General features: G+C 41.9%; 2 protein-coding genes and 1 long non-coding RNA gene across 5 annotated transcripts; 1 reads left to right on the top strand and 2 right to left on the bottom strand.

Annotated features, from left to right (window-relative positions):
• Positions 1 to 39561: 39561 nt before the first annotated feature.
• RWDD4 (RWD domain containing 4) lies at positions 39562 to 49350 on the bottom strand. The gene is made up of 7 exons (XM_061404134.1): positions 49062 to 49350; positions 47613 to 47693; positions 45484 to 45593; positions 45252 to 45399; positions 43990 to 44107; positions 43071 to 43120; positions 39562 to 41380 (listed from the first exon to the last, which is right to left on the bottom strand). The coding sequence occupies exons 1-7, from the start codon at positions 49083 to 49085 to the stop codon at positions 41348 to 41350; spliced, it is 564 nt and encodes a 187-aa protein (XP_061260118.1). The 5' UTR covers positions 49086 to 49350; the 3' UTR covers positions 39562 to 41347.
• Positions 49351 to 49445: 95 nt separating this feature from the next.
• TRAPPC11 (trafficking protein particle complex subunit 11) lies at positions 49446 to 88603 on the top strand. Of its 3 annotated transcripts, none has more exons than XM_061404131.1 (30): positions 49446 to 49696; positions 54743 to 54967; positions 55814 to 55983; positions 57238 to 57308; positions 58116 to 58230; positions 58978 to 59077; positions 59438 to 59511; positions 61076 to 61172; positions 63193 to 63326; positions 63978 to 64125; positions 66496 to 66589; positions 67531 to 67610; positions 67718 to 67796; positions 67904 to 67958; positions 68312 to 68457; positions 68939 to 69000; positions 69098 to 69230; positions 69831 to 69961; positions 71193 to 71348; positions 73406 to 73593; positions 73697 to 73845; positions 74030 to 74151; positions 75464 to 75583; positions 76683 to 76748; positions 76857 to 77013; positions 79454 to 79565; positions 82832 to 82923; positions 84172 to 84305; positions 85529 to 85696; positions 87638 to 88603. In XM_061404131.1, the coding sequence occupies exons 2-30, from the start codon at positions 54764 to 54766 to the stop codon at positions 87680 to 87682; spliced, it is 3402 nt and encodes a 1133-aa protein (XP_061260115.1). In that variant the 5' UTR covers positions 49446 to 49696; positions 54743 to 54763; the 3' UTR covers positions 87683 to 88603. The 3 variants fall into 3 exon arrangements, with proteins under 3 accessions (XP_061260115.1, XP_061260116.1, XP_061260117.1); XM_061404132.1 differs by having other exon boundaries at positions 49446 to 49653; XM_061404133.1 differs by having other exon boundaries at positions 49447 to 49907.
• LOC133239861 (uncharacterized) lies at positions 88025 to 98503 on the bottom strand. Its single transcript, XR_009734010.1, has 2 exons — positions 98068 to 98503; positions 88025 to 88870 (listed from the first exon to the last, which is right to left on the bottom strand). It is a non-coding gene; the product is annotated as an uncharacterized LOC133239861 (long non-coding RNA).
• Between the last annotated feature and the right edge of the window lie 19996 nt (positions 98504 to 118499).

Consider the following 118499-nt stretch of genomic DNA (forward strand, 5'->3'; position numbering starts at 1 on the left):
ACCCTTCCATAGTTTAGAAATATACCCCTTGCCTTCTCTCTACAGCCTATTTCCCCCCTATTTCCAGGACTTTGCACAGACTCTCCCCTCTCTATTGTAATCATTTCTCCCTGCAGTCTTCAGGGAGAACTGTTATTTCCAGAAAATTACCGGGATTCTCCTCCTTCACCCACCACCTCGTCAGGATTCAGAGCCCCTTGCGCTGTGGGGTTTGTTCTCTATGCAATGTCCCCCAGAACCCATTGCAATTGTGAACTCCCCAGTGAGCTCGCTGAAGGTTGGAATGGGTTTCTAAGTAAAAGGCTTGGGTATAGCAAGGTGAGAAAAGTGAAAATCTCCTGCTCTTAGATGGTGTTTTACATCAGCCCAGGGATGGGGTGTAAGAGGTTTCCTTGTTGATTTGCAGGACTTTCTAAAATAGTTAAGATATGAATACTGCAAACATTTTCTTCTAATCTGTGATCTGTTTTATTTTTGATGTTCTTTGTTGAACCTAAAACTTTAATTTTGATGTCACCAGTTCTATTGATTTTTTTTTGACTTATGGTTTATGCTCTTGGAGATTTAAGAAATTCTTTCTCATCTCGAAATCACAAAGACTTCTCCTACTTTGTCTTGTTAACTGTATAGCTTTTATCATTTACACCTAGAACTAAAGTTACAACACAATTTCATTTATAGATCCCTTTTGTTTTCTATGCAATATGCTGCCGCATACACCAATTTCTCAGCCCTAGTTTCATTCTCTCTTAATAGTTTAAATACTGAAGGCTCCTTCTGTCTCAGGAGAAGAATAGTCAGAGACAAGTCATGCATGGCTAGGCGTGGAGGCAATGAACTGTCGCTGTCTTTCAGAGTGAGCTCCTGACCCTTAAAAATAAACAGCTGGCTTTAATAACAGTGATGAAATACTATTAGAACTTTTCCTCTCATTTGGGACACTGGGAGGACGGCCCACTCTATTTTCTAGTAAAGGTACCAAGCAAGACATGCTTACTAGGTGAAAAAGTTTTGCAGCGATTAAACATAATGGAAAATAATATTTTAAAATACATATGTATATACATATATATAACTGAATCACTTTGTTGTACAGCAGAAATTAATACAACATTGTAAATCAATTCTACTTAAAAAAAATAAATAAGCTCTGTAGAATTAAAAAAAAAAGTTTCAATTCAGCTCAGTCGCTCAGTTGTGTCCAACTCTTTGTGACCCCCTCGTGTTCCAATCTGCAGAGACCCTGGGATCGAAGTCAGAAATGGAGACGAAGCCTGAGGTTCCGGCCTCAACTCGAGATGAGGCCCTATTCATCCCTGCAGCGATGCGCGAGCAATCCCGAGGTGCCCCTCGAAACGAATCCCATGAATCGCAGCACTCCAGGCCTCCCTGTCCATCACCAACTCCCAGAGTTCACTCAGACTCACGTCCATCGAGTCAGTGATGCCATCCAGCCATCTCATCCTCTGTCGTCCCCTTCTCCTCCTGACCCCAATCCCTCCCAGCATCAGAGTCTTTTCCAATGAGTCAACTCTTCACATGAGGTGGCCAAAGTACTGGAGTTTCAGCTTTAGCATCATTCCTTCCAAAGAACACCCAGGACTGATCTCCTTCAGAATGGACTGGTTGGATCTCCTTGCAGTCCAAGGGACTCTCAAGAGTCTTCTCCAACACCACAGTTCAAAAGCATGAATTCTTTGGCGCTCAGCTTTCTTCACAGTCCAACTCTCACATCCATACATGACCACAGGAAAAATCATAGCCTTGACTAGACGGACCTTTGTTGGCAAAGTAATGTCTCTGCTTTTGAATATGCTATCTAGGTTGGTCATAACTTTCCTTTCAAGGAGTAAGTGTCTTTTAATTTCATGGCTGCAGTCACCATCTGCAGTGATTTTGGAGCCCCCCAAAATAATGTCTGACACTGTTTCCACTGTTTCCCCATCTATTTCCCATGAAGTGGTGGGACCGGATGCCATGATCTTCGTTTTCTGAATGTTGAACTTTAAGCCAACTTTTTCACTCTCCACTTTCACTTTCATCAAGAGGCTTTTGAGTTCCTCTTTACTTTCTGCCATAAGGGTGGTGTCATCTGCATATTTGAGGTTATTGATGTTTCTCCCAGCAATCTTGATTCCAGCTTGTGTTTCTTCAAGTCCAGCGTTTCTCGTGATGTACTCTGCATATAAGTTAAATAAGCAGGGTGACAATATACAGCCTTGACATACTCCTTTTCCTATTTGGAACCAGTTTGTTGTTCCATGTCCAGTTCTAACTGTTGCTTCCTGACCTGCATACAGATTTCTCAAGAGGCAGGAAAAAAAAAAGTTTGCAGAACCTCAAATACATTGTACTCCTTTCTTTGTTACAAGTTGTATTAATCATCTTTGGGGAATTGTACAGCCCACGCCTTTAAATATCATGTTCTTAGAACTTTAGCAACACTTTATGAAGCCATGGTTTTTCCTGATGAAGGAGAGGGTGGCAGATGACAAATGGCTTAGAAGCCCCTACAAGAGGTTTTCCATGGGTTCCTTGGCATATACTACCTTCTTTTTTCCTCATGCAATGGGACGTCTAGTCAATATTTTAAAGATACAGCAAATTCTTGTATTTGGCAATATTGGGTGCAATATTCTTAAGATACAGCAAGTCCTTGTATTTGGCCTTTTCCATGGGAAAACAAAAAATGGGAGTTTACATCTTTTTGTCTTAGCAATATTATAGGACTGATATAAATAAAATAATGACACTCAATCCACTAATGAGAATAGTGCCCAGCAAGCCACTGTTCACAAATATGAAGCAGATGCTCATATTAAATTTTAAATTAATACTAGATAAGATTGTTTCAGTTCTGTTGAATCTTGATAAAAATGGTTTTCAAACTAAACTAGCTCCCGACTTGTCACAGCTCGTTGAGTCCAAAGATGACAATTCTGGTCCTCATGAATTTGACCTAAGTGTTATATTTTGATACACGCTAATTTTTTTCAGCAAAAAAAAAAAAAACCTTCAGAGGGGCACTGTTGGCAACTTGATTAGGTTTGATTTAATTGGTGCAGACACTTGCTTGACCCCAACTTGGAATTGCCTGATCTTTTCAGAATGTCTGGCAATGAGCTAACAGGGTACCCTACTGTTCCCGCAAGACAGGTAGATGTCTTTCCTGAAGCTCAGTGAATAGGATTGCAGGCATGGGGGTATAGACTCTAAAACACATCGGTTACAGATTTAATGTAGCTAGAAGTGCAAGGCTGGGGACTTCCCTGGCAGTCCAGTGCTTGAGACTGCTCTTCCTACACGGTGCCATGCAATGTGGCCAAGAAAATAAAGGTAAAAAAAGAACAAGGATGAACTGGCCCTGTGGGTATATCTCTGGGTATTGTAACTCTCCAGGAAGAGCTTGTTTCTTAGCCGGAGTTTGGGCTCTATAAATGTCATTAAGCCTTAAAGCTTGGGGGTTAGGTTTCTGTCTGGTTCTCTCTTAAGAATTCTCCAGCTATTACCTATTCTTTTCCTTCCTAAGACTTACAAACTATATATTCACCAGGACCCACATTTATAAGCCTGTATGAACAAGTCTGGTCATTCCTGAGTCATTTATACCCAATACCCAGTCCTCTGTCCTAATAGGAGAAACCTTAGCTTGTTGTGTCTGATACTAACTAGAGTCTCCCTGGTCATCCCACTGTCCATAAGACAGAAGTGAATATATATTTTATATTGAATATTTCCCTTGCTAATAAAATACTTAATTTGTACTCATGGGTGGCTGAAGGTTTTCTGGGTTTTATCTATACGATTCCACCATCAATCATTTGAAAACGTGCTATCCAATAGGGTAGCCAGTAGTCTCCTGTGGCCATGGAGTGCGCGTGCTGGGAATGGTCCCAACTGAGACGTGCTTAAAACATAAAGTACATACCAGATTGGGAAGACTCAGTATAAAGAAGGAGGGTAAAATATCTCATGATGGTTTCTATATTGATTACATGTACAAATGGTAATACCTTGGATGTACTGGATTAAATAACATATATTGTTTAAATTGATCTTGATCTATTTCTTTTTCCTTTTTCAAATGTGGCTCCTAGAAAATTTAGAATTAGTTTTGTGGCTCCCGTAGTTCTAGGAGACGGCGCTGATCTAGAAGCTGGCTTTGGGTCTCTTGGCATCGGTTCCTTGCCCCATTGCCTCAGTCAGAACACTTGATCTCATCTGCACTTGTGGGAATTCTTTCATGTGGCTTAATCACCTCCGTCAAACATTGTCCAAGCAAGCAACTGGGCATTAGGAAAGACTAGAGCCGATGACGAGCTTCTGGTTACAGCCTTCCTGGCAAGAGATGCCAGCTGCAAAAGAAGTTACTGGACGTGCTGTAAGTTATGTAACTTCCTACCAAGGGGACAAAGTGAAATTCCAGGACGTGTGCATGTTGGACTCCGAGACATTCATTCTACTCAACCAAAAGTATGACTTTAGCCTACAGCAGAAAGTGTCATTGTCAGAAAAGTAACAAGAATAGGGAATCAAGGTGAAAAACATCAACTAAAAATCTCTTAATTGCACACTTCCAGGGTTAAAATTATATTTCCCGTTCTTCCATTACCCTACACAGTTGGACTTCTTAGGCTTTCAGCATGACGCCTCTTTTTCACGGCCTGATCACTGGGAGTTTCTCTATACTTTGTCTTTCATTTAGTTGGAGGGAATTTTGTTTTATTTGACTCTTTCAGTGACTTTTAGAATTATGAGTTCTTATAATATTTAAGTCAATGAGTTAACACCAAATTATCTCCCCAAAGCAATACAAAAAAATAACAAATAAGGAACTGTATGTTTACCCACCCCCATCCAATGTCCCCCCCTAATAAACCATGTAGTGTAAAATTTGAATCTACCTCTGTTTCCTAGGAAGAAAACTTATTTTATTTTATTATTTAACCTTTTATTATGGAATCTTTTAAACATACACAACAGGAAAGAGAATAATATAATGAGTCCCCATATACCCGTCATGATGCAATTTCAACAGTTGTTGCAATATTCCCAATCTTACATCATCTATCTCCCCATATATTTCTGTTTTGCTTTTTTCTTGAGCATTTTGAAGCAAATCTCAAACAATTTATCTTTTTGTAAATACTTCAATGTGCATGTCTAAGTGACAATTAAAAAGGAATTAAAAAAAAACTGGTTTGACATAATCACTCTAAAAGATCAATAATCATTCCTTAGGGAAAAAAATTCTGTATTATATATGGTGATGGATGTTAACTATTAATAAAGTTATTGTGGTGACCATTGCATCACAATATATGCAAATGTCAAACGACTATATTGTATACCTGAAACTGATAAAGCAATATATGGCAGTTGTATCTCAATTAAAGAAAAAAAGAGAGAGATTTCCCTGGTCATCCTGTGGATAAGATTCTGGGCTCCCAACGTAGGGAGCTAGGTCAGGGAACTAGACCCCACATGCTGAATCTAAGAGTCCACATACTGCACAGAAGGTCACTCAAGCCAAAACTAAGCAGCAGTACAGCCTAAATAAATAAATTAAAAAAAATTTCCTTAATATAGTCTAAATTCAGAGCACATTTGAAATGCCCCACTTTATCTTAAAAATGCTTTTTTTCAAATTATTTTTTGAGTCAGGATCCAACCAAGTATCACACCTTACATTGACATCTCTCTTTTATTGTATAGCCATCTCTTTTATACATTCTACGTATAGTATGTAAAAGAAAATGACTCATTTGACAAAAGACTCTCCTACAATCTATCCTGGCTGTTTCTTGGTGATGTAATTTGATTTCTTCTGCAAACTCGTGTATTTCCTGTACATGAAGTTAGTTTCAACTTTACGGTCAGGAACCCTTTACACGAGGTGCTGTGTGCTTGTTTTGGCATCACATTACGGGTCCATAATGGCTTATTGTTCCACTTTTACAAAGGCCAAGACCAACCGTTACGGGCCAGATTGTCAGACTGATGCCTCCTTTATGAAGTTTCTCACCCACGTTTCATTGAATGGTTTTGGCTTCTGTCAACAAGACCGACTTGTACTCAGATGACAAGGATAAGCAAGGCCAATGTTTTCAGCACAGAGCTGCGTGAAGCAGAATAGAGGTATCTGCAGGAATACTTTCCGCTCAGGTGTGGACCGCCTCCACGGCCTCTCTGTTCACTCACACCTTTGCCTGCCTCCGGAGGGGTGTCCTTGTCAGAGACGGCATCTACCTGTGAGTGTATCAGCATCATTATTTTTGGTTGCCCAACCCGTGGGATCTTAGTTCTCCCACCAGGGATCAAAGACACACCCCATGCATTAGAAGTGCAGAGTCTTAACCACTGGACCGCCAGGGAAGTCCTATGAGTTATATTTTTAATTTATGACCAGTTTTTTTTTTTTTTTTTTTTAAAGAGGCAGGGGACTTCCCTGGTGGTTCAGTGGCTAAGACCCTGAGCTAACAATGCAGGGGGCCCAGGGCTCAAACCCCGGTCAAGGAATTAAGATTCCACATGCTGCAACTAAGACCTGGTGTAGCCAAATAAATATTTAAAAGAGACCAAAGAAGAGAAAGGGCCGTGGACATAGAAGACAGGGAGACAGACGGAAGAAGAGGGTTGTTGGAATCCTGAAGATTCCAGTGTTCATCAGACCTGAAAACACCCCTTAAAATACAATTGAGTCAGGCTGGAAGGAACATGAATCTGTGAAAAAGAGTTCTCTTCAATTTCTCGCCAGAGAGAGTATATAAAGAAAGTAGACTGTCCTACAAAATAACTCAACCTAGTGATTGATAGCATAAAAGCATAAACTATTTTAAACTACAGAAGTGAGAATTTGAAATACAGGATATCAAATCCTAAGACTTTTATGTCATGAATTCAAGATGCAGGATTGCACGAACAAAAATAGATCTGAGATCATTATTCAAAACAGCAGAAGATTCAGAGGGAGAGGCAGAAAGTTCCACGGAGGCTCTTTCTGATTTAGGCAGAACTGATGCTTACATGACTCTTGATTATCATGAAGGGAGGCCTGGCATCACCTAGAGATACAAAGGCTTTACTCTACAGATGGAACGGAAGTCCCCCAAAAGTGAGCCAGAAATGAGCAGAAACCCAGAGGATGTAGGTTCATAGCCAGTCATGAATAGCTCATCACAGAGAGAGTGCCTGCCATTCTAGACTTATGATTGTGTTTGTTGTTGTTTTTGGGTCGCTCAATTATGTCCAGCTCTTTGTGACCCCATGGACTAATATATCCCTCTGGGCTCTTCTGTCCCTGGGATTCTCCAGGCAAGAATACTGGAGTGGGTAACCATTCCCTTCTCCAGGGGATCTTCCTTACCCAGGAATGGAACCCTGGTCTCCTGCATTGCAGAGAGATTCTTTATCGTCTGAGCCACCAGGGACGCCCTATGATTAGGAGATAAAACTTGCCCAGGAAATGGGGATTCCTGAAATCTGGCTGAAACTCCAGCTTCTTCAAGAAGCAGTTTCAAATGTTGTAATTTCCATCAGAGAAACAGAAAGGGGGAAGAAAAAGTGATAGAGGAAGACATTGCAATTCCTAATTTGTTCAACATGCCTAATTTGTCATCCTTTATGATCGTGTTCAAAAGATTTTAAAGCCAGGTTATGCTTTCCTAAGTAAAGGGGTGTGGAATCTTTGTATGTATTCTAAAGGGTTCTATGAAATTAAATTTCAGGGCAAAAATTTCCATCGCTTTTTGATGACTCTGTGAATTCAGTTTTTCAAATCCCTTCCACTGTTTTGGTTGAAGGTGTGTATTGGAGGCTCTGCCCATCTCTTCTGCAAGCTGGTCAGAGATCATTTCGAGCTGGTCTGAAAGGGCTCAGTCAAGTGGCCAGAGACTCTGTTTCCATCGAACGTGCTGCAATAAATTCCCCCAAAGACGGCCTGACAATTTGAGCGGTGTTATGTAAGAAGACGGAGGCCAGTTTGGTGTGGTATCAATTTGCAGTTGAGTTAGCATATTTTCCCATGAGCCATAAATCTTGTAGATTCACCAGGTTTCAGCTTGATTTATAAGCTTCAGTTGCCAGGCACATGTCACACTACACAGGTCCCCCTTCTTCCAATGTTCCAACAGCTTTCATGAGAACCTAACATCAGAATTTGACAAAACGTCAGAGAAGAACAGTAGTAAAGTTCCAGAGAGGGAGGAGCTTGACAACCAGCCTATTTATAAATGTGCCCTTTTTATTCTTCACATCCTGTAGTATGAACATGGCCTTAACACAAAGCTCTTGGTCTAAAGGACCCAGTTCTGAAGTGAGACTCTTCTAATATTTAAATTATACAGGCAGACCTTGGAGATAAAGCAGGTTTGATTCCAGATCACCGCAATAAAGACAAGATGTCATTAAAGTGAGGCTCACACATTTTTTTTGGTTTTCCAGTGCAAAAAAGGTATGTTTACACTATATTGTACTCTTTCAGCACGGGCAGCTGTGACCGGAATGGAGTACGTCAAGGCTGTATATTGTCACCCTGATTATTTAACTTATATGCAGAGTACATCATGAGAAAAGCTGGGCTGGAAGAAGCACAAGCTGGAATCAAGATTGCCTGGAGAAATATCAATAACCTCAGATATGCAGATGACACCACCCTTATGGTAGAAAGTGAAGAGGAACTAAAAAGCCTCTTGATGAAGGTGAAAGAGGAGAGTGAAAAAGTTGGCTTAAAACTCAACATTCAGAAAACGAAGATCATGGCATCTGGGCCCATGACCTCATGGGAAATAGATGGGAAAACAGTGGAAACAGTGTCAGACTTTTTTGGAGGAGCTCCAAAATCACTACAGATGGTGACTGCAGCCATGAAATTAAAAGACACTTACTCCTTGGAAGGAAAGTTATGACCAACCTAGATACCATATTGAAAAGCAGAGACATTACTTTGCCAACAAAGGTCTGTCTAGTCAAGGCTATGGTTTTTCCAGTGGTCATATATGGATGTGAGAGTTGGACTGTGAAGAAAGCTGAGTGCCGAAGAATTGATGCTTTTGAACTGTGGTGTTGGAGAAGACTCTTGAGAGTCCCTTGGACTGCAAGGAGATCCAACCAGTCCATTCTGAAGGAGATCAGCCCTGGGATTTCTTTGGAAGGAATGATGCTAAAGCTGAAACTCCAGTACTTTGGCCACCTCATGTGAAGAGCTGACTCATTGGAAAAGACTCTGATGCTGGGAGGGGTTGGGGGCAGGAGGAGAAGGGGACGACAGAGGATAAGATGGCTGGATGGCATCACTGACTCGATGGATGTGAGTCTGAGTGAACTCCAGGAGTTGGTGATGGACAGGGAGGCCTGGTGTGCTGCGATTCACGGGGTCACAAAGAGTTGGACACGACTGAGCGACTGAACTATACTCTTTCAGGTGTGCAATAGCATAAATAGTCTAAAAAAACAATGTATGTGTTTTTAAAAATACTTTATTGCCTGTAAATGGTCATCATCACCTGAGCCTTCAGCAAACTAATTTTTTACTGGTGAAGGGTCTTGCCTCCAGGCTAATGGCTGCAGACTGGTCAGGATGGTAGTTGCTGAAGGCTGGGGTGACTGTGACAATTTCTTAAAATAAGACAGCAGTGAAGTTTGCCCCACTGGTTGGTTTTTCCTTTCACTTGAACACTTAGAGGGCACTGTAGGGTTATCGACTGGTCTAATTTCAATATTGTTGTGTCTCAGGGAATAGGGAGGCCAGAAGAGAGGAAGAGAGATGGGGGAACACCGGTTAGTGGAGCAGTCAGAACACACACAGTATTTGTCAATTGTTTGCTGTCTGATATGGGTGAGAGTCATGGGACCCCAAAACAATTACAGAGTAACATCAAAGAAGACTGATCACCATCACACACACAACAGAAATGAAAAGTTTGAAATATTGGGAGAATTACCAAAATTTGGTAATTCTTACTTTGTGAGAGACACAAAGTGAGCAGTTTTTACCTGATAATGCTTCATCAAGGATGTTCTAAATAGTCAGGCGCTTCTAGACTCTCCAAAACCAAACCCATTCTCTAGATTCAAAGCTTTCAAATGTCTGCCCTGCTCTGACTCTGGTGAGGGAAGGCTGGCGTGGCCTACTAGGCTGAAGAGAGATGCCAGTCCAAAAGGGACTTTACAGAAGTGATGACTCACCATCTATAAAGGACACTTTGGAGCTCATTTGCAAACTTAACCTCAAACAATTTTTGCAGAGATGTGTAGCTGACCTGCCAATTATCATTTTGGGGAGATGGTGAAGAACAGGGAGGCCTGGCGTGCTGCAGTCCGTGGGGTTGCAGAGTCAGACACGGCTGGGCGACTGAACAACAACAACAATAGTTTTCACAAATGATACTTCTTCATTGCCTGGAGATTCGTATATATATGACACTGGCTGTAGCAGCAGTAGGAGAGGCTGAATACCACCTTTATAATCCCGGGGTGAATGGTATGGGCGAGATGGCACCCTCAAAGCTGTTTGAGGCTGCTTGAACTAATTTTGAAGAACTTATTAAAAAAACATTGTAGCTTAGACTATAGAGGCAAGCGTGGGGGGCAGCCTAGCAGCTCTCAGACACAGGCAACGAATCCCCTAGAAACTCAAGTGCTATGTGTTCATGCTTGTTCTGCTAATGACATGATGACACCAAGCTGTCGTGTCTGTTCACTCCACTGTACACACAGATGGTGTACTGACTGCCAGAATGGTGAGCTGCAATTATATATGTAAAAGTGCCTGAAATCTGGCAGGCATTCTATAAACCATTAACTAAATCAGAGAAGAGCTACATGATTCCAATTTGGCTTGTGCAAAGACCAATATAGGACTTCCCAAGTGACTCGAAGAATCCACCTGCTTCATGTCCCACCTAGGGTATCAAAAAAAAAAAAAAAAAGAATCCATCTGCCAATGCCGGATGCAAGAGACACAGGTTAGATTCCTGGGTCGGGAAGATCCCCTGGAGAAGGAAATGGCAACCCACTCCAGTAATCTTGCCTGGAAAATTCCACGAACAGAGGAACCTGGAGGGTTATAGCCCATGGAGTTACAACGAGTTGGGCACAACTGAGTGACTAAACACACACGCACCCAAAGAGCAATATGGCAATCTCTGCCTTACAAAATAATTTCTAAATCCTGATTACTACAATCATTTCCAGCAGAGTGACTTCTACACAATCTATCACATCATTTAGAGGCACTCATGAATTTCACTAGGAGTTGATTAGTAGAGAACAATCAGTACCAAACAATATGGAACTAAAGACACAGAATAAGCAAAGCAAACAAAATTCCTATTGTCAAGAAGCTTATAGGCTTATAGAAAGTCAGGGTTATCCCTACCATGCGCACATTGTGGGCAAATAATTTTTTTAAGTCCTTTGTTTATATAAACAATGTGATTTTAAAAATATATTAGAAAATCTAGGGATTCATATGAACTAAGAAATCATTCACTGATTTATTAATGAAGCTTGAGAATAATGGTTGGAGGAGAGGTATTAAAGTATTTGCTTACTGCCGATCAGTGCAACAGGGTGAGGAGGGGGATGTTAAATGGGGTATACGATGCCTGCCTCCAGCCCCTCTGGCACTGCTGTTGAAAGGTGGCACCACACTAAGAAAAGGGCAAATGGAAGCCAGGGCTGCCTTCCCAAGTCTGTGACTTGGTTTCATATGAATGGAGTCAGGTATTGTGTGGTCTCTGACTCAGTGTGTGTGGTTTAGGCTTTGCAGTTGCCATCTTGAAAGTTTTGATAATTTCATCTTTGCACTTGCGTTTTGTAAACAAGTCCTATGGGACGATGGAAATAAGCATATCAGCAGCAGAGATAAACCAGGGGCCTGGCACTGAGCAATTGGCCCGATGGCCACGCACACATACATACGCGTATCTTCTGGACAGCCTGGGCTCCGCGGGGCCTGGGACTGGGCCCTGATCAGTGGTGGTGAGAGTTGCAGTAGCAGAAGCTGTGGTGGCGGAGACAACAGCTGCGTCATAAAGAGTGGTGCGGTATGGGGGCAGTGCCAGCATCCGGGGTGCGGAGTCTTGATCCTCTGTCCCCAGAGCCCATCCTTTAGTGTCTGCACAAACACTCTCTGGCCTGAGCACGGGGACAGGAGCTGCGGGGGCTCAAGTGTTAAAGTTTGTCAGTGAGTTATTACAAAAGGAAAGCGTACACACAGGAACTGCAGCAAAGCATATCAGGGAGTTATTAGAATTCTCAGAGTTTTGGATCTTCAGTTTATAAAACTGCTGGAACATTGCAAAGCAAAGCAAACATCCACAGGCCTGGAAATTAAATTTAAAGGTCATTGCATTCAATGGAAAAGAATACTACTTGCATAAGATGCTTCAAATAAACCAATTACTAATAAGGGAGAAATTCTTAAAATTAAATTTTCATTGTAATTGAAGGTGTAATTATAGAATGCATAAATAAGCATTTTAAGTTATGTGAGAATCATGAAGTCAATTTAAAAAACCTCCATAAGTTAGAGAAAACCTTAAAATGCCAGGGTATAATTTAAAATTTAAAAGAATTCAGACTTACATAAAATATATTTTGTATTGAGTAAAATCTTTTTTAGAAAAATTATTCTGTGAGAATAATCTCTAGATGTGCTTAACTTTAAATTTCAAGATAATATATCAGAAATTTATCATGTTGTTACAGACCACAAATGCTCAAATGGTTTCGTCTCTTTCAAAATTCAAAATTATAAAAAATTATTGTTCCTGTGGTTGGAACAATCAAACAGGTCTTTAAAATAATTATGATTAACACTTCCTTGATAGCTCAGTTGGTAAAGAATCAGCCTGCAATGGGGGAGATCTGGGTTTGATCCCTGGGCTCAATCATCCCCCTGGGTTGGGAAGATCCCCTGGAGAAGGGAAAGGCTACCCACTCCAGTATTCTGGAGAATTCCATGGACTGTGTAGTCCATGGGGTTGCAAAGAGTCGGACACGACTGAGTGACTTTCACTTTCATGCTAAAGAAATTAGAGGAAAATGTGAACAGTATGCATGAACAAAAGGGAGGTTTTTTCCAGAGAGATAGAAACTATAAAAAAGAGTAAAATGGAAATTTGAGAAATCAAACGCCGTGATGTTAAAGATGAAGAATTCCTATAATGGGCTTATAGCAGATTGGGAAGAGCTGATAGGTTCATATGAATTATCCAAACTGAAACATGAAGGGAAAACCAAGTTTTTTGTTGTTGTTGTTGTTGTTTTTTTTTTTTTTAAGCCTAGAGCAACATGGTAGCTTCCACTGTGGCTCAGACGGTAAAGAATCTGCCTGCAATGCAGGAGACCCAAGTTCGATCCCAGGATTGGGAGGATCCCCTGGAGAAGGGAATGACAACCCGATCCAGTATTCTTATGTGGAGAATTCCGTGGACAGAGGAGCCTGGCAGGCTACAGTCCATGGGGTCTCAAAGAGTCAGATATGACTGAGTGGCCTAGCAGAGCAACAAAAGCTGTTGGACAATATCAAACAACTGTTGGACAATAGTGGAAGTTGGAGTCCGAGAAGGAGAAGAGAATAGCAACAATAACAACAACAAAACAGTGAAACAGGTAATTGTTGAGAATTTTCCAAAATTAATGCAAGACAACAAATCACAGATTCAAGAAACTCAGAGAACTCTAAGCTGGAGAAAAAAAAAATCATGCAGGCACTTCATGGTCAAATTGCTAAAAACCAGGAAAAAGATAAAATCTTAAAGGTGGCTGGAAGAAAAAAGAAAAAAACCCCCATTTTGTTATTGTTTTAATTTGCATTTCCCTGATGACCCAGGATGTGAAACATCTTTTTATATGCTTATTTGCCATCTGTGTATCTTCTTTGGTGAGATGTCTGTTCAGGTCTTAGGCCCATTTTAATCAGCATTTTCTTATTTTTAGTATTGAGTTTTATGAGTATTTTCTATATTTTAGAAACAGTCATTTATCAAATGTGTCTTTCATGAATATTTTCTCCCAGAATGTGGCTTGTCTTCTCATTCTCTTGATATTGTCTTACACATAGCAGAAGTTTTAAATTTTATTTTAATGAAAACTAGCTTACCCTTTCTTTCATGGACTATACCTTTGATGTTTTAAGTCACAGCCATATCCAAAGTCCATTTATAGTTTCTCTTGTGTTTTCATCTAGAAGTTTATAGTTTTTTCATTTTACATTTCAGTCTATAGTTCATTTTCAATTTTTGTGAATAGTATGATGTCTGTGTCTAGATTCTTTTTTTTTTTTTAACACGTAGATGTTTGGTTATTCCAGCACATTTTTTTTTTAAGCTGTACCCCTTGGCGTGTGGAATCTTAATTCCCCACCCAGGGATGGAACCTGTACCCACTGCATTGGAAGGCAGAGTCTTAGCTACTAAATCAGAACCACTTTTGAAAAGACTAAATTCTGACCTTTCTTTTTTTTTTTTTTTTTACCCATTTTCTCATTGCTTTTATAGACAAAATAATTTTCAGAGGTCTGACTTAGTTTATATTTCTGATGTTAACTCCCAATTTGGAAGCACTGGTTTAGGCATCAACACATCTGACCCCATCTCATATTCACATCAACAAATTTAACACTTTGCATTACAGTAGCTATGTTTTCCTGAAGGTTCTGAGGAGACCTATATACCATGTGCCATGGGTAATGCAACCCAACACATTTGCCAGATACTCTGAGCAAACCCTTCAGATTTTTTAAAAATTTTATTTATTTGCTTATTTATTTAATTACCATTATTACTAGTATTATTGCTGAGTATTATTATTTTGCCACACGGCATGTAACATCATAGTTCCCCGACCAGAGACTGAACCCAAGCCCCCTGCATTGGAAGCTTGGAGTCTCAACCACTTGATTTCCATGAAGTCCCTCATATTTCTTTTTGAATCGTAGTTCTCCGGGTTGTAAAGCCTCTTGGGACAGTCTGTCCTCAAGGGACCAAAACAAATAAACACCAAAATGATCTCTCAGTAGCTTTAATTAATTTTGTTTCATTAGTTCTGAACTTTTCATGCTCCTGTCACATAATTATTTAGAAATTACATTCATCACAGTTTCTTAATTTGTAGTAATTTTATCACTCAGAGGATAATTGTTAATTATTTTCCCCTGTGATTATCATGGAAGAAAAACAAGAGTTTTAAAAACTGTGAAATTAAATTCGAAGGGAATTTCAAACAGTCACATTCCCCTTTGCTCTGACATCCCAGATGGTGTCTATGGTTTGTATTCATAGTTATGCAAAATGACAGATGTTGGAAGCAAATATTTTCAGCATATTAATAAGAGCAATGTGCTGGCCCTTTATCTATACTGATAAAAAGTGCTGAGAACCTTCTCAGAGCAAGAAAAAGAGGCTCATATACTGTCTTCGATTTGTTTAGTGTCTGGATCAATAAATGGAAATTCAAAAAATTGAGGCATACCCCTTACCCTACCAGAGACTTACGATGTAACCTCAGCCATGTTCCTCCTGGAGTAACACAGGGCTGTGGACCAATAAATAGACTCATAAACAGGGCCTAACAGCTTATGCAGGATATCACAGTCAGGATATGATTCCCAAATTTACATTGAAGGATAGTTGATTTTCAGCGTTGTGTTAGTTTCGGTATACAGCAAAGTGATTCAGATATAGATAGACAGATAGATATAGGTATCCATTTATCTATCTCCTTTTTCAGATTTTTTCCAGAGAAATAGAATCAATAGGATGTGGATACACAGACAAAGAGATGAGAGATTTATTACAAGGGATTGGCTCACAAGATGTTGAAGACTGGCAGGTCTAACTCTGCAGTGCAGACCAGCAGCCTGGAGACCCAGGACAGCGACAGTGCAGATGAAATTCAAAGACAGTCTCCTGGATAATTTTCTCTCACTGGGAGAGGAGGGCGCTTTGTGTTATATCCAGCCCTTCAACTGATTGGGTGAGGCCCACCCACCTTCTGGAGGATGATCTGCTTTACTCTGTGGACTAAGATGTTAATCTCACCCATAATATGCTCCCAGAAACCTTCCCAGAATAATGTTTGATCAAATATCTGGGTACCCTGCAGGCCTGTCAAATTGGCACATATAACTAACCATCCCCCAAAATATATGAATTGGTGGAACAAATATAAAGGTAGATTTAAAGTCACACGTATTAGGTATTGGGTTTCCTAGGTGACTCAGCGGGTAAAGAATCTGCTTGCAACACAGAAGAGGCAGGAAATACTGGTTCAGTCCCTGGGTGGGGAAGATCCCCTGGTGGAGGGCAAGGCAATCCACTCGATTATTCTTGCCTGGAGAATCCCATGGACGGAGCTACAGTAGCTCCGTTGTAGCCTGGCGGGCTACAGTCCCTAGGGTCGCAAAGCGTCGGACACGACTTAGTGACGGAGCAAGCATGTATCAGTCATTACATTACATGCAGATGGACCACATGTTATAGTTAAAGGAGTTCTGTGGTCCAGAACTCTTTTTCCCACTTGACAACTATATCCTTTGGAGGTGACCTAGCAGACTCCCAGGGGCCTCTGGGTCTACCTTCTCTGCCACTTCCTGAGGTTTGCTGTGTGGAATTTCGGGTCTGCAAGTCAGAGTGCTGTCTCTTCAGGTCCCCTCTAGAAGGTTTTATTGGACAAGTTAGGCGTTCTCAACACAGGAAGCAATACTTCAACACTAGCATCTTATTTTAACTACTCCTCCTCTCATGTTTCCCCCTGGTGGTTCAGATAATAAAGAATCTCCCTGCAATGCAGGAGACCTGGATTCGATCCCTGGGTTGGGAAGATCCCCTGGAGAAAGGAATGGAGACTCACTCCAGTATTCTTGCCTGGAGAATCCCATGCACAGAGGAGCCTAATGAGCTACTGTCCACGGGGTTGCAAAGAATTGGACAAAACTGAGCAACGAAGCCCCCTCTCCTGCTCCCTGTTCAAACTCGTTTCTAGTAGAATAGAAAACTGACACTTTCAGTTTTCAAATATTTTGTGCCTTGGAAACATTGGATGATAGCAGCAATCTCAATTCATTAATTTTAACTCCCTCTGCTGTTTCAGCAACACAGATCATTTTGGAAAAACACAAAACACAAAACCAAAAAACACCACCCCCTACACACAGACATACACAACCCAAGGAACGTTTAAGGAGAGGAAAAACCTAGAAACTAACTGGAGATGGCCAAGGTCCTGCACATGTCCCCTAAAGTCACATGTTTAAGTCCTAACATAGGGGACGGTGTTTGGAGGTGAGGATTTTGGGTATGATTAGGTCGTGAGGGCAGGGCCCTCATGAGTGGGACTTGTGGTTACAAAGGAGGCCTGAGCAAGACCCCTCATCTCTTCCAGCACGCTAAAACACAGCCAGAAGGTGCCGTGGATAAGGAAGTGGGCTCACCCCAGACACGCAGCCTACCAGCACCGTGACCTTGGATTTCCAGCCTGCAGAACTGTGAGGAATCGATTCCTGTGGTTTATAAGCCACTCAGTCTATGGGGTCTTCATTACAGCAGTCCGAACAGACAAAGACAGGACAGTAAGAAATATCCCTTTTTAGATTTTTAAAAGTAACCTTCCTGTGAAACACTAAACGAGAGGTTACGGAACGTACTTTTAAAAAATAGTACTTTTCTCTGTCACAGTATCATTTTATCATGACTAAAAATTATGTCAGCACCAGTAAATACTACCAAGCAGGTAATAATAATTTATGGCTCGGAGTTACTTATTTATTGTTCAACAGATATTTCTGGAATGCCTGTTTTGCGCATGGAACTGGATGCTGAGAACACAGTGGTGAGAAAGAGAGGTTTTTTAAATACTGCTGTTTTATAAATCCACAAGGTTTTCTCGCTAATGCCTTTCATGGTCATATTCATTTCCTGGGTAATAGATGAAATCATTAATACAATTAATTCCATTTACTGTGGATTTATTTTTTAAAAGAAGACCTTCTAAAAGTCTTGTCTCAGTCTGATCTTCCCACTCATCATTCCAGGCAGGACTGAGGAGCTTCAGAGCACAGAACTGGGCAAGTGTCTTCTGTGCGTGTTTCCTCACACATAGAATCGGGATGATGGGAATAAAAGCTCTACTTCATATAGGATTGCAGGAATAAAAAATAAATTAATATATGTAAAATGCTTAGAGTAGTGCTGTACGTGGAGAAAGCACAAAATAAGAGTGAGCTTTAATTTTGTTTGTGAATTAACTCAGCACCTACTGTCTTTTCTATCCTTATAAACAAACATACAAAGATTTTATGCTTTGATAATGGCTTATTGTTTCCACATCCCTGTCTTATTCTTTTTTTTAATTGAAGGATAATTGCTTTACAGAATTTTGTTGTTTTCTGTCAAACCTCGACATGAGTCAGCCATAGGTACACATATATCCCCTCCGTTTTGAACCTCCCTCCTATCTCCACCACCCCCCGCATCCCACCCCTCTAGGTTGATACAGAGCTCCTGTTTGAGTTTCCTGAGCCATATAGCAAATTCCCATTGGCTATCTATGTTACATATGGTAATGTAAGTTTCCATGTTACTCTTTCCGTACATCTCACCCTCTCCTCCCCTCTCCCCGTGTCCATAAGTCTCTTCTCTATTTCTGTTTCTTCGTTGCTGCCCTGTAAATAAATTCTTCAGTATCATTTTTCTAGATTCCATATATATGTGTTAGAATACAATATTTATCTTTCTCTTTCTGACTCACTTCACTCTGTATGATAGGTTTTAGATTCATCCACCTCATCAGAACTGACTCAAATGTGTTCCTTTTTATGGCTCAGTAATATTCCATTGTGTATATGTACCACAGCTTCTTTATCCATTCCTCTGTCGATGGACATCTTTGTTGCTTCCATGTCCTAGCTATTGTAAATAGTGCTGCAATGAACAATGGGATCAGTTCAGTTCAGTCGCTCAGTCGAATCCGACTCTTTGCAACCCCATGAATCGCAGCACGCCAGGCCTCCCTGTCCATCACTAACTCCTGGAGTTCACTCAGACTCACATCCATCGAGTCAGTGATGCCATCCAGCCATCTCATCCTCTGTCGTCCCCTTCTCCTCCTGCCCCCAATCCCCCCCAGCATCAGAGTCTTTTCCAATGAGTCAACTCTTTGCATAAGGTGGCCAAAGTACTGGAGTTTCAGCTTTAGCATCATTCCTTCCAAAGAAATCCCAGGGCTGATCTTCTTCAGAATGGACTGTTTGGATCTCCTTGCAGTCCAAGGGCCTCTCAAGAGTCTTCTCCAACACCACAGTTCAAAAGCATCAATTCTCCAGCGCTCAGCCTTCTTCACAGTCCAACTCTCACATCCATACATGACCACTGGAAAAACCATAGCCAGTGGGATACATGTGTCTTTTTCACTTTTTGGTTTGCTCAGGGTGTATTCCTAGGAGTGGGATTGCTGGGTCATATGGTGGTTTTATTCCTAGTTTTTAAGGAATCTCCATACTGTCTTCCATAGTGGCTGTATCAGTTTACATTCCCACAAGAGCGTTCCCTTTTCTCCAAGAAAAGAGTGTTCCCTTTTCTCCACACCCTCTCCAGCATTTATTGTTTGTACACTTTTTGATGATGGCCATTCTGACCAGTGTGATGTGATATCTCACTGTGGGTTTGATTTGCATTTCTCTAATAATGAGCGATGTTCAGCATCTTTTCATGTGTTTGTTAGCCATCTGTATGTCTTCTTTGGAACTCTGTCTTCTTCTTCGCAACAGAAAATTTTCCAAAAGACAATCTTTCCCATGATTTCCATCTGAACCCTCTGTCCTGTGTCTCCAGTCCTCTGCATATTCTGTATCGCTTTTTGCTTTTTCATTTTTATTTATTAATTATTTGTTTTTGGCTGGGCTGGGTCTTTGTTGCTGCATGCAGACTTTCTGTACTTGCAGGGAGCATGCTCTTGATTTTGGTCTCAGTAGTTGTGGCACCTGGGGCCTAGTTTTTCGAGGGAAATGTGGAATCGTCCCAGACCAAGGATTGAAACCATGTCCCCTGCATTGAGCTTCCCCAGGTGGATCAGTGGTGAAGAATCCACCTGACAATATAGGAGATGCGGGTTTAATCCCTGGGTCAGGAAGATCCCCTGGAGAAGGAAATGACAACCCACTCCAGTATTCTTGCCTGGAAAATTCCATGGACAGAGGAGCCTGGCGGGCTACAATCCATAGGGTCCCAAAGTGTTGGACATGATTAAGTGGCTAAGCAACAAGACCTCCAGCTACCATCCCGCTTCCCAAAGGTCAGTGGGTGAAACTCCAATCTTCTAATAACTTGGTCTTTCTGGTGACCAGTCCTATCCTGAGGCTCTGTAGGGGCTCCACCCTATGTCCACTCTTTAACATAAACTTCGATGGGATGGCAGGGGGTTCATTATGAATAACAAAAGAACTTCCTACCATCAGGAAATTCCTAGGACCAGGACAGCAATCAAATGCATTTCTTATTAAACCAGAGTCCCCATGCCAGCCTGCCTGGGTTTGAACCCAGGTATCCGGTCCCATCACTTCATGGTAAATAGATGGGGAAACAATGGAAACAGTGACAGACTTAATTTTCTTGGGCTCCAAAATCACTGCAGATGGTGACTGCAGCCATGAAATTAAAAGATGCTTACTCCTTGGAAGAAAAGTTATGACCAACCTAGACAGCATATTAAAAAGCAGAGACGTTACTTTGCCAACAAAGGTCCATCTAGTCAAAGCTATGGTTTTTCCAGTAGTCATGTATGGGTGTGAGAGTTGGACTATAAAGAAAGTTGAGTGCCAAAGAATTGATGCTTTTGAACTGTGGTGCTGGAGAAAATGCTTGAGAGTCCCTTAGATTGCAAGGAGATCCAACCAGTCAATCCTAAAGGAAATCAACCCTTGAATATTCATTGGAAGGACTGATGCTGAAGCTGAAGCTCCAATACTTTGGCCACCTGATGCAAAGAACTGACTCCTTGGAAAATACCCTGATGCTGCGAAAGATTGAAGGCCGGAGGAGAAGGGGACGACAGAGGATGAGATGGTTGGGTGGCATCACTGACTCGATGGACATGAGTTTGAGCAAGCTCCAGAAGTTGGTGATGGACAGAGAAGCCTGGCGTGCTGCAGTCCATTGGGTCGCAAAGAGTCAGACACGACTGCGCAACTGAACTGACTGCCCGTCCGTGACTTATGAACTGTGTGACTTGGGTGCATTAAGTCATTTCCAGGTACCCCAGCTTCCTCATCTGTTAAATGATGGTAACAAATGGTCCTATTATTACCAATCTAATAGATTTGCTCTGAAGTTTAAATGGGGCTTCCCTTGTGGCTCAGCTGGTAAAGAATCCACCTGCAATGTAGGAGACCTGGGTTCGGTTCCTGGGTTGGGAAGATACCCTGGAGAACAGAAAAGCTACCTACTCCAGTATTCTGGCCTGGAGATTTCTATGGACTGTGAATGAATTAACAAAAGCACTTAGGATGACGCCTCCCTCTGAGGAAGCAATCTGAAGGTGTTCGCTGCTGCTGCTGCTAAGTTGCTTCAGTCGTGTCTGACTCTGTGCGATCCCATAGACGGCAGCCCACCAGGCTCCCCCGTCCCTGAGATTCTCCAGGCAAGAGCACTGGAGTGGGTTGCCATTTCCTTCTCCTATGCATGAAAGTGAAAAGTGAAAGTGAAGTCGCTCAGTCGTGCCCGACTCTTAGCGACCCCATGGACTGCAGCCCACCAGGCTCCTCCATCCATGGGATTTTCCAGGCAAGAGAACTGGAGTGGGGTGCCATTGCCTTCTCCGCTGAAGGTGTTTAATTGGTATCTAATCCCTGGCTCAGCCCATAGTAAGATAAAATTCTAAGCCCTCTGTGCCTACAGACCAAATTCCAAATGACATTCAAGTATTTTGCAAAAGCCTCAATTTCATATTATTCCAAGCAAGTACTTTAATAAGTGTTAGATAGAAGTGAGTTTGATTAGCATGTCCTTTCTTCTAAATGGAGAACTTGGGGAGCATAGGTTTTGTGTGTGTGTGTGTGTGTGTCTTTGTGCAAGTGCATGAGTGACTTTTATTGAACTCCATCTTCCGTTATGCAAATATTTAGAAAGGGTCTATCTATGTTTTCAGTTATTCCTGTCAGTACCGATAAGTTTCAAACCATTGCTCTCAGTAAGCACGAAGGAAAAAAAATCTTTTCAAATCTGAAACTGAAGAGTGATTTTTGGTCAAGGTATTTCAATAAATCACGTTCCCAGTTGCTGGCAGAATGTCAGTATTTCCAGTAGAAGATGTTATCGAATCCAGACGATATATGGTAGAGGTTACCATGTTCCATTAATGACTCTGAATTCAAGGGTGCAGGTACCTTGGTTTCCCCCAGGGTGTGACACACTTATCAAAACAGGGATAAATCAGTTGATTCATTAAGCTGATCATCATTTGACAGCACACAATAAATTCAAAGACCAACCCGTGCAGGAAAGTCAGGTTGTAAAAATGAATCTGTCTTACACACCCACGTGTCTTTCCTGTGCAGCTGTTTTGGGGACTATACAGCAGTTTAATTTACGAGGACTCAGAGAACCTTTTCAAAAATCTGCCTGGAATTTCATCCTCCGGGCCAACGACGTCCTGTGCTTCTTCTAAGGAAGTTCAAGTCACTCAGATGGAGAATCTTCTTCAACAGCCTTAAATTAGCCTTGGCCCTCCGTTCCTATGGGTTCATCATCATAACTACCTAATGAGTTTTGGGGGAAACAAAAATCTCAGGCCACACTTGTTGAGATTCCCATAGGGGATTTGGGGGTAGAGACCAGACATTTATCATTTTTCAAGTTTTCTAGGGCATTACGATCAGGCTTCCCTGGTGCCTCAGCAGTAGAGAATCCACCTGGCTTTCCAGGCGGTGCTAGTGGTAAAGAACGTGCTTGCCAACGCAGGCAACACAAGAGATGTGAGTTTGATCCCTGGGTCAGGAAGACCCTCTGGAGGAGGGCATGACAAGCCACTCCAGTAATCCTGCCTGGGAAATCCCATGGACCAAGCAGCCCGGCAGGCTGCAGGCCACAGGGTCACAAAGAGTCAGACACGATTGAGCAACTAAACAACAAGAACGACAAACAGGAGATTATAATCATTAGAATTAGAAGCCGCTGGTCTCTCTCAACCATCTGTTATTTGACAGAAGCGCAGGAGGTGAGGCCTGGGATTACCCAGTCTCCCCTGAGATGCCGCTTTACCGAGGACTTTTCCCTCATCCACAAGGGGTGGGTCCTGACCCGCAGAGTTTTAGTGCCGGACTTTCTTCCAGGCCATGGAGATTTGACCAAGGGAAGGATTGTGGCATAACCCGGGCCAACTTTTTTCTCTTATTTTGTTTAAATTGAATCACTGAAAGAGCTGGAGCAGGGGACACAGAGGAGTAGAATCTCGGAGGCCCACGTGACACTGCTGGGTTCCTAAGATGACCCTGGTTCCCACCTTTCCTGATGCCCATGCTGTTCAACTTCCCTTGAATTCTGCAAAACGCTCTGCATTACCCACTGGGTGGCTTAAAACAATTGGAATTTATTGTCTGCCAGCTCTGGTGGCCAGAAACATACCTTGATAGGTGTCGGCAGGCTTGGTTCCTTCTGATGGCTCTGAGGGAAAACCCTTCCCCTGTGTCTCTCCTGGTTTCTGGTGGCCACCTGCAATGCATGGCATGTTCATGGGGTCCCGTTTCCTACGGCTTACACGTACACACTGTCTCCTGGCTGCCACGGGACACCGGCGTTTCCCCCATCCTCCTCCACGGGAGTCTTTATTTCCCTAGCCAGCCCTGGCGCGTGTGGTCTGTGGTATCTTCTCCACCTCAGAGAAGGCTGATCCTGCTGGGCACAGTGGTCATTCTCACGTGTGGGGTCCGTCTCGGGTCTCTCTGTCCCCTGCCTCCACAAGCCCTCCCACATGTGCAGAAACTTGTCTCCCACAGGAAGAAAGACCAGCGAGAGGGCTTATCCCAGGGAGGGGAGTAGATTTCCTTTTTTATTTGACATACTTCTTTTGTTGCTGATTTTAAAATAATTTCAAACATACAGAAGCATTTCAAGAATAGAAAAAACTCCCCTGAACAGTGTGAGAGTGACTGATATAGTACCCCATCACCCCTCAATGCTTTAGTTTGTAATTTGTACAAACAAGAACGTTCTCCTATGCAAAATGGCCACCATCAAAATCAGGAAGTTAACAGTGAAACCCTCATACCCTGTAATCCATAGATTTCATGCAAGCACTTTTTCTCTATGATCACATATTGAATCTTCTTTGATGGCTTTCCTTGATGTTAGCTACTCAAGGGAAAATACAGTTTATCTTTATTTAAAATGTGCCCTTCACGTTGTTCTTGAGCAAATAAGGTGAGAGTTTCCCAGAACAGGTGGGAACACACAAGTAAGGGTGGAACATAAGCATTGTCTCTGATCTCAGGGCTCCATGGAAGGAAGTTTGGGCTGGGACCCCTGGAGAAGGACTCGAGTCCTCCACCCCCACTCAGTTGCTTTCCCTTTTTATACAGCAAGCATTTGCGTGGCCTTCCAACGGGGACACAATGCCTGCCTGAGCATCAGGCAGTCCGAAGTTAGGTGGCAGCTGTTCAGGGAGCGAGTCTGCAGTGCCTGCTGCCAGCACCTGTTGACCTGGGGGGAAGTTGCCTTTGGACACAGCCCCTCCTGCTGGGGGTGGGGAAGTTCTGGACCCATTCAGATTGTTGCCAGGCAACCTAAGGCTTCAGGGTCAGACAGTCCTGTTTGTCTTTCCACAAGTATATAGACAGTTTGTAAAGAAAACCTATCTTAAGTAAAGCTTAGATTGTTGAGGGAACATTGCATGCGTGTGCCCAGTCATGTCTGACTCTTTTGCAACCCCATGGACTGTAGCCTGCCAGGCTCCTCTCTCCATGGGATTCTCCAGGCAAGAATGCTGGAGTGGGTTGCCATGTCCTCCTCCAGGGGATCTTCCCGATCCTGGGAGCCTGTGTCTCCTGCATCTCCTGCATTGCAGACAGATTCTTTACCGCTGAGCCACTGGAGATGCCCCGAGGGAACAATAAATAGGACTTTTTTTTTTTTTTTTTGCCTCTCTTCCTTCCATGATTGCTCCCAAAGGTTACAGATTTGAAGCAACTTTTAGATGGTCTGCACACATAGTCCCTGTGGGAGAGACCACAGGAATAAGCACCCCTGGAGCCAATGCTGTGATGACTTTGTCATGAATGAGGAGTAGCCTCAGGGGAGCGTGGTGATTTATAAGCTACTCTTTACAGGATGCAGAAGTACAGCTACTCAAGTGATTTAAGTTGAATAACTCCACAAAATTCTTCTTTATCTTTTCTTTTTTGCTGTACGGTGTGGCATGCAGGATCTTAGTTCCCCAACCAGGTATTCAACCTGTACCTTCTACTGAGTCTAAACCACTACTGCTAGGGAAGTCCCCACAAAATTCTTTAACCATTTAATCATTTAGGGCTGCAGTTTCAGCATTTCACCTTGATCATATCTAAATCCGTCCTCTACCACTGCCATAGGAAATCTTCCCTCTAGACCTGTGTATCCAACATGGTAGCCATGAGTCACATACTGTTGGTTATATTTATTACAGTTATAATGCACTAATATTTAAGAGTTTAGTTTCTCAGTCCCACGAACCGCATTTCAAGTGTTCAAGGGTCACATGCAGAAAGTTCTGTTGGAGAGTGCTGTTGACCTTTGCCAGGAAATAAAATCTTGAAATGTCCAAATCCTATCAAAAGCCTGTTTAGGAGAAGCAATATTTACAGAAGATTGATGGAAGAGGGCCCATTCTTCTGGTTTCACTCTAGCCTCAAATCAAACAAGATCATCAACAGCATTTTTGGATCCCAGCGTTTAAGCTCTCACCAAAACTGCTTTCAGTGAGAACCATTTTGGGATTTTGTCCAAGAACTCATTAACCTATAACCTTGCGTACTGCCGTGCCAGAAAGTGTAGAGCCACTCAAGTATGCTGGGGGCCTGTCAAATGGATACAAGTGCCTGTTTAATGGAGCATTTGCTGGTCAATCAATCTGGGAGAAATTGAGCAGCAAAATAGACAAGGAAAAAATGGATTGAAGAATAAGCCCAGCATGGAAATGAGTCTACACTGATGTGTGGAGGAGGACGCTGTACTGTAAAATGCCAACAGTAAATGCGGAAGGCATGATGGACTGAGAACATCATGGCTGAACACTCTCCATGGTCATTGCAGTTTCAAAAAGAATTGGCAACAGAAACTAGTGGGAGAAAGTTGGAACAAAACATTCGCTTATGATCAAAGTATCTCATTACAAATTATTTCTTAATTATGAAGGTAAGAAATAGTGACTTCAGGGACTTCCCCGGTGGTCCAGTGGTTAGGACTCCAGGCTTCCACTGCAGGACATGTGGATTCAACCTCTGGCGGGGGAACTAAGATCTCACATGCCACGCAGTGCAGCCAGAAAAAGAAAAGAAGTAGTGACTTCACAGTGGAGAATCCTGGCAGATACTATCTCACACAAGTGTTCAGAGTTGACATCATCAGGATGGGAAGAGCAGGGATTCTGTACCTCCTGAAGGGTCACACTGAGAACACGATACTACTGAGATTCTCAAGCCAAAATTTGCCCTGGATATGATTGTGAAGAAACACTGGACAAACCAAAATCCCGCGACACTTTACAAATATCTGGCCCGTACTGTTCAGAAATGTCAAGGTCTTGCAAGATAAAGAAAGACTAGAAGTGTTCCAGATGAGAGAGCAAGCAGACAAGGTAACAGAGTACAAGTCTGATCCTAGATTGGGTCCTGGGACAGAAAATTTTGTTCTTTGTTATAAAGGACATTCCAGGAAAATGATGAAATCCAAAATGATCTCTATATTAGGGGATAGTGGTGTATCAATGTTAATTTCTTGATTTTGATCACAGCACTGTGGTTATGTAACACAACATCCTTGTCCTTGAAAATATACGCCGAAGTATTTAGGAATAAAGGCTCATATATGTATATGTGTATGTATATATGTATAGAGAAATAGAGAGATGGGGGGTGGGGAGGGAGGAAAGAGCAGGGAGAGAGAAAGAATGATAACACAAGGCAACATTTGGAGAGTTCGGGTGAAAGTATGATGGACATTGTACTGTTTTTGCCATTTTTCTCTAGTTCTAATTAATTTTGAAATTAATTCAAAATGGAAATAAAAAAATAATCTTATGAAGCCCATGACTATATACATTGGGGGAAGTTTAAACTTCTCTGCTTTCCTGCTGTGAAACTTAATATGAGAAAGTTCTTAGAGAGTTAAAAGCTAGAAAAGCTTTGATTTCCCCCAAACATTGTATCATTTCTCTTTTTGCCCGTTAAAAGACTAAATTTCTGGCTAACTACAGCAAACATATAGGACCTGATAGGAAATGCTCTGTGTTCTATTTATCCCCGTTGGTTCTGTGCTTTTTATCTTTTCCTCATCCTGAAGTCTTTTTGGTTGTCTGTGTGTTTATAAGTCATCTGTCACACATCCTCCGTGGTCTGAGCCAGCAGATACATAACAACTTCAGTTTCAGCATGACTAGATTCTAGACCCTGTTATCTGTACTGTCCATCCTGTCTTACTTAATGTGCACACGATCCCACCAGATGCTTGCTCCTACTTCTCTCCCCATTTTGCAGATGGGTAGACTGAAGCCCAGAGGTGTTAAGGAGAGCACAGGATGATGAGTTTAGGAAGCAGAGGAATCAAAGGTTAAACCTAGGCAGTCGATCCCCGTGACTGCAGCTGTTAACAAAGAGGAACCTTAATGTTTTGCCAAAGGTGAGAATCAGAGGGCAGGAGGTCATTTCACTTATGCACAAAGGTCTTCTCTGCACGGTTTGTTCTCAGGCAAGCGTTAAACCATCTTGGAAATAAATATAAAATTAGCATGTGGAAATACAGCATAAGAAAGAGGGAACCACCTGAAGAGTTCAGTTACATTCATGGATGATACTCTGATGTATGATATTGGAGAAGAACTGGGTCACATTAGAAAAAAAGTGGGAAGGGACTCACAAATATGGCAAAGATTTTAAAGTGGTAGCATGAGTCATGATTTTTTCCCCCCTCATAGTTGTTTAGGGAAAAAAGATACAAACGGCAAAGTTAAAACTATCTGTAAGGTGAGGGAGTGAGTAGAAAAATGCAGCTTTGGGGTCAACTGTTAGAACTTACTAATGATATTCAAAACAGCCGATGTTCATTAGCAGGTCAGCTCCGGACATCTCACCCAGCACCCATGATGGCACATCAGAGTCCCAGGGGCCCAAAGAGGAGGCTTCTTTTGGTGTAAAGATGGGTAATTCAAGGGCTAGGAAAAACACCTAGTTCTCTCTTCCTGGAATAAACTCACCTCCTTCACCTGGCCATTGCCAAACTAGAGAGAGACCTTCCTGTCAATCTATCTCAGCAGACCCTGATTTTTCCTCCATAAAATTTACTGTAAGTTGTAATTATAAGAAAAAGCATTTCTGTTTATTTTCAACATAAAACCTTGTGCAGACAGAAACAAAGCTATACTCAGAACCAAAGAAATGAACCCCAGAAACAGAGTCTGGCCACAGTCGTACATAGAGCAACCAGTTTGTGAATTTTCCAGTGTTATCACTGAAAGTCATGTGTCCTAGGAGACCCCAAAGTAACTTGGTTGTTGTGCTGTGCTCAGTCACGTCTGACTCTTTGGGACGCCGTGGACTGCGGCCTGCCAGACTCCTCTGTCCATGGGATTCTCCAGGCAAGAATACTGGAGTGCATTGCTAATACTGGAGCGCCCTGTTCCAGGGACTCTTCCCTACCCAGGGATAGAACATGCGTCTCCTGTGTCTTCTGCATTGCAGGCAGACTGTTTACATTGAGCCACCGGGGAAGCCCAAGTAACTTTACCATTCTGACGTTTATCTTTGCTGCAAGATCACTGCTGGTACATACAGGCAACTCTGTGACCCCTAAGAAGAGAGGATCCCTCCCTTTGGTAGACCAACCGGAAAAGCATTTTCCTTCTCCCACGCTTGTGGAAGGTGGTCTCAGGCTGGGCCAGGCAGCTTGGTGATCAGCAGGGGATTTTAACCCAACCTGAGGTCAGTGTAAGGCACAAACACACATGATGGCCTTGCTTTGTGGGAATCATAAACTTCATAGCCAAGGGCCCTAACCCATGGCTAGGTTTATTTGCCCTGTTTTAAATATGTTTTAATCAGCTACGTTTGAAATTCAGGAGGCCCAATCTAAAAATACAGATTTTGGACTTTTCTTGAAAGACCTGGTAATATTCCACTTTCCTTCTTCCATGGCAACAACAGGCTGGAGTCAAGTCGTGCTGCTAACTTCTTGCTCTGCAGACCTGCGTGCTCCCCATCACCCCAGCTGTCTCAGACTCAGAGACCCAGTAGAAAGTGTCCTTCCTTAATGCTTTGTATTGTTTTTCCTAAAGTCGACCAGCTTCATTCATATTGTGACTGCTCAGCTACTGTAGGCTTTTAAGCGTCCAGTCCTTGTTACAATCTGTCTCTCCTTTGATCATGGGGCTTCCCAGGTGGCTCAGATGGTAAAGCATCTGCCTGCTATGCGGGAGACCCGGTTTGATCCCTGGGTCAGGAAGATCCCCTGGAGAAGGAAATGGCAACCCACTCCAGTACTCTTCCCTGGAAAATTCCATGGATGGAGGAGCCTGGTGGGCTACAGTCCATGGGGTTGCAAAGAGTGAGACATGACTGAGTGACTTCACTTTCTTTTCTTTTCTCCTTTGATCACGAGGTGACATACCACAGCAAGTTCAAATCTTTCAGCCTCTTGGTTCTTGGTTGGAGGACAAAAAGCAAGAGCATCTCTCTGAGGCCTACTGTATTTCATGGTTTACTATCTGCTGTTAGTAGGGCCAGACTAGGGCTTCCCAGGTGGCTCAGTGGTAAAGATTCCGCATGTCAATGCAGGAGCTGCAGGGACGCAGGTTCGAGCCCTGGGTCGGGAAGATCCCTCCTCTGTGGAGGAGGAAATGGCAGGCCCACTCAGCATTCTTGCCTGGATAATCCCATGGACAGAGGAGCCTGGTGCGCTACATTCCTTAGGGTCGCAGAAGAGTCTGACACAACTGAAGTGACTGAGCAGGCGCGAACGTAGGGCCAGTCCAAACCTCACAATAGCATGGGGTTATCTTGAATGTTGCATTTCTGGGCTTCCTATTGTTTGCAGTCCCACATTGTTCACATCTTTAGGGTTATGGTGGCTTGAAGAAAGGATAATGGATTTGCATTGTGTGTAGATTTCAGGGAGAGTTAGGTTTCTAAGAGGACACTGTTCTTGAGCTATTTTTAGAGGAGGGTGAAGGAACCCAGGAGCTGGATGACTATTTCAGACTGAGAGGCTGGGACAAGGAGGGACAATCTGTGCTCAGGGTGAGGATGGAGAGCCACTGCCTGGCACTCCTGAGGACATTCTGGGCTGTGTCTTTCTCTTCTTCTCTACAGAAGCTGGACCTATTTGTGACACACACCTCCTACAAGCGATCAGCCAGAACGCTTTGCTGAAATAAAGGCCATCTGTTCTCATGGCTGAATGCCAACTTGTAGGGATCTCCCAGGGAATATGAAACAAGAAAATGAATTCATTCTAGAGAAGGCAGACCTGACTTTGATTCCCTATGGGCTTGGACACTCCTTGGTTTTCAGTAGATGTCCAGAAGCCAGCGAGGTCAGGCTCGCCAGTTTTCCAGAACTGCCAGGAGAGTACAAGCCTTCCAGAAGCCACTGTGTATGTGAAGGTATCTCGTTTTGAATCAAGGAAGAAGCTTGCTGGTCAGCATGGTGCATTGGGAGGAACCAAAATGCTGTCTATTTGTGATGCTTGAAAGACACAGGCCTGGGCAAGTGACAGGAGACCTGGAATGAAAGGATCCACTATAAAATGGGAATGAAAAGGGTTCCTATGCTGTGTGGAGATGGACAGGGCTGCGACTCATTGGGCATAAAGGTCAGTTATTAAGGAGAAGCTTTGATGTGCGGGTAAGTAGAGAAATGGGACCGCTGAGGTGGAAACGGATGGGAGGTCAAAGAAGGGATTTTCTTGTTTGAGAGGAGAGAGAACATGCTTGTTGGGAAAAGGGAAGGATCTAGTAGATAGCAACTGATGCTGCAGGGAGAAAGGGGTGATGGCAATGTCCTGGAGAGCGTGAGAGGCAACGGGATTTAGAACCTACGAGGGGAGGTGAGCCTTGGCTAGAATGAGGATCTTTTTACTCGGTGCAGCAGTGAACACAGGTGGACCTGAGTACAGCTGCAACCCGGGTCGCATGATGGTGGGAGATGCGTTACATTAAGCAAGTGGTTTTCCCCCAGACTGAGGAGTGGCATTTAATCAATGTGGAACTTAGGACACGGGCAGTCCAGGAGGGGGAAGGGAAGTGGGAAATTTTGCGGTTTCCTAGTAGCACTTGGTTCAGGGGTAAAGAATCTGCCTGCCAAGCAGGAGATGCAAGAGACATAGGTTCAATCTCTGGGTTGGGAAGATCCCTGGAGGAGGAAATGGCAACCTGCTCCAGTAAGCTTGCCTGGGAAATCCCATGGACAGAGGAGCCTGGCAGGCTCCAGTCCATGGGGTGGCAAAGAGTTGGACACGACTTGGTGACTAAACAACAATAAAGTAGCACGTGGGCACTGAGCGTCTAAAGCACAGAGGAGGGGCACAGGGAGGGGGAACCCCGGGGGGAAACACATTTCTCTCTCTGTGGTTTTACTGAGGCTGCCAGCACTAGGGCTGAGCTGATGAATAGTTCCAGAATCTTTGACATGAGTGCCCACAGACTGCCTCTTCCTGATCTAAACTGGAAATCCTCTCAGAAACCAACTTCTGCTCAGTTGATCAATGAAGATCAAGAAGGAATAATCCTCAGTGGGGAGAGAAGTTAAGACAAGTGCTGGGGAACCTACCTCGGCCCCATGGCCCAGGGAGGAGGGTCAGAGTCCGTGTCACCAGGGAGTGACTCAGATTCCAGCACGCCTCTGCAGCCAGGCCTGGGACCGGGGCCTCAGCGGAGACGCCGGACAGGCCTTGCCGACTGAACACTGCCACTCAGCAGTGCCTTCACTGATCGATGAAACCACACGTATGGGAAGAGACATTGTTGAAGGGTGAGATTTAGGGAAAGTGCAGCAAGAAATGCTAAAATGATCATTGGAATGCTTTGGAATGACTTTCTCCTTTTGCCAGCAGAATCGCTATGTGGGTGGCAAAACGGAGTATATTTTTGTTTTTTAATCACTGACTCAGCCCAGTAGTAAAGTAGGGATTCTGCCGTAAAGCTTGATGTGGTCAGAATGACTCAGAGGGACAGCTCAGGTGGTGAACAGAGGGACACTAATTTTGCAGCTTGTCAAAGACACAGGAAGCTTAAATAACATGCACGATTCTGCTCTAAATGCGAAAAAAAGTAAAAATGTCAAGCAAGGATCCATTTGTTGACAATACAAGTGGTAGAATGTGTTTCTCGCCATCTCTTAATGAACTGTAGGACTCTATTGGATAAACTGTATCAGAATAAAGCACCCTGGACATGCTCTGGTTGACTGGTTTGTTAGAATTCACTCCTATTGACTTTCTATATCTTTGGTCCCATCTAAGCACTGTTCTGGTTAAATACAGGATTATTTGATCAGATTCCATTGTAGTCCTCACAGGCACTCAAGGCAAGCAGCAATTAAGGATTTGGAAAAGTGGTTTTCAATTTTTTTAGAAAATAGAACTCACGGTACATTTTCTATCACAGCCCAGTGTGTAAATACTCACTGGTTCTAAAGCAAGCTGGAAACGTCCCACAGACCATTATCTACTCTTAGAATGTATATTGTATTCTGATCTATTCTACTCTGTTCATTAAAAAGAAAAGCTGTTGGAAGCCTACAAAATTGAATTTATACCCACTCATGCATTGGGTTGTGAACCAGTTAAAAGAAACACAGGTCTGGAAAATATATTAGTCAAACTAAATCAAACCAAACAAACACATAGATATCAAGATCAGAGTAGCAGTTACCGGAGGGGCAAGGGTCTTGGGTAGGGAGGGCAGAATGTGTCAAGGGTCTCTACTGCAAGCAAACTAAATTTCTGGTGGTGAGTAGGCTGTAGGGTACACAATTTGCATGATTTTCCTTAAGAACTTCAGTAAAAGCTTGGTTTTTTTTTTTTTTTTCTTTTAAAAAATCAAGTTGCAAGTTCACTGAGATTCAGTTCAGTCGCTCAGTCCTGTCTGACTCTTTGCCATCCCACGGACTGCAGTACCCCAGGCCTCCCTGTCCATCACCAACTTGCAGAGCTTTCTCAAACTCATGTCCATCGAGTCGGTGATGCCATCCAACCATCTCATCCTCTGTCATCCCCTTCTCCTCCCGCCTTTAATCTTTCCCAGCATCAGGATCTTTTCAAATGAGTCAGTTCTTCGCATCAGGTGGCCGAAGTATTGGAGTTTCAGCTTCAGCATCAGTCCTTTCAATGAATATTCAGGACTGATTTCCTTTAGAATGGACTGGTTTGATCTCTTTGCAGTCCAAGGGATTCTTAAGAGTTTTCTCCAACACCACAGTTCAAAAGCATCAATTCTTCAGCACTAAGTTTTCTTTATAGTCCAACTCTCACATCCATATATGACTACTGGAAAAACTATAATTTTGACTAGATGGACCTTTGTTGGCAAAGTATGCTTTTAATATGCTGTCTAGGTTTGTCTTAGCTTTTCTTCCAAGGAGCAAGTGTCTTTTAATTTTATGGCTGCAGTCATCACCTGCAATGATTTTGGAGCCCCCCAAAATAAAGTCTCTCACTACTTCCATTGTTTTCTCATCTATTTGCCTTGAAGTAATGGGACTGGATGCCATGATCTTAGTTTTTTGAATGTTGAGTTTTAAGCCAACTTTTCCACTTTCCTCTTTCACTTTCATCAAGAGGCTCTTTAGTTCTTCTTCACTTTCTGCTACAAGGGTGGTGTCATCTGCATATCTGAAGTTATTGATCTTTCTCCCGGCAATCTTGATTCCAGCTTGTGCTTCATCCAGCCCAGCATTTTGCATGGTATACTCTGCATATAAGTTAAATAAGCAGGGTGTCAATATACAGCTTTGACGTGTACTCCTTTCCCAGTTTGGAGCCAGTCCAATGTTCCATGTCCAGTTCTAACTATTGCTTCTTGACCTGCATACAGATTTCTCAGGAGGCAGGTAATGTGGTCTGATATTTCCATCTGTTGAAGAATTTAAGACAGTTTGTTGTGATCCACACTGTCAAAGGATTTACCATAGTCAATAAAGCAGAAGTAGATGTTTTTCTGGAATTCTCTTGATTTTTCTATGATCCAGTGGATGTTGGCAATTTGATCTCTGGTTCCTCTGCCTTTTCTAAATCCATCATGAACATCTGGAAGTTCACAGTTCCAGGCTACTGTTGAAGCCTGGCTTCATTTTGAGCATTACTTTGCTAGTGTGTGAGATGAGTACAATTGTGTGGTAATTTGAACATTTTTGGCATTGCCTTTCTTTGGGATAGGAATGAAAACTGACCTTTCCAGTCCTGTGGCCACTGCTGAGTTTTCCAGATTTGCTGGCATATTGAGTACAGCACTTTCACAGCATCATCTTTTAGGATTTGAAATAGCTCGACTGGAATTCCATCACCTCCACTAGGTTTGTTCACAGTAATGCTTCCTAAGGCCGACTTGGCTTCTCATTCTAGGATGTCTGGCTCTAGGTGAGTGATCACACCATCATCATCTGGGTCATGAAGATTTTTTTTGTACAGTTCTTCTGTGTATTCTTGCCCCCTCTTCTTAATATCTTCTGCTTCTGTCAGGTTCATACCATTTCCTTTATTTTGCCCATCTTGGCATGAAATGTTCCCTTAGTATCTCTAATTTTCTTGAACAGATCTCTAGTCTTTCCCATTCTGTTGTTTTCCTCTATTTCTTTGCATTGATCACCAAGGAAGGCTTTCTTATCTCTCCTTACTGTTCTTTGGAACTCTGCATTCAGATGGATATATCTTTCCTTTTCTTTTTTGCCTCTAGCTTCTCTTCTTTTCTCAGCTACTTGTGAGCCTCCTCAGACAACCATTTTGCCTTTTTGCATTTCTTTTTCTTGGGGATGTTCTTGATCACTGCCTCCTGTACAGTGTCATGAACCTCCATCCATAGTTCTTCAGGCACTCTATCAGATCTAATCCCTTAAATCTATTTGTCACTTCCACTGTATAATAATAAGGGATTGATTTAGGTCATACCCGAATGGTCTAGTGGTTTCCCTACTTTCTTCGATTTAAGTCTGAACTGGGCAATAAGGAGTTCATGATCTGAGCCACAGTCAGCTCCTGGTCTTGTTTCTTTTTCTTTCTTTTTTTTTTTTTTTTTGCTGATTGTATAGAGCTTCTCCATCTTTGGCTGCAAAGAACATAATCAATCTGATTTCGGTATTGACCATCTGGTGATGTCCATGTGTAGAGTCGTCTCTTGTGTTGTTGAAAGAGGGTGTTTTCTATGACCAGTGTATTCTCTTGGCAAAACTCTGTTAGCCTTTTCCCTGCTTCATTCTGTACTCCAAGGCCAAATTTGCCTGTTACTCTGGATATCTCTTGACTTCCTACTTTTGCATTCCAGTCCCCTATGATGAAAAGGACATCTTTTTTGGTGATAGTTCTAGAAGGTCTTGTAGGTCTTCATAGAGTCGTTCAACTTCAGCTTCTTCAGCATTAATGGTTGGGGTATATACTTGGATTACTGTGGTATTGAATGGTTTGCCTTGGAAATGAACAGAGATCATTCTGTTGTTTTAGAGATTGCACCCACGTACTGCATTTCGGATTCTTCTGTTGACAATGAGGCTACTCCATTTCTTCTAAGGGATTCTTGCCCACAGTAGTAGATATAATAGTCATCTGAATTAAATTCATCCATTCCAGTCGATTTTAATTCACTGATTCCTAAAGTGTTGATGTTCACTCTTGCCATCTCTTGTTTGACCACTTGCAATTTACCTTGATTCATGGACCTAGCATTCCAGGTTCCTATGCAATATTGGGATAATTGAGATTACCTTACATTTATAGGATAATTTAGGGAGAATTGGTATTTCAAAAAACCAAATTTATTTCAGTTGCTCAGGTCAAAAGCTTTGGAGTCCTTGTTGATACATGTCTATTCATTTCTCCTACATCTGTCATCTGATCTGTGAGCAAGGCCCGTGGCAGTTCTCTCAATGCACATTCAGAAGCTGATCATTGCTCACCCACCTCCACCCCCTCACCCTAGTTCAAGCCATTGATATCTCCATCCACATTTCTGCAGGTTTCCCTTCTGGCTCAGTTGGTAAAGAATCTGCCTGCAATGCAGGAGTTCTGGGTTCGATCTCCAATTTAGGAAGATCCTCTGGGGAAGGAAATGGGCAGCCACTCCAATGCTCTTGCCTGTAGAATTCCATGGACAGAGGAGCAGGAAAGGCTGTAGTCCAGGGAATTGCAAAGAGTCAGACACGATTGTGCGACTAGCTTCCACTTTCACTTTTCCACATTTCTGCAACAGCTTCCGCACTGGTCTCTCCCTGCCTGCCTTCCAGCTTCAGTTCATTCCCAACACTCAAGCCACAATAAACAGTTCAAACAAAAGTCATCCTGTTTCACTCCTCAGCTCAGAGCCCTCTATGTGATGGAGTATTAGTCACAAAAAAAAGGAAATCCCACCATTTGTGACAACACAGATAGAATTGAGGGCATTGTGCTAAATGAAATGTCAGATAGAGTAAGACAACTATGGTGTGGTGGGTATGTGGAATCTGAAAAACTCGAATGCATAGAAGCACACGGTAGGTTGGTGGCTGCTGGGGGCTGGAGGGTTGGGAAAATGGGGAGATGCTGGTCCAAGGGAACAAAGTTCCAGCTATAAGATGAATAAGTCATGTCCAGCATGGTGACTGTACTTAACAACGCTGATTTCATTCTTGAACGTTGGTGACAGAATAGATCTTAAAATGTTCTCACCACATGGAAAAATAATTATGTGAAGAGATGGAAGTGTTAAATACGTGTATGTAAGTGTATACGTGTTGAGTATATGTTAAGCGTGTAAGTGTATCAAATCACAATGTTATGTCAGTTACAGCTCAATAGAGCTGGGGGGAACCCCTCTTGAGGCTGTCCACCTTACTCCGAGTAAAAAACAGACTTGGAGGAAAAGATAGAAACTAGGGTAAATTTTAACAGATGGCATTTGTCAGCAATTAGTGGGAGTGAAGCTTCTCTTTTAGCAGATGGGTGAATGTTCTTGTAACCAAACTCTATGATTTCTTCGTTATCATGGAGACTTTGAATAAATAACAACCACCAATTTAAAACTGTATCTTTGAGCATCCCCTGGAAGGGAAGGAATATTTAGTGTATTCAGCACATATCGAATGAAATGGCCAACTTGCAAATCCTAGATTTAGTGATCCTCAGAGACACAGGACAGAAAGAGGAAAAGGATTCACTTAATTTCATTCACATTTGTGCTTTAAAAAAAAAAAAAATCATTCTATTGGGTAGAATTTGAAAAGGGCATGATTTTAAGAGTTCAAAACAGACAGGGAAAAGCATATAGGAATTAATCAAGAGTTTGCTGCCACTGAAACCTCAGAGGGACTCAGATTTTCCCCGGATACAAGGTCTGAGTCTTAAATATGTTCCTTCACCAATGAGGTAGGTAGTGACTCAGGACACTGACTGTGCTCTGTCAACACACACACTATCACTTTGCAGTCACAGCAGAATGAAGCGCTAGAGGACAGGATTCTTTCGGCTACACACGGCGTGGTAAGGCTGGTCCCTTGTAATTCCACACAGGAAAACCTTTCTCCTTATCTCCTGGGCTCTAAACGGTGTCATCAATTAAAGCTTTCGAGGTTAATTTCTAACCACTTAATCATGAAGCAAGACGTTTCTCATCTGTATCCTCTGCTCTCTCACTGGGACAGTTTATTCCTTACTTTATAACTTGCATTCTCTTTTATGAAAGAAGAAAGAACTGATCATACAGAACCATTTGTGGTTTCAAGTATCAAGAAGTGTCCCAACAGGCCCAATCTTTGTGGGAGCCACAGAAATAGATCCTTTATAGCGTCCAGAAGGACACAGAGAAACGTGCAAGGTCACTTCAAATTCCCCAGATGCCAGTAGTAACAGACAGAGGAACACGGGCTGGGCAGGGATGCTTCCTGTCTTTTTCATCACCACCATAGGTGGCTCAGACGGTAAGGAATCCGCCTGCAATATGGGAGACCTGAGTTCAATCCCTGGGTTGGGAAGATCTCCTGGAGAAGGGAATGGCTGCCCATGTCATTTTTCTGGTCTGGAGAATCTCACAGACTGTATAGTCTATGTGGTTGCAAAAAGTTGGACATGACTGAGGACTTTCACTTTCCTACTTTCATAAGCAGATTATAATTTGTCAAAGTATGTTTTTTTTTTTTTTTTAAATTGGCTGCACTGGGTCTTAGCTCTGGCACATGGGATCTAGTTCTCTGAGGCGTCTGCCTGCAGTGCGGGAGACCTGGGTTCGATCCCTGGATTGGGAAGATCCCCTGGAGAAGGAAATGGCAACCCACTCCAGTACTCTTGCCTGGAAAATTCTATGGACTGAGGAGCCTGGTAGGCTACAGTCCATGGGGTCACAGAGTCGGACGCGACTGAGCAACTTCACTTTCACTTTCTTTCCACCTTCCACAGTAGATTTGTGGCCCTTTCTATCAGCTGCCCAGAGGTTCTACCCACTCCTTACCATCCTGTGTTGAGGGTTTTTTTTTTTTGAGATGGCAGCTCAGTCAGTAAAGAATCTGCTTGCAGTGCAGGAGACCCAGGTCCAACCCCTGGGTTGGGAAGATTCCCTGGAGAAGAAAACGGCAACCCACTCCAGTATCCTTGCCTGGAGAATCCCATGGACAGAGGAGCCTGGCCGGCTATGGTCTATGGGGTTGCAAGAGTCAGACACGACTTAACGACTAAACCACCACCACCACAGCGGGGAGGAATTTAGGCTGAAACCCAAGAGTGAGATAACTTGCTATGAGTTGCAGAAGAGCACATGTATATATACCTACATTTACCGCTCCATCCAGAACCAACGTTCAAGACAAGAACTCTTCCCCAGGGGCCCCACGAGGGCCGGGGTCAGCCTCATGTGTGCTGTGCATGCGTGTGTCTCTACCCTGAGTTAATCCTGGACTTCATCTCCTGACTTCTGGGCCCCTGAGGCTGTGAGAACTAAAGGTTTCCAACTTGCATTTAAACTTTTTAGATGCTGGGCATTTCTTATCCTCTCATCAGCTCATTTAAAATATCTTTTTTTTTGGGGGGGGGGTCCAACATTTTGCACCATTTCTAGCTGGATGGTACATCTTGCGCTGTTAAGTCAGAGCAGTTATAAAACCAACAGTTCTCTCTCAAGTACGTGAAATAAAACATACAGAAACGTCACTGGGTAAAATTCAGGTTTTATTGCTTATTACATCATTCCATACAGTTTTACGTAAACAGACTTTGAGAAAATATAGTGGGAGTATTAACCAGATGACGGCGACCTTGGTGAGGATGTTCAAGTGCTTTACATAAGGCAGGAAGAGGCGCCACTGCCACCGTCAGCCCCGGAATTTGTACACTCCATATAAAAAGAGTAAAAATAGTTCATTGGCATTTAACTAGCATTATTCTTTGTAATCTATGAGCCACGACACACCTGAATGATTTCAGAATCTTCTGCATAAAACAAAGCATTTTTTCCTACTAGCAGATGTAGCAGTTTCAGCTTCTTCGAAAAACAAGCAAATTGGCACAACATAAACCACGCCCACAACATGAAGACAAAAGTTAGTGTGTTCCAGTGGTCCTGGATTTTGATGTCTCTGTCGGACTAATCCAAGCAACACAAATGTAATTCGGCATTTAAGAATGAGACTGAGTTTCTTCCTGTAGTTATGCTTACGTTAGAATTCAAGCGATTTCACTGACGCCTATGTGAACCTAGCAAAAACCACGGCTACAACAATCTGCTCTTTTGCTAAGGAAACGTCTTTAAAAGTTTACTATTCGTTAGAAACTTAGACCCAAGCTGCACAGGTATAACTTGAGGGACCAAGAGCCAACCTTTCCAGAAACCACGGCAGTAGTCTAAGTATTTTTGAAGCTGGGGAGCATATGCTATCTCACATACATGTCAGTAACTTCCTGGTAAAACTGCACTAATAGCTTCCTCTGTTAATGACTTAAAAAAAAAAAATTCCAGCAAGTACTACAGTTCAGCATTTGAAAGATTTCCAAGTCTATTTGTACATGGATGCCCGGGCTGAGACATACATTTGGGTACTGGAAAAGCAACAAGGCTTAAAATGCGGTTTTATGTGAAACCACTTAGAAGAACTCAGTTACCAAACAACTAAAAATACACAATGGATAAATAGGAATTTATTAAAACTGCTGTCTTTAACAATATAAAAATTAAATATTAAGGCATCTTTTACTCCCATCTAGGTATATGCAGCAAAGAGAAATGGTTTAAATAGGAACCAGCACTTCTATTCAAATATTTTCTAATGTATTTGGCAGATCTTTTAATTTTTTTCCTTTCTCTGATTCCACGTATCATTGAAAGCTCTCAGGATCAAACATCATTACCCAAGTCAAAAGTATTAACAGATATACATTTCTTAAAAAGCAGTTCACCCCTGAAAAATAAAAAGGACCTAGAAAGAATGTTACGTATAAAGTTCAAATACTAGTATTTAAATTTCTCTGAAGCAATTTACGCTTCAGTAATTAAGAGAAAGAAGGAACAAAGACTTAAAGACGAGAAGCCTGTTAATACGGATCATACTGTGAAAACACTGTTCACTCGCTGTTCTCCACTGGGATAAGAATTTGCAAAGGCTGGAAACCCCTTTAAAAAATATCACATCCACTGGAATAAGATCACATAAATTGACATCGATTATTTGTAACTCCTTGTATTTGTCCGTTTATAATTGGTTCCATAAAGTATACTAAACAGTAACATTTTCACCTTTTATTAAGGCAAGTTTGTGAAAATAATTTAATACAACCAGATTCCCTTCATGAACTTTCAGCTTTAAACATTTTTTTTTATGTAAGAAACATACAAAACAATTGTTTTATAAAAAGCCACCTCGATACCAGAAAAGAGTAATGAAAGATTTTGAACCCCATTTACTTATTAAAGGATGCTCTTTCTTCGTCTCAGATCCCAAGGGCTATTCATCGTCTTTAGAGCCAGTTTTGCTCAACTACAAAAAAAGATGAAAACAAATATTCAACAAGTTTAAGCTATCGTCTTATCTGAGTTCACTTTTTCCACTTAAAATCAAAAGTCAACCCACTCCAGTGTTCTTCTCTGGGGAATCCCAGGGATGGGGGAGCCTGGTGGGCTGCTGTCTATGGGGTCGCACAGAATCAGACACGACTGAAGTGACTTAGCAGCAGCAACATTTATAGTTAACAGAACAGGCAACAGCATTCAGGTAACTTGTACCACCTAAAGATTTCACCACGTGGAAATACTAACACTTTTAAAATTCAGGCTCAACTACTTTAAACATGATTCTTTGATAATATAACCTCAACAGAAAGAGGGAAAAAAATTCCTTAAAGCTTTCCAAGAAATAAATTGGAACCAAGAGTATACAAAAGGTGCCATTTATAAAAGGAATGATATTTTTGTGTTTTTTTAAAAAAACAATAAATTCTAAAATTTTTAAATTGTGGTTAAAAAAAAAACCGTATTAAGATTTATTATCTTAACCAGGCAATTCTTAAAATTTTGAAAATGGTACAACTCTTAAATTGCAGGGTCAGCCTTTTGCCCAAGAAGACGATAAGAAATAAAGATCAACCTCAAATCTCGTGGGTAGGGTTTTAGACCACTGCGGTAAAGTGAACATCACAATAAATCAAGTCACACAGATTTTCTGGCTTCCCAGTGAATGTAAGTTATATTTACACTATACTGTTGCATTATGTGTAAAAGAACAATGCACATACCTTTATCAAAAAATACTTCATTGCTAAAAAATACAAACCCTCGTCTGACAATGCAAGATTGCCACAAACCTTCAATTTGTACAAAACGGTATCTATGAAGCAGAATAAAGTGAACTGCAGGAAAATGAGGTCTGTCCATACTGAGTTTCTTTATTCCAAGTGCAGTTCATGGCTCCTCACTCTCAGATGACTGTGTACTTGGTTTTAGAACCACATCAATTGCTTCAAATAGTTTCTATAGAAAAGGCCCAAACAGCTGGCTTCAAAATAAACTTTAAGAAAACACTGCTTTTAAATCACCCGTATTTGTGGGTCCTCATTGATCCTAATTTTGGATCACAGGAATTATTTCACATAGCACAGTGACACTAACTGGCATAAAAACTCATTTCACAAAGTCCCAGATAGGGCATTAACTCGCTGTGTTAAGGATCTGTTGACGAGGAATCCAAGACAAACGCTGAGAGAAGTGGGCCGAAAAGCCCAAGTGGAAAGTAAACAATTCTGTACAACAGAAACAAAAAACCTTTCTTGAGGATGGTGGGCAACCGCATTCAGGGGTTTGTCCTAAAAAAAGTACTTCACCTCCACTGAGAAATCAAAACACTCCTTTTCGTGACTTGTTCCTTCAAATTCCGTATTATCTATAACTTAGAGTTATGTTTTACATAAACAGTCACCCTTTATTGTAGTTACAACTCACTTCTACAGATTTTTCACTATTTAAAAAACCAAAACCTAAAACTGAGGGGCTAGGGAAGAGAAAAATGTGAAGGATATTTCAAAAATACTTACATGCTGAATGTGAAAAAGGAAACACAGACATCAGGGTCCAATGCAAAGATTGATGGGGGAGAAAATGGAAGATGTGAATTTCATTACTTGACAGCAGTAACTGTAACAATCTTATGAAGAGGAGAACAAAATGTTACAAACCTTCACCACATCAACCCAGTTCCATCCCCGAGGAAGTTCTCCTTTGTGATCTAGGGGAGAAAAACGGTAACTTTATTGCTAAGAACAATCAGTAATACTTAAACTTAAATAAGATTTTTCTATACTATTCTATACCACAAATGGATTAAAAATTTAAATCATTTATTATTAAGGAGGAAAAACAGCCTATCGTCATTCTGCACTGAAAGCACTGTTCCCCTGGGAGTACTTGCAAGGCGTTTTAGATGTTACTGCCTTTCTTATTTATCCTCTTCCCATTCAAGACAAAACCTGACATCACGGAAAAAAGATGGAGGTGAGCTGGTAATGCCAGGAAGAGAAGCTAATTAATTTATTAGTCTGATGCCCTTGCGCAACTTCCCTGCTTTATATAAGGTCCCCGCTTAATGAAATAAGTTGTGTCACTATGCTGTTCTGTGAGTTATATAAATAGATCAATTACAGAAAAAATCTGTTATTTATTGTATTATGATCTGATGGTAGACCAGACTTCATTTCAAATGAAAGCTGTATTTCAAAAAAAAATGTCAACAATATACTTATCTGTCATAAAGGTAAACAAACAGGAAAATCCCAAACATGTCAGAGAGGGTACCGGTAGGACACATATTTGTTCACTATTCTCATATTCTACAGTATTCAGACTGATGTACACTTGGCCACTTCACCTTCTTCTTAAATGCTTCTCTCTTGTGGTAGTTCAGTTCGGTCACTCAGTAAAGTAGTAGTAAATATTTTCAATATGTATTTGTGACTTAAAACTGTCTCTGATCCAAATGGTTTAAGAATAAAGAGTGCAGAGAACCAATATTCTATATCTAAATAATACTTATTAGGCACCCATATCACATCAAAAAGCAGTCAAGTGTATCATAAAAGAAAAAAAAATAACACAAACCTGTTTTATCTGCCAGCTTACGTTTCTGGGCTTTTGAAAGTTGTTCCTTTTTATCTTTTTTCTTACTTGATGGAGCTGTATTAGGAGTTTCAGCTGAGATGATATTGCTTATGGATGTCTAGAAAAAAAGAAATAATTCTTAGACTCTTGCCTTAAAACTTACTGAATTAAACTAAATATGCCCACATCCTGAAATGAGCTGACAATTTTTAGGTTTGTGAAGTAAAAGACTCTTTAATTATTATGTTCATTAATCTGGTCAGGAAGCTCAGCACATGACTGGTTTTACTCCCCTAAAAGTTCACACTGAAGGACATAATATTGTTACACTGTTATCACCAGATCCTTGAGAAAGAAGATCTGATACCAGGATTATCCTAAAGCTCTGAAGTGCCGAGGTAATTTTACAACTCAGTTCATTTGCTATTATTTGAAAGCTTAAATATGTCTTTAGAAAAATCACTGTGTGCCTACTTAGAGCCCTCTGGTTCCCAGAGGAAATGAAGGAAAATTTTTAAATATTTGAGTTCATGGAGTCAGAGAGACAAAACTGAAAATGCTTACCAGGTGCCAAGCATTGCTGTAAAGGTTGTACATATATCACTCATTTGATTCTGAGTACAATCTTATGAAGTAACTACTATTATAACTCCCATTTTACAGATGACAAAACTGAGCACAGCAAGATTAAGAAAGCTGCCTAAAGTCACACAGCAAAGAGTGCATTCTCAGGGCCACAAGGTCTCGCTTCCAGTGCAGGAGTCACCGCCCTTCTCTGCTCCTCTAGCTGCCTCTCAGGGTCCAGCTGTAACTATCATTTTGAATGTAATACAAAATCTCCTCCCAAGCTGTCCTGGTGGCTCAGTGGTAAATAATCCACCTGCCAATGCAGGAGACACCGGTTTGATCCCTGATCTGGGAAGATCCCACAAGTTGAGCAGCAGCTAAATCCGTGTGCCATAACTACTGAGCCTTGCTCTAGAGCCCAGGAGCTGCAACTGCTGACGTGCAAACGCTGAGGAGCCCCTGCTCCACAAGAATAGAAGCCGCCACAATGAGAAGCCCATGCACCGCAATTAGGGAAAAGCCTATGCAGCAAGGAAGACCCAGCACAGCCAAATAAATAAATAAACTAAAAAAACCCCACCAAAAACAAAGTCTCCTTCCAATTAAAAAAATAAATAAATAAGTAGTAAAAATGAATCACTAGTAGCATAAAACCAAAACAAACAAAACGTGGCAAAGTCGAATCCCCTGCTCACAGCAGAATGAACGGGATGATGGTTCTCCATGAACTGCTCCTTATTGTCCTTGGCGTATTCAAACAACGTGTAGGTCATGGCCGTCCCGAGGTGGACTTCCACTGCTTCCTGTAACTTGGCTAATATGCTCTGTTTTACATCTGATGATCTGCAATGCACAAGAAATACACCGCTAAGAGAAAAGTAAAAAAGGGAGTTACCATGACTGAAATGACAACGTAACAGTACTTACATGGTGTTGTTAAAAAAGGCATTCATGGATATGATGGGAGGTGTCTGCGGATAGGTTTCTGTCCAGGAAATCTCTATGAGGAAGGCTTTGGGATCCCCATTTTCACCTATCTGAAGAAAAGGGGAATCTTAGGCTTGTAAAAAGTTCTACAAAAACAGAATATTAAATGATGATTGTTAAAATGATGACCTCAAAAGCTTGTGATCAGATCGGAAATGTCGTTATTTTTAAAAGTTCAAGGGGATGAGCTAAGTAAGACCCTGTTGAGGGTGAGGGCAGTGTAAACGTGTGTGACTTTTAACCCACTCTGAGCCTGTTTTAACAGCTTTGGTTGATGTCCACGGCCTGCCTCCAGTCTTTCCCAGCAGCAACTATATATCTTATACGTACAGTTTTTATACCATCAAAGCTTTCTGAGGACAAAGAGAAGATATCAACCATGGACAACAGGAATAGAATAGATAAAATCCACACACTTGAAATACCTCATCTTTCTCTTCAGTTTTCCAACTGCTAAATCATAATAGACATTAGGAACATGTAAATGGATAGGCATTAGTTAGCACAATCTCAAGAAACTAGAAAATGAAATGTAAAATTCAGAGAAATAAAGAAAGGGCAGAGAGAGAAGGAAGGAGGGCCTTAGCCTGGGCGACAACTCCTAAGTTTTTATCTTTTTATTTATTCTATTTTTGAGGTGTAATTGAAACAGATTATGTTAATTTCAGGTGCACGACATAATGGTTTGACATTTCAATACACTGCAAAATGATCACCACAATGAGTTTAGTTAACATCCACCAACACTCAGAGTTACAGGGGTTTTTTTTTTTTGGTTATGATGAGAACTTTTATGATCTACTCTCTTAGCAACTTTCAAATACACAATAGGGATTATCAACTGCAGTCATCATGCTGTACACAATATCCCCAGGACTTATAATTGGGAAGTTTATATCTTTCAACAGCCTATTTGACCTGAGTTGCTTAAAGATCTCTTTTTTTTCTTTTGCTTTCCCCAGCTTTTTATTTTGAAAACGTTTATAGAAAAGCTGGAATAAAACCATGAACACCACGCACACTTCACTGCATACAAATCCATCAGTGTCTACACGATAGGACACTCACATATCCTGCAACATCCTCAGTGAGTAACTGCTGGTGTTAGCGCAGACATCGGGGGAGGACGGGGGGCTCTCCCATTCACTAGGGTAGGGGGGCCATGAATGGGGAAGTCTGGGGAGGTGACTGGATGCAAAGAGAAGGGCCCAGTGCTTAACTTCACTGTTACCTTTGGCCACTAAGTCTCTGTTGTTCTATATGTGGGGTGATGTGAGGACTGTGGAGCTTGAAAGGGAACTGAGAAGCAGTGAGCAGAGAGGGGAGTTTCTGAAGGAAATAACTATAAAGGATTTATTTCCTGTGAGGTCAGTAACAATCATGCATAAGGATCAATTTATTTTAAATGGTGACAATGTCAGCAACCATAAACCTTTCTTAAGTCTTTTACGAAAAAACCTTCCCCTACCACCCGCCACTACTTAACAGTTTGGATAAATGGTCTATATTATTTGTTTATGAAATCAAATACTGGTGCTGTTCCATGCTGAAAAAGAATTATAAGCAACCTGTGTTCTAAAGAAAAATTGACATTTCATATATGTGAAAAATATTCACACATATTGATAATATAGAACTACAAAAATATCAACTTTTCTTGACTAAGCTGTAAAGCAGTAAGAAGAAAACTAGGCTTGGCCTAGAGACCTGGATTTTAATCCTAACATTTATCAATATCGCTGTGGAAACTTGGGAAGTCAGGGCTGAGATGCTATCTTTAAGATTAGAAGGTAAAAACCACAATTTCTCATGTTTCTTCCATTTCTAATACTTTATATTTCTCTTATACTAAACACATTTATCTTAGTTTGAAAAAGCTTCTGAATTAAGTTTTCAAAGTTTGAAAATAACTGATGTCATGGTGATGAGTTTTCATTTTCATTTAAATGTGTCAGCAAATCCAAAGACATAGTAAATGTAAGCCACTAAATTAAAAAAAAAAAACACAGCATTTTAAAAAACAACTTCACAACAAAGTAGCAAGTGCTCCTCTTTATGTCAGGTCTTACCCTGTATTGAAATGAAACTGGACTTAATTCCCGGAAACTTTCATCTCCTTCATAAATAGAGCGTAACGCCTCCAGTTCCATCTGAAAGAAATGAATTAAAAGGGTTTTGTTTAATCGTACAGGTGGATTAGAAATAGAACATAAACTTATAATATGTCCACGGTCACACAATTCTAGACGACTGAAGGAACTAATAAGAGTGAATGAATGGAGAAAAGCTAAAAGGAACCAGTCAGTGTGAGAAGAGGAGGTCTGAAAAACTGGGCAGGAAAATGATCTCCAAACATCTGAAAATCGGTCCTATGAAAGAAGACTCGAGTTTTATTGTTAAATGGAGATCTGGTTCTCACCGCAGGAATTTTGCTTCAGTATATCTGAGACAGAGAGCAGGCATCTGTTTTACTAACAATTGCCCAAATGGTTCTAGGTGGTGGTCCCTGGGCCAGACTGGAAGGAACATTACACTGTACGCTGCACGCTTCACAGTAAGAACTGTTCAAGCCTTAGCTTAGAAACTAACCTGGCAAGAGTATTTTAGAAGCATTTGGACGTCATGGCTTGTGGGTCTTCTTTAAAGGTAACTTTCAACCCCGAGATTCCATTACTTCTATCATACACTGATAAAAGTGCTAACTTTCAAGCAGTATATTCTAAATGAAGAGTGAGATTGGGATTATTTATCTAGGAGACTGGGATTCTAGACCCGATTTTACCACAAACTCACTGTGCAGCCCTGGGACTGTCACTTTATGTTTGTAGACCCTTCTTCTCATCTGTACACATTACACATTTAGAAGCTCCCTCTAGAGATGACCTGGAGCATCCCTTCCAACTCTCATGTCATATGATTCAATGTCAAGGTGGCATTTCATGAGAAAATACTTGAGTGTAAACCATACAACTACCCTAGTACATGGATGCTCAAAACAGACCTCGTATCTACTGGAAAACCATAAGGTGAATAAATGATTCCTTTCACCAAGCTATATGGCCAGAAGACACTAGGGTCATTACTTCCCTGCACCAGAAATTTAACTAACTCAATTAACTTTCTCTGCCGGTCAACAACAGATTCTAAGATGTAAACGAGATAGGATTCTAAGAAGCCTAACTCGGAACGCGGGCGCTAAACAACTCCGGGGTTTAAGGCCAACCAAGTGCACCGGCTTGCGGGCCAAGGACACTTGCCCTTATTGTCAAGAGCCCCGGAGGTGGGGGGCGGATCCCCGGCTTTGCAAAAATCCAAAACTGCGGGGCGGGTGGGGGTGGTGGTGGAGAAAAAGCAGAGGCAGGCCCCCACCCCGGCACGCGTACCGGGGCCTCTCCCCGCAGGACGCCGACAAACTTGGGGCTGCTCCAACCAGATTGCCGCCTTGGGGGCTAGGGGCACGCGCGGGCGGAGAGGGGCACCGCGCCTGCGCGGGGAAGGGGCGTCGTGCCCGGACTCACCTCCTGGTCCTCGTTGGCACCCATCGCCCCAGTCACGGGGCGCACAGCGTTTCGTGACAACGAAAAGGAAGCAAGGGCCGTGGCCCCGGGGCCGGGCCGCTCCCTCTCCGGCTCCCTGGGCTGCTGAGACACACACTTCGCGCGGCAGAAGAAGAGTCGCGCGCCCCCGATGCCCGGGCTGAGCAAACCCGTCGGGCCGCTGGCTGGGGACGGGAGGCCGCGACAGCCGGGACGCCGGGAGGCTTGGATGAGAGGCGGCGGGGCGGTGACCACAAAAGCCCCGCCCTCTCCTCCTTCTCGCTGCTCCTATTGGCTACTCCTTTCCCCGCCCCCCCAGCTCCTTCTCCTCTAGGACTCGGAGCCCCTTCCTTACGTTTCCGGGAGCGGCGTCCAGTTCCGGTGCTGCGATTGGTGCAGAGCGCTGTCAGGCAGGTCCGGAAAGTGCTTCCTGTGCCTGCGCAGGTGGGCCCTGGGAAGTTTCACTTGCTGGCCCCGGCGCAGGGGCGGCGGCTGAAGGGACGACGGACCCAGCCTCCCCGGCGGCGTTCTGTGACATCTCTGCCTGCTTACTCTCGTCCTCCGCCGGCTAGCGGTGAGCGGCCACAGCCGCAGCTGGCCTGGGACTTGCGACCTGAGTGAGTCCGAGTCGGAAGACCTCCGGGGCCGAGAGAAACCGCCGAGGAAGATTGCTAGCGCCTAAAGATGCTGGTTTTTTTTTGGGGGGGGGGGGTGAGGGTGGGGGAGCCTGTGATATCCTACGGCATCAGCGAGTGCATTCCTGTTTTAGCTGCTAAAGAAAAGACGCCCCAGCTTTAAAGGGGGTGGGTCGGGGAGGAGAGGAGGAAGGTAAGCTTCTGCCTTTAGGGCTGCAGAGTTTCTTCACTTGAGCTCCGGGGAGCAAGATTCTGGACCGCGGGGCGGGGGGGCCATGTCTTTCCTAAGTCGGGCTTTTTGCTTCACACCCTCAACATCAGCTTTTGTTTCACCGTCCCGGCCTCAAGCTGTCCTTCCTCTTTTGATCGTTTTTGTAGTTGGACATCGTTGAGTCCCATCCTTACCGGCCTTGTGTCCTGCGCATCCTGAACCTCCGTTAACTAAAAAATAGGGACTGCATTATTATTGTTATTACCTGCCACTTTTTTGCAGTCTGTCATTCTTTCTAAGGGAGCTCCCCTGGTGGCGCTACTGGTAAAGAACCCATCCGTCAGTGCAGAAGACATAAGGGTGGTGGGTTCGGTCTCTGAGTTGGGAAGATCCCCTCGAGGAGGAAATGGCAACCCACTCCAGTATTCTTGTCTGGAGAATCCCATAGACAGAGGAACCTAGGGGGCTACAGTCCATGGGGTCGCAAAGAGTCTGACACGACTGAAGAGATTTAGTACTCACGCATTCTTTCTGTGGAGAAGGAAATGGCAACCCACTCCAGTGTTCTTGCCTGGAGAATCCCAGGGACAGCGGAGCCTGGTGGGCTGCAGTCTATGGGGTCGCACAGAGTCCGACACGACTGAAGCGACTTAGCAGCAGCAGCAGCATTCTTTCTGAGAGTCTTCCTTATAATTATATGATCACGCCAGCTTCCAGACTACTTCCCTTGCACAACTTGCTCTCCCATCCAGAGTGTGTACTTCCTACTTCTACATCTCCTTTCAGGTCATAGTTTGGTTAGTTGCCTCATTGGTTTCTTCCAGGAGATCTGGGAATTTCTCCTATAGGCTGTCATCGAGATCCATAGAACCTCTGCAGTTGGCCTTTGCTGATATTCTTCCCATTTTTTTTGGCCACTGATTAGGCATAGCCATTTCAAATGCAAAAACTTCCTAAGGTAGTATGTGGCAAGACTTTCTGATATATTTTCATACGGTAATTTTTGGTACACAGTTACCATCATTTAGAGCTGCATAGTTTAGTATAATAGCCGGTCACCATAAATGGCATTTGAAATAGACTAGCCTGATTGAGATGTGCTCTGAGTGTACAATACACACCAGACTTTGAAAGACTTAGTATTAAAAAAGGTAAAAGGTTTCACTAGTAACTTTATAGTTATGTTGAATTGATAATATTTTGGACATTGGTTAAACAGCATATTAATAAAATTAATTTCATCCTTTTTTAATGTGACTACTACAAAATTTGAAATGATTATATATTAGTTTATGTTTATATTATATATTAGTTTATATGTTTATGGACATAACATAAACTCTTGGACAGGATTTTGATTTTAAGTGATTAATAGTCATTTCTGTTTCTCCTTATTTCCACCTTATTTCTCCTTATTCAAGGACCACAGCTAATTCTTTTGAGTCTTTGGGGTTACTAAAGGAAGTGGGCATTTAGGGCTCTAATCTAGATTCTTTGGGATCAAGCAGTGGCACTCAGATTGTGCTTTGACCATCTCTTTTTTATTTTCACCCCGAATTCACTGAAACTAGAATGGCTATTTTTCTGAACATGCAGCCCTTTGCCCTCATAGCTTACTCCTGTCCTCAGAATATCTGTTGAAGCAGTTCTGAAACGTCTGTCTATTGTACACATCTGTTGTTTCTGGTAGGCTTTCCAAACCATTTATCTGGTACCCAGTGTTCCTTTAGTACCTAAGGTGAGAAGCCTAATAGCCTTTCCTAAATCAGTTTTTCAGGTAAAAATACTGTTTCAGTGGCCTACGTGCTTCTCACAGAAATTGTGTGTGAGTCCTGTATGACATGCTGGTGAAGATAACCTCTGAAACCAGTCTTATGGTACATGTGTATGGAATCAAGAAATTATTCTTATAATACAGTGATAATTTTGATTGCAATAAACACATCTTTATATGATTGCTTTTGTAAACTTAGTGCATCTTGGATTGATACAGACCACTTCTCAGCTAAAGGACACAATAGAAATATGTTCTCCTGGAGGGTTCCATTCATTATTAATTTTTCCCTTGTAGATTTTCCTTTAAGTGATGTATTTGCACTAATTGTGGAGAAATGAGAAAACATAGCTACTTAGATAATTAGCATACAATTTTAATGATAGCTTAGGAAATCAGAAATTAGACGTTAGCAGTTACAAAGAAATTAGAGATAATTGTACTTTATTGTATAAGTCAGTCAGTCATTACTATTATTATTTTAATAACTGAAGTAGGTAGTTTGATCACCCTCCTGTGATTTTGGTCTGTTCATCCTAAAGTTCTGTGTGGTTTTGAGATGTTACAAGAAATAGTGATTTGCTTAAAGTTGACTACAATCGTTGTACATGTTGTTGTTCAGTCGCTCAGTAGTTTCCCACTCTTTGCAGCCCCATGGACTGCAGAACACCAGGATTCCCTGTCCTTCACCATCTCTCGGAGTGTGCTCAAACTCATGTCCATCCATTCGGTGATGCCATCCAATCTCATCCTCTGTCATCCCCTTCTCCTCCCGCCTTTAATCTTTCCCAGCATCAGAGTCTTTTCCAGTGAGTCAGTTCTTTGCATCAGGTGGCCAGAGTATTGGAGTTTCAGCTTCAGCATCAATCCTTCCAATGAGTATTCAGGACTGATTTCCTTTAGGATGGATTGGTTGGATCTCCTTGCAGTCCAAGGGACTCTCAAGAGTCTTCTCCAACACCACAGTTCAAAAGCATCAATTCTTGGGCACTCAGCTTTCTTTATAGTCCAGCTCTCACATCCATACATGACTACTGGAAAAATCATAGCTCTGACTAGACGGACCTTTGTTGGCAAAGTAATGTCTGCATTTTAATATGCTGTCTAGGTTGGTCATAACTTTTCTTTCAAGGAGCAAGCGTCTTTTAATTTCATGGCTGCAGTCACCATCTTCAGTGATTTTGGAGCCCAAGAAAATAGAGTGTCATTGTTTCCCCATCTGTTCGCCTTGAAGTGATGGGACCGGATGCCATGATCTTCATTTTCTGAATGTTGAGTTTTAAGCCAACATTTTCCACTCTCCTCTTTCACTTTCATCAGGAGGCTCTTCAGTTCCTCTTCACTTTCTGCCATAAAGGTCATATCATTTGCATATCTGAGGTTATTTACATTTCTCCCGGCAATATTGATTCCAGTTTGTGCTTCATCCAGCCCAGAGTTTCTCATGATGTACTCTGCATAGAAGTTAAATAAGCAGGGTGACAATATACAGTCTTGACATACTCCTTTTCCTATTTGGAACCAGTCTGTTGTTCCATATGCGGTTCTAACTGTTGCTTCTTGACATGCATACAGATTTCTCAAGAGGCAGGTCAGGTGGTCTGGTATTCCCATCTCTTGAAGAATTTTGCATAGTTTGTTGTGATCTACACAGTCAAGGCTTTGGCATAATCAGTAAAGCAGAAGTAGATGTTTTTCTGGAACTCTATCTTTTTCCATGATCCAACAGATGTTGGCAATTTGATCTCTGGTTCCTCTGCCTTTTCTAAATCCAGCTTGAACATCTGGAAGTTCACAGTTCACATGCTGTTGAATCCTGGCTTGGAGAATTTTGAGCATTACTTTGCTAGCGTGTGAGATGAGTACAATTGTGCGATAGTTTGATTATTCTTTGGCATTGCCTTTCTTTGGGATTGGAATGAAAACTGACCTTTATAGTCCTGTGGTCACTGCTGAGTTTCCCAGATTTGCTGGTATATTGAGTGCAGCACTTTCACAGCATCATCTTTTAGGATTTGAAATACCTCAACCTAAATTTGGAATTCCATCACCTTTACTAGCTTTGTCTGTAGTGATGCTCTCTAAGGCCCATTTGGCTTTACATTCCAGGATGTCTGGTTCTAGGTGAGTGATCACACTGTGATTATCTGGGTCATGAAGATCTTTTTGTACAGTTCTGTGTATTCTTGCCACCTCTTCTTAATATCTTCTGCTTCTGTTAGGTCCATACCATTCCTGTCCTTTATTGTGCCCATCTTTGCTTGAAATGTTCCCTTAGTATCTCTTAATTTTCTTGGAGTCTCTAGTCTCCCATTCTGTTGTTTTCCTTTGTTTCTTTGCATTGATCACTGAGGAAGGCTTTCTTATCTCTCCTTGCTGTTCTTTGGAACTCTGCATTCAGATGGGTTTATCTTTCCTTTTCTCCTTTGCCTCTAGCTTCTCTTGTTTTCTCAGCTATTTGTAAGGCCTCTTCAGACAACTATTCATTTTTAGATTTCTTTTTCTGGGGAATGGTCTTGATCCCTGCCTCCTGTACAGTGTCCATACATACCTCTGTCCATAGTTCATCAGGCACTCTGTCTATCAGATCTAATCCCTTGAATCTGTTTCTCACTTCCACTATATAATTGTAAGGGATTTGATTTAGGTCATACCTGAATGGTCTAGTGGTTTTCCCTACTTTCATCGATTTAAGTCTGAATTTGGCAATAAGGATTTCATGATCTGAGTCACAGTCAGCTCCCGGTCTTGTTTTTGCTGACTGTATTGAGCTTCTCCATCTTCGGCGGCAAAGAATATAGTCAGTCTGATTTTGGTATTGACCATCTGGTGATGTCCATGTGTAGTTATTAAATTGTAATAGGCCCAATTCAAGAATTAAAGTTTTCCCATTTGCTCTCTTTCGGATTTGCTCGACAGTTTGTAAACACTCAAAGTCTTTTGCCTTTTTGTAATATTTCCTGAATGGTAGAGGTTCATATGTTAGATGAGGATGTGGGCTTTTACTAAGTTGATTATTGATGTATTAATGTTTACATTTCAGAGTTTTCGTGACGTCTTAAACATGAGCCCCACCCAGTGGGACTTCCCTGTGGAATTATGCTGTCGGCCTATGGCTTTCGTCACTCTCACAGGCCTGGATGTGGTCTATAATGCTGTCCATCGCGCTGTCTGGGATGCCTTCTGTGCCAACCGGAGGGCTGACCGGGTACCGATTTCTTTCAAGGTGCTCCCAGGTGACCACGAGTATCCTAAATGTAGACCCAAGGTAATGACGTTACTTGCAAGGGGACCCTCCTTCTCCCTCTGTCTCCCCTTCTTTGAGTGTGTATATCTTTTTTGTTCCTGTATCTGTGCAGGGAACCCCCTGAGTGTATCAAGGGCATGGTTACAGAGGTGCATGAAGAAAACTCTAGATGTTTTCATGTGTGTAGTACGCTGCAAGCTCCCAAGTTGTTTTGTATCCTGTCCTCTCTTTCCTCATGTGGAGTAAAGGTTGGACCAGCATGAGCTGGAGTAGTCTGGGTTGGTGCAGGTGCTCTGGGGGTGATTCGAGAGTTTCTGGGTGGTTCGGGCCATCCCCTCGCACGACATGGCACTCCTGCTGACCTGCAGTGACTGCTTTTCTGCCCCTGTCCTTAGGAATTATCCTTCCTTTTTTTCTTTGACCCACAAGGAGGAATAATGCCATCCTGGCCACATGACTTAGAAACAAATGAAGCCATTTTGGGGTTTAGAGAACACCTGAGCAGCTTTTATAAGAGCAAAATCTGGGATAGTGAGGAATATAAGTAGAATTTATTGGGGAAAGGGCTGTTTAATTCAGCCTCTTGAATTTGAAAGCTTGACATAATTATTTGAAAGACTTGAAGTCATTAGAAATGCTTTGGCTTTGGTCCTTTAAATGGTTACGGTACTGGCTCTAGGGTTGAGTGTCTACCTCCAAAAATTGCTGTCTCTTATTTGGTCTCTGTAAAAAGTGTTATCTTTAAAGAGTGTGGCATGTGTGTATGGAATGAGAGAAATACACAGAAAGTGCCTGCACTCCATAACAAGTGGTCTCTGCTGTTCTCGTTGTCAAGTACCTCTTTTCAACTTTGGCCAATGTTTGCAGAGAACTTCGTATGAATGGTACATCCCCAAAGGGATCTTAAAGACGGGCTGGATGAACAAACATCTGAATCTGGTGCCAGCCCTGGTGGTCGTGTTTTATGAACTGGACTGGGATGAGCCCCAGTGGAAGGAGAAGCAGTCCGAATGTGCCACCAGAGTGGAAATAGTCAGGTATGGTCCCCTTTGTCAGGTTGACTGTGTGAGGTCAGACCTACCTCTGGAGCTTACCGACACTTACTGAAGGCAGCTGAGTGCTGTTAAGACTGCAGTGGTCATTCTGGTATCACTGGCCTCTGGGGAAACCTGTTGATTGGCTAACAGGTAGCATTGCTGCTGCTGCTGCTGCTAAGTCGCTTCAGTCGTGTCCGACTCTGTGTGACCCCATAGACGGCAGCCCACCAGGCTCCCCCGTCCCTGGGATTCTCCAGGCAAGAACACTGGAGTGGGTTGCCATTTCCTTCTCCTATGCATGAAAGTGAAAAGTGAAAGTGAAGTCGCTCAGTCGTGTCTGACCCTCATCTGACCCTCAGCGACCCCATGGACTGCAGCCTTCCAGGCTCCTCCTTCCATGGGATTTTCCAGGCAAGAGTACTGGAGTGGGGTGCCATTGCCTTCTCCGACAGGTGGCATTAACTGACCTTAACTTACAGTATGCTAAGCAATGGGAAGAAATTTCAAAGACAAATTGGCCTGAATATCCAAGTGTTTTTTCTTGCATTTATATATTTTTTTGAACTGCAGTGGTTTATTATTTAGCTTCATAAAGCACTTTTTGCTTTATCACTGTTTGTTTCTAAATAATTCTTTTGGATGACTTCTCTAACATATCACTATAAAGAAATAAGTTGTTGTGTAACTTTTATATTAAAGTATATGTTAAACTTTTGCCTTCTAAGAAGATTTTTTTTGTAAGAAATAGGAGCTCAATATGGGAGAAGGCAATGGCAACCCACTCCAGTACTCTTGCCTGGAAAATCCCATGGACGGAGGAGCCTGGTAGGCTGCAGTCCATGAGGTCACTAAGAGTCGGACACGACTGAGCAACTTCACTTTCACTTTTCACTTTCATGCATTAGAGAAGGAAATGGCAACCCACTCCAGTGTTCTTGCCTGGAGAATCCCAGGGACAGGGGAGCCTGGTGGGCTGCCGTCTGTGGGGTCACACAGAGTCGGACACTACTGAAGCGACTTAGCGGTAGGAGCTCAATGTGAGATTATACTTTTAAGATTTAAATCATTGTGGCATGTATGTTTCATTATATGTGGGGGAAAAAATTCCCCTAATCTTGATTTTTTTTTTTAGTTTAAATTTGTCTTTCTTGGACTAAATTGTCAATCTTGTATCTTACGTAAAATCTTGAATACACTTTTTAAGTAAAAACAGTTTAATTATTAATTCCTCTTATTGCTCTTTTTCCGCTGCAGGCAGAGTTTACAAGGGAGAAACACCAAAGTTGCAGTGGTTCTGATTCAGAAGAAAACCCCCTTACCCCCAGGTAGCAGAAGGTTGCTTAACAACTAATTGATTGGTTTATCCTTCCAGTTATTACCAGAAGGCATCATCTTTAATATTAAAATCTTTTGCATTCAGTTATGCGAAAGATGGTGTGTTAACCTTAAAAAAGTGCCAATGACACAGGAGTAAATGCTTATTATAAAAAAATTAAAAATATTAAAGAGTGCCGATCTTCTCAAGTCCTGCTCCCTAGTTCCATTCACCTTACCTAGGGAGGCACACATTAATTGACCCTATAGTGAACAACTATAGGTTGTTTTCGCTTTTGAGATCTTGTTGAAATTATATTCCTTACATAATTTTTTTTTTTTTTTAATTTCCAGTAGGGCAAAGAAAAGTGCTGGGGGGGAGTGGGTGGTTCTAATTTTCTATAAGAAAATGTCTTATTTCAAGTGCTTATTTCTTCTACCATCTCAAACTTTAGAAGCCAAAATGTATTTTTGTTTCTGTGTTGAAACTTGAAAAGTCTTAAATAGTTTTCCAAACCATTTTCATGAATGGTTTTATTGCTTTTATTTTTAGTTACGGTTTTTGAAACTGTTATGTGGTATATCTGTTGTTATTCCTTGGCCTGTCTTGGCTCTGTAGAAAATTCCACAGTGTTTTTCTATTACAGAGATGTATGGTACAGCTTCTAAGCACCCCACAGAGCTCTCAAGGCCCCTGGGGTCCTACAGATGTGGTGAAAAGTGACTTGAGTTTTTTTTTAACTACGTTGTACCAATTTGGGGAAGTGTTCATTAAGAAAAATATATTGATTATCTCTCTTTATGGAACTTGTCAACAGGAGAAGATGTCATTGCTTCAGAAAGGGCTGCAGCCTTATGCAACGCGTGTGAGCTGTCAGGAAAGTCTTTGTTCGTACTGCCCCATACAGACCACCTTGTGGGTTATATTATAAGGTGAATAACCGAGACAATATATTGAATTATTTAAGTTTTGACTAATCCATTTTATTTTACTTTTTTGCACATTTTGCTTAGATGTATTGAAACCCTTTTATAACTTCAGAACTCTTCCAAGGAGGAAGAGCCTTGAAGATCAATCTTTGTCTGACTTTGAAGTCAGCTTTCTTTCATCCCTGGGAAGATACTTCTGATACATACTTATGTTCATAAGCAGAACTTTGAGTTGTTTACCCATCTTCAGACAATTTGGTTCCTCTGTAATCTCATAATTATAGAATGAAGCCGGATACACAAATGTTACTTTCACCTCATTTGCTAGTTCTCACTTCCGGTCCCTTTCCTGTTAGTTTTCTTTATCTTTAAACCCTAAATGTTACAGTCGAAAAAACAGTCAAATCTAATTGAGTATTAGATATCTTATTTCTTTCATACTTATAAAATAATAAAATAATTGGAGTGGGAGTAATATTAGAGCTTACCTAATTTTTACAAATTGTAAGAGTTATTTTTATTGATTATTTCTTAGACAGTAAATAATTTTAAATGGTTTTTGGTGGGTCTTATTTGTAGATTTTTTTTCCCCTAAAAATTTAGTTTATAGTTTGTTTTACTTTTTATCTTAAGAAGTAAATCAGGCATTATTTCTGTCAGGATTTACTTTCAGGTCTTAGAAATGTGAATCTTGAAAACACTTTGGTTTAAAGTAACTTTAGTGTTTGAATGTTTGTTTTTTTTTAACAGATTAGAAAATGCCTTTTATGAACATGCACAGACTTATTACTACACTGAGATTAGAAGAGTGAAATCTCATAAAGAATTTTTGAATAAAACAACACACCAGGTACATGTCTTTTCCTAGAGAAGGAAATAGTAGCAGCATTCTAGAGCAGATTATTCATCATCAGTTATTTTTGAGGAGATTAAAGTTCTTAAATACTTTGATGTTTTTAAATGGCTTCTGTACTTTTGAAGTTTTTTTTAAAGCTTTTAAAAATTAATTTACCTTTTGTCCTCTTTGCCCTTAAAGCTCATGAAGATGTACTTTTATAGCCTTCTTAACTACATTTGTTTACTGGAATAATCCTTGAACCTTACTTTCGAATATTTTCCTTTATACTTTTAGATTTCCTCTTAACAAGCATTGTTATTTTTATATTTTTAAGAGAAGATGTGTAATGTATTTTTTTTCCTATTTTTTCAGCTTTTATTTGTTAGACATCAGTTCAAAATAGCTTTCTTCAGTGAGTTGAAACAAGATACACAAAATGCTCTGAAGTAAGTTTCTAACAGTTGTCAAACTAGATTTTTCTTTATGTTAACAATAACATATTAAGAGCAATTTCTGAATCACAACCAAACTTTAATTTTTAAAATGTTTATCTTGGTTAGATTCAGGTTCGTAATATTCACTTTAATTTTTCTAGAGATAAATGGAATATAATGTTTGAATTTTGGGGAAAAATATCCATTTTATTATCAGAAGTAAATTTTATAGTATTAGAAAGCTTTCTGTTCTAATTTAATTAATTTCATGATCTAAAGAAATAGAATACTAAAATTTTTCCCATCCTGTTGCCTGCTTCTCATTTGTATACTCAGTAAAACCCTTGTGTTAAGACTGATTTTCAAAGTTTAATATGTACTGAACATTATCTGAATCAGACTGAATTTTTTAAGGTGTGTAGTACATTTATTCAATTCAACTATGATTTTAATTAATTTGTTTTCAGTTTATAATACCTGCCAGTAGCATCATCTGTTATTCAAAGGCTCTGTTTAGCACTTTGAAGAATAGTTGCAGAGGCGTTGGCAGTGGTTAGATGTTTTATCCCTTTGCTTTTATTTTGCTACACAGAATATAGTAAAACATCTCTTTCTAGCTTAACTGAATTTTTTAAGATTGACAGTGCCAGTGTAGCAAAAGGATAAAAACCAGCTTTCTATCCTAAAATTGAGGAAGGACCAAGTATACTTGGGAGTGGAATAGAGAAAAACTATAAGTAAGTCTGTCATTCAGAAGAATATTGCAGGAACCTCTTCTTTTTTGTTTCTGATGAGGTGCTAAACACCAAATCGTGTTTTATAAATCTCAGCAACTTCATATATAGTTTTACCTGGTTTTAAAAGGTAGTGTATTTATTGTCCATGGTATTAGTGAAACACCTTCAATTCTAATTCTGTTCAAAAACAGTGCTGGAAAGAAAGCTGTTACCTGGATAAGTTAGGCGCAGTTTTCTTTGGAGAAGACTGCGATTTTTCTCATTACCTTCTGTCTTCTGTCAGACTTTGCTTTCTCACCCTGTTCTCTCCGTAAGCACTAGCTGCCCTGACGGTGTCTCCACTGAGCCCGTGCTCTAGACCAGTGGTTCCCACGTCACGTGGAGAGAAACCTGGCTTTAAAGCTGCTGAGCCATCTCTGTCTTGATGGCTCCTTCTTTGCTCGTACAATGTCTGTTTGAGGAGCTCAACAATGATGCTTTTAAAAATTACTTGTTTTTTAACAGAATGTTAATTTTGCCATGTAACTCTTGGTCAATTTTCAACTTTACTTTTGTTTTTTCAACTTATTTCTTGTCAGCTGTAGACAGATGTTAGTGACCGAACAACGTGCTGTGGGTTCTGTTCTTAGTGAAAAGACATTGACTCATCCCACATATATCAGTGTGTCATTTTCCAGGACATCAGAGACTGATCTGTGTATGTTGTTGCTGAAGCTATGGAGTGTTAAGACATGTTGAGTAAATATCGACTCTGTTATTTCTGGCAATTTTGCTGATAGGAATCTTTCCTTAAAATCAACCGGCATCATGATTAACTGCCTTCCCCGTGTTTATATTAGGAATTACAGGACTGCCTATAACCTTGTACATGAATTGAGAGCCCATGAAACTAACATTCTGGAAATTAAGACCATGGCAGGATTTATAAACTACAAGGTAATATTTCTACTTCCAAGAATAAGGAATATTTGGCTTTAAATATGGGATTGTCCACTTAAGGTTTGAAAATCCTGACTAGTCACTTGCTCTGAAAAGTGATCACTTGATAAATTGTGTTAGGCACTCAGTTGTGTCCGACTCTTTGTGACCCCCCTGGACTGTAGCCCGTCAGGCTCCTCTTTCTTTGGACTTCTCCAGGCAAGAATACTGGAGCGGGTTGCCATTCCCTTCTCCAGGTGGTTAATTGTGTTGTGCTCCTTTATGTCCCTTATCTCAAGGGCTGCCCTGGTTCTTAGCAGCCTAATTGTAGTGCTTGGTTATGAGCTATGGGTCCCAGAGTTCTCATTTAGAGCGGTTTTATCTTTGTAAAACTCCTCCAGGAGGGTCTTTTGTATTTAAGTGGATGCAGGAGACAGTGAGAAGAAAGCTGCCTCTAGTACTGAATTTTAAAAGATGCGATCTATTAGAACTGGGTACGCTTCCTTGGTGTAATGGCATAGGTCCAGAAAGAGTGTACTTATTCCCCGTAGAGAAAAGTTTGATACCTGTTACGTGAGCACTTTAAGATTGTATATGGCAGAAGTAGACACCTCCGGAAGATGAGAGAGGCTGTGTGTTGTGCTTTTCATCTTTCTGCACCCATCTTTTAAAGAGGCTGTCTCTGGGTTAGTGATGTGAGGGCAGAGAGACACTTGATTCATTACTCGTGTAAGTGTAGCTTGGTACACCTTCTGCAGAAACCATTTTTTTATAATGACTGTGAAGATTTAAATTTGCACATTCCTTTTGACCTAGCAATTCCATTTCTGGAAATTTATCCCACGTCTGTGCTAAGACTTACAAATCACGTGTATGAGGATATTTATTGCATCTTGTAATAAGAAAAGATTGGAAACCCAGCAGTAAGTGATTGGTCAATATAAATAACTCCAAACAATGAAATACACAACTGTTAAGAATGAGGCAGCTCCACATATTGAAATGGAATGATATCGAAAATATATTGGTAGGTGAAAAAAGTGAGGCACAGAACAGTATATTTAGTGAAATGCTATTTGTATGAAAATAATATTAATAGTTCACATGTAAATGCATGCACATACTTGTCTGAGCATAGACTATACCACAAATGCCAGGAGCTGGTTGCCTTTAGAGGGGGAAATTGGACCCCCAAGGGACAGGGATGGATGAGAGAACAACTTTTCATTTATTCCTTTTTACCTAAAAAATAAAATCAAAACTGCTAATAAGTATGTGAGCTTCCCAGGTGGCTCAGTGGTAAAGAATCTACCTGCCAAGCAGGAGACATGGGTTCGATCCCTGAAGCTTCCCTGGAGGAGGGCATGGCAACCCACTCCAGTATTCTTGTCTAGAGAATGCCATGGTCAGAGGAGCCTGGCGGGCTACAGTCCATGGGGTTGCAAAAGAGTTGGACATGACTGAGTGACCAAGCCACAACAGTAAGCATGTAGAAATAAATTTAGGCTTTGTTTCTTCTTTTTTTTTTTTCATTTACCCTACATACGTATAGATTATTACTTTGAAATAGTATCCCAGAGAAAAATTTTTCAAGAATTTCTGTGATCCTTCTTTGATACAGAGGCTACTGTGCTTTTATTGTGCTGCAGAATATCTTTCGCTTTCTGACAGTTCTAAAACTGAAAGTTCGTCTGTCCTTTCTCAGTTACCTGTGGGAAATATTTTATTTTTGCCCATCTTTATGCTCTTCACTGGGTTTAATATTTCCTTATGCTATACCTTAACAAAACTTTCTAAGGTATAGAATAGATTGACTACAAATAGTGAATAATTTTATTTCATTAATTGATGGGACATAACCTTTTTAGATAACTTTTCTAACAAAATCAGTTTTGTTGTACTTCAATTCTATTGAACTTCAGAGATGGACATTCCGTAGTTTTTTTAAAGTTAGTCTCAAATTTTATATACTTTTAAATAAACACACCTTTGAGTTTCGTTTTCTTCTTAACTTTGGCGTTGGTTTTACATCTTGCAGATCTGTAGGTTGTGTTTTCAACACAACACCCCGCTGGATGCAATCGCTCAGTTCCGAAAGCATATTGACTTGTGTAAGAAAAAAATTGGAAGTGCGGAGTTGGCTTTTGAGCATGCAGCATGGATGTCTAAACAGTATGTTTTAAATTTATTTTCAGAATTTTTTTTAATCAAATTCTTGGAATTTGGAGGAATGGAGTTAGCATGGACTTTGGTTATAAATTACACTAAGATTTTTGTCAGTAAGTAGGTTTTTAATGATCCAGCATGTTTGGTGTAATGGCAGATATTGATTCATACAGTTCCTTAATGGGAATCAGCTGTTTACTGGTCCCATCTCTTTCATTCAACACACACACACACATATATATATCAAGTTTCTGCCATGTGTCCAGACACTGAGAATATAGCAGTGAATAGACAATATCCCTACTGATATGGAATTTGCTCTCTGAGACTGATGACAAAAAATTGCTAAAATGAAAAGTTTCCCAGACACGTGAATGTATTTGAGTGGTTGGAACCGTGTTGACATCTGGTTTGAGGATACATTTATAAAGACTCGCTAGCATGGGAGAGTTGACTTAGAGAATTTTTCTGTAACCTACAATTAGTGTGTATTAGTATTTACAAAGCAATCCCCACAGTTTACAGCTCACCAGTGGCATTTTCTGGATACAGTCTTCTGAGGTTATAGTTTCCGGGTGAAAGACTAGTATTAATAGAAGTAAGCTTCTTTTTCTTTTCTCTCTTAAAATTTCTTGATTTTTTTTTTTCCCCTTGAAGATTCCAGGCCTTTGGAGATTTATTTGATGAAGCTATTAAGTTGGGGTTGACAGCTATTCAAACTCAGAATCCTGGTTTTTATTATCAGCAGGCAGCGTACTATGCCCAGGAACGGAAACAGCTTGCCAAAGCCCTCTGTAACCATGAAGTAAGTCACTGACTCCTGTATTACCTGGCAATTAGGAAGTTTATTAACCTTCTCTTGAAAGAGGATAAAGCTGGTTGGCATTGATAATTTTTTTCCAAGCCTTTGCCTATAACGAGTTTTTATCGTAGATATTTTCAGGAATTAGGATTATTTTCAGTTTTAGCCTGAGTACTCTCTTTTCACCTATGAACTAAGCAGACATTTTTCTTTGAAGAACTGATTTTTGATTAGCCATAAGTTAGTGATTTTGACCAGGAAAAGTTGCTTTAAAATAAAAGCCACAGTTTAGCCTTTGCCACACTGTAAATTCATTGTTTTGCAGTGCAAAGGACACTGAGCAACGTGCTTTATTTTGACCCAGTGGAGAGGACGTTATTGGACTTCTTTCTGTTCCTGGGGTTCTCCTCCATGGAAAACTCTAAAGAATCTGTTTAAGAGTACTAATTGCATAGTTTTTTAAACTTGACACTTTATATTGCCTTTCTCTTGCATGTTTATATCTAAATACCAATTACTCCATAGTCACCTTTTAAAGTAGAATCACGGTATGTGTATGTTTATGTACATAGATAGAGACACTTGCATTCATATAGTTATATCAGTTTATTTTCACTTAAGATCTCAAAATTCTTCTCTGAAATTAGGGGAATTTAAACAACAGTGCTACTTTAAAAACTGTTTAGAAAAAAAAAGCAATTTGCATTTTAGTACTTTAAATATTTGAATTTTTCCCCCTTAAATCATAATATACCGAGACTATTTTCTACCATGTTATTTGGATATGGTGTATAATTTCATTGTATGTTTTATATTTTTAAAGTTTGTCATATTATCATTTGAGCACAGTTTTTAAAAGGCGATTAAAACTAGGTCTTGTCAGGATATGTATAAACAGGCATTTGCAAATCCTGGCTGGAGTGTAAAATGATATTTGTGTCAAGTAATTATATTTCTGTCAAGTAATTACTTCTGTCAAGTAATTATATAATCATGCCTACCTTTTGACCTAGAATTTCATATTCAGGAAGCCTAAGGCAGATAAGGGATCCTAAGAGATAAGTTTTAAGAGTTATTTATAAAACTATTAATTGTAGTGCAAAATAATAATAATGTAAACAACTGTAGGAAGTCTGTTAAAATGTGGAATAGAAGATGCTGTTATAAAAAATAGCATGGCTATTTTTCATAGCCATGAAAAATAATGTTTTGGAAGAATATTCAGTGATATGGTGAGATATAGGGAATGTATTTAAATGAAAAAAGTAGGTTGAAAAATTATTTTAGCTGATGACAGGTAAACATTCACATATAAAATCTGGAAGAATAATGTACACACTGTTAATAGTGGTGGTAGGTCTACAGGTAATTAAATTTTTATCCTTTTCCTTTTGGAAGTTTTCTTTATTTTTCAACAAAAACTCTTTTTACGTTTTGGTTTCAGAGGGGAGAAGGTTATTTTAAAAAAAAAGAAAAGGAAAGCAGCATAAATTTGTGAATCCTGGTGCCAAAAATATCCTTCCTCCACCAATACCAGGACTTAATACACTTACAATAAAAGAAAATCATCTTTTTTTAAAAAACTTCTGATAACATTTTTATTTACACAAAAATATATATGGTTTAACTATCAAGTTTAATTTGTAATATATTTTTACTGGTTTATAAATAAAAAGAAAATGTAGAGAAGTTATTATTAAATCATTTGTTAGAATCAGGTTGGTTTATTCAGTTTTATTTTTATGATACTACCTGATCCAACCAGTCATTCTAAAGGAGATCAGCCCTGGGTGTTCTTTGGAAGGAATGATGCCGAAGCTGAAACTCTAGTATTTTGGTCACCTCATGTGAAGAGTTGACTCACTGGAAAAGACTCTGATGCTGGGAGGGATTGGGGGCAGGAGGAAGAGGGGACAACAGAGGATGAGATGGCTGGATGGCATCACCAACTCGATGGACATGAGTTTGAGTGAACTCCGGGAGTTGGTGATGGACAGGGAGGCCTGGTGTGCTGTGATTTATGGGGTCGCAAAGAGTCAGACACGACTGAGCGACTGAACTGAACTGAACTGAACTGACCCCTCTCAGTATTCTTGCCTGGGAAATCCCATGGACAAAGGAGCCTGGCAGGCTACAGTCCATGAAGTCGCAAGGAGTTGGACATGAGTTAGCAACTGAGAACGCCCACATGGAATATTAAACAGTTTTTGTTTAATTTTGTGAAAGTTCAATTTGTGTTAAAATAGTCACAACTTTGATATTTAATTGTGTGGTTTGTATTTATGAAAGCTTTTTTATTCTGACAATGATTAGGGAAGAGTTGGTTAGTGATGGGTTGTATAAACTTATTCAGGGTTGTGTTTTAACTTACAGGCTTCTGTAACGTATCCCAACCCTGATCCCTTAGAAACACAAGCAGGCGTTCTTGACTTCTATGGACAACGATCATGGCGACAAGGAGTACTCAGTAAATGATTTTTCCTTTTTCCTTTTCTGTCAGTCTCCAAAGGCAAGAGATTGCTATCTTAATTTTTCCTTTGGCTGCATTAGTATAATAAATTATGTTGAGGTAGAAATATTTGCTTTTTAAGCATTCTTTAAAATTGAAGTACAGTTAATTTACAATATTGTGTTTCTGCTGTCCAGTAAAGTGAATCAGTTATACATATACATATATTCAGTCTTTTTTAGATTCTAAACATTTTTTTAAGATTTACTTTTTAGAATGTGTTGTTTCTATCACTGCATCTTAGAATAACATAGCTAATGATGTGATCAACACATGTGGACATCTGTTGTCTTAAAGAATTTAGTAAGCCACTGTGGCCAATTTTTATATTTGACACTTTAAAACATTACTTGTACTACCTTAAAAATAATTTCTCTGCATCTTTCTTGTTTTATACACACTTAATTGGAACAATTTCTGTGGCCATTAAACCTTAAGTGTTAAGAAATCATTTACTTTGGGGGAGAATGGATACATGTATATGTACAGCTGAGTCCCTTCCCTGTTCACCCGAAACTATCACAGTATTGTTAACTGGCTATACCCCAATGCAAAATAAAAAGTTAAAAAGAGAGAGATTATTTACTTTGGTGTCTAGGAAATATATTCTATCTAGAGAATGATATTGATACCACTTTTTTTTTTAATATCACTTTTGAGGTGGTCGTTTCCACTGAGCAAAAGAGTACTGAGCTCAGTATCGCACCGTTCAGAACAGAGGCCACGCCGAAGATTCCATGCTGATAGAGCCGCCTCTTAGACTCCTCAGAGTTCTAGAATGTTGAAGAGTCTGAAGTGCATTGTAGTAAAGGCCTCAAGGAGTGCACACATCCAATGTCCGTGTGGAGGATCTGTGTTCAATGAGCTATCTGAAATGGGCTGTGTCCTCTCTTACACAGGCTTTGATCTTTCGGATCCCGAAAAAGAGAAGGTGGGGATTCTTGCCATTCAGCTAAAGGAGAGAAGTGTTGTTCACTCTGTGAGTTTTTGTTGTTTTTTTTTTTCCCTCAACACAAACGGTATTTTCAAGGAAAACATGAGATTATTTTTATTGGAATGTTTAACACTTTTTATCTTTCCCAACAGGAAGTAATAATAACTCTTCTAAGCAATGCTGTTGCGCAGTTTAAGAAATATAAGTGTCCAAGAATGAAGAGTCACCTGAGTATGTATCCCTGACATGCCATGACTTCATGCAACTTTTGAGGGATTTCAGATTATACTCATACAAGATTTCAGATTACATTCATACAATCTTTGTTTCCTTTATAGTGGTTCAAATGGGAGAGGAGTATTACTATGCAAAGGATTATACCAAAGCTTTGAAGTGAGTCCTGTTCACTATTTATTTTTGTAAGCATTCTGATTCCCTTGCAGCTAAATGAGAACGGAAATTTGTAGTGGAGGATTTATTACTTCCGTGTTTATTCCCACTTCTGTTAAATACCGTTTCTGTGATTTTTTTTTTTTCCAAGTAATGTTTATTGGTACAGTCCTTTTCAGACTCCTAGCAAACCTCACATTTATTTAATGTGAAAATACCTGTTGAACTATTTCAGGGAGATTTTTCTGAAGTTTATATAAAACGAGTAAAGCACTTGCTTTTCATTTCTCCATGAACTCTTCCTACACTGCCCTGTGAGGCTGGCTCAGCACGTCTGACGTGTCGCCCTCTGTCAGGTTGCTGGATTACGTGATGTGTGATTATCGGAGTGAAGGGTGGTGGACCCTGCTCACGTCTATACTGACCACGGCTCTGAAGTGTTCCTACCTCATGGCCCAGCTGAAAGATTACATCACTTACTCCCTGGAACTCCTTGGCAGAGGTAACAACATTCTTTCAGTAAAATCTGGAATCTTAACAACTACAGAGACTCTTTAAGCTTCTTATAATTGGAAACATAATTCAGTATCAAATATCTGATAGTACTATATCACCTGCTGGTCACTTTGCTGAGAGAAGGGGTTTATACTTTAATGGAACTTGATACAGTTGAAGGTCATACTGTAGTTGAGAAGAACAGATTTCTTCTGCCTTACTTTTCAAATTATTGCATAAGATAATTGTTCACAGAAGAGTTCAAATGCACATACATAAAGTGTTGAGGCTGACTTAGAAAGCTGAGCTGTCAGTTTTCTGAAATTGTGCTTAGCCATCTTAGAAGAGATATTTATCTACAGTATTTTAATACCTGTAGGTGGGGTATTGGGCTTACTTGGGGCTTACCCTCCTAATACCTGTACAGGGTCACGGGCTTACTTGGCCTGTCCTATAGTTCTGATGTTTTGCTTCTTCCTTTCTATTAGCTTCAACGCTGAAAGATGATCAGAAATCTCGGATAGAAAAAAACCTCATAAATGTTTTAATGGTAGGTTGGAACTCTTTATATATAAAATCTGTATCTGGATATGTGTATTTTTTTTTTATAACTAGCTGAACAAATGTTTAACTCCATGTTGGTGCAGAATGAAAGTCCTGATCCTGAACCTGACTGTGATATCTTAGCTGTGAAAACTGCTCAGAAGCTGTGGGTGGACCGAATCTCTCTGGCTGGCAGCAATGTTTTCACAATAGGAGTACAGGACTTTGTGCCATTTGGTGGGTAACCAGCATCTATAGTATTATCTTAGAGAAATTGTCCATTTTCTAAGAAATAAATAGATGCAGAATAATAAAAGTCAAAGAATTTTCCAAATACAGTCATTTTGTAGATAAACCGAATTTTTTTTTTTTTTTTTTTTACTTTCCACATCGACATACAAAGATGGTCAGAATTTTAAATACTTAGTTTAGGTCTTAAAATTTTCTGCTGGGTTCATTTTTAGTTCAGATGTTATTTGAAACACATTTGAAAAAACAGTTATTTAAAAGGTTTATGCTTTCCTATCTAGGCAGGTATTTTGAAATAAGCTAAAAATAACAGAATGGTTCTTTTTTCTTTAAAATCATATGTCAGTTATATTTCAGGAGCAAGCATGCTTTTAAAATTAAAGAGGTTTTGGAGGTAGAGTTCATTTAAATTTTTTTTTAAAGAGTTAACTGCATTTATGTCTGTTGAAATGCTTCAAGTTCAGAAGTCAGTTAGAATACTCAGGAGAGATGTTTCCTTTCTGAGGAGCAGATGTTGGTTGGAGAATAACATGTGTGGGGCTACACGTCTGGTGGTGTCTGACTTGGCCCCTTTTGTTCCGTTCCTAGTGCAATGTAAAGCCAAGTTCCACGCCCCAAGTTTTCATGTCGATGTTCCTGTGCAGTTTGATGTTTATCTGAAGGCTGATTGTCCACATCCCATTCGGTTTTCTAAGCTCTGTATCAGCTTTAATAATCAGGTAATGGTACCTTTTAATGTGTGTGTGTGTGTGTGTTTTTTTTACCATGTATGTATTGTACCATAACTGGCATTAAATGAAGTAAAATGAACTTAGTGACTTTTAGGTCTTAGTAGGTTTCTCGCTAATAGGTGTATGATACAGTCTATCTAAAAATAAATGTATTTATAATTTTCAACTTCTGTGTCCGCAGTGCAAGTCTTATAGTTTTCCTATTCTAATTTTTGTTTTCACTTCCTGCTTAGGAAACCTATGACCTTTGTCTATACATAGAGAAAATTTTGTAATATGTAACTTAAATTTCGAACAAGATATATTCAGAATGAGTGTGATTAGATTTTCAAAATCATTTGTTTTATTCTCACATTAGTATTAGCTTTTCATTATAAAACTGTTTGGAGAAGGCAGTGGCACCCCACTCCAGTACTCTTGCCTAGAAAATCCCATGGACGGAGGAGCCTGGTAGGCTGTGGTCCATGGGGTCATTAAGGGTCGGGCACGGCTGAGCAACTCCCCTTTCACTTTTCCCTTTCATGCATTGGAGAAGGAAATGGCAACCCACTTCAGTGTTCTTGCCTGGAGAATCCCAGGGACGGGGGAGCCTGGTAGGCTGCCGTCTATGGGGTTGCACAGAGTCTGACATGAGTGAAGCAACTTAGCAACATAAAACTGTTATCTTTTTGATTTTAAAGAAATGAAAGTGGAATAGATGGATATAAAGTAAATGTGTAAAGGTGCGCTCTTCCAGTTTCATTCCTTTGGGGGCATCACAGTTAACTTCTCGAATAGCTCAAACATGGTATGGTGCCCATATATTAGCAACTTTTTTCTGCAGAATTGGGATAGTATATTTCTCACATTTGAGCATTTTTGTAGTGTGATGTAGCCAAGTGCTTGATTATATTCTGTTTCAGTTATAAGCCCACTTTTAATTTTCTGGTGACCCAGAAAGTATGTTGAGCTGTTAACCAGCAAGCATTTATTGAGTTTCAATATTCTTAGCATCGTGGTGAACCTGAGAAAATTTAGTGTATGTCAACCCCATTAAAATAGAAGCATTTTGGGAACAAGGGCAGGAGCAACCCCGGGTCACTTGAAGATTAGTATGTTTTATTCAACTACAAACCATTACCCAAGGATTCCTTCTGATTAATTGGAGAATCTTAAAGCAAGAGCATGAAATTTATGTTTAAGAAACATAAATCATGACCCTCACTCTTGTCTTTTTCAGGAATACAACCAGTTCTGTGTAATCGAAGAAGCATCCAAAGCAAGTGACGTTTTAGAAAATTTGACTCAAGGCAAGATGTGTTTAGTTCCTGGTAAAACAAGGAAGTTTTTATTTAAATTTGTTGCAAAAACTGAAGATGTAGGAAAGAAAATTGAGGTTAGTTATAAAATGTGTTTAAAAAATATTTTAAATGATACAAGTAATAATGAGCATGCATCAGAAAGAATTTCAATAATACTTAAGTTTATTAAGTTAAAAATGAAAATCTTCCATTTGGACTTACCAAGGGAAATCATTCATTATGGTTTTTTGATAGGTCTCCTTTCAGTGGGAATATATTATACGTAATATTCAGTAGTTGGCTTTAAATTGCTAGATAGTGTTGTGTGTTAGACATCACTTCCTGTTAACACATGAGACCAACCTTATCTTTAATGCCTGTATAATCAGTTGAGGAATTTTAAACTATATATATCATGTATGCTGCTGCTGCTGCTGCTAAGTCGCTTCAGTCGTGTCTGACTCTGTGCGACCCCATAGACGGTGGCCCACCAGGCTCCCCCGTCCCTGGGATTCTCCAGGCAAGAACACTGGAGTGGGTTGCCGTTTCCTTCTCCAATGCATGAAAGGGAAAAGTGAAAGTGAAGTCGCTCAGTCGTGTCCAACTCTTCTCGACCCCATCGTCTGCAGCCTACCAGGCTCCTCCGTCCATGGGATTTTCCAGGCAAGAGTACTGGAGTGGGGTGCCATTGCCTTCTCCAATATATCATGTATATGTGTGTGTATATATTTTCTGTAATGTGGGTTTCCAGGTGGCACAGAGGTAAAGCGTCCACCTGCCAACACAGGAGATGTAGGAGACCTGGGTTTGATTCCTCAGTCAGGAAGATCCCCTGGAGGAGGAAATGGCAACCCACTCCAGTGTTCTTGCCTGGGAAATTCCACGGACAGAGGAGTCTGGCACGGGCTACAGTCCATGGGGTCATAAAGAGTCAGATATGACTGAGTGACTGAGCACAAGCATTCTATAATGTAGCGATTATATTTTGTAAAATATGACATAATTCACACTAAGGTGTGATATCATTTTGATGTGTAAACATTGCTGATTGCATCTTTTTAAAAAGATTGGTACTTTAAAGAGTTCATTTAATGTAGATAATTAAAATGTCTTTCAGGAATATAAGATGAAACTCATTTTTTTGAGCATAAACTTTGGAGCCAAACTCCACAGGTTTCAGTTCCAGCTTTCCAGCTCACCTGCTTGTGGCCCTGGGCAGTTACTTGACCGCTTTTATCACAGTTTATTCATCTGTAAAGTGGGAATAATAATGTTACCTACCTCTTAGTGTTTCATGAGGATTAAAATCAGTTAGTATAAATTTCCTGGAATAGCAGTTAGGACGGGGTAAGCCTCTCAGGAAATGTTGTTTTCCCATGGCTGGAATGGGACAGGTAAGCCTAATCTGAACTTGGGACCATTTCTCAGACAGAAACATAAGACTGCACCCCCAGTATTCCCATAGCAATTTTTGTGAATCTGTTTATTATATAATCTATAAACCAGTATCCAGAGTTTTTACTTGTTCATTTAAAAAAATTCTTCATGATTTTGACTAAACCCCTAATGTCATATTTTAATTTTTTATGAGAAACTAAGGAAGTTTTAAAAAATCTTTTTGCAAGATACCCCAAGGAAGCCTACTAGATGCAAATCAAAATTAATAATGCTATTAAATATATTTGCAAATAGATTTAGTGGAAAGGACATTTATTCAGTTAGTAAAAAATTTCCTTGCTTGTACTGTTGGTGTCATCAGGAAAAGTCTGTGTGGAAGTCGGAGTTAGGTTCGGAGGAGGTGAGTGGTTACCAGAACATTCGTTAGTTTTGCTCAGCAGCCACTGCTTGCCTGTCTGCTCCCTCGGGCACCACCCCAGGTGCTGAGGTAACTGCCGCTCGGCCCGTCTCAGCTGGAGAGTCGGGTTATTGTCCTCGTGTGAAGGTGAAGAGGTTGAAACCTGGTGCAGGGTTACTAGCCAGCGTCCCAGCTGACAGGGGCCCGGGAGCAGGCTCTCCGAACGGTGTTCCGACCTGTGTGTCACGTCGCGGGTCCCAGGATCTCCGTAGCGCAGCAGCCCACCCCGAGGCTTCCTGGGAGGGGGTGGTGACAAACCGTACGAGGTGGCGTTTCTGACAGACCTCCTCCTCGCAGATTACGTCCGTGGATCTGGTTCTGGGCAGCGAGGCGGGCAGGTGTGTGGTCCTGAACTGGCAGGGAGGCGGCGGGGACGCCGCATCCGCCCAGGAGGCCCTGCAGGCTTCTCGCTCTTTCAAACGAAGACCCAGGCTCCCCGACAGCGAGGTCCACTGGGACGGCATCGTGATCCAGGCGAGCACCATGTGAGTCGGGCTGCGGCCGGTCGTGGAGGGCCGGCTCACTTCTTTGAATACTTTGCTGTTGTTTTTAGATCAGTTACTTAGCTAGCACTTTTTCCCCCCAAAGGATCATTTCCAGAGTTCCAAACATTTCGGTCCATCTGCGACATGACCCCCCCGCCCTGACTAACGAAATGTACTGTTTGGTTGTGACCATTCAATCCCACGAGAAGAGCCCGATCAGAGACGTGAAGCTCACTGCTGGCTTAAAACCTGGTAAACTTTTCTTTTCAAAATTTCATGTGTATTGATCCAACATGAAATAAACATCACGGTATTAACTTCAGGAAATCTGTTTTGAAAATGGTTATGATCGAGTGCTTTCTCTGCAGTAGTGTTGATTCGCAGGACATCATTTGAATCTTCTGTATTTTTAAAATGTCAACATTTGTACTTTCAGGACAGGATGCCAATTTAACTCAGAAAACGCATGTGACTCTTCATGGGACAGAACTGTGTGACGAGTCCTACCCGGCTCTGCTCACTGACATTCCCGTCAGGGACTTACAGCCCGGGGAACAGGTGAACTCGGCCAGCCGGGACTCAGAGGAAATGGGTTAGGTTGTAGTGTTAAATATGGAGTGGGTTTTAGACAGCTTTGGCACATTTTAACAGCACATCCCGAGACTAAACAAGTCATTTAACTAACGCACATTTTATACACATATTAGACATAGTTCAGTTCAGTCGCTTGGTCGTGACCAGCTCTTTACGACCCCATGGACTGTGTGCAGCACTCCAGGCCTCTTTGTCCATCACCAGCTCCGGCAGCTTGCTCAAACTCATGTCCGTTGAGTCAGTGATGCCATCCAGCCATCTCATCCTCTGTCATCCCCTTCTCCTCCCGCCTTCAATCTTTCTCAGCATCAAGGTCTTTTCAAATGAGTTAGTTCTTCGCAATCAGGTGGCCAAAGAATTGGAGTTTTGACTTTAGCATCAGTCCTTCCGATGAATATTTGGGTCTGAATTCCTTTAGAATTGACTGGTTTGATCTCCATGCAGTCCAACAGACTCTCAAGCGTCTTCTCCAACACCATAGTTCAAAAGCATCAGTTCTTCAGCACCCAGCTTTTTTTATAGTCCAACTCTCACATCCGTGCATGACTACTGGAAAAGTCATAGCTTTGACTACATGGACCTTTGTTGGCGAAGTAATGCCTCTGCTTTTTAATATGCTGTCTAGGTTGCTGATAGCTTTTCTTCCAAGGAGCAAGTATCTTTTAATTTCATGGCTGCAGTCACCATCTGCAGTGATTTTGGAGCCCAAAAAAATGAAGTCTGTCACTGTTTCCACTGTTTCCCCATCTTTTTGCCATGAAGTGATGGGACCGGATGCCATGATCTTAGTTTTCTGGATGTTGAGTTTTAAGCCAGCTTTTTCACTCTCCTCTTTCACTTTCATCAAGAGGCTCTTTGGTTCCTCTTTGCTTTCTGCCATAAGGGTGGTGTCACATATTTAAATGTATAAAATATCTTCAACAGTTTTTATACAAGGGGTTTTATAACAAATGATCCTGATATTGGAAATCCATTGCCTGATAAAATAACTAAATAACATAAACTTTACAACTTCTTGAAAGAACCTTTCAGTCAATTTTTATTTCCAACACATAATACAGAGTTCATGAGAAGTTGAGAATGATAATAGAAAAAACAGATGGTGTGATAATGACCCCATTCCTAGGCTATGGCAGGAACAGCTGTAAGAAAGTGTTCAGGTGATTACCCAGTTAGTCCAGTAAACTCTGGAAGGTGGGAGCATTATCCCAGAATATATATCAGGAGGCAATCTCTGTAGTATTAATTAAATTAAAATACTTTTATGTTGTTGCAGCTGGAAAAAGCGGTATACGTTCGCTGTGGAACAGTGGGCTCAAGAATGTTTCTTGTGTATGTTTCTTATCTGATCAATACAGCGATTGAAGGAAAAGAAACTGTTTGCAAATGTCACAAGGTACTTTTTTCATGGCGACTTTGACAAATATCATATGTAGAGTGTTTTCCTATTTTGTGTTATTTTAGTTAACCTGTGAAATAAGCAGCCTAGGTGATTATAGTGTCCTCCCAGCCCAACAGAGGAGGAGACCCAGAGATCTGGGGGTTTGTAGTTTGGTCACTGCAGAGAGTCTGGGCTGTGGCCTCTTTTAAAAGTCACTGGGAAGCAAAGATAAATAAAAGCCCATTGTTTTATGAACAGACCCTGGCAGAGGAGATGGAACAGGTGGGTTAAGAGTCCAGACCCCAGGGTCAGATTCCGTTCAGCTTCTGCCTTTGTTACCTACTAGCTTTGTGACCCGCCCCCCCGCACCGCCCATCTTAAAGCAGCAGTAGTATTGACATCTGTTTCTTGAGTTACTGTGAGCTTTACAGTACGTGTACAGTGATTATAAGGGGCTTCCCAGGTGGCTCAGTGGTAAAGAAGCCACCTGCCAGTGCAGGAGACCCAGATTAGATCCCTGGGTCTGGAAGATCCCCTGGGGGAAGAAATGGCAACCCACTGCAGTATTCTTGCCTGGAAAGTCTCATGGACAGAGAAGCCTGCGGGCTACCATCCACAGGGTTGCAAAGAGTCAGACAGGACTGAGCACACACAGTGATGCTATGTCATATTACATTATTGCTATTATCATTATCCTTATTCTAGTCATCTTGAGCCAAGGTGAAGTAAGGGACTTAAAAAGAAGACCCAGATTCTAGGCTTCAGACCACTAGCATCATGCTTTAAGGCCAACTGCTAAGTCTTTAACTTTTGGTTCCTCTTCTGTGGAATGGTGATGGTGCCTGCCCTGCCCACTGTTGCTGGATCCTGCCATAAATAATGTATGAGAAAGCGCTCTGCAGGGTGAGCTGTTACACAACCATAGGTGCCTTGTTAGAAATGCTAACCTGGACTCTCTACATAGGTTTTTACAAATATTGTCTAAGGGAAAGGTCCTAGTTTCATAATATTTAAGTAGGGATTATTTATTGATCAGTAATTGATTTGTGTTTTGTAGTCTTCTTTTGTTAAGACTGAGAAAAGCCATCGATGTGCCCTTTCTGTTTCCCTGCAGGATGAAACTGTAACAATAGAAACGGTCTTTCCATTTGACGTTGCAGTTAAATTTGTTTCTACAAAGGTATGTCCTGGGAAGCACATTGGAAATCACTTAGCTGAAAGAAATTAACAGAAAAAAGGAAGTGGGTCAATGTACTTCCTGACAGACCTTTGTCTCCATCTGCGACAGTTCGAGCACTTGGAAAGGGTTTATGCGGACATCCCCTTCCTGCTCATGACGGACCTGTTGAGTGCCTCCCCCTGGGCCCTGACCATCGTCTCCAGTGAGCTGCAGCTTGCTCCCTCCATGACCCCCGTGGACCAGCTGGAGTCCCAGGTGGACAGAGGTGAGAATGTGGCTCATCCCCCTTCACTAGCAGAAGACAGTGGGGGACAGTTAGCGTTGTTTACAGTTGACCTTGTTTTAAAGGATCAGGTTCTTGATACTCTAAGAAAGTGACTAAGAAATGTACTTGAAAATACAGTATTTTTTCCTGTTTGGATTTTTAATAGATTTTTTCCAGTTAATTTTTAATTGATGTTTACTACTGTTTATAATTTGAAATGGGAAAAGGTGTTTATCAAAGAAACTTTGGAAAACAGAAAAGTAGACAAGTTTTCTAAATCATCCAACTAAAACAGTTTATAGAGGAGATAATACCTTTCTGGTTCAGGGTACTTTGGGCTTTCTTGTATTTCTTAAAAGGAATAAAAACTAGTTTGAATGTTCAGTTCAGTCGCTCAGTCGTGTCCGACTCTTTGCGACCCCATAAATCACAGCACACCAGGCCTCCCTGCCCATCACCAACTCCCGGAGTTCACTCAGACTCACATCCATTGAGTCAGTGATGCCATCCAGCCATCTCATCCTCTGTCGCCCCCTTCTCCTGCCCCCAATCCCTCCCAGCATCAGAGTCTTTTCCAGTGAGTCAACTCTTCACATGAGGTGGCCAAAGTACTGGAGTTTCAGCTTTAGCATCATTCCTTCCAAAGAAATCCCAGGGTTGATCTCCTTCAGAATGGACTGGTTGGATCTCCTTGCAGTCCAGGGGACTCTCAAGAGTCTTCTCCAACACCACAGTTCAAAAGCATCAATTCTTCGGCACTCAGCCTTCTTCACAGTCCAACTCTCACATCCATACATGACCACTGGAAAAACCATAGCCTTGACTAGACGGACCTTTGTTGGCAAAGTAATGTCTCTGCTTTTGAATATGCTATCTAGGTTGGTCATAACTTTTCTTCCAAGGAGTAGGCGTCTTTTAATGTCATGGCTGCAGTCACCATCTGCAGTGGTTTTGGAGCCCAAAAAAATAAAGTCTGACACTGTTCCCAATGCTTTCCCATCTATTTCCCATGAAGTGATGGGATCAGATGCCATGATCATCGTTTTCTGAGTGTTTTAAGCCAACTTTTTCACTCTCATCTGTCACTTTCATCAAGAGGCTTTTGAGTTCCTGTTCACTTTCTGCCATAAGGGTGGTGTCATCTGCATATCTGAGGTTATTGATATTTCTCCTGGCAATCTTGATTCCAGCTTGTGTTTCTTCCAGCCCAGCGTTTCTCATGATGTACTTTGCATAGAAGTTAAATAAGCAGGGTGATAATATACAGCCTTGACGTACTCCTTTTCCTATTTGGAACTAGTCTGTTGTTTCATGTCCAGTTCTAACTGTTGCTTCCTGACCTGCATACAAATTTCTCAAGAGGCAGGTCAGGTGGTCTGGTATTCCCATCTCTTGCAGAATTTTCCACAGTTTATTGTGATCCACACAGTCAAAGGCTTTGGCATAGTCAATAAAGCAGAAATAGATGTTTTTCTGGAACTCTCTTGCTTTTTCCATGATCCAGCAGATGTTGGCAATTTGATCTCTGCTTCCTCTGCCTTTTCTAAAACCAGCTTGAACATCTGGAAGTTCACGGTTCACTTATTGCTGAAGCCTGGCTTGGAGAATTTTGAGCATTACTTTACTAGCGTGTGAGATGAGTACAATTGTGCGGTAGTTTGAGCATTCTTTGGCATTGCCTTTCTTTGCGATTGGAATGAAAACTGACCTTTTCCAGTCCTGTGGCCACTGCTGAGTTTTCCCGATTTGCTGGCATATTGAGTGCAGCACTTTCACAGCATCATCTTTCAGGATTTGAAATAGCTCAACTGGAATTCCATCACCTCCACTAGCTTTGTTTTTAGTGATGCTTTCGAAGGCCAACTTGACTTCGCATTCCAGGATGTCTGGCTCTAGGTCAGTGATCACACCATCGTAATTATCTGGGCCGTGAAGATCTTTTTTGTACAGTTCTTCTGTGTATTCTGGTCAACTGGATATAAGGACAAATATTGTGAGGGTTTAAAAAAATCACGATGTAGTCTTAAGACCAAATATGTGTGTGGGTCACTCAGTCATGTCAGACTTTTTGTGACCCTTGGACTGTAGTCTGTCAGGCTCCTCTGTCCATGGAACTCTGCAAGCAAGAATACTGGAGTGGGTAGCCATGCCCTTCTCCATGGGATCTTCCCGACCCAGGGATAGAACCTGGGTCTCCTGCATTTCAGGCAGATTCTTGACCATCTGAACCTCCAGGGAAGCCCTAGACCAAATATAAGCAGGTTATTTTAGTTGCTCTGTCTATCTGTCTTCCTTGAAAAAATCATTTAACATCTCCAAGTCTCTATAGATAATATACAAAAAATTGATAAGGTATCCTTTTTTTGTTACATTACTTGGATGTAAAGCCCTCTGTTTATAGATGAAATGACTGGAGGATTATAAAGTCTCTGTCTTGCAGTCGTCTTGCAGACTGGAGAGAGTGCCAGTGAGTGCTTCTGTCTCCGATGCCCATCGGTTGGAAATGTTGAAGGCGGAGTAGCAACCGGGCATTATGTTATCTCCTGGAAGAGGTGAGACTGTGTCCGCCCTGCCTTTTCTCCATTATCCGTGTCATCCTCATGCCTTTATTGTGTGTCCGTCTCAGTTAGCAGGTGAGAGCTTCTGCCAGCCTGTAGAACGGACGAGAAGCTACATGCTGCCACTGAGCATTTGTCAAAAACACGCAGATGGAAAAGGATAACTTTCGTTCATGTTTGTTACAGCTTGTGATCTATATACTGACAAGATTTTAGCCAAATTCTGATGACAGGACCAGTAAAAGCATTAGGAGAAACTGCCCTCATTTGCAGTCAGTAGGACTGTTTGCACAGAAAACCCAAGGGGATCAATACGTTATTAGAATTATAAAGAGTTTCAGCAAGACTGCTGTGGATATAGCATCAGTATACAAAAATCAGTTGGATTTCTATATATCAGTAATAAACCTCAAGGCAAAGTACTTTTAAAACAGGTATCATTTATGTAACAGCAAAATGATGAGAAACATATCTAGTAGAAGATATGTATTACCTGTATGGAAAAAATTACAAAAATTTAAAACATTAAAGGAAGACCTAAACAAACGGGAGAGGTACAAAGTAGTCCCTGATCAGATCAGATCAGGTCAGTCGCTCAGTAGGACTTGGTTAAGATTTAATATTATAAATTGTCTGTAGATTCAGTGCAATTTCCTTCAAGATCTCAGCAGCTTATTTTGTTTCTGTGGAACTTGACACTCTTGGATCTAAAATTTGTATAGAAAGGCCAAATGTCAGTAATCATCAGAATTCTCAGAAGAGGTACAGCTAGGCAAGGGTACTTGGCCATTCAAATTCTAAGACTTATTGTAAAGCTGCAGTGGACATCACTATGGTGTGGGCTCAGGGAGAGGTAGATAAACCAGTGGGACAGAAGAGCGAGTCTAGGAATTGTTCCACAGATGCACATATGGAAATTACGTTTCATAGAGGTAGCATTGTTACCACTAGGGGAAGGATGAACTGTTTTATAATTGGTGGTAAACAACTGAGTATTGACTTGGGGAGAAAATGGGATATCTGTTGGGCATTGTATATAAAAATTAATTTCAGATTTATTGAAATTCTAATTGTAAAAAGCAAAACTTTACTACTTTTAGGAGAAAAATAAGAGAATCATTTTATGACTTCAGTGTAGGGAAGAATTTCTTTAAATAGGACACTAGAAGTATGAGCCTCTAAAATTGATGAATTTGATTTCTTAAAATTAAGTTTTTCAGTTCATTAGAAAATGCCATGAAGAATGTGAAAAGACAGTACAAAGTGGGGAAGGCTACTTCCCAGCATCTGAAATGAACAGAGGATTCGAATTCAGATCAAGAACTTTTTCAGATCATTAAAAAGAAACCTCTAAGCTGAAAGTTGAGAAAAATACTTGAGTAGGCATAGTGATCAGGAGAAGCTGAATGGTCAGTAAACACAGGGGAAAGAAGGTCAGCCTTACAAGTAATCTGAGATTTGTGTACTCCCACTACTTGGAAAAAATAAAGAGGCTTAACAATGCAGAGTTTGTCACGAGGGGAAGTATAATTAGAATGCTGCTCTGGAAATCTGTTTGGCAATACCTGGTAAGCTGATGGCTATAGCGTGCAATCCTAGAAAAGATTCAAACATACAGGAAGGGGACGTGGTTGGGAGTGTTCATAGTAGCACTGTTTATAATAAAAAATTAGAAGCAACCTAGATGTCCACCAACAGGAAATTAGGTAAATGTGGCACAGTTGTACAGTGGAATATTATATATCAGTGAAAATGAAGGAACCAGAGCTATAGCTGCTGCTGCTGCTGCTGCTAAGTCGCTTCAGTCGTGTCTGACTCTGTGTGACCCCATAGACGGCAGTCCACCAGGCTCCCCCATCCCTGGGATTCTCCAGGCAAGAACACTGGAGTGGGTTGCCATTTCCTTCTCCAGTGCATGAAAGTGAAAAGTGATAGTGAAGTCACTCAGTTGTGTCCGACTCTTCGCAACCCCATGGACTGCAGCCTTCCAGGCTCCTCCGTCCATGGGATTTTCTAGGCAAGAGTACTGGGGTGGGGTGCCATCGCCTTCTCCGAGAGCTATAGCTAACAGCCTGTTAATGTTAAATGAAACAAAGCAACTGCAGATGTTCAGGATATGAACAAATTGTGCAGAACTAGAAAACATGTAAAACATATGCTTCCTAGGCTTTATGTATAATTTGGAAAAGCATAAAGAAACGGGAATGATAGATGCCAAATTCAAGCTAGTAGTTACTTTTGGAGCGGAGGGTAGGGGGGTCCAAGCAGCAATGGGTCCAGGAGAAGCTTCAGCTCTGTCGTTATGTTCTCTTAGACTAGGAGGTGGATACATGGCATTGCATGGGTTATTTTCTTCTGTGGCTTAATTATTTTATAAATCTTAAAACTAATTATTAAAAGTAAAAAATAATTTTCTTAAAAAAATACCTTGTCTTTTTTCCACACCGCTGAATTTACCATGTTGATGTTCAGCTCAGTTCACATTTGTAGGAGTTAAAAAACTGTTCTGAAGGCACTGCTTCGTTTACTCTGTCGTGTTACCGTAATACTGTAAAGACATGTACTTCTTAAAAGGGAGGGTTGGCTGTTTTGCGCGTGGTGCTTGCTCAGTAATGCTTTGCCCTTTTGAAGCAGTGTCACCTGTTCCACCTCTGCATACAGGCTCTTCCCACAGGTTGTCAGATAGTTGGCAGCCGCCCCTGTGGTTCCCACCCTGACTGTCCTACAGGGAAAGTATCTGACCGCTTCATAACGTTACTCACTTTATCTGAGTAATGCCTGAATGCCACTGTGTCTGCTGATAGTGACATATTTTTAGGTCTGCAGTTTCTCCTGCACACCCACGGTGCCGTTACAGTAGTGCGTGTCCAGTGGCCTGGGCTCCTCTGGGCACAGTCCTCAGTGTAAGGAGACATTGGGTCATAATGTAAACACCTCTGCTACCATAGAGGACATTTTGCTACCAAAACGCTGGGTTAGATGGTGTGCTTTGTGGTACAGTTGACTTATGTTCTGACACAAGTCCTGACTTCATCACTGAGACCAAACAGCAGCCTTGAGTTGTAACGCTCTTTCATTGAAAGTTCTCAAAAATGGGATTGGAAAAGCTCCTACTTCACAAAACTTCTTCCATTAAACCTTTAGAAAAGGGGTCATTTGTATTTGCTTTGCAGTGGGTTGGTGAATACCCACGTTCCCTGGTTTTGATGTATTTACTCCTCACATGAAACGTGGACCTAAGGGGCCTCTCTTCTGCCTAGGACTTCAGCCACGGACGGCGTCCCCGTCATCAGCACCGTCATCACCCTGCCCCACGTGATCGTGGAAAACATCCCTCTCCACGTGAACGCAGGTGCCTCCACTCACCTTTTATTTGATCTGTGGAATCCAAAAAGAATATTTATTTTAGCTGCTAAGATTTTTTTTCTAACTTTCCCCGTTACGAGAAATGCCCACCATTTACAAAAAGTAGATTGTGACCAGTCTTGTTTATCTATACCTCTACACGACCCTCCTGCCCTCAGCATTTTGAAGCAAATGCCAGAATGTTATTTCATCTATAGAGGTTTCAGTATGCATCTTTAATATCACTGGCTGTTTTTCTAAACATAATCACAGAGTCATTATGATTACTAAAAATTAGCAGTAATTTTGCAATATGATCAAATTCCTGTGTTGAAATTTCCCTAGCTGACTCTGAATGTTCTTCATAGTTTGTTATAAGGCCTCTGCATTGCTGTTGATTGGCGTTGGTGTCTAGACTCTTAAAATCCCTAGGCAGGCAGACAGCTTCTCCCCCACTGCGCTGCCTCTACCCCACATCACCACCTCTACCCCCTTCATCTCCCCCCTCGCTTCCTTGATGTTCATTTGTTGAAGAAACTGTCCTCCTGTAAAGCTGCCTATAGTCTGGATTTGCTGACTTGCATTGCATCATTTTTAAGTATTTCTCTGCCCCTATAAATTGGTAACTGTGCGTGTGTGTGCATTCAGTCGCTTAGTCATGTCTTCGTGACTCCCTGTAGTGCTCCCCGCCAGGGTGACTCCCCGCCAACCTCCTCTGTCCATGGCATTTCCCAGGCAAGAATACTGGAGCACGTTGCCATTTCCTCCTCCAGGGGATCTTCCCGACCCTGTGTCTCCTGCATTGCAGGCAGATTCTTTACCACTGTGCCACCTGGGAAGCCCAGTTAGATCTATAGTCTTGATCAAATTCAGGTTAAAGATTTTGACAAAAATACATCATAGTTTCCACCAAGGGGCCCATAATGTCTGTCATCCCACCTCGAGCCATTATTGATATTTAGGGAAATTTTTTGTAGGTTTAAGAAATTAATCCTAAAAGGTAATTCAGCTCTTGGTAGCCAAGACCCTTTCTGAGCCAAATCAGTTTAGAAGGAGACATTGATTCTTCTTAGCCTGCTTTATCATAGCCCTGTGGCTATTTTACAATCAGAGAATTTTCTTATTTAACAACAGTGCAGTGCTCTCATTAATTTAAATAACTCCATGTCTATGGAATGAAATTTATTTACAAAAGGAACCCATGAATGGTGAGCTTTGTTGTTTTTTTTAACCAAGAGAAATGTCACCTTTGCAGATCTGCCGTCATTCGGGCGTGTCAGAGAGTCGCTACCTGTCAGGTATCACCTGCAGAATAAGACTGACTTAGTTCAAGATGTGGAGATTTCCGTGGAGCCCAGCGATGCCTTCATGTTCTCAGGGCTTAAACAGGTACAGGTTGTATCTCACGGGGTTGCTTGTGAAGACAGAGGAGTGTGGCCAGAAAGTGGAGAGCTGTCAGAAATGGCTCTTGTTTTGGTAGTGGTGAATCTTAAGTCACTTTTGAAGATTTAATTACAACTTGCTGTAGAAGTGGGTTAAATGGGCCACCCTTTCCATGTTGAGATCACACATAGAGGTTCTTTCTCTATATAAAACAAGAGTTCACAAATCCCTTGGACTGATAGAATTCCTGGAAATTTTTTATTGCTAACGAGTTTGTGTGTGTGTGTCTTTTAATTTGAGACCTTTTGAAGCATAACTGCACAGATTAAAAGCCTAATTTGCTTCTGAACTATCAGTATAATTTTTTAGAGATTTTGATCCTGCATAGAGTTATCTGTGTTACGTGTAGGCACAATTTTGTATCTACATAGAAAAATATGTGATTCAGATGTTTTTCTTCATCTGTTCATATCAGAGGTGGAAAAGTTCATCAGATTTTTGGGTGGAACATGCTCTCAGGCAAAACCATATTTTCAGTAAGAATACTGTCCTCCTCTGTCAGAGTGGCAACAGAGACACACCACAGTGGTCAGCACATGCTTTTTATTATTAATAATAAGGGTGCAATCAGAGCATAAACTTGTAATAACGCCAAGTAGTATTCACCCTGAGTCAACCATCTGGCTGGCATGTCCTGAGTGCTGTGTTTGCTGTTAAATGAAAGTAGAATTACACGTGAAGTGTACTATAGGTCTGTACACTGATATAAATGTATAATATTAATATACACCAAGTATAACGTTGGCTGAATATGTTGATTCACAAACACATATATTATCTCTGATGGATCACATACCTTTATGTATCATTTGCAAATGAGTAGGCTTTTCTTGATTGTCCTGATCCACGTATTGACTTGAAAATAATTAAAGTACCGAAAATCTTACCAGATAGTGCTCTTTCCTTTTGCCCTGAAGGTACTTACCTTACCACAAAGGTAAAATCCCTAAGACAAAACACAGGAAACAACCAGCTCCTCTCACGTTGATGTAATGTTTGCAGAGATGCTCTTCTGCACATTATCCCGTAGCGCACTGTGGCTGTAAAGCCTGCCTGGTCTGAGACACGGGAAGTGCTGAGCTGCCTAGTGTTTGCATTGTTCATGTAGCTGTTGCGAGTTTATTTGATACATGGATTTGTTTATCTTTTTCTGTCACTTTGTGATTTAGATTCGATTACGTATCCTCCCCGGCACGGAACAGGAGATGTTATATAACTTCTACCCTCTGATGGCTGGGTACCAGCAGCTGCCGTCTCTCAACATCAACTTGCTCAGGTTTCCCAACTTCACGAATCAACTGCTCAGGCGCTTCATACCAACCAGTATTTTTGTAAAGGTAAGGTTTAGACATTTTCTTTTTTTTATTGTCTTGGAAACAAATGCAAGTAGATGTTTTTTCACATCAGTTGGTCAGTTCAGTTGCTCAGTTGTGTCCGATTCTTTGCGACCCCATGGACTGCAGCACTCCAGGCTTCGCTGTCCTTCACCAACTCCCGGAGCTTGCTCAAACTCATGTCCATCCATTCGGTGATGCCATCCAACCATCCCATCCTCTGTCGTCCCCTTCTTCTCCCACCTTCAATCTTTCCCAGCATCGGGGTCTTTTCAAGTGAGTCAGTTCTTCTCATCAGGTGGCCAGAGTATTGGAGTTTCAGCTTCAGCATCTGTCCTTCCAATGAATATTCAGAACTGATTTCCTTTAGGATGGACTGGTTGAATCTCCTTTCAGTCCAAGGGACTTTCAAGAGTCTTCTCCAACACCACAGTTTTTTCACGTAAATGTCACTAAATAGTATTTTGAGACTAGCAATTTTAGTATCTTGACTGTTACTATAAATTTGGCAATATTGCTATTTGTTTCTTATTAAGTTATTATTTTATCAATTTTTTATTTTCTATTTTATAGATTTTTTTCTTAGATCTAATTTTAAAGGTTTTTATTCCTTTGGGCAAATGAAGATTTATCTTGATGGCATCCTTAAACATGTGTTTCCTTTGGCTTAGTAAAATATATTTCTATTTTTGTTTTTCTTTTTAAAAATTTTTATTTTACTTTATAATTTATTTTTTAGAAATATATTTTAAAGTTTTAGTTAATTTGTAACTAGTTTTTAATCAAAATGGATTAATTTTCTGAATACAATCCCTGAACTTTCTAATAACTATGTAGTGCTACTGGATTTGGATCTTTTCTAAAAGTGATCACCCGTCAGAAACTATACTCGGGTTTAACGTTTTGATTGTTTTAAACAGTGATATGATTTCCAGGTTCCTGTTCTTTGACTGACCTAGTCTTCCTTCATTCCATTCCTGCACTGAGCTTCAGTTGCCTTCCTCACACATGCATGCGTGTGTACCTACATGTATGAAACCTCCCAGCAACAGAACAGAGCAGGAGACCCCCTTCCCGGCCTCAGGGAACCCCCAGAACCGTCGGCTTAAATCACAGCCGTCGGCCTGTGGTGCTGCGGTTCTAACGCTGGTCAGTCGCCTCTCCTGCTCTCCCCAGAAAGGTCCGCTTTTAAAGTCCGTCAGTGCAGTAAAGTCATTTGCAGGAATCTTATTCTTTTAACTACTTGATGACTCTCTGGGGTGTTGTCAGACTTTCTGACTTGTCAGAAATTTTACACCTAAAAGCAGTCACGATATCTTTTATTGACTCAGCTTTTCCTCTTCTGATGTCACGTTTTAAATTTTTTCAGTCAGTGAACTTCGAGAAAAGGGCATTCTGCGTTTATCCGCCACTTCAGTCCTCGCAGTATTTGTAGTTATGCACTGTAGAGTTCACGATGCATCACTCTTTCCCAAACAGGAGAAGGGGAGCCCTTGAGGCCCAAGGAGCTTGCTGGCAGCGCAGGTTTGTGGCCTGCTTAAAGCTCGGGACACAGGCTGAGCACGAGAGGGAGGGTAAAGCTTTCCCTCTCGAGCAGGAGTGGTGGCCAGGCGCCCTGTCACACACGGTGCACTGACGGGTGGGTGGCGGCTGCAGGCTAGGGGGCGAGGGGCTCCACGGGCAGAGGATGTGCTGCGCTGGTGAGCTTGCCACTAGGAACAGAGGGAGCGGGCCACACGGAGGCTGCGAGGTCACCGTCCCCAGGCTCACCTGGCGAGAGAAGGTGGGGGAAAGGAGACAGATGAACATAATCTTGTTTGGAAACTTGCACACGTTTATTCTGTGTCCGTGAAACAGTTCCAAGTACTTGCAGACCCTCTCCAGTTAACAGCGCTTCTGTGGTCATTCTTACCTTGCAAACCCTCCTTGTTTTCCCCTCCAAAGCCACAGGGCCGGCTCATGGACGACGCCTCCATCGCGGCTGCGTGAGATTCAGGACGGGCCTCAGCCATTCTCAGGGAGAAACTGGGCAGAACTGTGTGATTGTTTCCTGGTGAGCTGTACTTGATCATGGTACAGGTTAATCTTCTCTATTTTTTAACGGATGTTACACCAAGTCTTCAGAGGAAGTCATGCTAAAATATTAGGAAAATCTTCTAGTTTGACTAATAAATATTTGAAATCTGTCAGCGTGATGTGAAAGGGTGTTAACCCTTTGTTTTTGTTGAAAGTCATTTTGTGGACATGGGCATCTTCACAGTAATGGGGTTTTGTATGTGCAGTAGCCAAGGAAAGTTAAGTCTCTGAAATACTCCTGGACAAGGGGAGCCGTGCACCAGTGTCTGCCCCGGAAAGCTGGGAACCCCCGTGGGTGTCTTTGAGAGTTGGCTAAACCAGAGATAGAATAAATCTGTTTTCATGCATCTAACGTATGTTCAGAGTCCATACACAGAAACTAGAAAGCAGTCACGGGACTGACAGAGACAACTTCCAAAAAGTTTTAATGAAAGCAGTTTAAGATGTCTAAAAAAAAATAACCTTTGCTTACCACCAAAACATTTCAGATAGGTTCAGTTGCTTGGTTCATTTATGAAGCAGGTTCATAAACCAGATCCTCACCTGTCAGGATCTGAACTGCAAGATGCTAAGCATAATCTCCTAAACTGAAAGTTTTAGAGAAAGATGCAAGGTCTAAATCTAAAGTTCTAGAGCTTTTAGTTATGTTGTGTAGGTTGAAAAGAACTGTTTAAAACTTTTGAAAATTCATGTACATAAAAAAACATATTGTGAAAATCCTCTGTTAAAATATCTTAATTTAAAACTCCCCTGTTGTCCAGAAATTTTTATTTAAAAGTATAGGAGTTGTAAAAAGGAAAAGAATGATGTAAATAAATAACTTTCTCTTTCAGACATGCTTGTGTGTACCTTTTATTTATTTTGAGCTTGTTGGATAGCTTCTCTGTGGAGCGGCTTTGGCTGGGAAACACCATTGCAGAAGTGTGTGTGGTGGGGGGTGTGTTCCGGAGCCAGGGGCTGTGATGCGCTGGGGGGATCTGAGCTCCCTGTTGTCCCTGCTGCTCAGGTGGAGACCACAGGAGCTTGTCGGATCGTCCCAGGGCCAAGTCCCAGCTCTGGTGACTTTGTTCACATTGCCCTTTGTGTGTCTCAGCTTCTTACCTGGAAGACATGGATGATATGAGGATAATAAAAATTAAAAACACAAGAGGGACTGTAAACAAAAATGCCATGAAGTAATGTCTTCTCTGTGCTCTTTTATTTTATATCCTACTCTGTTCTGTTAAAAGATGTTCCTGGTGTAACGAATTGATTTCATGACTCACTAACAGGATGTAACCTGCAGTTTGAAAAATTCAAAGGTGCATCTGATGCCGTACTCACATAATAAACGTCTCCTGTGTGTACACCGCCATTGTCAGACACGAAGTACCCAGGGCATGTTAGGACACATGGATCTCTGGCATTCACTTTAGCATCACTAGCCTTGATGTCAGTGTGATCTCTGTGAGTGCAAATACACCACATAAATTGGCCTGCGCTTTCCCTCAGTAGCGTAATCCTTTCTCAACCAGGAATCCTCCATGTCGTTCATTTTACTGCAAATGTATTCCATTTACTTATTTTAAATTACAGCAAATTTTAATTCAGAAATACATGAAATAGTGATCTTGCCTGGGTTCCCCAGACAGAGATATCACAGCATTGCAGGAGCCGTTGACTCACTGAGGTTACAAGTGTCCAGAAGGACCGCGGAGCCTTTCCCGTGGAGCCTCTGCTTCAGCCACAGCCCCTGTGTCCCTCCTGAGAGGCTCCTGTCTCCTCTCTGAGTCCTGTGTCACCATTTGGGTCTCACTACTACTCCTTACCAGTACTATGCACCACTCAGGGGGACACATTTTTAAATAAAGCATTTAAAACTTGGCCTTTGGGGGAGTGACTAAAGTTTGCTTTTTGATTCTTGAAAGTAAGCACTGGTTTTTAATCAGTGTGGAGTGTTACCAAGAGGATGGGGACGGTAATGTCTTTGGAATAAAAATAATTTCCAGTTTGCTTCATTTTATATTTTTATGATCCTAAAATTACAACTTCAACTCAGTTTTCCTCATGAAGTATTAGGTTCCTTATCTTTGAATTCTTCTTTTTAAGGGACTGTATGGGATCATGGGATCATGGCTCTTAGATGGATTTTTTTTTTTTTTAATGTCTTCAGCTTACTTGAAAAAAAGATTCTTTTGTTCTCATTCAGTCATTTCTTTCATGGCCCATTCATAACTCCACCCAGAATATGAAAAGCCTCTCTTCTTGATGCTGTCCCTAACAATAGCTCTGAAGAATTCTGAGCTGTAATTTCCACATTGGCATTGCAAAGAAAGAGGGGGTGCTTTCAAGGAAGAAACAAGTGGGAAAGCTAAACTCACTCTTTCAATGAGGAGCGCCGATGTGGTCTCCACATGTACCTTTCTGAAGCTTCCTCTCTTGACCTAAAACCCCAGAAAAGGCACCAAAAGTGTCCCAACTCCTTGTACTTTTTACACTAGGTAAGAAAAAAAATGCTTAAGATGGATTGTGTTATTTACCGGTTGAGAGAATAGATGGTAACGACTGTAATTTTCAGGAAGCGACATTGGTGATTAGAGATTGTTGAATGAATATGTGATAGCAAACAGAAATGTGACTTGCTCTTGCTGTGCATTTGTGTTCTGAAACATTTCCAACAAGGGATACTCAAGCCATCCTTTGATGAGTGAGCCCCGTGGCCACCATCGTCTTTGTACTTAAGTCAACGATGCCATTCTCAGACAGCTACTGAAGGGCTGCATACAATTCGCCAAACGAGTGTAAAGCCCCATGTTTTCACGCACGAGAAAAGAAATTCTTGGCTTAAGTATGTTCAAGTTCTCTTCCAAGGTCAAATTGGTGAGAAACTTTCCCTTCCACTCAATTTACTTGCGCCTGAGAGCGAAAGAGACAGTGTTCACCGGGCCTTTTGTGTCTGCTTTCTGAAGCGTGTTTTACCAGAGTCAGCCCTGCCAGGCACGCCTGCGTTTCCGGTGACATATACCATGCAAATGATAGGTTGAGCCATGCTTTAAATTCTAGTTTCTCCCCAGTCGTTCAGAGAATGCAAAACTCATAGCCACCTTGCAGCTGGTTTCTCATTTATGGAAAACACTTCTCAAATGTATCAGCCTGTCTGGCATGTGAGAACTTGGAAATGATAACCTTTATTAGGTTGGCCAGGATAACAAACATAAACCATGTATGTTTCCCAAATGATAATTGCCAGTATTTATTGAGGGCTACCAGTCCATTCTAAAGGAGATTAATCCTGGTTGTTCTTTGGAAGGAATGATGCTAAAGCTGAAACTCTAGTACTTTGGCCACCTCATGCGAAGAGTTGACTCATTGGAAAAGACTCTGATGCTGGGAGGGATTGGGGGCAGGAAGAAAAGGGGACGACAGAGGATGAGATGGTTGGATGACATCACCGACTCCGTGGAGTCATGTGAACTCCGGGAGTTGGTGATGGACAGGGAGGCCTGGCGTGCTGCGATTCATGGGGTCACAAAGAGTCGGACACGACTGAGCAACTGAATTGAACTGAACAGAGTACCAGGTGATCTTTGGTCTTAACCTCATTTGTTTAATACTCAAAAAAGCCCACTGTGGAGTAGATACTATTATTATCATCCCCATTTTAAAGATGTGGAAGCAGGCACAGAGAAGGTAACTTGCCCGACGTTCTGGTTATCACTGCACAGCAAATCATCCCAATACTTGGTGGCCCAACACAACAATCATTTTTTATGGTGTCAGTGGGTCAGGAATTGAGGAAGGGCTTGTCTGGGCAGTTCTGGTTTGGGCTCACTCATGCAGCTGTTCGTTTGACAGTCGGTGAAGGAGGAAATAGGAGGGTGAGAACAAGGAGGCTGCAGCCGCATGGGGTTAGCCAGGCGTCTCTCCGTGTAGTCTCAGGACCTTTGCAGGCGGTCTTTGGGCTTCCTCACAGCATGACGGTCTCAGAACGCTTGGCTGCTCCCATGGCGGCACAGAGCTCTGGTGTGGCTGGTGCAGCCAGGAAGACAGAAGCCTCATTCCCTTCCACGACCTAGCCTTGGGTAGCACAGAACGTCACTTCCACAATGCTCACAGGCCCATCCACCTTTAAGAGGAGAGAACGTGAACCCTGCCTCTTGCTGGGGAAATGGTCACATCCTAGAAGAATAGCGGGGACAGGAGAGCTCACTGCAATCTTTGGAAAATGCAACCTGTCTTAGCCAATGACATGACACGTGGTGGAAGAGCTGGGTTTCAAATCAAGGCCCTCTGCCTGCAGCGGAGAAGGCAATGGCACCCCACTCCAGTACTCTTGACTAGAAAATCCCATGGACGGAGGAGCCTGGTAGGCTGCAGTCCATGGGGTTGCTAAGAGTCAGACACGATTAAGCGACTTCACTTTTCACTTTTCACTTTCATGCATTGGAGAAGGAAATGGCAACCCACTCCAGAATTCTTGCCTGGAGAATCCTAGGGACAGGGGAGCCTGGTGGGCTGCCGTCTCTGGGGTCACACAGAGTCAGAGATGACTGAAGCAACTTAGCAGCAGCAGCAGCAGCCTGCAGAGCCCACTTGCTGAACCTCCACACTACGCAGCCACCGCTCTAAGGCTGCCAGTGTTTGCTCCTAAACAAATGAGCTTTGGCTAAATACGGGTTTGATGACTGAGGCATTGCGCACTCTGTGACTGAGACCTATTCTTAAGTCTATAGCAGCAACGCTGTTGCCCTTAATTACACATTGACTTCCCAGTGTTCAGAGTGCTTGCCATGAGCCAGTTTCTGTGTCAGCAGCTAAAGCATAAAGGAATCTTCCTGAGGACTGCCAGTCCAGCACGAGATGCTGCCATGCGATGAATGCAATAGAAGTGGGCACAAGACCGGTGAAGTGATGAGATGTGTGGGAATGGCTTTAAAATGCTCCAGAAAACAACATCAAAAACCGGAAGACAACCTAGGTCAGCAAGAAGTAGATGAAACAAGATCTGAAAATCGTTGATCATTCTTTAAAGCAGGTAAAGAGTGCCTGGGGGCTGTACTTTTGGATATGTCTGCAATTTTCCATGATAAAAAAATTCATAGAAGATTCAAGGTAGAGAGGAAGCCCAGTGGAGGTGATTATAGGGTGTGAGTGAGGAAGCAGCCGAGAGGAGGGGCTGACTCCTGGAGTGTCACGGGAGTGGCTTCCGTGTCCCTAATGAAACTACTGGGAGTTTTTCCTGTAGGGGATGCATTTCCATCGCCCCTGAACCAACAATGTTACGGGAGCTGGGTTTTGGGAACATAAAAGTTTGTAAGGTGACGAAGGGGTGCTGGCTGGTGTCGGCTCCTGCCCACCTCCTCGCATGCCAAGCTCTCTCAGTGTAGACAGGCTGGCTTTGTTTTCCCTACCCGAGAGGTTCGCAATCAGTGATAAGAGAATTAGGGGAGGAATGAAACTCTGAAAACGGAAAGAATGCTCGCTGCTCTTCAGCACTGTTGCTTCTGGAGAGCAGGGCTTTTTCTGTTAGAATTTGATAATTTTGAACAAAGTCTGTCGTCTTGTTAGTTGTAGAATGCTCTCATTAGAGTATTGAAGAGTTGTAGCTTGAAAAATGTTTGACCCTGGGTGATAATGAAAAACCATAGTCTCCACAAAGGACTGAATCCCAAATACCCAACTTACCAGGAAACAGTAGGGAGCCCTACATTCAAGATGTGTTTAATATTGTTTAAACACAGGATAGCTCATGTGTGTATCAGAGGTGTTAGTGCCTACAAGTTGTTCAGACTACATTTACAATATTTTCTCTGCTTGTAATTCCTACCACTTAATTCATTTTATTCTTTTATAGAGAAAATTTCCAAACATATACAAGAGAAGAGGCTATAATACACCTCCATGCTTCTACTCAGCTCTGTAACCATTAATACTTTGCTTTCTACTGTCTACATGGCACTGGACCCACATCTATCCCCCTATTAAATAATTTCACCCATAAATAAAAGGACTTAAAAAACATACAATGCAATAATATTATTACATCTAATAAGTTGCCAATAATTCCTTCAGTTCAGTTCAGTTTAGTCGCTCAGTCGTGTCCGACTCTTTGCAACCCCATGAATTGCAGCACACCAGGCCTCCCTGTCCATCACCAACTCCCGGAGTTCACTCAGACTCACGTCCATTGAGTCAGTGATGCCATCCAGCCATCTCATCCTCTGTCATCCCCTTCTCCTCCTGCCCCCAATCCCTCCCAGCATCAGAGTCTTTTCCAATGAGTCACCTCTTCGCATGAGGTGGCCAAAGTACTGGAGTTTCAGCTTTAGCATCATTCCTTCCAAAGAAATCCCAGGGCTGATCTCCTTCAGAATGAATGGGTTGGATCTCCTTGCAGTCCAAGGGACTGTCAAGAGTCTTCTCCAACACCACAGTTCAAAAGCATCAATTCTTCGGCACTCAGCTTTCTTCACAGTCCAACTCTCACATCCATACATGACCACTGGAAAAACCATAGCCACTGGTTGACTAGACAGACCTTTGTTGGCAAAGTAATGTCTCTGCTTTTGAATATGCTATCTAGGTTGGTCATAACTTTCCTTCCAAGGAGTAAGCGTCTTTTAATTTCATGGCTGCAGTTACTTTGCTGCTGCTAAGTCGCTTCAGTCGTGTCTGACTCTGTGTGACCCCATAGACAGCAGCCCACCAGGCTCTGCTGTCCCTGGGATTCTCCAGGCAGTCACTTTAGAAGTTGCCTAATATACAATATATGTTCAATTTTCCCTAATGGACTAAGCAGTCTTTTTAGAGTTGGTTTGTTTCAATCAGCATCCTAACAAGGTCAATCATTATGTTTAATTATGCCCCAAGGCTTTTTCGAGCTTCATTTACTGTAACAGTCCCTTCTCCACTTCTATGCCTTATCATTGACCTGTGGAAGAAACGGGATCAGTGTCTTGTAAAGTCCACACCCTGGTGTTGGCTGGTTGCTTCCCACGGTGTCACTGGGCTTGTTTCTCTCTTCCCTGGATTTCCTGTGGACTAGGAGTTAGGGTTTAAAGCCTGCCTGAGTCCCTTTCTACCTACCTTGCCCCATTTTTTTTTTTTTTTAAAGAATATCTCACAGTTGATCTGCTGCATATCTATTGCCACACAGACCTGATTGCCTCACTTTTAGTGATGCTAAAATGGATCAGTGGGCTTACAGGATGACGGCCTAATCCCTTCATTATGAGGTTCAGCTAAACATCCATCAATGGCAATTGTCTGAATCAGTCACTTAATTAGAAGTTGCAAAATATAATTTTAATATACTGGCCTGCATTTATTGGCTAGAATTATGCTGTCGAGAAGCATTCTTCCCCCCCTCACCTACTAGGTCTATGTAATTACTCTAATAAATAGTTCCTATAGGAAAGAAAGAATTTTTAATAACTTGATTCTTTCTCTTTATAATTTTCAGGGTAATGAGAGGTGCCTTAACTAACTCTTTGTTAACCAAGAACTTTGGTTTTTGTTTTGGTTTACTGGTCCTCTCCTTTTCTCCTTTCTTCTTATGAAATAATCACGTAAATGAAAGACTGCAAAACAGGGGAGTTGGTGTGAGGACTTTCTGACATTTTGGTGGCTTTATCACCTTCTCTATAGGGACACCCAGTGCCCTCCATCTGGCTTCATCTGAACAGAGGGATTCTTTTTTTAATTTTTTTTAAACTTTATTTCATTTTGGCTATGCTGGGTCTTCTTGCGGTGCCTGGGCTTCTCTGGTTACTGGGCATGGGCTCCAGAGTGTGGGGTCAGTAGCAGTGCATGGGTTAGTTGCCCCATGGCATGTGGGATCTTAGTTCCCTGACCAGGGATGCAACCCATGTCCCCAGTCTTGGAAGGCAGATTCTTAACCACCGGACCACCAGGGAGGTCCCCAGAGGGATTCTTATGCCTGTGTTTACCCCTGTAAAGCCTCTGCTTTGAAAAGTAGAGTTGACAAGGAATCTTCAGCTGTAAGAATGAGACCAACAAGAAAACTTCTATAAACTTTTGTCAGACAATCACTTCTGTAAACCTGGGCCAACCACACACTACAAATCAATATTACAGAGGTTCCAAGTGATTCCCTAGAGGAATTAGTGCAAGAAACTGATACAGAGGAAAGATTCAATGACGTTTAATAAATGGATTTTCTATGAATTCTTTGAAAACCGATTATCACAGCATGGTGGCTCTTTCAACACAGATGCAGATACTGTTAAAAAATTATTTGGGATACTTGTTAATGACAGTTAGCCAGACTTATTCAAGAGAGGCTATTGCAAAGGGGTTTTGTAGGGGAGTGAGATCAGATTCAACTCTGACAGAGATGAGTGTGGATTTGAAGGCAAGGAGCCGGTGGGCATCAGTGGATGGGAAATCTGTTGTTGTTTAGTTACTCTGTCATGTCCTACTCTTTGTGACCCATGGACTGTAGCCCACCAGTCTCCTCTGTCCATGGGATTTCCCAGGCAAGAATACTGGAGTGGGTTGCTATTTCCTTCTCCAGGGGATCTTCCCAACCCAGGGATCGAACCCTCATCTCCTGCATTGGCTGGTGGATCCTTTAACACTGAGCCACCTGGGGAAATTTTTTTTATTGCTGAGGCAAACCCTAGGGGGTAAGAGGGATTTTTGCTAGACCAACTCAACAGAATGCCTGCTGAAGGCAGCGGAGATGGTCAGGTACCAAGGTGGGGAATTCCTCCTGATTTAGCAGGATTCTTGCCCAAACTGGATTCTCCACAGACAGGCAGAGAAGCCCAAGTTGGACCTGGTTGAGCAGAGGTGCCCAGAGGAGCCTGACTAAAGTTTGGTCAAAGGAGGGGTAGGTGCCCATGCCCACTTACAACCATTAACCACGATGTTTTATTTTTCAGGTTAATCATTCTTCCTCTATCAGGTAGTAGAGTATTTGCTGTTTTCAAAGTCAAGTGTGTCTGAGCGGGTTGGGCAAGCTGAACCTTTCTTTTCAAGTGTTGCCACCTGCTGCCTCCCAGAAGATGAAACCAGGGCCGCCCCTTGCGAGAGGCTCAGTGCATGAACAATGCTAGCTCAGGACGCAGGAGGACGGTTGTCGCATGACTGACTCCGAGTTCTTCGAAGCAGAAAGAAATTTCCAAAGTGGTTAGACAGGCTGGGTGACTTCAGGACAAGGCGCCTTTATGTTTTAAAATCGGAACCCAGCTGTGAAGAGCCAGCGAAAAGGTTTTCTTGTACCTGCTGGGATGACCTGCAGAAACCCTGGCTGGGAGCGTGAGCGCGGACTCCGCACGCACGCACGCAGGCTCCCCTCCACTGCACCCCGGGTCCCCGCGTCCCCGGGTCCACTGCACATCCGGGTCCCCCCATCCCCGGGTCCCTGCACCCCCAGGTCCACTGAACCCCTGGTCCCGCGTCCCCCATCCCCGGGTCCCCGCACCCCCGGGTCCCTGCCTCCCCCGCAGCGCGCGCTGAAGGGATGCGAGGATGCAGCTAAAGGGATGCCACCGCTGCAGCGGCAACCAGGCTGGGCTCCAGCGTGAGGACCCCTAGTGCATTTTAGACGGACGTTCACCCTAGTGGGATCACCCCTGGCTTAAACATGGTGCAGCCCCTTCCAGAAAGCCGGCCCTGCTGCTACGCTGAGAGAGGCCCCTGGGGGCGTTTTCAAAGTGAATGCAAAAAGGCTTCTAAGGATTTTGCCAAGCCCACATAGGGTGTGGAGCCCTATTAAATCTACCTTTTCTTTCCAGGAGGGGGTATCATAGTCCAGAAAGACAGAGGTTGTGTCCAGTTTAGAACCTCCAGGCCACCCGCAGATGTAGGGACCGAGTGTCCTAACACCCTGGCCTTCCCGAGCTCCCAGCTCACCCCCACCCGCTTCAGATGCTGATAGAAGAGTGGAGAAGCTCTGTGTCCAGAAGGCAAGTGGCTAGTATCTGAACCGGGTGTCAGCTGCAAACTGGCATTTGCCGTGGGGGCTCGCCATCTCCCTCTACAAGGATTAAATCATGTGCTACTGCTGACCTCCGACACCCCCGAAGGGCCGAGGGCGGAGAGCAGAAAGGAGGCACTCTGTGTTTGGGGTGAACTGGAAGGACAGGTCTTCAGAGAGTTAGCTATGCTCAGGAACTAATTTTATGAGCCCAATTCTTGTATCTCCTCATATCTAGAAAAGCACTAAAATCCTTCATGGTGAGGACTGTTTCTCGTGACCTAGCAAAGCTTCACGAGACTAGTAGAAACCTTCTGGGAAAAATATGTGCTTGATTACATGTATTCCCCTGCACCAAAATCACATATATACTGACCTTTCCCCCCTGCCTCTTTGGAGCTGTCTCCCAGAGCTATCTGAGGCGCCGTCTCCAGTCTGCAGTCCTCATTTTGCCCCAATTATAACTGAACTGGCAACTCTCATGTTGTGCATCTTTTTTCAGTCGACAGAGGCCAGGGGAGGAGGGCAGCGGACACAGGTGCCCCAGGAATGTTCCCTCCTGGAAGGGAGCGTGGCCTGCATTGCAGACGCCAGCACAGCTACACTCAGGTCCCGCCTGCATTCTCTCTTTTCCTGTTTGGTTTGGCAGATCTGCAGAGCTCTCAGTGGGGCCTGAACCCTCACGGACAAGTCTTTCTTTGTTAGAAGGGCCCTCCTCCCTGGTGAAATCACCTTTATCCAGATACATAGGTCTGATCAAAGGGAAATACTTTAATAACACGGAAAATGGTTGCTGTTATAGTGTTGTGGGGCGGCGGGGCGGGGGGGGGGGGGGGAAGCAAGTTCCAAAACAGTGTGTGATCTGATCTTGTTTTGTCAAACACCACAAAAATACAAATACATACTCAAAGGAAAAACACCAGAAGTATATGCATCAAATTCTACTTTTGGCTTATTGGATGATAGGTGATTTTAATTTTCTTAATCTTACCTATCTGTTCTACAGTGATTTCAACAGTAGACAAGGTTTTTTCCTAATCAGAAAAAAAATGAAAAATTTTATCAAACAAACAAAAAGACAGTGTCACAGGCCCAGTGGGAAGAGAGTCCATGGGTGGGCACACCTGGTGATACTTTACCAATATACCCACGAGAAGCACCCGTGTAGATTGCTGGAGACACTCTATCTTGTAGAAGATACAGATTGGTTCCTGTTTTGTGGCCACTCGAGGAAGAAGCAGATGAACCCCCACTGCTGTTATAACCACGATGCTTTTCTCTTACCCAGAAGATTCCTCAGGATATTGGTGACTCTGATCTGTTGCTTGGCAACATGTTCATTGAATTGGTTCTCTTCCAATTTCCAATCCTCTATGGCTGGGGAACTTCTCTGTCATGCCTCAGCTTTTGGACTGTAGGAGGCAGGTCTCGATTTAGGTCACTGACCTTGGGGACGATGTCAAAGGGATCCAAAGAGCTGCGAAGTCTTAACTAAAGGGGACCCAATAGCTTCCTTCTTGCCATAGCACCCTAAATGGGCCTTCCAGCAGAACCACAAGAATGTAAGTGCCCAAAAGACAGGTTTTATTCCCTGCGCTGTCTCTCACTTCTAGAACTATTCCTGACACATTAGAAGGAACCAGTAAATATTGATATCAATAAATATAGCGATGAACTGTAGACTTACTATTTGAAAACCTCTCAGGTGTTCAGATTTCTCTTTCCTTTACTTTCTTAGTTCTTATCCTTTCTCCCTCTTCTTTTCTTCTCACTTTTACAATCTATCAGGAGAACTCCTTCCTTACCCACCCCATGCCCATTTGTCATTTCCTCACTACCAATCCAGTTATTTACTAAAAATGACAACGAAACCCACAGGCCACAGCTGTTGTCTGGCCCCTCGAAACTTCCAAGTCCCACCCAACAAAGTCTTGAGACATGGGAAAGCCAAAACCAAAACTCAAGCGTTTTCAACTGTGCCCGTTATTCTTGTTTCCAGCTCCTTGTAAACGTGAGGGTGACTGGAACGCTGGTATCCCCACACGAGGGATGCCAATGACTTTTGTCAAAACGTGAGAAGGAGGGACTTCCCTGGTGGTCCGGTGGCTAAGCTCCCAGAGGCAGCAGAGGGTCTGGGTTTGATTCCTGGTCAGGGAACTGGATCTCGCATGCCGCTGCTAAGACCCAGGGCAGGCAAATAAATAAATAAATACTATTTTTAAAGTGTGAGAAGGAGAAGCTGTATCAGACACTGCAGGCTGAGGGCCAGTGTAATTTGTGTAATTCAGGAGCCACAGGCACTGGGCCCTGTTTCCCTTTGCAAAATCCCCTTGTCTCTCTTCAAGCTGTGTTTCTGTGTCCTGAGCCCCAGTGAAAGCTCTAGAAAATGCTGTCTCTGGGGAAGAGGTGGGGAGGTGGGACTCATCTGCAAAGGTAAATAAAATATGAGGCCAGTTGTAATGATATTTTGATTTTTTAAAAAATCTCTTCAAAAACTCTGTATGGCATTTTCATCATCATAAAAATAAGAACAGAGTCATCTGCCCAAGGATTAAATAAAGCAGGACAGTCTTAGGAGGAGCTGGACCAAGGCCGCTGCAAATGTCGCTCTCTCTCCCTCCTGCTGCCTGGTGTTCTTGTGCTTATGTCTTTGGGACCCCGATTTGTAAGAAAACTGCGTGTGTGCCTGCTAAATTGCTTCAGTTGTGTTAGACTGTTTGCAACCCTATGGACTGTAGCCCGCCAGGCTACTGGGATTCTCCAGGCAAGAACACTGGAGTGGGTTGCCATGCCCTCTTCCAGGGGACCTTCCCAACCCAGGGATCAAACCCGCGTTTCTTAAGTCTCCTGCATTGGCAGGTGGGTTCTTTTACCACTAGCGCCACCTGGGAAGCCCAAGAAAATTGTATTTCCTGCATTTGGGATCCTGGTCTGCTCCCTACTGATGTAAGAAATGGGAAGAGGCGTGGTCAGGCGGCCATGTTGCCCAGCTCTGTCCACACTGAATTTTGTGACTGGTGGGTCCTAGAGCTATGCGCTCTGAATGCTCTAGAAGGAGAGAGGCTGGGGCCAGTGAGTCTGAGCGTCACTGTGGGACATCCTGCTGGCCAGTGTCATTTCTCTATCTCAGTGAAAGTTCTCTGCAAGATTTGGCTAACTTACATTCTTTGCAGCAAAAATAGAGTGATTTAAAACTTTTTTCTCATTGAAATCAAGGCATCAGGATGTGAGTCATGGATACATAGAAACAGAACTTTTCACTGTCTGATATTTCCCTCTTGGAAACCCCAAAGAGGCACGGTTGTTGACAGCACATATTGATCATTCATTCTGATTTCTAGAGAACCTGGGCTAAGATAAGTTTATTCCAGAATACCTTTTCACTTAAATGAAAATTCTTCTTTGTCAAATTTTACCCAGACCATTCACTTTCTTATTACTATATTATTTTTAGTACCATTATACATGCAGAGCAGAAAACTTGGAAAATGCAGAAAAATATGAAGAACTCATAATCTCATTACCTAGTGATCAATACCTTGAACATCTTGGAGAATTTATTTCCAGTGTTTATTCTTTACATCAGGGAAGGTTATTTTCTGAATCATCTTGGTCCAAGGCAGCCAAACCTATTATTTTCAAACTATTTCTTGTGCCTGGCAGCAGATCCATTTGCAAATTTTTACATGGGCAGCTTCAACTGGAATAGTATAAAGTCACAGGTGTATTCTCATAAATTAATGGACATTCCTAAAGTACCTATCATGCTTTAAACATGTTAGTCATGGGTAGATTTTCTAAACGCATGTAAACTTGTCTTTTTTTCTCTTCACATGCAGTGGCACTAATAATAAGCTCTCACAAGGATGCTCTGAGAACAATAAGGCATGGAGGAGGGCTGAGGTTGAATCACTATAAATAGGAATAGTCATGAGATTCAGTGGGGAGATGCTGGGCACTTAAATGTGTGTGTGCTTAATCAGTCCTGTCTGACTATTCTCGATTCCACGGACTGTAGCCATTTCTTCCTCCAGGAGATCTTCCCAACCAGGTTTTGCATTGCAGGCAGATTCTTTACTGTCTGAGCCACCAGGGAAGCCCAGGCACTTAAAGTGGTGATATCAAAATAAAGAATATTCATGCTGGTTTATTGGAAGTTAGACTCGTGTTTTGGGAGACTATGATGTCATTATTAATAGCAGACTTTGTGATCAGCTGATTCTGACTTTTCTCTTTATATGTTGTCTGACACTTGGGTATTATTTAACACTTTTAAGCCCCAGTTTTCTCATCTGAAACTTGAGACGAATAATAGATATCTTGCAGAATTGTTCATTTATTCAACTAGTATTTGCTCAATGCCAGTTATTCAACAAATATGCATGCGGTACTGTGCTAGTCTTTGGGGCACTTTGTAGATCATGTGCATTGTAAGAAATAATACAGAAAGATCTTGTGTGCTCTTTACTAGTGTCCCCAAAGGTTTACCTTAGGTACAATGTCACACCAGGACTTTGACGTTTTTGCAATCTGCCAATCTCATTCAGATTTCCCCAGCTATAACCAAGAATTGATGCTTTTGAACTGTGGTGTTGGAGAAGACTCTTGACAGTCCCTTGGACTGCAAGGAGATCCAACCAGTCCATTCTGAAGGAGATCAGCCCTGGGATTTCTTTGGAAGGACTGATGCTAAAGCTGAAACTCCAGTACTTTGGCCACCTCATGCGAAGAGGTGACTCATTGGAAAAGACTCTGATGCTGGGAGGGATTGGGGGCAGGAGGAGAAGGGGACGACAGAGGATGAGATGGCTGGATGGCATCACTGACTCGATGGATGTGAGTCTGAGTGAACTCCAGGAGTTGGTGATGGACAGGGAGGCCTGGCGTGCTGCGATTCATGGGGTCGAAAAGAGTTGGACACAACTGAGCGACTGAACTGAACTGAACTGAACTGAACTGAATGACCTCAAAATAAAAAGTTTAATTTAAAAAGTGCCCTGCTCAGAGCTAACCAATGTTTTAAAATCAAATAAGGGAAATTTGGATGATGAGGACGGTAGTCATGGTGACAGTGGTGATTATGATACTAATAATCATTTATTGAGAATCACTGCAAATTCCAAGAGGACTGAGGAGTATTTATACCCTAAAGATCAGCAAATACTACATGTCAAGTTGGTTTCTGAGTTTTGTTTGTTTTGGTGTTTTAGTTTTTAAACGTTTTAAACTGTTTTGAGAGCTGGCTCCTACACCCTCAGAACTCCGTTTTCTCTTCCCTTAGAGAAATTCCCTTAGAATTGCTAACCTATAAAGGCTGTGAGTAGGTTCAGCGGATAGTGCTGGTTCGGTCCTACCCAAACCACCAGAGTAAACCATGTCACCTAATTTTATCAAAAATACTGTTTGAGGATTGTTTAAATGTTGCTCTCCTATTGTGCTGATGGGGATTTGGAAATATTTATAAATGCTATTGCCCTGACTGAAAGCCCCCAGAAACGATATTATTGGGAATAACAATCTCCATGTCTTTATAACACAGTAATAATGTTATCATATCTTTATAGAAGCACTGTACAGTCTACATAGAGTTTTCACGTAATCTCCTTTGGAGAAAGATGGAGCAAAGATAATTTCATTTTGTAGGTGACAGAACAGGCCCGCGAAAGTCAAATGATTTATTCATTTGCAGGTGACGTGTGGCAGAGCTGGAATTTGAACTTGGGTTTTCTAACTCAAAGCTAGTGATTTGCGTTAAAGTGCAAATACATTTGCTAAAAATGTTTAAGTTGAGCTAATATGTGGTCAAAATCCAGGGCAGTGTTCAGATCATTGGCCTCTCATGGACTAAATATCCAAACGTTTGACCAAATTGCCTAACTAGTCATCCTTGCCTGGTAATATCTCATTCTAGTTTGCCCACTTTGGGAAACTGTACTGCACTCTCCTGGACGCTCAAGTTTAAAAGGAAAAGTGGGGGCAAAGAGGTGTCCCCCCAACACGTGTGGTTCAGGAATGCCAGAATGTTGTCTTCTGGTTCCCTCATGCCCTCCCCCAAAATTCCTCCTGCTTCACTGGTGCCTGAAATTCTGTAATTTATTGTTTTGGCATAAACCCAGGAGAAAGGAAGAGACATAAATTTTTTCTTTTCTAGAGCTGACTATGTGCCAGGTACATTCTTATTTATTCTCCTCATCAATCTTATGCATTACCCTCTTTTATAAAAGAAGGAACTGAGGCTCAGAGAAGTTGAGTAATTTTTTCAGGGTCACAAAGCAGGTAAATAGAAGAGATTGTAACTGAACTGGAAGCAGGTTAACTCTAAAAGTGATAATTTATCTACTATTCTAGGCTAATGTTATGCTAATATGTATGCTCTACTACTGTATGAAGTTGGAGACGGAAATGACAACCCACTCCGGTACTCTTGCCTAGAAAATTCCACGGATGGAGGAGTCTGGTGGGCTACAGTCCATGGGGTTGCAAAGAGTCAGACACGACTGAACAACTTCACTTTCATTTTCACTATATGAAGTACTACACTCACCAAACAGCATTTATTTCAAAAGCAACAGACTCTGAATTCATGGAATGAACCAGGGAGAAGAAGACCTTATTTTAGTTTTCTGGGGCTGTCAAAACTAAGTGTTACAAACCAAGTGGCTTTAAACCATGGAAGTTTATAATCCTGCAGTTCTAGAGGTTGGAAGATTGTGATCAAGGTGTCAGCAGGACCATGCGCTCTCAAAAGGCTCCAAGGAAGGGCCCTGCCTTGTTTCCTCTGAGCTTCTGCTCATTGCTGGCAATTCTTGGGACTCCTTCACATGTGACAGCATAACTCCAACCTCAGCCTTGTCCCCATGAGGTCCTCTTTCCTCCACGCCTTTGTTTCCAAATTCCCCTCTTCTTGTAAGGACAGCCATCATGGGATTAGTTACCCCAATCCAGTAGAATCTCATCTCAACCTGATTAGATCTGCAAAAATTCTGTTTCAAAATAAGGTCACATTTACAGATTTTGGTGATAGACATTTTGGGGAGACATGACTTAACCCAGTACAGACCTGAGCTTATCCGTATCTCTTGACAACTTGCTCTAGGTAGCCAAGAGACCATTTTTCTTTAACCCCTTTGGACAAAATATTTCCCAGCATTTAAACATCAAATCTACTGATTCATCAGTTGTATTTTTTCGATAGATGTAGGCCATTCACTGCCTGTCACAAAGGTCTGTGATGGGGTTGGAAGGGTGGCTGAGCTCTCTGACGCTTGGGTTGGCTGTTTCGAGCTTACCCATTTTCTTTCCCTTTATTGTTATTGCTTGTCATTTCTTCTTGATGTTAGCATTTGTGGTTGTGTAAACCCTCTCTCACTTCTATCTTCTGAGAGTTGGAAAGCCAGAACTCCGAGTTCGCTATAACTGTAAAATTTAGCCTTACACAGACTTAATAACCAACCAAGGGGCTTCTCTCTCTCTCTTTTAAACTTTTTATTTTATATTGGCAGTGTAGCTGATTAACAATGTTGTGATAGTTTCAGGTGTACCGCAAAGCGATCCAGCCACGCACATACATGTGTCCATTCTCCCCCAAACTCCCCTCCCATCCAGGCTGCCAACAGGGCTTCTCTTGAAATCCTGTTGCAAGCAGCATACACAGAATTAAGACAAGATTCTAAAGGCTACTGACTTGGAACTTGTTGAGAAAGCTTGAACTCAACAAAATAACATCACACTTCACCTGGAGAAGGCTAGAAACAATCCTATGTATTGGTATTCTATTCCTTGTAATTAGGGAAGAGCTAATAACATTTCAGTCTTGCAGCTAAGCGTGTGGTCCATGTTTCAGCCATCTGGATTCTTCACCTTTGAATGTTGTTCCTGTGCTTCTGGCTCTTCTTTTCCGCAGTAAATCTTTCCTGTTTCTTTAAGGCTTGTATCGCTAATCACAGCTATATGCCCTTGTTCAAAGCAAGGTCTTGAAGCATGCAAGTTTCATTAATTGATTTCTTTAAAGGAATTTGCTGCCCTTCGATATACTCTACAAGATGCGGGCTGCCTGCAAGTTAACGGGGATGGTTACACAAGGCTCTGTCCATCTGTCTGTCTGTCCTTCTGTCTCTAATCCAAACACAGTCTTTCCAGGGCCTGTCATCTCCACCCCTTTTCTGCTTTCCTGATTCCAAGTTATGCATTTGCCGTATATCTGAATGGAAGCTGAGTGAGGTGTTGCTGTGTTTACTTAGTCTGATAATATGTAGAAGCTCAAGTGGTAAAGGAATGTAACAGTTCTTAGATTACCGAGCCTCGTACACTCAAGTCCATTAACCTCCAGCCCCTTTTCCTGCCAGAATTCAACAAAGGAGAAGTCAAAAGTTGAACTCCAGGGTAGGAGGAAATTGACTGTATAAATGCAGATTCTTCTAGGCAGGCTTAACGTTTTAGGCTCAGAGGCTGACCCCATTGGGTCCAGCAATCATTTCTTCTGAGAAGAGGGTCTGTAGACTGTTTTCATTGAGCAAGTTTTAGACATTTTGCCCTTAAATCCGGTTTTGCAGGTGTTGGTCTGGCTCTGGGTGAAACCATGATCAGGGCCAAGTTTCACTTGTTGCCTTCACAGCTGCTGTCTGACTCCTCCCCCGATCGACAGTCCCTTCTCTGATCAGGCCCCACACTGCTCTCACTGCCTTAGACTGCCCCTTGTTTTCCAGATCCCCCTAGTTCTCAAAGCTTAGGCCTGTCCCAGATTCTGTTCCCTCCAGACGGATCTAGACATTGACACAAGCCAGAATCCGGGAATTTTCGAGCTGAAGGAACTTTAGAGATAAATTCGATGGATTAATTTAGTTAAGCATAGGATAGGTGATACACAAGCATATCTCATTTCATTGTGCTTCTCTTAATTGCATTAGCAGATATTGTTTTTTTTTTTTTTTTTTAAAGATCAAAGCAATGTGGCGACTCGACACTGAGCAAGTCTATTGACAACATTTTTCCAACAGCATTTGCTTACTTCATATCTTGCGTTGCTGCTGCTGCTGCTGCTGCTAAGTCGCTTCAGTCGTGTCCGACTCTGTGCAACCCCATGGACTGCAGCCTACCAGGCTTCTCCATCCATGGGATTCTCCAGGCAAGAACACTGGAGTGGGTTGCCATTTCCTTCTCCAATGCATGAAAGTGGAAAGTGAAAGTGAAGTTGCTCAGTCGTGTCTGACTCTTAGCGACCCCATGGACTGCAGCCTACCAGGCTCCTCCATCCATGGGATTTTCCCGGCAACAGTACTGGAGTGGGGTGCCATTGCCTTCTCCCATATCTTGTGTTACATTTTGGTAATTCTCACAATATCTCGAAATTTCCATTATTAATGTTTGTTATTGTGATCAGTCATCTTTGATGTCGTTACTGCAAAAAGATTATGCCTTGCTAAAGGCTCAGATGATGGTTAGCATTTTTTTTAAAGCAATACAGTGCCCTTTAGTTGCTGCTGCTGCTGCTGCTGCTAAGTCGCTTCGGTGGTGTCCGACTCTGTGTGACCCCATAGACAGCAGCCCATCAGGCTCCCCCGTCCCTGGGATTCTCCAGGCAAGAACACTGGAGTGGGTTGCCATTTCCTTCTCCAATGTATGAAAGTGAAAAGTGAAAGTGAAGTCGCTCAGTTGTGTCCGACCCTTTAGTTAAGAGCACGTGTATACCTGTGGCGGATTCATTTTGATATTTGGCAAAACTGATACAATTATGTAAAGTTTAAAAATAAAATAAAATTAAAAAAAAATAAAGTATAAAAAAAAATAAATAAAAAGCTAAAAACCTGAAGAAAAAAAAGAGACATGAATTTTTTTTAAAGACATAGTGCTGTTGCACACTCAATAGACTAGTGTGTGTGTGTGCTTAGTCATGTCTGACTCTTTGCAACTCTGTGGACTGTAGCCCACTAGGCTCCTCTGTCCATGGGATTTCCCAGGAAAGAATACTGGAGTGGGGTGCCATTTCCTCCTCCAGGGAGTCTTCCCAACCCAGGGATTGAACCCACACCCCCCATGTCTCCTGCATTGCAGACAGATTCTTCATTGCTTGAGCCATCGGGGGAAGCACTTAATAGACTGGAGTGTGGTATAAATATAACTTTTATATGTGCTGGGAAACCAAAACAATTTATGTGACTCACTTTATTGCAATGTTCACTTTACTGCAGTGGTCTGGAGTCAGTTCTGCAATATCTCTAAAGTATGCCTGTGTGTATGTACACACACACACACACACAATATAGGTATAATAAGGTGCAGAGGTGGTATGGGGGGGGTCCTCCCAATTACTCCATTATCAAAGGTTTACTCCCTCAGAAGACCTGCTTGGTAAATGATAACACAGCTCAAATGAGCTTATCTCTGGTTCAGTGAGCCAAACCCAAGACATAGCATTTACTGACTAGGAGGGATGAGTGGACCATTATCTTCCTTGGGAATTTTTGTTGTGAGAGTTCACTCGTTATTGATGAGACTACAAACCTCTATAAAATCTTGGAATTCAGTAATGCTTTGCATTTAGAAATTTTATTTTGAAATAATGAGATAATCACATCTCGCATCCAGTACTTTAGATTTAGGTAATCATTTCACAGAGCCTTACATACTATAGGGTGCGTTCCATACACAACGCTTGATGGATAAACTGATAAAATAACTATCATTTGTGCCTTGCAAATGGTCTCTTGAGGGAAGTAGTTTTGAAAATTACTGGGCCCAGGGATAGAATGTCAATCTTCCAGGTTCTTCAGTGCTTTTGTGTTTGCGTCTCATGCATTTCTCATTTTTAGAGTATTCTTATTTACTCTTTACACATACAATATGTTGCTGTTGTTCAGTCACTCAGTCGTGTCTGACTCTTTGTGACCCCATGAATTGCAGCACACCAGGCTCCCCTGGGGTTCACCATCTTCTGGAGCTTGCTCAAACCGATGTCCACTGAGTTGGTGATGCCATCCAACCATGCCATACGATATGTACTTAGCTCATTATGTCTTGCTGTTAATTAGTGAGCATGATGAAATCTACTTTGAGAAATGCTAGAACTTTCTTCGCAGACCTGGCCAGGAGTGAGGCATGAGCGGGGCAGTGCAGAGGCTGAGTGGAGCTGAGGGCTGGGGGGTGGGGGTACTGCCTTCCTGAGTTGTGAGGCATCTCTGGTCCTGGACACGCCGTGGCTGCCGGATACGGTTCCCACAGCACAAAAGGAGCAGAACTTCCTTTAGATCAAACTCGCCCACAGTGACTTCTATTTATCATTCTTTCATCTCCCTCTAGAATCCTGACAGGGAAAAATGCTGCCTCGGGGTTGCTGTGCTGCAAAGTACAACAACCCACTCTCAGAAGACCATAAATATTTGGAGTTTGAAGTGGATTGGGAACTTAAAAAACAAAAAAAAACCCTTAAAGAACTAAAGTTTGGGAACAAGTTAGCCAAGCCCTGCTTTCCTTAAAAGGCATCTGATATGCTTTGCATTAAAGCTGACCTTTTCGTAAGAGTTTCTGGAGGAGAAATTGTGATTAGTGATTTTCTCCCCGCCCCCCCGCCCCTGCTTCTTTTAACATGATAAAGATTCACTCTGCCAGCTGAGCATGTACAGTGGGGTGACAGCAGGTTACTTTCTCTGTGGGAGAGAGAAGTGTTAGAGCGAGGCCCTCCAGGGAAGTTCTTCATGCTGGCTACAGCTTTGACGAAGGCTTAAGCTGAAAGATACATAGAGTTTGAAATACATATTTTACAAGTGGAGGGCGCGGGACGGTGTCCTGGATTCCGGCAGGCATGCACGCAGCATCCTGTCACGCAAGGCAGAGAGCGGGGCTGAACTCACGCCTCAGATCCCTTGCGAGGAGAGATCCTCTTACTCACCCTCAGGAGCAAAATCACAGAACTCCTCTAAGACCTGTCCAGATGACAAGTCAGCTCTCTCAGTCTGGGGAGGGCAAAGAATAATGCTACAGAGATAAAGAAAGGAAGAAAGAGAGAGAGGGAGGAAGACAGAGGAAGGAAAAGAGGGAAGGAAGGAAAGAAGGAAGGGAAAGAAAAAGGAAGGAGGCAGAGAGAGACAGAGAAAGAGAGAAACAAAGAAAGAAAAGGAAATTCATTTGACTATCATTTGCTGAGGTTTTAAAACTCTCCTTCATCATCTGATAGGAAAATCTGAGAGCAATTATGTTGTAGGAAGGGGTGTCCCCCCTCTAGGGCTCCAAGAGCTGGCTCTTGTCTAACACTCGGAAAAGAACTGTCCAAGGAGCCAAGTGCTGACAAAGCAAGACGCTTTATTGGAAGAAGCCACCCAGGCAGAGAGCAGCAGGGTAAGGAGAACTTACCAGGAGAACTGCTCTGCCACGTGGCTTGCGGTCTTGGGTTTTATGGTGATGGGATTAGTTTCCGGGTTGTCTTTGGCCAATCATTCTGACTCAGAGTCCTTCCTGGTGGTGCACATATCAGTCAGCCAAAATGGATGCATGAGAGAGGGATTCTGGAGGTGGACGGACACGCGGTGTCTCCTTTTGACCTTTCCTGAACTCTTCCGGTTGGTGGTGACTTATTAGTTCCCTGTTCCTCCTGTCATAAAACAACTCATGTAAGTGGTTACTAGAGAGCCTGGCCAGGGCAGGCGGTTTCAGTCAGTGTGCTTCCCCTAACAATTCCAGCCGTGGTTTGGTTTGTCCTGTGTAGACCATAGTTCTCAAGGCTATGAGCAGAATGGACGATGGGGTCAAAGGCAGGGCCTTGGTCTTAGATCGTCCTGTCCTTGGGGGCAGCCAGGGAGAGGAGGGAAGAAGAGCAGGGATGGAGTCAGGGCTGGGGTCCGAGCTGGGGCAGAGCGATGCTGGCAGACGTGAAATCAAGCTCTTCCGATTTTCAAAGCAAAACTGTTCTTGTTTCTTTAAATCACATGCTCTGGCTGAAGACCACTATCGAAAGCAAGGCTAGCTCAGACTTTAGCAAGGCTAGCTCAAACTTTAGGTCATGTATTAACCCCACTGCATTATTAATATTTCTAACATTTCATAGAGGGGACATTTGGTGACACCCAATGTCAAGGGGAGGTCCCAAAGGAAAGAGAAAGCTAGGAGACATCACAAAAGCCCCAGAGGTGTGGAAGCAGACAGGTAGCTCTGACCATTCTCGCCTTGTATTTGTGTATTTGGTTATTTCAGGTCCTTTTTACTACCAACTGGGGCACAAGGCTCTTTCTCCATCCTTCACCTCTGACTCTGGCAACTTCTCCGCTAACTGCCCCCCAACCCTGTTGCCTTGAAGATAGCTCTGATCCCAGGCTCCAAATGCAGAAGGACAAGTTCCCAAGAGTACAAACAAAGGAGACAATAGAATTTGAAAGAAGAGCTCCAGGGAACCGTTCAGATCTGAGTCTGGAAGTAAAGATAGTCGTTGGCCTTACACTAGCAAAGTGGTTTTATTTTAAATTACCTTATGATTCAGTTCAGTTCAGTTACTCAGTCGTGTCCGACTCTTTGCAACCCCATGAATCGCAACACACCAGGCCTCCCTGTCCATCACCAACTCCCGGAGTTCACTCAGACTCACATCCATCAAGTCAGTGATGCCATCCAGCCATCTCATCCTCTGCCGTCCCCTTCTCCTCCTGCCCCCAATCCCTCCCAGCATCAGAGTCTTTTCCAATGAGTCAACTCTTCGCATGAGGTGGCCAAAGTACTGGAGTTTCAGCCTCAGCATCATTCCTTCCAAAGAAATCCCAGGGCTGATCTCCTTCAGAATGGACTGGTTGGATCTCCTTGCAGTCCAAGGGACTCTCAAGAGTCTTCTCCAACACCACAGTTCAAAAGCATCAATTCTTCGGCACTCAGCCTTCTTCACAGTCCAACTCTCACATCCATACATGACCACTGAAAAACCAAAGCCTTGACTAGACAGACCTTTGTTGGCAAAGTAATGTCTCTGCTTTTGAATATGCTATCTAGGTTGGTCATAACTTTCCTTCCAAGGAGTAAGCGTCTTTTAATTTCATGGCTTGCCCAATTTATCACATAAAATAAGATGCAGTGATACACACTACAACATGGATAAACAATGAAGCCATGCTAAGTGCAAGAAATCGATCACAAAAGATCACGTATCATGTTGTATGAGTTCTTATATGAAAAATGTCCAAAATGGGCAAGTCTGTACAGACAGGAAGTAAATTAGTGGTTGCCTAGGGCAACTGGGGAAAGGAGTGACTGATAATGACTACAGGGTTTCTTTTCTGGGTGATAAAATGTTTTTAAAAGTAGATTGTGATGGTGGTTGCATAACTCTGAATAAACTAAAAACTACTGAATTGTACACAAAGTTCTGGAATTTTATGATACATGACTTTCTTAATAAAGCTGTTTTTAAGCATATAGGATGCCAAGTTAAATTTGAATTTGTGGCCCTAACTGCAAACTTTTAGTATATCCTATGCAATATTTCTCAAGAGGCAGGTCAGGTGGTCTGGTATTCCCATCTCTTGCAGAATTTTCCACAGTTTATTGTGATCCACACAGTCAAAGGCTTTGGCATAGTCAATAAAGCAGAAATAGATGTTTTTCTGGAACTCTCTTGCTTTTTCCATGATCCAGAGGATGTTGGCAATTTGATCTCTGGTTCCTCTGCCTTTTCTCAAACCAGCTTGAACATCTGGAATTTCACGGTTCACGTATTGCTGAAGCCTGGCTTTGAGAATTTTGAGCATTACTTTACTAGCGTGTGAGATGAGTGCAATTGTGCAGTAGTTTGAACACTCTTTGGCATTGCCTTTCTTTGGGATTGGAATGAAAACTGACCTTTTCCAGTCCTGTGGCCACTGCTGAGTTTTCCCAATTTGCTGGCATATTGAGTGCAGCACTTTCACAGCATCATCTTTCACAATTTGAAATACCTCAACTGGAATTCCTGCCTACCTCTTGAGAAACCTATATGCAGGTCAAGAAGCAACAGTTAGAACTGGACATGAAACAACAGACTGGTTCCAAATAGGAAAAGGAGTACGTCAAGGCTGTATATTGTCACCCTGCTTATTTAACTTCTATGCACAGTACATCATGAGAAACGCTGGGCTGGAAGAAGCACAAGCTGGAGTCAAGATTGCTGGGAGAAATATCAATAACCTCAGATATGCAGATGACACCACCCTTATGGCAGAAAGTGAAGAGGAACTAAAAAGCCTCTTGATGAAAGTGAAAGAGGAGAGTGAACAGTTGGCTTAAAGCTCCACATTCAGAAAACTAAGATCATGACATCTGGTCCCATCACTTCATGGGAAATAGATGGGAAACAGTGGAAACAGTGTCAGACTTTATTTTTCTGGGCTCCAAAATCACTGCAGATGGTGATAGCAGCCATGAAATAAAAAGACGCTTACTCCTTGGAAGGAAAGTTATGACCAACCTAGATACCATATTCAAAAGCAGAGACATTACTTTGCCAACAAAGGTCCGTCTAGTCAACCAGTGGCTATGGTTTTTCCAGTGGTCATGTATGGATGTGAGAGTTGGACTGTGAAGAAAGCTGAGCACTGAAGAATTGATGCTTTTGAACTGTGGTGTTGGAGAAGACTCTTGAGAGTGCCTTGGACTGCAAGGAGATCCAACCAGTCCATTCTGAAGGAGATCAGTCCTGGGTGTTTATTGGAAGGACTGATGCTAAAGCTGAAACTCCAATACTTTGCCACCTCATGTGAAGAGTTGACTCATTGGAAAATCTCTGATGCTGGGAGGGATTGGGGGCAAGAGGAGAAGGGGATGACAGAGGATGAGATGGCTGGATGGCATCACCTACTCGATGGACGTGAGTTTGAGTGGACTCCGGGAGTTGGTGATGGACAGGGAGGCCTGGCGTGCTGCGATTCATGGGGTTGCAAAGAGTTGGACATGACTAAGCGACTGAACTGAACTGAGGCAATATTTGGGATGTATAATAAAAATGTTTTTATTGTTTGCTTAAAATTCAAGTTTAACTTGATGTCTTATATTTTATTTGGCAATGTTATATTTCAATTAAATGTCTCAGAAACCACCAGTTCACAGAAGTAAGAATAAATAGCTCATGAAATGTCATTTAAATGAGATTTAAGGAGACCCCTATGTACTTTGGGCATTAAAATGCTTAACAATTAGCTAAAACCAAGAATTTCTTGATTTAATGATAATCATTTAAAAAAAAAATCTGATTGTAGCTGTTGAAGCAGAGAGGTCAGAAAGAGAAGAAATAACCTTTAAATTGTTTTATTAAAAATTTCTTCAAATTATAAAAAATGTTTAGAAGAGAGAATTGTATATTTTATAAGAGCCTTCTAACTTTTACATTTTATAAATCTTGCCTTTGAATTAGAAACATTCTGGGGAAAGTTCATGTGTGTGTAGCTTCAAAATTTTGACTTAAGTGGAGAAATTATTATAAAATATTTACTATATAATGATTGTTACCCAATGAGATTTACCATAAAGCAAAGACTATAAGGTTGTTATAAGATTGTCATGCTTTGTGGAAGAAAATGGAGTCTCCTTCCAGTAAAGGTCTCATGTCTAAGGCGATGTCTCTGTTTCTAAATTCTGGTGAGCAGGATTCTCTAGGTTTGCACATGCATAATGCTCATGTTTACAGAATGACCACACCCCTGCTTTGATTCTGGAAAATCCAGCATGAAATCGCTACAATGGCATAAATCAGTGCAGGATTACTAAGCAGTTATTAGCAAGTGGTGCTTGTAAACCTCTGTTCATGCTCTCTCTATCTCTGTATATATTTTTGGCCACCTCTGAGGCACACGGGGATCTTAGTTCCCCCAGCAGGGATCAAACCAGCGCCTCCAGTGTGGAAGCATGGAGTCTTAGCCACTGAACCAGCAGGGAATTCCCTGTTCATACTCTCAGTACAGTGGTAACAGCAGTCAATATTTTTCTTATCTTACAATTGGGAAAACATAAAATTGCAATAAATTGTTCTGAATTTAATAATTAGATAAATTGGAATTCAAATATGTTAGGGGTTACATAATGCAGCATTTAACCAAACCATAGATTTTTTTTTGCTAAATATTTATAATAAATAGTAGATGTTAAACTAATCTCTCACACTGTAATGGCCTAACTTTTCCTTTATGATATTGGTATGATAAAGGATTAAATTTCCTAAATAAAAAAATGGATAAAAAGAAATTAAAATGAAATCAAATTGTCAAGTTCCAAATAAATTCAGAGAAACAGACCAAATTCTGCCCTTCAAATAATTTAAAGGAATGTAACTAATGTTAACATAAATGATGGGTGTTATAAATGAGTTCAACATTCAGCAATGATTTTCAGAAAACTTTCTTCCTTCTGTTTACACCAAGAGTTTTTTAAAAACATTATTCACCTAGGTCACACATTATGATTTTGATTCCTAAAATGCCACTGCATAATTGTTCTCCATTTACAAGTATTTTTTAAAGTAAGATGGTAAAGAATCTACCTGCTAATACAGGAGTCACAGGAGACATTGGTTTGATCCCTGGGTTGGGAAGAGGAGCAGGAAATGGCAACCCGCTCCAATATTCTTGCTTGGAAAATTTCATGGACAGAGGAACCTGGCGGGCTACAGACTGTGGAATCGCAAAGAGTTGGACACAACTGAGTGACTGGGCACAAAAGATCTTTAAAGAAGATAGAGTTGTCAAAAAAAAGGTAAATACTTTTTTCTAAATAAACAGAATTTAAGAGCATGAACAGTATTTGGGAACAGAAGTGCTTAAAAGAAGACAAATTCAGGCAGATGACTTATTTCTTAGACCCATGAAAGCTTTTTCTGCTGAAACTCTTAAAGACTGGAGTGTTTCTGGGGCCAGGGGCCAGGAGAGTGAGGAAGCCCCCAGAGCTGGATTGAATTCCGGCTCCTCCTTTTCCTCCTCGTCTAGAGTTGGCTCGTGTTGTGTGTTGGATTCTGGCCCAGGCATGTTAATTAAAGCCACGAAAGACATGAAGAAGTTTACATTTTCCTAACACACAGAGGTAGGAAATTTGGGGTCAAAACTGAAAGCCACAAAACTGGTGGAATTCGTAGTTCTTAGGAATGGGACAGTGCTCACTGGCCTCAATCACAGGACTCGTTCCATGGGAGAGAGAGCAACGGAAAAGGAAGGGTCTTGTGCTTGAATGACTAAATGATTTAATTATAACTGCTCATTAAAATTAACCGCATCTCCAGACTTTAGCACGCAAGACTATTTGCAAATTGCAGATGGTACACAAAGCTGGGCAAAAATGGCGCATGGTGTTCAGACGTGGACCCACTGTGAAAAGCAGAGACAAACCTCACAAAGGCTGAATCTCTTAGACGTGGATAAAATGAAACTCTTTGCTTTTCATTCATTCTTGAAGGCCAAATGTGTCTGAAATTGGAATTACCTTTTCCCACCTTCTGTTCATTCTGTGTCAGAAGTCTCTCTTTGCTTTTTTTTTTTAAGGATTTAGTGTTGTTACTTTTAAGTCCAGATTTTTGTCAGTCAGTTAAGGAAACCATTAGGGCCACTCCCAGCCACTGGGCTAACACACTGAATCAAGAACACTTGGATCTCTGTTTTAATTTACATTATACAACATTTATTTTCATGTATTTATATAAATAAATTCAGTCCAATTCAACATTATACAGCTTCCACTATGATCTAACACATTTATTGGATTCCCACACATGTGCCCCCAATTGTTATTGATATATATTGGTAAAACCCTGCAATTCGTCTGGTGTGCATAGCAACCTCGTAAGTCATATTTAGTATCTGTTGGGACTTGATGGAATTTGAGTCTGGCCCTGGTGGCTCAGCAGTAAAGAATCTGCCTGCCATGCAGGAGACACAGGAGATGTGGGTTCGATCCCTGGGTCAGGAAGATCCCCTGGAGGATCTGGGGGAGGGCATGGCAACCCACTACAGCATTCTTGCCTGGAGAATCCCATGGACAAAGGAACCTGGAAGGCATATAGTCCATGGGATCGCAAAGAGTCAGATAGGACTGAATTGACTGAGCACGCACAGGATCTATGAGTTTATCCTGCAGAGGGTCACCGGTCTTTTGAAAGATCTTGGAAGAGACCATTGCATGATCTTCTGGCTCAAGGACAATCCCTTCCTTAGACATAGGAGATGGAATTTCTTTTACTGGCAAGGAAGACTTGGCAGAATCTGCGAACTCAAGGTTCCCAGCTGTACTGACTATGCCTGTATGTCTCCTCCAATTTTAGGGTCCTACTTCTTTCCATCATTGCCTTAACTTTAACAAAAGAGATCCTGGAAGACTAGAATTCATCTGAATTGGACTTTGGTTTGGTTTTCAGAAATCTTGGTGTTGTAGCTACAGGAAAAAGGTTATTTGTTTTTAGGGTGACTATAGAATGTTTCAGGCTTCCCAGGTTGGCACTAGAGGTAAAAAAAATTCACCTGCCAATGCGGGAGACACAAGAGACACCGGTTTGATCCCTGGGTGGGAAAGATCCCCTGGAGGACATAGCAACTCACTCCAGTATTCTTGCCTGGAGAATCCCCATGGACAGAGGAGCCTGGTAGGCTACAGTCATAAGATCACAAATAATCACACAAGACTGAGCACGCATGCTCAAAAAATATTTCTTATCCTTCAGCCAGACCTTCAGCTGGGGATTTAAAGCCCTGAGCTCATCATTTTCTTTACCCAAGTTCTCCAGACTGTAGCCCAACAACCTCATTGTCTATAAAGGGCTTCTTTTTATTGAAGAAGCTTCTTAGTCACCTAGAATCTTGCTTTCTATGAACGTTTGATTGCAAATAATAATTAATTTTTGCCACCTCATCTCATGGACTACCATTATTAGTCATTATTAATAATTCTCATCACTAATACCTTTAAATTGAATACATCAGAGAACCAGTTTCAGATGGCCTAGAACTGAGAACACATCCTCTGGAACCATTTCTGGTACTAATTTCTGTATAATCTGGGTTCAGTCAGAGAAGCAGGATCACTGTAAGTGAAAAATGGATTTATTCTAGGAATGAGACCTCACATAGTAGTGGGGGCAGCTGTGGGGCAGGGTCTATGCAAGGCTGTTGCCTCTGCATCTGGTGATGAGCCTGAAGCCTTTACAGGTTACCTAGGTTACCAACAGTGGGGGCAGGAAAGCTAGATAGGAAATGCAATCAGCCCAGACCAACTGGGACCCATGAGAACAAACCAGAATCTGTCTATCTCTACTGCCCCCAACCCTGCTAATACATGTAGCCTGCTGACGAAGCTGCTGGTCTTCACCACCAAGCCACACACACGTCTGGCCCAGGGGTCGGAGAAGCTGGGCAATAAGATCTGGTGGGAAATGGAGGAGAAGGAGCTGCCTGCTGTACCAGGTGTGGCCAGCAGATCAGTGACACCACATATGAGCTGACACGGTGCTTGGGCCCCTGCACTGACTTTATTCAGAGCCTACCAACATGGCACAGGATTCACCTGACTTCCAAATAGCGTGCAAATTTCTCTTGTGGTCAACCCTAACCCCAGAAACATGCCGGAAAAAAATGCTGGGCAAGTTCTTCCAGCCTAATCAAGCTGACATTGCATAGTCATCCCAGCAGCAAATGATCAATAGTCCTGTTCTCATGGAGCTTACATTCTAGTGAGAAACCAGGTTAAAAAATAGAGATTTAACTGTAGATACATACATATACGTAAATATGTTTTTGTGCATTCTTTATTACAGCCTTTGGAGATAAGTACTTTTATTATCTCCATTTTATAGAAGAGGAAAGAAACTAAGGCAGAAATAGATGAAATATT

The sequence above is a fragment of the Bos javanicus genome, chromosome 27, assembly GCF_032452875.1.
Source record: "Bos javanicus breed banteng chromosome 27, ARS-OSU_banteng_1.0, whole genome shotgun sequence".
NCBI classification, from domain to species: domain Eukaryota; kingdom Metazoa; phylum Chordata; class Mammalia; order Artiodactyla; family Bovidae; genus Bos; species Bos javanicus.

What these genes read in the sequence shown, in the direction of transcription:
- RWDD4 (XM_061404134.1), bottom strand. Translation starts at nt 49,085, where the DNA reads ATGGGTGCCAACGAGGACCAGGAG. An exon ending in GTGCCAACGAGGACCAGGAG is followed by an intron (nt 47,694 to 49,061) that starts GTGAGTCCGGGC and finishes CATTTCTTTCAG; the next exon opens with ATGGAACTGGAGGCGTTACG. An exon ending in ACTGGGTTGATGTGGTGAAG is followed by an intron (nt 41,381 to 43,070) that starts GTTTGTAACATT and finishes CTTTTTTTGTAG; the next exon opens with TTGAGCAAAACTGGCTCTAA.
- TRAPPC11 (XM_061404131.1), top strand. Translation starts at nt 54,764, where the DNA reads ATGAGCCCCACCCAGTGGGACTTCCCTGTGGAATTATGCTGTCGGCCT. An exon ending in AGAGAAGTGTTGTTCACTCT is followed by an intron (nt 67,611 to 67,717) that starts GTGAGTTTTTGT and finishes CTTTCCCAACAG; the next exon opens with GAAGTAATAATAACTCTTCT. An exon ending in ACAGGACTTTGTGCCATTTG is followed by an intron (nt 69,231 to 69,830) that starts GTGGGTAACCAG and finishes TTCCGTTCCTAG; the next exon opens with TGCAATGTAAAGCCAAGTTC.